The sequence below is a fragment of the Myodes glareolus genome, chromosome X, assembly GCF_982192425.1.
Source record: "Myodes glareolus chromosome X, mMyoGla1.1, whole genome shotgun sequence".
Taxonomy (NCBI): domain Eukaryota; kingdom Metazoa; phylum Chordata; class Mammalia; order Rodentia; family Cricetidae; genus Myodes; species Myodes glareolus.
This window is the reverse complement of record NC_142053.1, coordinates 31899211-32043389: the sequence shown is the minus strand read 5'-3', so window position 1 is coordinate 32043389 and position 144179 is coordinate 31899211.

Here is a 144179-nt window from a genome sequence, read left to right as displayed (position 1 = left end):
ATCTGTTTGTACATGGCGTGGGCTTCATCTTGTGGAGTGAGACTTAAAATTCAGTCAGAAAGTAGTTGATTACCTACATGATGGTCCTGGCTTTACTATACCAGTGATTCTGTCTGGCCAGGCATGCATAGCTATCAGGCTTTATAGCTGAGTATAATTTATGACTGCTTTTCTCCTGTAATTTATTTAGCACCTTACAGCACTATGGCAGCTAGACAGTAGGGTTAAAGTCTCAAAGTCCATGAAAGCTTCATTTCACCATGTTCTATGGTTCAAATATGTAATGTGTTTAGACATATAGTATTACTCTCAAGTTCTGGAGGATATCCTGTGGTTTTATTTATTACTATTGTTCTTTAATACAACTTGAAATTTGAGATAATTATACTACCAGTAGTTCCTTTACTATTCAGTGTTTTAGTTAACCAGTTTTTGTTGTTTCGTATGAAATTCAAGACTGATTTTGTTCTTGTTATTGTTTTTGAATTTCTGTAAAGAATTGTGTTGGGATTTTGATGGTGATTGCATTGAATCTGTAGATAGCAACTTTCAAAATATTATTCCTACCAAATATTGAATACTGAATATTGAATAACCCATGGGAGATCTTTCTACCTTTGGGTGTCTACATTTCACTCTTCAATATCTTAAAGTTTTTACTACACAAGTTTTACAAATGATTGGTTAAAGTTATCCTAGTATATATTTTTTTGCCCTTCATTTTGTTTTCTTTTTTAAAATTTACTTGTTTATTTATTTATAAGAATTTCCACTTCTTCCCCTCCTCCCAATACCCTCCCTCTCCCCCCACTCCCTCTCCTCCTCCCTCTCCAGTCCCAAGAACAGTCAGGGTTTCCTGCCCTGTGGGAAGTCCAAGTTCCTCCCCCCTCCCTCCAGGTCCAGGAAGTTGAGCATCCAAACAGACCAGGATCCCAAAAAGCCAGTACATGCAGACGAAACAAGACCCAGTGCCATTGTCAATGGCTTCTCAGTCAGCCCCCATGTCAGCCACATTCAGAGAATCCGGTTTGATCACATACTCGTTCAGTACCAGTCCAGCTGGCCTTGGTGAGCTCTCATTCGATCAGTCCCCTTGTATCAGTGGGTGAATGCACTCCTCACGGTCCTGACTTCCTTTTTCATGTTCTCCCTCCTTCTGCTCTTCATTTGGACCTTGGGGGCTCAGTCCAGTGCTCCAATGTGGGTCTCCATCTCTATCTCCATCCATTGTCAGATGAAGGTTCCCTCTGGTTCTGCTTTCCTTGCTCACATTCTCCCTCCCTCTGCTTCTCATTTGGACCTAGGGAGTTAAGTCCAGTGTTCCAATATGTGTCTCTGTCTCTATCTCCATCCATCGCCAGATGAAGGTTCTATGGTGACATGCAAAATATTCATCAGTATGGATATGGGCCAAGGCCAGTTCAGGCACCCTCTCCTCTGCTGCCTAGGGAACAATCTGGGGACCTCTCCTTGGGCCTGGGAACCCCTCCAGAATCAAGTCTCTTGCAAACCCTAAAATGGTTCCCTTAGTTGAGATAAATACTTCCCTGTTCCCATAACCATACTTCCTCTCTCCCCTCCCTCCCATTCGCCCAAGCCATCCCAAATCCTCCCCCTCTCCCCTCTCCCTAACAATCTCCCCTTACTTCCACCCCACCGTGCACCCAAGTTTGCCTGGCAATCTTGTCTACTTCTAATATCCAGGAGGATAACTATACGATTTTCTTCAGGTTCACCTTCTTATTTAGCTTCTCTAGGATCACGAATTATAGGCTCAAAGACCTTTAACTATGGCTAGAATCCACTTATGAGTGAGTACATACCATATTCCTCTTTTTGTGTCTGGGTTACCTCACTCAGTAAAGCGTTTTCTATTTCCATCCATTTGCATACAAAATTCAAGATGTCATTGTTTTTTACCGCTGAATAAAACTCTAATGTGTATATGTTCCACACCTTTTTTAACCATTCTTCTATTGAGGGGCACCTAGGTTGTTTCCATGTTCTGGCTATTACAAATAGTGCAGCTATGAACATAGTTGAACAAATACTTTTGTAGTATGATAGGGCATCTCTTGGGTATATTCCCAAGAGTGGAATTGCTGGGTCCTGAGGGAGGTTGACTCCCAGTTTCCTGAGAAACCGCCACACTGATTTCCACAGTGGCTGCACAAGTTTGCATTCCCACCAACAATGGATGAGTGCTCCCCTCACTTCACATCCTCTCCAGCATAGGCTATCATTGGTGTTTTTGAGTTTAGCTATTCTGACAGGTGTAAGATGGTATCTCAAAGTGGTTTTGATTTGCATTTCCCTGATCGCTAAGGAGGTTGAGCATGACCTTAAGTGTCTTTTGGCCATTCGAAGTTCATCTGTTGTGAATTCTCTGTTCAGATCAGTACCCCATTTTTTAATTGGGTTAATTAGAGTTTTGGTTTCTAGTTTCTTGAGTTCTTTGTATATTTTGGAGATCAGACCTTTGCCTGATGAGGGGTTTGTGAAGATCTCCCAGTCCGAAGGTAGACTTTTTGTCTTACTGACAGTGTCTGTTGCTTTACAGAAGCTTCTCAGTTTCAGTAAGTCCCATTTATTCATTGATTCTCTTATTGTCTGTGCTACAGGGGTTCTACTTAGGAAGTGGTCTTCTGTGCCTATATCTTGTAGACTACTTCCCACTTTCTCTTCTATCAAGTTCAAATTGGACAGATTAATGTTGATGTCTTTAATCCATTTGGACTTGAGTTTTGTGCATGGTGATAGATATGGATCTACTTTCATTCTTCTACAGGTTGACATCCAGTTATGCCAGCACCATTTGTTAAAGATGCTTTCCTTCTTCCATTGTATGCCTTTAGCTCCCTTGTCGAAAATTAGGTGTTCATAGGTTTGTGGGTTAATATCCGGGTCTTCTATTTGATTCCATTGGTCAACTTCTCTGTTCTTATGCCAATACCAAGCTGTTTTCAATACTGTAGTTCTGTAATAGAGTTTGAAGTCAGGGATGGTAATACCTCCAGAAGTTCCTTTATTATATAAGATTGTTTTGGCTATCCTGGGTTTTTTGTTTTTCCATATAAACTTGATTATTGTTCTCTCAAGGTCTGTGAAGAAGTTTGATGGGATTTTGATGGGGATTGCATAGAATCTATAGATAGCTGTTGCTTAGATAGCAACTTTCAAAATATTCCTACCAAATAATATTGAATACTGAATAACCCATGAGAGAGCTTTCTACCTTTAGGTGTCTACATTTCACTATTCAATATCTTAAAGTTTTTACTATACAAGTTTTACAAATGATTGGTTAAAGTTATCCCAGTACATTTTTGAGGCAACTGTGAAAGTTATATTTTTTTCTGATTTCTTTCTCATGTTTACAATTTGTACTATGAAAGCTACTAAGTTTTGGATGTTAGTTTTATATTCTCTGGTACTTTGCTGAAGGTATTTATCATCTGTAGAAGTTTCCTAGTGGAGTCTTAGGGCCTTTTATGTTATACAATCATAATATCTGCAAATGAAGATACTTTGATTTAATCGATGTGTTCTTTGGTTACTGTTGTCCAATCTGAGTCCTAGTTAAGTGTGTCAGCTGTCAGTGAAGTGTCCTGGTGTGGAGATCCTGGTATCTGCAGATTGGCAGTGAGTCACAGAGGACTGGAATGGGCCTCAAAGGAAAGATCAAGAAAAATGGTGGTGATGGACTAGGGCGATTCCGGGTGCACATCAAGAGATAGGGTTCCTAGGGAATAAAGATGGGAGGGAAAGTGGGGATCCTGCTGGTAGAATGCATCAGGACTAAGGGTAAGTTTGGAGAAACCAGGATGGAGAACAGCAAGGAAGATGAAAATGTCTTACCAGAGTGTCATCCTACTGTGGTAGTTTTGAGTTGCTCATATAGAGAGGTTCTGCAAGTCAGGCAAGTCATATTCTTTGTTTTCTATAGTTTGGATATTATATTCCTATTTATTTTCTTTTGTTAATTTGTGTTTATCTTGACTGCCATTCGTTTAGCTTTCTGTATCTGTTCTGAATTTCCATGAGCCAATAATTGACTGGAGATGTGTTGTGGTTTTAAACGTAGCATGTGATTTCCTATTCACCAGAATTCCTACCAATCTGTTTTATCACCTATTCAGAACTTTTTCCGTTGACTTTGTACTCATGATACCAGTATGTACATGGTGTTGGTATCTTCTCACCACATTGGCAGACTTTTTTTTGCCTCTTTTAGTAGTGATAAAAATTAAGATAAAAACAATTCTTTATAATTTAACAACATAGAATCCTGATTCTACTTCTTTATACTATCACTTAAATGACCTCTTTGAGCAACTAAGACTGCATTTACTGGTGAACATGCAGTTTCTCAGGCAGAAAACTCCGGTGGCCTCTGTCTCTCGGGGAATGTCCAAAACTAGATTGTACTAGTCACACGTGTCATTTGATTTTCCAGGATCTCAGGAAAATATAATGACCTAATCATGTTTAGCCCAGACTCCAGTAAAGCTGTATCATCAGACTAACTGGAATTCATACAAAGGAAAGCTTTCCTAAGTTTTAAAAAATCTATAACAGAATAGTTTTTAGTGTCCTTTTAGTTCATATACCACACATATTATCATATGTGAAATGATATGAAACAAGACTTGGAAAAAAAGAAAAGCTGAGAACCAATCCTACATGAACCATGTCTTACTTTATAGGATTGTCAATATTCTTTTTCATTGTGGGCTTTGTGTATTGCAACTCACAGCATATGACTGTGAATAGTAAAGAAGTATTCTATCTTTTGGTAGTATCATGCTTTTGGTAACAAGGAGCAAGGAGTATACCCCTTTTCAATATACAGATTGGTTACAATTAAGTAAAAAACTTTAGCCAGAAGAAATACAAGAGCAAATTTAAGAGAGAAGTTAAGATGCTGCAAGCAGAATTTTGCAGACCCTATACTGTAGTTTCCTGATGTTAACCCCATGGTTATATAATATTACAGAAGAAAGGGAAGATTTATCAGAAAGGCTGAGTTTAGTAATATGATATCTTTAAAAGCTGTGTTTTTCTAAACTAGTAGGAGAAAGGAAAGTCAAAGAGTTTATAAACATATTCTGCTGGTTTTAAAGATGGAAGGGCTCATAAAAAGGTCAAGAAAGTGATGTTACACTGTGTAATAAAATTCAAAGTGGAAGATGTAGTCCTACATTCAGATGGAACTGAGTTCTGCCTACAACATCAGTGACCCCTCCCCTCTAGATGTGAGCCTCATCCAACAAAAGCATGTGATTTTGGCCTTATGAGACATACAAAATAAATATGACTGCTTAAAATTTGGTTAAGTGCTAATATTTGAGTCTCTCACAATAACTTACCTTTTTTTTCTTCCTGCCAGTGAAGCATAATCAGTCTAACATATTGGCTTATTTCCCATGAGGGAGATATATTTACATGCCATATGTAGCTTGCTGCAGGTTTTGTTTTGTTCTAAGGTAATGACTCTGAGGAGGAAATCCAAAGCAGTCACAATAAAGAGAAAACTTGGAAGACATGGAGATAAAGAGCCCCCTCATAAATGATATCATGTGGTAAGCCTACTTTTCCATTTATTCCAGTCCTGCCCAATTGGCAAAGTGAAAGAAAACTCTTTCCTCTGGCTGGCATCACTAACCCATTTTGAACTTCTAAAATCAAATGAGAAAAATGACATAGAGAGCTAGAACAAGCCATTCAAACAAGCTAAACTGATTTTGATAGGTTTCCTGGTAACAAACCCAAGTATGGTTATAAATGGGGAACTATAGCCTCCAGCTGTATTTTTTGTTATATAAATTTTCTGGGAAAAGGATTAAACCGTGTTTACGAAAAACATTTGCTTTTCTCTAGTAAATTTAGTGCTGTTGCTTAAAGTGCTTTGGAATTGAATTGTGTAGGTGTTAAAATTCTAATTGCCTGTGACATTCATCTTAGCGTTTCTCAAAGAGAGATATCATCTTTGACTTCGTCACATAAAATATAATTATCAGAGTGAAAGAGAGAGTGGACAGGAATAATGGAAAAGTAAAATGAATGCGCTTTAGAAGTCACAGTCTCAAGATATCCATGGGTGATTATGATATAGCATTTATAAATTAATCTACCTTTTGTTACTGATTATTTGGGGTGGCGATTAGGAGTACATATGCCTGGTAGTAAGAAGAAGTAAAGCAAACACATTTACTTTAGTGATATACAAAAGCTACTACTTTGGCTAAAAAAAAAAAAAAAGATTTTTTGGACCATTCTTAGATGAACAGGTCCTGAATTTTTTAGGAAACAAATTAATTTTCATAACTCAATGAAGATGTCATAAATTTGAATTTTAATGAATATAGGGTACATGCATGTGTATGTGTCAGAGAGAGAGAGAGAGAGAGAGAGAGAGAGAGAGAGAGAGAGATTGATTTAGCCTTAAAGTATGACTAAAGATTAAGAATAAAAGTACTAGCAAATACTCAAAAAGTGAGTGTATTCAAAATCCTTAAATCATACTGTTAGTTAAAATAATAACAACATTGGCATAGTCAAAGCTTCAAACTGATCTGCTCAACAAACAATCCCTTTGCTTTGATCATTAAAATATAAACAAATAGAGTGCTTATTTGATTACATTCTTGAGCTGCTTAGACTATTTTTTAAAACAGTCCATAGGTCATAAACCTACCAGATTGACGTGGGCAAAGTAGAGGTCTGAGGTAATCAAAATGCAATTATGTGCTGCATAACAACATTTTAGTTGACAATGGGCTGCATGCACAATGAAGTGGCCATAAAAGGATAATAGAGTTGACCAATTCCCTTCATCTAGTGGTGCTGTAGCTGTTTTCACATCATAGTACTTCATAATGCATTGCTCCGTTACTTGTGATGAGGCTTTTATAAACAGACTTAGCGTTCTAGGAATCATTTAAAGGTAGAGTACATACAATTATGTATAGTATGCCAGACTTCATAATAATAATAAATGACAGAATTATTGGTATATGCTGTTACTGTACTATAATTTTATGATTGTTTCATGTATTCCATGTACATTTGAGATTAAACATGTTTCACATAAACAATATACTATACTGAAGTACTTAGAGTTCATGTTCATTTCGTCTTTCTATAGTACTATAGTATTTTGTTCTTGGTTTAATCTCATGTTTGGCTTTTCATAGCCTCTAAGTACACTAAAGTTGCCCAAACTATTGCCAGTAGGAGTCCACATTAAGTGTTTAATTTGAGAACACAGATAAATGTATCAATGGCAAGAAAGATACTCAATGGGGATGAATACCTGTTGCTTTTGCAAAGGACAAGAGTTTGTTTTCCAGTACTCATGCTGGGCAGCTCACAACTGCCTTGAAGTTCAGGGGTTCAAAATCACTCTTCTGACCTCTGCCAGCACACACACACACACACCCAAATACATAATTTTAAAATTTATAACATGCATTTTTTGTTCACTCCCCTCCTTTCTTTGAACAAAATATATATAGCTTAATAAAAACAAATCTCCTTTATTGTGAAAATCGAAGGGGATACTGATATTATGGAAGAATTAAAACATATGTAACTACTTTTAGAACATTACTTGGGCATGTGTTGTATTATCAAAACGTTTATGAATTGCATCTTCAAAGGATATGCCACTCGTGATCAGCTTGCACAATTCAACAAAGCTGTGATAAATGGTCAAGTTGTTTAGGTACACAGTGTTGTAATTTAGAAAAAATGGAGTGTGAGAGAAAGATGCCACGCAACAGAGTTCATGTGGCGGGGGTTTATGGGGGAAAAGGGAAAGCAAAAAAAGGGAAAGAGATGGGGAGAGCATCCTTTGGGGACAAGAACAGCAGAAGAGAAGAGAGAGGCAGACACATACACAGAGAGAGAGAGAGACAGAGAGACAGAGAGACAGAGAGAGAGAGAGAGTGGTCAGATAGACAGAGAAAGAAAGAGATATGGGATGGGGCAAGACCCCTTTAAAGGTAAAAGAGTGAATGTGAACTAACACATAATATGCTGTAACATCTAGATTTCTGTTAACATACTGTATATTAAAAACACCCAAGAATTTATTTTTCAAGATGTAGCTTTTTTATTGACTCATGAAGGTAATAATTCTTCTCAAATTATGAAGGTATTACAATCCACAAAACTTTTCATCAATGAAAAGTTGTATAAGTATAAAATGTACTACTGAGCTTTCTAGCTGATATAGCATAATGTAGAGTATTAGCTGTTTACCCCCATGGTCAATGACTGGGAGCTATGGCCGAGTGCCTCTGCCTAGCAATGATAGAGAAGAGCAAACTAGATATTGCTAACCACAAGGGTCAAAATTTAAAATCAGACTTATGATTTCTACTGAATATATATTACTCTCAGAATATCATAAACCTGAAAACTTTAAACTCAGACTATCCAATGTTGAAGAGCATCTGTACAAGGAAGCCGCTCATTCATTCCCAGCTATCCAGTCCAACAAATAATCACACAGAACCTATAGTATTTGTAATACTGTTTGGCCAATAGCTTAAGCGTATTTCTAGCTAACTCTTTTATGTTAAATTAACCTATTTCTATTAATCTGTGTCATCACGTGACTGCAGTTTACTGGATAAAGTTCTGTCCCTGGTGTCTGTCTCTGGCGGGGATACCATCTCTCTGACTCTGCCTTCTTTTTCCCAGCATTCAGTTTAGTTTTCCCACCTAGCTCTACTCTGCCCTGTCTATAGGCCCAAAGCAGCTTCTTTATTATCCAGTGGTATTCACAGCACAGAGAGGGGAATCCCACTTCAACTCTCCTTTTCTGTTTAATAAAAAAGAAGGTTTTAACTTTAACACAGTAAAATTACATATAACAAAAAGGGTATCAAGCAAGAATTACAGTTACAATATTTATATCTGTTTTATCTTTTATCATAACTAAGGAAAACTATAACTATCTATTCTTTAACTCCATCCCAAGAAGGATATACTATTACCTAATAAAACAGGAAGTGCATTGTAAGTAACTTCCAAAACTCTAGAATTGACAGAGACATCTTGCTGCCTGGACAGTCACCCAAAGTTCTTCTGTAATGTTGTGGCAACCCATCTTCAGCCTACTGACCCATAGTATCCAGAAGACTTTTCCATGAAACAGGAAATTTCTAAGACAGTTCGCCTATATTGACAGTGTGTCAGTAACTTTCTTCTGTGTCATGTAGATTGCCTTGCAGACTCTTTCATGAAGAAGGAACCCTGAAGGACTGTCTCACCTTTTTTAGGCAAATTCAGCAGTCATTTTTTTGTGGGTCCCGTGTGTCTAGTACATCAAGCAATTCAATCAAGAGCGGTTTCTTGCCCAAATGGCTAATAAACTCCATAAGCAGCGTCTTCAAGCCCATCTTCCTCTTGAAGTAGATTGGTGATGCCAGGAGCAGATGGGTCTCATGTCATGAAAAGTCCTTAGTTGTTAAAATATTTTAAGTGCCATATTCTGAAGGTCTCTGAAAGATTTGAAGAATACATATCTAACCGAAATTTAAGTCTGTATATCTAAAAAAACCTAACAAACATGATTACAAATTTGACTATTATAGATGATTATCTATTAACCTTTATTTTACATTTTAAATGATCTGCACAAACACAATACCTTAATCAAGAGCATATATATATATATGAAACAATTTATTTTAAATCGAATCAATAAAACAAGATCCATACAAATGCAAATCTCTATAGCATATCTCCATTTAAATGTAAACAAACATTTATAAACAATATTTGGGAATTTGGGAATAGTTCTTTCCAAAGTGCTTCCTGCTTTTTGTTGGGTGAAGTAATTTTTGTGGGTGTTCATGGGGACCTTTTTAGGAGGGTCTTGGTCTTTTAAACCTCATTAGTCTGGAATAAATCCACAGGTTCACATTCTCTATGAAAGCAAAAGAAGAACTTCTTTTCCAAATACACAAATCCTTAGATCCAAATTCTGAAGTCAAGATATCTTTAATACATATATGTTGGTTTAGCTTAGCAGCCCATACAACGAAATGTTTCTCTGTACTTAGTTCCTTCATAGTCAAAAAATTCAAAGAAAACACAATAATATACATAATCCAGACTCTCTGAGGATTTTCCATATTTTTGTGATTTATTTTTCCTACTCCTTTTAATCTATAACTATCTGTACTCTGTCTCTTTAAAGACTTTGTTTTATTTTTTAAATGATTTTCTTCTTTTTATAACTTTCTACACTCTTTTTCTTCTTTCTCCCAAGTCTATGTACATTTATCCAACACTGTGACCCACTTAGAGGTCTTTTCCATCTGAATCTGTCTTTATTGTTTATCTACAATTATCTTTTGAACAGAAGTGCTTTGATTTTAATGGTAAGTGGGCATGGCTATGGCCAAAATGGCCATGCCTGCTTGCTCTGCCCAGTCTAACATGGTGGAGGTATGTTCACTGTCTCTGAGAGCCATGTACATTGCTTCATTTTTAGGCATGCAATGGGTCTATGGTGCCATTCAGCAAGTTATAGCACTCTACTCACAAAACCCATTTAAATGCTTGGTCTTCTGAAAGAGCCGGAGTTCATGCTCACAGCATGGCCCAGGAAGCCGCTGTTTTGAAACCACGCGGTTTTCTTTCTTTTTTTTTCTTCTGCTACTGCTGAATCAGGAAGATCTCTCTTAAAGGAATCGTGCCAGTGCTTGCTTCTAACAAACAGAGTCCACCTAAGAAAATGCTGCTACCAGAAAGCCATGTTTAACTCTGTTCTTTTGTGTCTAGAATTCCTTTCCAAGCTTTCTCAGGTTTTACATGGATATAGTCAACCATATTGCCATGCTAATTTGAAGCAGGAGGCCACACATTCATTTCTGGCTGCCCAGTCTAACAAATAATCACACAGAAACCATATTATTTGCAATACTGTTTGGCCAATACTTTAAATATATTTCTGGCTAACTCTTATAAGGGGAAAGGAGAGGCAGGGAGGGAAACAAAGAAAAATATAGAGATCAATAAAAATCAATAGAAATATATGGAAAAACATTTCTACTAATCTGTGTATCACCACATGACTGTGGCTTACTGGGTAAAGTTCTGTCGCTGGCGTCTGTCTCTGGGGGGGACTACAATCTCTCTGACTCTGCCTTCTTTCTCCTAGCATTCAGCTTACTTTTCTCACCAAGTTCTATTCTGCCCTGTCTATAGGCCCAAAGCAGCTTCTTTATTAATAAATGGTATTCACAAAATACAGAGGGAATCCCACATAAAGCATATGTTACTACAATTTATTTAAATAAAAATTGTCAGTTTAAAGTTTTTTATTTCTTTAAATTTTTTTAGTATACTTTGCTCACTGTTATTTCCCTTTCCCAACTCTTCCAGTAGCCTCACAACTTCCTATCCACCCTATATCATGTTCTTTTTTTCCATTAAAAATATAAGCCAAAACAACAAAAGAGAGACAATTAAAGAAAAAATAAAAAACAAAAACAAAATCACAGTCTGTTTTGTGTTGACCAACAACTCTAGCTATTCCTAAGAATGCGGCCTGCCCTAAAATGAAGTTTATATAACCATCACTCCATTGGAAGAAACTGATTTTTTTTCTTTCTATAAACTATTACTTACCAATAGAAACAATTCAATGGAATTGCACATTGGATGAAGAATGGAATAAGGAAAGTGAATCTTGAACTTAATAAGAAGCATCCATCTTGTTTGGCAAAATGGATTTCTGAAACTCGATGATAAACTGAACAGGATGAAGAGCTATAGTTTATTGTAACAAGTAGAGTGTGTTCTTTTTCAGTACCATGTTGGTGTTCTATAAACCAAACATTGCCACCATGGAGGTTACAATCTTGTTGAAATTATGACACAAATTTAAAATATACAAGTAAGGGGCTGGAGAGATGGTTGATGAGATAATAACAGGTACTACTCTGATAGAAGACTTAAGATTGGTTCCCAGCACTGTATCAGGTGGCTCACTGCTGCCTGTTACTCCAGCTCCAAGGAATTTGACACTGTCTTCTAGCCTTTGTGGGTACCTACATTCATGCGTACATACTGCCATGCAGGCACACACATGCACATAATGAAAAATAAATCTTAAAAGAGGAAAACATACAATTTAGGGATAAAATATACTTAAATCCTGGTGCTCAAATTTATCATTACATTGAAAGTGTCTTGAAAAGACAAAAGGATAATATCACCAATAGCGATGAGCTAAATCATTTGTATTTGGAAAGTTATGTGTTGTACGTCATAATATATATCAACTCTTCTACGGTAGTTACCTTCAAAGGGAGTTAAAGCCATTTGCGGCAGTTTTTCTCTATCCTGGATGATCTTTACATCTACAACCAATACAGAACAGGACTGACAGCAAATTAAATCATATTTAGTGTTCTTTAAAAGAGAAATCTGGAGGTAGTTGATGCTAGGATTAATTCAAACAAATGATGTCAGGACACTGAGTGGGCTTCTCTGGAATTATTTTTGCTTTTCCCTTGCGGTCACTAAGTAGCTGAAATAGCTCCAAACATTATGTCCTTATACGAGAATGTTCAAAGCAGGAAGGAACACAGCAAAACAAATGTCTGCATTTTGTTAACGCTTAAATATGCTCCAGAACAGGAGATGACTCATGATAGATCTGAGCTTGCTGGGAGATTCAAGGACAGATAATAGCTTTTCCAGAAGTTCCCAGCAGACTTTTCAGATTTATTGGTAAAAATTGCATCACATGTATCACATTAGTCCAATCACTGGAAAAGAACTGAATTTCTGTAACTGACTTCTTCCTATTATGACTTATTTCCCATGCTTAAGCATATATGTGTGTGTTTTTATATGTTTTATAAATTTGAGGCAGTCTGCAAATCTGAACTTAGTAGTGAATGTGCAGATTTTTAGCAGCAAAATTTAATACATTATGTTCTCTTGTTCCTTCTGTTCTTTTCATGTCTTTTTAAAACCTGCCTCTCATTCTCTCTATTCTCTTTTCTTCATATTATTTATATTCACTTGTTCAACAGCCTTAAATGCATAGTAAGAACATTTCAAACTTGGATTTAAATTAAAAAAAATGGAGGAAGAACCTGTTTTCTTTTGAGTCTGGCTCACTTCCATGTGACCTTGTATAAGAGATAATATTCACGTTGTGTAATTTTAAATTCACATCCCTTGAAATGAAAGATATTGAGTGGTGGTAGCAAACTCTCATGATCATGAACCAAATACAGACAGATTAAGTTATTCTTAGCATTCATGGAGTCTCTATTCTCATTTTATTCCCATTGAATATTAGGTCAGTGGCTAAGAAGACATAATTTTGTGATCATATTACAAATGAGAAAGCAGTGTGATTTAGGTTTACTACAGGTATCAAACTACAAAAGAAGTAATGTTATATCATATTTTAAGGCATATGACTGTAATTTTTTTCCATTCTGAAGAGCTTTTGTTCTCAGAAGACTTAGATTTTAAATGCCCAGACAATATAAGTGCAGAAAATAGCCAGAATCAACACATAGGTTTAGAAGAAGTGCTTTTCTTAAATTGGGAATCTAGGGAAGGGTAAAAGTTGAGCATGTACATTACATTCTAATGGTTTATTTATGAAGAGTTCTCAGCTCACACCTCTGAGACAAGTAGAGATATTCTACTTTCTATACCATAACCTCATTTATTCAATATGTAAATGTCGATTCTGATAACATTTCTGGCCTTTTCAACTGTTGAATTTGTTTTGATGACATTGTAATGAGATACTTGCCTCCTTGGGTTAGAAAAAAATCTTACCATTCACACTGATTTTTGCACTAACTTGCAAGGCAAATTTGTGAGTGCCAAAACACTAAATTTAGTTTAACACTTACATTTAAATTCATTGAGCCAAATTTTTTTTGGTTGATTTAATTGCAGATCCTTAAACAGCTGTCTTTTTCAGAGTAATAATTTTGACATTTAATTCATAGACCATTAGTGTTAGAAGGACCCCCAGAGATCTGCTAGTTCAATTGCTTCGTTTTTCAGAAGAGAATAAAATGACTGAGGCCAAAAGAGGTTAAACAAGTTGCCCACTGTCACACAGCTAGTTAGAGGCAGAATCAGGAACTATAAAACAGCATGTTTGCTTTCAACATCCATATTTTTTTATACTACACAGTGATGTTTCATCTATAGTAAATTTTACCCACAGTACTGAATAAATTGATGTCATATAACCCTGTAACATCTTGACTTTCTACCCCTTATTGAGTACTTAAAATAAATCCCTCCACTTTGTTCCCCAGGAGTCCCAGAGGGAAAGATTACATAGCTGTGAATGTAAATATTGGAGAAAAGATGGAATGGGGTTCAATCTGGCACACTGCAAAGCCATTCCTGCAAATGAAAACAAATGGTTTAACCTTTTTGGACTTAGTTTCCTTATCAGGAAAATGGGAGTAAAATTCTATCTATAGGATATTTGGAAACGAGTCTATATAGAATAGTTGGAATTTGAAAAATGCCTAAGAGATTTTACATCATTTTACTTTAGTGTTTGTGACAAATGAAAATAAAGAAGCTTGTACACTTGATTTTAACCAACAGAGGGATAGGAATAGCTAGAGTTGATTTTACTGCCATAAGAAGTGATAATAGGAAGTGTAGACAAATAGACTTTTCTTTCCTGTGCCTGATTAATTCTAACTATCTTTGATGCCATATTTCCTCTATTCTGTGGTTGTATTTTTCTCTCTTCTTAAAAATAAAAAAATGTATGGGATATTTGTTAGAAGAAGAAGTTGAGTTACAAATTAGGTATTGGGGAGACATTAAAGAGAAATAAATGCAGAACCAACAAATTAAAATGGATTTTTTAGAGCTGATTACAGCTAGATGGAAAAAATACAAAAGAAGTATCCAGTGTGTACTTGCCCACCAGAAACTATCTCAACACATGTATTTACATTTATAATGCATATATACTTATACTGTTATGTAGCAGGCAGTTTCTGAGTCAAAACTCGTAGTTAGTGGCAACTTATGTAAATATATCTGTCAGAAAAAGATTAAGACCAACAGTAATATCAAGTCAAAAAGGAATAAGAATGTGTGTGTTGGATTCAACACAGGAGGTTTAATTAGTGAGGAAGAAATTATAGTAGGTGCTGAAAGATGTATAGAACTTGAAGAGGCAGAGAGGAGGAGGGAGTGCATTTCAGGGGGAGGCAACAGCATAAGTAACATCACGGAGAAAAGAATTTATAGTGTAAATTGGCAGCAGTGAGGAAAGTAGTGGGAGAGACGTAGGATGGGTATAAATTATTAATGGAGATGCACAATTTCCAGTGACTTTACCTGAGGAGATGTGAATACAGTCTAATGTAACCCAAATTATTAGGGCAGGAAGAAAGACAAGGATTAATATAGTCTAACTAGTAAAATAGCACGTTGGCCAGGACTCTTCCTGGCCCACAATTAATTTTAGTGCTGTAGCATAAACAATAATGAGAGTCAGGATTGCATAAATTAGTTGTATATTTAAAAAAAACATCTAAGAGCTGTGGTTTGCAAAATTTACAATAAATTCAATGGTTTTTCTTCACATGTAAACGAGAAAAATGTACCATTCGAATTGTCACCCAGAATTAGGTTCTAGTTCAGGCCAAAGGGATAGATGGTTTCTGAAGGTGAGGGCCCCACTGAGTACCTACAATCTAGCTTTCAAGGTTTTTCAAGGTGGTGTGAAATGTGGTAAAGGTTCATTTTTGTTTTAGAAAATATTGGGATGCAACCAGATGGTGTCACGTTTGGTATTAACTGAACCTGTTGCCAACAGAAATGCTGCATTGTGGTGCTAATTTTCAATACTTGTGGAGCTGACTATTCCTGCAACTGGAGCAAAGCTCTATGGGTTTTCAAAGTCCTGGTCTCCTCTTACTACCAAACATGGAGAGACCTAATTTACTATTTAATGTACCACTTTCATATTTTGTATGTAAAACATAAATTAAAGTACTATGCTTTTAGTCTGGTAAATATTAATGATCTACAATTATCCACATTTTGGGAGATAAATACCGAGACTGCAGACTTCTTGCCTTCTTATTTCCAGGTTTAATTTTTTATACCTGCTCCAGTAAGTACTTTTTGAGCATTTGTAAGTTATAGCTAAGCCAGATTTTATGTCTTTATCATGTTGGTCCTTCAGTATGTGGATAGCTCGTGTCCCAGATTCACTATATTCACTAGATGTTTGGATCCATATTTGTCAGGACAAACACATTTGATTAGCTCTAGTCATTCTGATATTAACTAATTTTAATTTCTCTGTCTGTGTTAACTATAATATTACCATTTCCTAACATATGTAGAACATTTCAAATATGTCAATCAAAGTATTAAATTCTTTATGACTTTTGAAATTTAATCTTCACCAAACTCTGAGATATATACTGATATTATACAACATCATTCTTGTTTACAGATAAGGTAACAGATTATAGAAAAAAATCTGTGATTTTAAGGACAAGTAGTCTCACAGCATGATTTCTGCTCTAAGAAGTCTGATTTTAGAAAATATAGGTCTAAAAAATGTAATATAATAACTGGTAAGTAAGGGAAGAAATAGATATTTCATCATTTCATAGCTAGATTAGAATAATAAAAGAACTTTTGTAGGTGAGTTAGCCAGAGGAGTACTAGGTAGAAACTATATTATTTTTCTACTTCTACATCCATGAATTCCTGAAATGGTTTTCATTATATTAATTAAGGAAAAATGTGCACTGAAAACTTGTGTAATCCAGTTATGAGCGTCTGGAGAGGGAAGATTCTGATACATATTGGAAGAAGCCATTTCTCACTTTGCCTAGAGGGGAATACACTGGGCAAAAGGAATTTGTTGAAAACAACTACATTATACATTCTATTCCCTTAGGACTAGTTCAGCATTGACTAGTTGCTTAATTTCAACCTTTGGTAAATTAGTAATATTGATTGATCTGAAGCTTGGTGTAACACATTTTACCAAATAAAGTGAGGCTATGTATGTACAGAGTATGAACTGGGAACAACCTTATGGGGAGAAGATATTTGAATGCATACAAAGGCATCGCCTGGGACAAAAAGAAATACAGTAAAACTGCTCAAGCCTTTTCATCAGAGAAGACTTGCCTCTGCCTATTAATATCTACATAAAAGCCAGGCATGGTGTGGCATTCTTCTGATTCTAGTGCTGAAGAGGTTCAGACAAACAGATCTGGGGCTTGTTGGCCAGCCTGTTTACCCTAATTAGTCAGTCAGTCTGAAAGAGTATCTCTAAAACAAGTTAAATGGCTCCTGACAAGGAAAACCTGAAGTCAATATCTGTAATACACATGTAAGTGCAAACATAACACATGGAGAAACATTGGCACACACACGTATACATATACATAAAATAAAATGCAAAAGATATACTTATATTTATTAGAGACTTGCTGTGTGCTAGGGATTAGGTTATGTGCTTCCATTATATAAATTATTTATTGTTCATAGTGTTCATATAAGTTTGAACTTCATCATCTTCAACCAAGCTATGTGCACTGATGAACATTTACCAATTTATTAGAAATACTTACATACAAGTAATAGGATCTGGGTGACCTTTACTGCATTCAGTCTATTTTATGCATTCCACCCACCAATTTTCCATTTTTTCATAATGATTGTGTTATCATTAGAATCAGTAAAATTTCCAAGTGTATAAAAATTAATTTAAATTTCCTAGTTATACATGATTGGTCCACATTTGTACCCAGGTCTTTCTGACTTCAAAGCCTATGTTCTTTCTATTGAATTATAATCCTAAAATAATGGAAAAAATTTAAAACATTGAGTAGAGTATTCACAGGTTAACAAATACTTGCATGTGCTATTAAACATCATTATCAAAATATTACCATAGCAACATTTTCCCAGTCTTTTGAAAGCCTTTTAGTCACTTGGAAAAGCCTTTTCTTCTCTTTGACGATCTTAAGGACAAATCACTAAGTGGAAATATTTGTAAGGGAAAAAAAATGTGTGAGGAAAATTCAGAAAAGTAGGACGATAACAAGCCAAAACAAGGAGTCCTAGTTAATAGGAAGATATTATGGAAGGGTATACCACAGAGAAGATGGATACACTGAAGCAAAAATGATGGACTTTATATTTACATGCTACCAAATTTACAAATTTGTTGCTATGTATGTTGTTATTTTAAGGTACATATTACTAATATGGTATTAGAAAGTCACCACCCGGATGTGTACAACATTTAAATCCTGTCAACATACCACATGCACAATGCTGCACCAATTAAAGCTTTTTCACTATTTCTAAATATGTCATATCAATCATTTCAGTAATTGGTCATTCAAAAGTGGCCATATTAGCATAAGCAGAAGTGGCAGCCAAAGTGCCCTGATTACCTTCTTTTACTGGGTTACATTTCCTGAATAATGCCTATGCAATTCTTTCTGTCCTGACCTTCACTTGACAGAAGCTAACAGATCTTGTTATCATTTTCTGCCTGCTTTAAACTATTCTTGCAAATCACCATGGAAATGAAAGAGTAGTCAAAACAAAATGCAAACTAAAATGGTTAACAATTTAGAAAAGGCATCTGAAACAGAATAGTGTGAACTCTAGTTTATTTTAAATTGTAGTTTAAGAAAATAGCTACAATCAGGGTACAATTATACTCAAAGAATTTAATTCTAAAAGAGATCAAGGGTTAAACAAAATGCACAAAGTATTTGCTAAATTTCTACTGTGCAGTTTGGTGCTCCCGATGAAATCCACTATCTCTGCAATACACATCCCCCAAATAACATATTCTGAACTCAGAATTATCTTAACATGGGATCACATAGAAATATTGAAGACACTGGCTTTGGTCACTGGCCACCGTCTTGTCCTACAACCATTTAGTCTATTCTAATCTATTTTTGACCCTTTTAAAAGCAAATTGTTTTCTATTTGTAAAATAATCTGTCTTTCATTGTCTACACTCTGGGTTGAGAAGTATACTGTCCCCACTATAAATATTCTTAGGAATACTGAGACAAACAAACAATATTAAAGTGAATGAAGAGGTTGTTTAAATGGATTATATGAAATTCAGATATATATATATATCACTTTGCATATTGAAAAAGAAATTTTTTGTTTTAAAAATTTGCAGTTATCAAGAGCATATATAACCAGAAATTGAAAGAATATATCTAAAAATATCAATACTAAGTGGTAGAATTATAAATGTTTGACAATTTCTTTTTATATATAAGCAAATCATTCCAAAATATTTGTTTTAAAGCTCCTCAGTACACATGCTGCTTTGTTTGGAAAGGTAGACAAAATCATTCTCTTAGTAACATAGTCATTCCCCCAAGGTTTGGAGACAAGGTTTCTTTTCTTGTTAAAATACCACAAACTCGATCATTATCACCTAAGATGTGAAATTTTCAGCGCATGTAATTCTTGTGAAGTTACAATCACAAATATGCATGTGATAAAACGTTTTGATATATTTTGAGTGAAATCTCAAGAAAATGTCATAATGTTCTTTTTTTTTACTGTAATCATAGTATATATAGCCTTTTCTAAGATCACTACCCCTGTCAAAATCTGAGCTTAGGGATCTTCTCATCTTTCTAACTCTTGTCTGTGTTCCTGCAGGCATAAACTCTAGAAAGACATATCTGTTTGCTTCTATGTGTTCTCTTACCTGATGATATTTTCTCTCTCTCTGTACCCTGTTGTAAGCAGTTCTTATAATTTGACTGATATCTCATCTCCTATACAATTGTAGAATAATATGTCTTGTTCATGGATTCACAAGAAGACTGGGTTGCATGCTAGTGATAAAACTGCTTTTCTCCCTGAAAATTGACTGGCTTCCTTACAAACATGAATGTACTTAAAATACATTTTAATTTTAACATATTAGAAACTGGAGTTTTCAAGAAACATTCCCTAATTCATGTTCACATTTGAGGACCCTGTGTGAAGAAGAAAATCTACTTTTAAAATTAAATATATTTGTTCATTTTACATCCTGACTGCAATTTCCCCTCTCTCTTCTTCTTTCTTTTCTCCCTTCCTTCCATGCATCCAACCATACTCCATCCACTCCTCTTCTGTTTCTGTTCAGGAAGGGCCTGGCCTCCTGTGTGTATCAACAAAGCATGGCATATCAAGTTGCAATTGGACTAAGTACCTTCCCTTGTATTAGGGCTGGACAAGGCGACCCAATAAAAGGAACACAGTCCCCAAAGCCAGCAAAACAGTCAAAAACAGCTCCTGCTCCCATCCTTAGGAGTCCCACAAGCAAACCAAGCTACACAACTGTCACATACATGAAAATGGTCTCGGTTAGTCCCTTGCAGGCTACCCAGTTGTCAGCTCAAACTCTAAGTTCCTATGAGCCCAGGTTAGTTGTTTCTGTGGGTTTCTTATGATGTCTTTGATCCCCCTCGGGGGGTTAAGGCTGGCACAGAGATTGTGGAAGTGGTTAAGCACAAACCGATTGAGCCTCAGAACCATGCCATGAAAATCTATGTTTGAAGTGATTCTATTTGCACATTGATAAAACACTGAACTTAAGTGCTTGAATGGAAAAGATTCTTTTTGCTAACAACACCAGAAAAAAAATTAACAAATACTACTCCCAAGACTTTTGGTATATGGAAATAATTAAATTAGGAATTTTTATAAATTATTTAACAAAATATATTTGTTCATAAACACAATATTTGTAGCTATACTTATATTTCAAAATATTTCTGAAATAAGTTTTTAAATATAATAGAATCACATCACTTTTCCTCATCACTTTTCCTCATCCCTTTTCTTATACCAATGTTTCTCAGGTATCCTTTCCTTGAATACCTCCCATGTCTCCCTCATATTCTTAAGTTTCTTTTTCTTTGATTTTATATATCTATATATCTATCTATATATATATATATATTTGTGTGTACATGTATATATATATATATAGTCCATTTTTTATTTGTGTTTATATATTTTCAGGGATAAACTCTGTACTGGAAAACTAATAAGGGGACTCATTTCTGGAAGAGGCTAATTCTCCTTCTGTCAGTAGTCATTAATTATTTTTAGTTCTTTGTCTAGGGCTGGGACACCACGGCATTTTCCCTTTCTGTGTTACCAAGTCCATAGATATTGCCAATGTTCTGTTCTGTTATGGGCAATACTGTTCTACAACATATTTCCTGGTATTTTGACTCTTAGATTCTTTCCAACCCTCTCTTTTTATGATGTTCCCTCAGCCATAAATGCAGGATATATAGATGTATGAATGTAGATGTATCCACTGCGGCTGGGCTCACCATGATCCTTTGATCTCTGCCTTGTGTTGAGTTGTTGGATTTTGTTGTTGTTTGTGACAGTGTGATAGTTTGAATGCAATTGTCCCCATAAACTCATAGGGAGTGGCACTATTAGGAGGTGTGGCTTTGTTGGAATAGATAAGGCCTTCTTGGAAGAAGTATGTCACTGTGGAGGTAGGCTTTGAGGTTTCATATATGCTCAAGATACACCCAGTATCTGTTTCCTTCCTGTTGCCTTTGGATCAAGATATAGAATTCTTAGCTCCTTCTCCAGCACCATATCTACCTGCATGCCTCCATGTCCCACCATAATGATAATGGACTAAATTTCTGAATTGTAAGCCAAGCCAATTAAATGTTTTTCTTTGTAAGAGTCACCATGGTCATTGTGTCTCTTCACAGTAATAGATTCCCTAACTAAGACAGATGGCCTTTATTTTCTGTGAAGAGAGGCTTCTCTGATGAGGGGTGGTAGCTGCATTTGCTATTAGTATAAGGAAAAGATTTAGACAATAATGAGTTATGATGGTTTATAAAAATGATATTAGTATAAAAGTCTAAGGTCTGTTACCTAAGCTCTTCTGCAAAGCTGGCTGGATTTCCAGTATTTGACAAAGCTCCCCTTCTGTTGAGTATCAGAGAACGAGCAACCCTGAGTCTTAAGATTTGGATTTTTTTCCCCAATTTTACCACTATCATAAGTAATTATGCTGTTACCATTGTGGGCATGATAGACAAATCTCTGTTTTCATGAACAGGGATTCATAAAGAGGCAAGCAATTTTATGAGCAAACTAATTGTACATGGTGAGTTCTTACAGGAACATACAAAACATTATTATAGTGATGGACTTATAGAATGACAAACATGGTATAGAGAGAATAAAGGGCCCATAGTGATGCAATAAATATGAATTAGTGCATTCTATAACAACAGCCTAAGAAAATAGGAAGAAATATAGGCAAGGGGAATACACAAAAAATTATTTTTGTAAATTAGCTAGAAATAGCTTTCAATCCAATTTCATAAGAAGGCCATAGAAAATTTTCAACAATGGTTTATGTGATGGTTAATATTATTAACTTTATGAGGTCTAGAATAACCTTGGAGTCAAGTGTGTATGCATTTCTTTGAGGAATTATTTATATTATATTGGCGTCTCTGTCATGCCTACAAGGAATTATCTTGATTGGGTTAGTTGAAGTGAGAAGACCAACACAAAAAAAGTAGGTGACACCATTTCTTGGGGTTGGGTCCTGAATGTGTAAGGATAAAACTAGGTGAGTACTGGCAGCCATCGTTCTCTGCCTCCTGACTGTGCATACAATGTGACCAGCTTCTGGCTTTTTCTACTAGGACTTCCCTACCATAATGACTGTACCTCAAACTGTGAGCCAAAATAATGGCTTTTCTCTCTTAATCAGTGATTTTTTTTAAATCAGTGTATCTTATCAGAGTAACAAGAAAAATAACTAAGATGACTTTTTGGCTGAACACATTAAGATTGACAAATATTGGTCAACTTAAATTTATTTTTTATATTTGTCAAAATGTTTCTGTGGTACCTAGTATTAGCCATATCTAACATTATTAACATTTGGACCATATATTGAGTCTAGGCTATAACTGAAGAGGACCTCCATTCTTGACTTCCCCCATTAATATTTTCACAGTTTTTCTATTTACACGCAGAGGTTACTAAATAACAAACCTGATTATATTCTAAATTTCTACCATAAGAGTCATCATCCATATAGCTCTATGACTGTATTATATACTTTATTATTATTATTATTATTATTATTATTATTATTATTATTACTATTACTATTACTATTATTGTATGGAATTGCAAAACGTAGAACGTGTATCATGCTACCATGCAAATCAGAGGTTCCTTTCATGTTGGATACAGGTTGAGTGCTAGATTCTGTCAACAATTTGCCTTGGCTATTTGGTGTTTACCTATGTGTGTGAGCATTTATCTGGTGTGCTCCTCACTTTTGACACTCAGCATCGCTTTACATCCTTTGTGGGTTTGTGTTATAGGTCTGGAGGAGAGCATCTTTTTCTTTGTGTATATGTGTACATGTGCACTACATTTTATTTACTCATCTGCCAATGAACACTTGAATTGCTTCTACCCTTGAGCTATCATGAGGGCTGCTATGAGATTGGATAAACAAGAATCTGTTTATGTCCTTGATTTGCGTACTTTTGGCTAGATATCCAGAAGTCAAGTTGTTGTATCATATGGTAACTTTGTATATAACTTTTATAGTTGTATGATCAATATTGTTATTATCATCATTATTATTGCTGTCTGAATGTTTTCATGCCACAGTGAAATCCAAATAATAACTTTCAGATGGTAGTTCTTGCCCCCTGTTCTGTGGATTCTGGAGATTGAACTCACTGAAGCAAGTGATTTTACGTACTGAAACATCTTGCTGGCCATGTATACAACTTTTTGAACATGTGTCTACAGGTCTGAAGAAAATTTGTGGGATTTAGTTCTCTCCTTCTACGATGTGGTTTCTGGGGCACAAGTTCAAGTCATTAGGTTTGGTGTCAAGTGCCTGTATCCACAGAATTTGTCTTGCCAACCCTGGCTCCTTTCTCTTAACTCATTTTGTACTGTTTGGCTCAGTGGAGAAAAGTGTGTGCAACATGAATGTAAGCCAAGGATTGATAACAAAGTTAAGAGAATATAATATGCCCAATGGTTCTGCATCTACCACCACGATAATGAAACAAAACTTGTCCTTAGAGCCTACCTTCACTCTCGTAGAAACACGTGTATGCCTAGAAATATTGTGCCTATGGAAACCACTGGGGAAATATGTGGATTTCTTATAGTCTGGATTTTTAAAATATTTGGACCACTTGCTGTAAAATTCTAAATTCAAATTTATAAATTCTAAATTCAAAGGAAACCCTCGGAAGTGTTCTAGAGAGTTCAAAGGGTCAGAGCTATGAGGTGACTTATAGATGCAGCAACTAGGCCTATGAGCGAAGATGAACTGAGAGAACCTTGAGGGTGTGAATTGGGTGACTCTGACTGGGTGACTCTCACTTTACCCTCTCTCTCTTTGCCCCCATTTCCTCACTTCCACATGCTAGCACACAGTTATTCCATGGATTTTTGTTTAACAAGTACTGTATGATGTAAAAGGCAGTGAAAATGATTCGCTTTCTAGTTGGGATAACTGTAGAAAACTTTCAAAAATGTCACAAGGACTTTCTGTTCCTTACCTCTGCTCAGGAGAAAGAAGATAGGTTTAATCAGAGGTAGACAGCAATGGTTAAAGGAAATGAAAAAACAGTTTTCTAGACCAGGCTATTGAATCTACCTTTGAAATCTTTAGTGTCCCGTGAGATGAACTTGATTCAAGATAGCAGAGGCAGGCAAATCAGGGCCTTTCAAGCTGGTCATTCTGTGTTGAGGGAAACTTTCTGTTTGTTTCTCAGTTCAAGGTTAAAGTTTTCAGATATCATGAATTTTTATGTGCACTTGAATTTATATTTGTCTGTTGATTGTATTTTCTTTATGTTATACTCACTTTACTTTAAGAATATTGGATTTGACATTATATCCTAAGTTGTAGGGAAATTATTATTATTTAAGGGCATCTTTATATTTATAATGTTGACATTTTATATAATTTGAACTGAGAATCATCTTAGTTTATTAGGTTTTAAAGCCTATGAATAAAAGAAAAATAGCAAACAAATCTTGTCACTGTATGAATCATGTACTAAACAGACATCTCAAGTGAATTAAGGATTTTGTAAAAAGTAACAGATTTTAAAGATATCTATTTCATGTATTTACTAACTGCAGCTAGTTATTCATTTCAAAGTTCCATAGATGTTTTGTAGTCTAACTCTATACCTTGATAGTCTGGGTCTCCTATTTTATTTAAATCTCACATTCATAACTTGTTATTGTGTTGCCTTTAAAATCTACAGGTACTGTAAAACCATATACTTAAAAGTCCTGTTATTGCCTATAAAAATAATGTACTTTTTATTTCTTTGAAGGCAGGAAAGCCTTGCTTTATCCTCTGGGCTTCCACTGGTGCTCCTTGTTCTAGGAGTTACCCATTGTTACAGGCACAGCTGCACTACAATCTTTGAGAAAGAGTTACAGTCTACTTTCACTGTTATTCCTTTATCTTTATAAAAATGACCCTACTTTCCTCACTAGCCCGTAGGAAATACCTATCAAAAGAATTCTCTAAGCTTTCAAGTCAGCACTATGTTTTTGAAGAGAGGAACTCTGCTAGGATTCAGCAGACCTCGATTATTCTTCGTGTTTCCTTGTTAACTCATTCCTTGACCTTGAAATAGCCACTGAAGGCCTCTTGAGGCTACAAATTCCTCACTTATCAAAATGGGTATATCTACTAATCAGTGTTTATAGACTCATTTTACCAAAACAGTGGTGGTCAAATGCATTTAGGTAAACATCTTTTTCTTTGGATTATGGTCTTCTGGTGGGTTGTGTTTAGAAAAATGGTAATGAGTTGACCATCTAGAAGATGAGAAAGAAGGCAACCAGAACACAACTGGAACATTGCATGTAGAGAGCATTCCTCTGCTTTGCCATGCTTGCAAAGCTTCAAGAGTGAACAGGCATTATAAACAGTGACTGATTTGAATATCTTGTTGAGTATAAATCCTCAGCTATTTAATCTTTGTCTCTTTTCCTACGATTCATCTTCCTCCTCTTTTTCTGCTTCCTCCTTCCTCACTTCAATCTCTCTCTCTCTCTATCTCTCTCTTTCTCTCTCTCTCTCTCTCTCTCTCTCTCTCTTTCCTTCCCTTCCTCCCTTCTTGCTCTTTTGTTTTTCTTTTTTTTCTGTTTTCTCCTACCACACAGTAGAAATGCCATTTGACATATTTTCCTGGTATATATGTGTGCTATGACATCATACATGTTTGTATATGTGTGTGAGGAGAAAAATTTGGATGTCACTTATTTTCCTAATGTGGGAACTCCATCTGTATATGTGTTGCTTTTATTGGTTAATGAATAAAGACACTGCTTTGGCCTGTGATAGGGCAAAGTAGAGCTAGGATGAAAAACTAAACCGAATGCTGGGAGAATGTAGGCCCATATTTCTATATGGTGTGGCAGCCAGGCTCTGAAGTCATAGGGCTCACCTGAGGTGGTCACGTAGCCCCAACAAAAGGTCAGGATGTTGTTGCTCCTTTCTTTGTAATTTGGAGGATGCCTTATACAGATGCTGATTCAAGCCTATCTGACAGCTAACATACACAGCAGACAGGTAGATGCGGACATGACAAAACACCATTCACTTGGTTACCTAGGAGACAGGTATGGTGTATTTTTCTGGTCAGTTGATGTGTTGGTATAAAAGCTGTTTGGAGAATAAATGAGAGGAATTCATCAAGATGTGAACTCAGGACTTCATGAGGGATCACTGAGAATCTCCCTCCCAATTAAGCCATGTGAGTTGTGTTTCTATTTCTGTCTCCTCCACGCTGGTCAAGAGAGAGGGTTTATGATGGGGTCTGGTCTAGAGAAATAATTTATGTTCCAGGCTAGAACCAGGCCCCAACAGAAGAAAGAGGATGGAGTCAGTCAGAAGCCATGTAGCCCCAACAGAGACTGAATGGAACTTTACCAGTAAGCCACAGCCATGTGGTGATACACAGATTAATGGAGATGGGTTAGTTCAGGATATATGAGATAGCTAAAATATGCTTAAGCTATTGGTCAAACAGTATTGCAAATAATATAATTTCACTGTAAGTATTTTGAGTTGGGATGGTAAGGAAGCAAACTAGTGGCCTCTGCCAACATTTTCCTCAATTGTTCTCAATTTTATTTATTTAAATGGAGACCCTCGCAAAACCTGGAACTCAGAAATTCCAGATAATTAGACCCCTTGCCCCAGGAAACCCTGTCTCCTGTGATGTGGTTATATCTAACCACACAACATGCTTGTGTTTTACATGAATTGTGCACACCCTAATGCCATTCTTCACATTTCGGTGCCAAACAGTGTTTCTGTGGAGTCCTCTATCCAGCCCAATATTTGATTTTTAACACCTAGAAATACTCATATTAGCCAAGCAGTCATATGTGAATTTGTTCTGAAAATCTAAGTACAGTAGTTTTGTGCTGAAGAACATTTTTTCTTAAATCCATTGGTATCCACACAGACAAGATTATAGGGAATGAATAATTTTAAAAAGAAGTAAAGGCTTCCACATTACTAGTGAAAGAACCATGACTTTATTCAACCTTCCTTTCCTATTTACCTGATATTTAATTCTTGAAAATCATCCCTTTCTTTCAAATATGCGCATCCCAATGTTCCTATGCTGCCCTTCTCCTAAACACTTTCTAAAGTTTAGGGAGTGGAATTTGTCTTAAAACATCTGAATAGCCTGCCCTAATGCTGAATACATTTGCCTACCTTCTAGATCCCACAGCCTTAAACAACCTGATTCATAGTGCTTACTTTGTCAGTAATCTTTATTAATATTTCATCAGTCATTTTCTATCCAAAAGGATGAGGTTTGCACTTTTCCTGCCATGCTGGTAGGAAGTGATAGAGGCAGAAAGGCTTAGTGATTTACATAAAGATTGCAAACTATTATTCGCTAAGTAATTTTAAAATGCACACACTGCATACCACTTTCTGATGCAATCATATCTCTGCCTATTGAGACCCACATGCATGAAATCCAAAAGAGGGCTATCACTTTTTACAAGGAAAATAAGTGGTCCTATCTAGTTAGACTATTTCTTTTGTTTTTGAGATTTTGCTATAATTATAACATTTATCTCTTTGATTTTCTTTCTTCAAAATTTCCCTTATGCCCCTCCCTACTCTCCTTCAAATTCATGACATTTTTCATTAATGGTTATTGCATACATATATGTATATAAAAAGACCTGAAGGAAGTCAATTGAATCATTTATTTACAATTCTATTCAGGTACCCATTGGAAAATAAGCGCCAACTCAGGTCCTGCTTTTCTCAATGCTTTCGTTCATATCCACTATTTTCAACTTCCCCATATTTCCTCAGTCTTCTTCCAGCTTCCACTTGTGCCTGTATATTGATCTCTATGCAGTCAGTAGTTGTGCCTGTATATTGATCTCTGTGCACTCAGTAGTTGTGCCTGTATATTGATCTCGATGCAGTCAGTAGTTTCTGTTATTTAAAATTTAAAGGCATTTTTTTTTTAGAAAATCATTATGTTTCCTTCTCACCTTTCATTGTTGTTTCCAACTCATATTCTTAAATTTGGACACTGATGATTGTATATACATAGAGGGTTGACATGCTAATTCCATCAAGACAGGGATGGCAACTTGGAAAACCCAATGATCAGACACCTCACTATTCGAGAGATGACTCCTGTTTACCACTCTATATTCCCTTGTAGTTTCACAGTGACTCCTTTTCTTTCCACAAAAACAGTTCAGGTTTTATCAATAAGTTATATAGTCAGTTTATCAAGATCACTTTTATTGCTCAATCCCCTAGTATTACACAAGGAAAAAAGTTGAGACCTTGATATGTTTTTATTAAATGTAATCAAGCTGTTTCTAGCCTTGAGATTATATTAGTTATTGCCTATGTTATCTCTATGGATAATGTGTCATAACCTTTAGATATTACTATCTCAATTTCAGCCTCTCTGTTGAAGAACGTTATTGACATATGTCAAATGAAGAAATTGGTTTAAGCAGAAATTGACTACATGTGTGAGAACTGAGCAAGACTTGCTTTCATTTCTCAATCAAAATACAGGCAGCTGTCAACTACTTATATTCATGAAGGGAAAGAAGAATAGATAATGTAACAAAGTACAGAACTCAAAGCTATGCAACAGCTTCTCTACTTGGTCTTTTGTCTGATAATTGGATTAATGTGATGTTGATAGTATTTTTCTTTCTCTGAGTTCACAAATACTATGTTTCATTGTACCTATATTATAGTACCATCCATTCTTATCCCATTATCTCTTTGACTCCACATCCTAAAAATGTCTTTACAATTTAACTGAAATACCATTTTTTGTATTCTTCCAATCCCAAAACAGTGTAAATTTCCTCTAAACTTCTATTGTACCTTAATTAATTTGTTTTCTTTTACTGTTCTCCTACCTTGTTCCTTTACATACTTACTTATACAAAAGTATTATATGCTAACTACACTGTATGCACCTATGTGAGTGTGTGTATCTTAAAAGAATTAACGAAAAAGAGGTCATGGATTGAAAATATCAAGGATATATGTATGATATGTATGAGAGGGTTTAGAGGAAGGAAAGGTAAGGGATAAATGATGTAATTAAAATAAGATGTAAAAAATAAAAGAAATAGTTAAAAGTAAGTAATTACATATATCATCATAATAAAATGTTTGAATGTCACCTAGTTTTTAAATTATAATTATATTATAAGAATATTTTCCCTCTTTTAGTTATGGTGCCTTATGATATCTGCTGATGCTATGGTTTTACGAATTTTGGTTATAATTTCTATTTTTGTCACATTATGAGAGCCTTGTAAATAGTATCATAACAGATATATCACATACTAGCTGAAATAATGTTATCGTGTCTGGATGATATTCTAAAGCATATCATTAAGAAATAGAGAAACGTGTTGGGCATGGTGGCACACATGTTTAATCCCAGAACTTGGGAGGCAGAGGCAGGTAGGTATCTCTTAGTGTGAGACTAACTTTATCTACGTAATGAGTTTTAACTCAGCCAAGTTTACATTAATGAGACCCAGTCTCAAACAAACACCAATAGCAAAAGAAGTAGAAAATTTAATTTTTGCTATTTAGAATATTCTAATAATAATAAACACATGTTCTGTTCCTATGAGTCTTAAAATTCTTAGCTTAAAAACTGGGATAGCTATATGAAGAAACAAATCAAACTAAAATCTGTCACATTTGTATACTCTTAATTGGTACAAAGTTGTGTTTCCTTAGTGAGGGGGCCAGGCCATCTCAGAGTCAAAGAACATGAAATAAACATTTTAGATTAACCAATCTACCTAAAAGCAAGGATGTTTCTTTATTTGTGTTGACATGTGATCATGACATTTCTATCAAAATTGTTGTAGTTAATTCTGCTTTTTCTAACTGACTTTTCTTTTATGTCTTGTAATGACACTGAACAATCTCTTCTATAATTTTCAAATATTTGAAGATGAACTCATTTCTCTGACATGCCCTGATTGACATCTTTGGTTTATCTGGAACAGATGTTTGCTAGATTTTCAAAATACTCTTCAAATAAAGACCTGAGAACAAAATGGAATACAATGGGTGTTGACTAGACATTAAAATGTGTGGTAATATGAATATACATGGATTGAATGTTATTCTGTTTTTTGTCAATGTAGATTTCTCTGTAGCCAGCATTCATTAATGATATTAACCTTGTGATACATTAAAATTTGTAAAATCATATCACCATTGTCCATGCTCATGTTATTTTATTTGGACTTTTACTACAAAAGAGAGTTTAAAAGGTACATAAAAATATGACAAAAATGCATTTGTGAATTTTTCTTTATGAACTCTGGGCTTTTTATAAAAGAACATATGCTAAAATAATTTATAGATAATAATTGTGAATTTTATGTTTAATTTATTCCATCATTTTATATTAAAAATGGAACTTTACTATATGAATGTCCTTATATTTTCAATTTTTAATCGGTACAGGTCATTGTTCCCAAGGCCTCATGTGTGCAAGGAAAATGATTTTAGCACTGAGGTCCAGCTTCAGACCATTTGCATTCAATTTTTTTTAACTGAAATTAAGTCAAAGACTATTTCCTTGTCCTGAAAACACCTAAAGAGTAGGAGTATATGCTCTCTACACTTGAGTAGTTTGCAATTACCACTGGTAATATGTTGGAGCACCATATTATCTATTTACAAAAGACATAATTTGCAAAATATGTAGTTCACTCAGCAATCTAAAAAGCACTATTAAAAGAAAAATCAAGGTATGGGAAGATAGCTCATCAGTAAAGTCTTGCCCTGTAAAAGCATGAACAGAAGCGTTTACATTGCCAGTACCTATATGAAAATCCAGGAGCAGTGGCAGTAATCCAGTGTTTGCAAAATGATGACAGACATCCTCATAAATGTAGGCTAGCCAACTTAGTAATCTCTATGTTCAGTAAGAAAACCCTATCTCAAAAAAGTAACAAAGAGAACCATTTAGGGAGACAGCTCACATCAACTTCTGGTCTCTACATGCAAGCACATACTTATATACTCACACACATGTATAAGCATATATGTGAACACATATATGCAAATGCATTATCCCCCTCAAATTAGTATTTTATTATTTATAATCTTGTGCAAACATCTCTATGGACTTAATTTGCAATATTTGTAAAAGTCTCAGATTAAAGCACATCTTCTAACATAACAGTTGTTTTCTCTAAGCATATATCCTAAGATAATGATTATTATATCTAATATATATATATATATATGAAAAATCTTAGGAATATTTCTGCCTAACATAAATGCATAACATAGAAATACATAAAATCTTTATAGGATATGATATGTGTATTCAAGGCAGTATTTCAATGTGCTTGTTATTGTAATAAGAAAATATTAACAATGGTGCTTGAGATTAACCAAGAAGAAGATACTATGTATTTGATTATAATTTTGTGCCAAAATTTATAGTAATAAAAATGGAAGGTAATATAATTCTGGTAAAAACTGTTTTCTATGCAAAATATATATGTATATTTAATAGTTCATTTATATCTTCAATATTCCTAAACATGTTTAAAAACTGATAATGATAGTCTGGAAGATGTACCTCAGTACTAGTACACTTGGCAAGCATGTATGAGCCCTGTATTCAAGTTCAAGTACCACAAAATATATAAGTAAACAAACATAAACTTAACCATAAAATTGGTATAATTATTATCATATTTGAAATCATTATAATAAACATCTTGGAAGATAAGTCTTTATATAATTCTGATTAATTTTAAGAAATACCTTAAATATAATACATATTATAACTATGAAATCAAATTTCTTATTATCTTGTCAGTGTCTGCCAAATTGAATTGTTTTGTTATTATAGAAAATTGTGTGTTTAGAAAATCTGTATCTCTGCTGTCATTCAAAGCATGATAATATGTAGATGGAAGTTTCTGTCCCATTCAGTCCTGCAGCTGTTCAGTCCCATAGAAACACACAGAGGTTTATATTAATTATAAACTGCAAGGCCTATTGACTCAGACTTATTATTAAATAACTCTTATAAATTAAAATAACCCATAATTCTTGTCTATGTTTAGCCATGTGGCTTGGCACCTTTTATCAGCGAGACATTTTTGTCTTGCTTCCTCTGTGTCTGGCTGGTGACTGTTTTTCTGCTTTTCTTCTTTCCAGAATTCTACTCTGATTGCCTTGCCTATACTTCCTGCCTGGCTACTGGCCAATTAGCATTCTATTTAATCAATATGGGTGATAAATCTTTATAGTGTTCAAGAACATTTTCCACAATAATATTATATCTTTGGATCACAGGTAACTTTCTCAACATTGAACAAAAGCTTAACACAATCACTGATTTTTTCAAGAGGAAAGTTTGACCAGAGTAGGTTAGAGAATGGGCATTTAATCTCAGAGCTGAAGTATGCATGCCTATTGTGAAAAATTAATTATGCCACTAAAATAAAATATACAATACTATCTAGTTCTTTTCATAACCAACATACACTAATAAAATTTCCTATTATCTGGTAAGTATTTTAAATTACTCAGAACTGAAGTACAACTTCAGGATCTTCGAAGTTAGGTGTGAAGATATGACATATGTCAAGGAATTACTTAGATAATTTTGTGCTATAGACAATTAACCATCTGAGTAATGTAGATTACCTCTAGAAAGCATAGACAACCATATTTCTATGCCTCATGATAATTGTTAAGTATGTCTTTATTGAAGTTTAGTTATCTTTATTTTAAAAGCCCTTTCATTCACTTTGTTGATGAGCTATGTTTGGGAATCATTGAAGTAGAAAAGGTAAAAATCAAATAACATGGGAGTGGTACAATAGAAATATATATATATATATATCGCTATTTTCAGTGTTCATCACTCTGTTATTCTCAGAACTTTTCTCCCAAGGCAAAACCGTTGGGTATCTTAAAAAAACAATGATACATACAGATACAATAGCTGTATAAAAGCCCTAAAATGGAACTGTGCAGTGTTTGAGGAGTAGTAAGGAGGCTAGTGCGACTCAGATGAACTGTGTCAGGAAATAGAAATAGTCCATCTGACTATATATGTATGTATATATTTCATGCCTGCTTTAGTTGATAGACATTTAGGTTCTTTTTTATTTGGGATTATTATGAATGAAACTGTTATGAACATATGTGTAAATTTTTTTGTCTGAACACATTTTTATCTTTCTTGGTTAAAATATCAGTATTTAAGTGGCTGAGCCATATAAAAAGTGTATATTTCAAAGAACCTGTAACAATATTTTGTAATATGTCTGAACTATTTGGATTCTTGCTAGCAACATATGAAAGTTATAATTGCTTTCTTCTTTTACTTGAAATATTCTCCATTGATGACCCTCCTGATAGGTGATCAAATCCCAAATGGCCAGTCCTACAGACATACACAGACAAGCAAGAACAAGTAAATTCAGCAAGTTGTATTAATAAATTTATATGTGGATGTAGAAATAAATCATGAGAATAAATTGTTATCATGATGATATAAAATCTGTGATATAAATCAGTGATGTAATTCGTTCATATTTTATAAGACCCTGGAGAATTCCAGTTTCTAATATTAATGATGAATAACATATGAAACTTTTATTCATTGTTGTATTCTTTAACATTATAAATAATTTTGGGGTAGTCTATATTTTTATTTAGAAGTTTGATAAGTATAAATTTCATATTTAAGTTATAACATATTTTTCACATGTCATGATGTATAAAGAGATGTTCATTTTTAACCATACATATGAATGCTTTTCCCACTAACATTTTTTTCTTTCTCCAGCAAATTGGAAATTTGTTAGTAGTAATTGAACATATATGAATGCGAATTTACTTTTATGTTATTTATTCTTCTCACTATAGATTGAGTTTGAGATTATTTTAACTATCTTTCATCTATCTATCTATCTATCTATCTATCTATCTATCTATCTATCTATCTATCTATCTATCTATCTTCTATCTACAGTGCTTAGTGGGTAAAACAGGGTAATAAACCCTTTCATTTTGTTTCTAAAATGTATTCTATGAATTTCCACTGTCTTTATGGTTCTTTTCTACTTATAAAAATATCATATATTTTGCAACCAGTTTTCCTACTGTGCAATAAATAATGAAAACCAATCTTCTCTTTCTATTCCTTTTCCCTTCTCTATGCCTCAGTTTTAACTGGCTACTTTTACATTTTCATTTTCTATGAGCTTAACATGATACCACAACCTGGCTGCTAGGACTAGTGCTGACATTTAGAAACTGAATAGTAAGAGATATTGAGTTTTGCACTTTTCCATTGTTCTTTGAGATACAAAATTTTCTTTCGTTTTACCAAATAAAACACATGATTCTCTTGATAATATTCATATAGTTATAATATCCTGCTGGATTTGTGATTGAGAATAAGTTGTTCTGTAGATCCATTTAGGAAGAGTTGATATACTCACAGGTATTGTTTTCTAATCTATGGATTAACTATCTCTTTATACATGCACTTTTTGAAGTATTTTATAAATTTTAGAATACAGACACTACTCTTATTATAATTGTTTATAAATACTCATCTGCACAATTAGTATATACCAATAATATACACTATTAATAAAATAATGTTTTCTTTATTTTAATTTTCAGTATGTCAGTGTTGGCTAATTAATTTCAGTAAATCTGTTTTCTTCTTTTACATGTTCATGATAGGGTTTCTGAGTGTAGTGCTGGCTCTCCTAAACTCACTCTGTAGATCAGGCAGGCCTTGAACCTACAGAGATCCACCTGCTTCTAACTCCTGAGTGCTGGGACTTAAGGTATACACCACAACTGCCTGGCTCAGTCAACTCTTGTATATACAAGTTGCATCTAGTGATTTAATACTGATTATAAATAATTTCTTAAATATATTATCTGAAGTATTGTTGAATTTATGAACAAATATCCTGCCTTTTAAAAATGAAAACAATTTAATATTTCTCTTTATAAGCTAGATACTTTAATTCATTTTGTATTTACTCACACTGCATAGGACCGATAGATTATGATGAATGCATTTGCCAGGTGTCAAGATCCTTGTTCCATCCAGAATGGGTAAACATTTAGTCTCAACTCAATTTATGTTAGCCATATCTACCTCAAATATGTATTTTATCAGGTTGTAGATATTTCTTTATATTCCCACTTACTTGAGAATTTTGGAATAGGCACTGTTAAATATTTTTCTTAACATATCAAGGCCACATAATTTTTGATTTCTAATCGTGTGATTTATATTGATGAATTTTCTAATATTGAAACTTCTTGATAGTGTTAGTATTAATCAATTTTATCATTATGCTTCATGATTCTTTATATATTTTACTGAAATTTATTTGATAATATAATATTTAGGGTTGTCAGTACTCATGAGGGATATGTCTCCAGTTTTCTTCCTTTGTAATATCTGTCATATTTGATATCAGGAAAATTTTGACCTCATGAAATGATTTTGGAATTTTCCCTTTTCATTTTCTAGAAAAGGTTCTGATGATTGGGAATAATTCTTCTCTTTGTGTTTATTATACATTTATGAAGGGGTGGTATAAATTTTCTGTTTTGTATTTACTATTTAACTTGCTCTTCCCTTAATCTTGGCATCATGAAAAGCCTGGCGTGTCTGCTTTTATTCCATTCATTGTAAAGAGATACTTCTGTGATTAAGGCTTAGAACCACAGTTTTCTATGCACACACAGTATTTAATTTACATATAGACATTTTCCTATGATGTATATGTATATATAAATGTATGTATATATCAACATATGTGTTTAGTAGGTGGTTGGATAAAGTATTAATTTAACTCAATAACTGGTGCGGGAGAACTATCTGTATTCTGTCAGTCATATTTTAATAAAGCGCTGATTGGCCAGTCAGGCAGTATAGGCGGGAAAGCCAGACAGGAAGTAGAGGTGGAGAAATGAGACCGGGAGTATTCTGAGAAGCAGGAAGCTCTCTGAATTCCTGTGCAGACCACCAAAGAGGCAGCATGTAACTTGCCAGCTGAGAAAGGTATGGAGCCATGTGGCTAATGTAGATAAGGATAATGGGGTAACATAAGTTATAAGAGCTAATAAGTAGCCTGACCTAATGGGCCAATCAGTTTATAATCCTATGGAGTCCTGTGTGTGATTTTCTTTGGGATTTGCCGGTTGTGGGGTACTGGGCGGGACAGATACCCCAACAGGCCGGCCCCTTGTGCTACAAATAACAGTAGTATGTTCCCCCTGTGGTTCATGAGGCCTGAGAAACATTCTATTTTGTAGTCTCAGAAGCTGTGGGATTTTACTTGAGTTTGTAGTACAAGTCATTCTTGTAGACCTCAATCCAAGGAGATAGCAGCTGTATCCCCTCATTAAGTCATGCCACCATTGTAGAAGTGGGCACATCTTGTCTGGCTGGATGGTATCTTAGCTCATAGTACTCATAACTGGATAAGATTACAGGTTCCTTTTGTCCCCCAGCAGTCTGGGGCATCTTCTGATATTTTGAAATTTAATAAGAAGACAGGAAGCTTTTATAGTCAGTTCCAGCTTTATTTCTATATATTTTACAGACAAGTTTTTCATAATCTAGTTCTTGTGGGCAACCAAGTAGACAAAAAAGAAGTTTTATTTTAGAGATCCCTGAAATTTTCATGACCAAAAACTCATATTTTTCCAAACCTTGAACATGGCACTATGACCTACATATGAAAGAGATCCTCCAAAGATTTTCTTCTGGTTCTGGGTCTAATTCAGGATTCTTTCCACTTACCTTCAGTTTACTTTTTCCTTATAGTTAGTTGACTACTATTCCAATGTGTATATTTTCACATTTCATTGTCCATTCAGTAGTTGATGGGAATTTAGGTTTTTTCTATTGTGACTGGAGAAATGAACAAGGCTGAGCATGCATCTATATTTCAAATCCTTTGAACATTTGCCAAGGAGTATAGCTGAGTCATATGGTAGATATAATTTTAGACTTTTGAGAATTCTCTACACCGATTTTCGGAATGGCTGCATGATTTTGCAATTTCACTGGCACTGAGCAAGCATCTGTGTTCATGTGTCTCTATATAGAGTGATATAAAGTTAACTGGGCTTGTGGCCAACGGTGGGCCCTAAAGTAATTCTATCTCTATCACCACACTGATTTTTAAAGTGCTTATATTAGTTTATCATCAGTGAACAAGGGTTTCTTTCCCTTCACATCCTCACCAGCATTTGATCTCATTTTATTTCCTAATAAGAACCATTCTGACTTGAGTGAGATAGTATCTCAAATGTAGTTTTAAAGAATAGCAGAAGAAATTTTGATTGTCTGCAATATTTTGTACTTGTATTAATATTGTATCACTTATCCAGTTCTCCATTACTGTCAAAATTTGGCATTGTTATAACTTTGTGGTTTGCTTTGACAGATCTTTGAGATTTATTGTTTTTGAATTTTCCTAATGCTTAATGATGTTGAATACATATATTCATATGCTTATGTTATACATGTATATATTCTTCTGTATAATATCTCTTTATTTCTTTGTGGTTTGATATTTTTCTAATTGGATTGATTGATTTCTTCTACATTTTAGAAGTTCTTATATGTTGTAGATGCAAATCTTTTGTTAGACAGGCTGCATTAAAAATATTTTCTTCCAATTTGTAGCTTGTTTTTTATCCTCTTGTCTAAATCTTCTGAGACATAAAAGTCTTAAATTTTAATGAAGTACAATTCATACATTTTTATACAGTCATTTTTTGTGCATTTTTATCTTTATAAGTAGAGACACTGTCTCTGAGTCAACTATTGCTTCAGGATTGAACTTTTAAAATATATCTTTGCATTGTTGTAGATTTGAATATTTTCTGCTACTTAAAAGAGTTTTATAAATTTATATGTCTCATTTGTTCTTATGGTCCATTTTCAGATAATTTTTTTAAAGTATGAGACTATATGTGATACAGTTTTGTCCATATGTATTAAATATTTCTAATAGAAGTTTTGGAAAAGACTGACTTTTTCCCATTGAATTCTTGTATACTTTTGAAAAAATTTACTGGGCATAGTAGTTAAGTCTATTTATAATTTCTCTAAACTAATCTTTCCTGTATAACTCCTGGTACTATCTAATCTGCTCCCTGTTTTCATGATTCCATATACTTTATAAAAATGAAATCATACAGTATTTGTAATATTTATGTATGTCCTATTTCACTAGCATATTATTTTAAGGATTAATTTCTGTTGATGGTAGAATAATATTCCATTCTCTGTGTATGTCATATAATTACTTATTAATTTACTTATTACTGGATTTTTTCCTACTTTTCAGCTATTGGGAATAATGTATATAAATATCATATTTCTTCTTTGTGTTCAGTTTTTCATAGTGAGTTCTTTAGAGTGGAAAAGCTGAATCATATACTCTTTTCTTTATTTAAACTTTTCATTTGGGGGGCTGGAGAGATGGCTCTGTGGTTAAGAGCATTGCCTGCTCTTCCAAAGGTCCTGAGCTCAATTCCCAGCAACCACATGTTGGCTCACAACCATCTGTAATGAGGTCTGGTGCCCTCTTCTGGTCTTCAGGCATACACACAGACGGAATATTGTATACATAGTAAATAAATTAATATTTAAAAAAACTATAAAAAACTTTTCATTTTGTGGGAATTTTATAAATGAGTATTGTATTTACATTGTTATTATATGTCCCTACACCGACTCCTCCTATGTTCCCTGAAAATTCATGACCTATTCTTCTTTATTTATTATTGTTATTCAGACAGGCACACACACACAAATACATATGTACACAACTTACTCAGTCACTTAGTGTTGCTCATATGCTTGTGTGTTTTCAGTTAACTATTTGAAATTGCATAATCTATCATGAGGCTGGTTACTGGAGAAAATTGATTCTTTTTCTCTTAGCAGCTATTATTTGCCTTTAATTCTTCATATAGAGGTGCAGCCTTGTGACATACACCCCATCTATATTGATATGTTGACTGGTATTGTCATTATGATGGTCTTTGTATGTTGCTTCCTTGACATGTCTAGAAAAGACTATGTAGTAGCAGGCATTCTCTTCTTCTGCCTGCTCTTCTGTGATGTTTTATTTACCTTAGATATGAGTATTGAATTGTAAATATACCAATTGGGGTTGGATTTTCCATGATAATTTATTATATGCATTTTGATCAATTGTGGATTTCTGTAATAGTATCCATCTGCTTATAAAAGAAACTTTTTAATGAGGGTTAAGAGCTAGACTTACCTGTGAGTCTAAGTATTAAGAATAAAGTTATAAATTATATTGGTTTAGAAAGTGGCAATAGTAGTTTTTTTCTCTGGGGTCTACAATCTTTCCAACCTCAGGTAGTCAACTAGGTTTACAACACTGGACACGGATTCTCTTGTATGAAGTAGAACTTAAACTAGAAAACTGATGGCTTTACGCAGGTAAAAGTGCTGTTATTGCATCATCATTGCTATCTTTATGTGACAATAATTGTTGTTTATGGAATTAATAGCTGAGTAGGACCACTGACTGCCTTTCTCCCTCAGCAGTTTGTACTTTAGATATTGGGAGAGCTGATTCTCAACAATGAGGCATCCAGGTCAGTTTCGGCTTGACTCTTCCAAGCCCATTTTTCAAATTGTGGGGTATTTTCAGCAATGGGGTTTTACCTTCAATTTTTTTAAAAAAAAAATGTTTCTCAGAACTGACACTTGAACCCATAGCCTTGTACATGCTACACTGGTACTCTACCTCAGAACTTTACCCCATCCCCTGGTTCCCTGAGAGTCTTGCTACATAGTTTAGGGTGCTTTTAAACTTGATAATCTTCCTGCTTCTACCTCTCCAGAAGCTCATGTTAATACAATTATGCCCAACTAATACTACATTTAAAATCAGGTAATATGAATTCTATTACTTTGTCCTTTTCTCAAAATGCTTTCCTTATTAAATTTTCTCACATTTTTATAAAAATAATTTGGATCAACTCTTCCAGATATATAAAAATCATTAAGAATTTTGATATGGAATGCATTTTATTTGTAGACAGCTTTGAATAATAATGTTAGAAGTCTTGAATTTTTCAATCCATGAACTCAAACTCTCTTTATATTTAAATAGGCCTTTTTGAATTTCAGTCATGTTATGTAGTTATGTCCTTGACCTCTTCATTTTACTTCTAGATATGTTGCCATTTCAGATGCTATTTTTTTCCAAATTTCCATCTTAATTGGTTATTTATGATAAATAGGAACAAAACACATCCTTAAATGATCGTTTTGGAACCTGCAACTAAAGAAAATGAAGTTCTGAGCTGGTGGAGCAGGCCTAGAATAAAGTGATGTAGGATGTGGAGGCAAGGGGCTAGTATGCGAATGTCTGCTTGGGCAAACTGAACAACTTTCTAAAATCGTGTCAGAAAACGAAGAACTAAGATGTGAGAACATAGAACAGTCACTGACTGCTTTTGGGCCCTGGTAATACATGAAAGTATTAATAGTAATAACTCTGAGCAGGATGTTTTTGGTTTTATATATTAAACATCATTTCACTCAAAAACCAGTTTTACTTCTTCCATTCCATCTTGAGACCTTGTCCTATTTTTTGTCTCATTTCTGTAACAAAAATTCTTTTATACTGGAAGACAGCAGAGAAGATTTCAGCATCTTCCCATTGAGCATGTTCTTATGTGGTGAATTTGCCATAAACGCTTTGAAAATATTCCTTTTCGGTGATAGATTTCTGAGTACATTTTTAAAATTTCCTCAAAGATATTTTATTTATTTTTTAAATTTATTTATTCATTTATTAAAAATTTCCAACTACTCCCTGCCTCCCGTTTCCTTCCCCCTTCCCACCTCCCCCTCCCACCTTCCTCTCCCTCTCTAGTCCTAAGAACAGTCAGGTTTCCATGCCCCGTGGGAAGTCCAAGATCTTCCCCTCTCCATCCAGATCTATAAAGGTAAGCATCTAAACAAACCAGGTTCCCACAAAGTCAGTTCATGCAGCAGAATCGAAACTCAGTGCCATGGACAATGGCTTCTCAGTCAGCCTTCATTGCCAGCCACATTCAGAGTGTCCAATTTGATCACATGCTCCATCACTCCCAGTCCAGCTGGCCTAGGTGAGCTACAATTAGATCAGTCCCAGTGTCTCAGTGGGTGGACGCACCCCTCGTGGTCCTGACTTCCTTGCTCATGTTTTCCCTCCTTCTGTTCCTCATTTGGACCTTGGGAGCTCAGTCCAGTTCTCTAATGTGGGTCTCTGTCTCTACCTCCATCCAATGCCAGATGAAGGTTTATGGTGATATGCAAGATATTCATCAGTGCAGCTATGGGACAAGGCCAGTTCAGGCACCCTCTCCTCTGCTGCTCAAGGAACCTGGAAACAACCTAGGTGCCCCTCAATAGAAGAATGGCTAAAGAAGGTGTGGAACATATACACATTAGAGTTTTATTCAGCGGTAAAAAACAATGACATCTTGAATTTTGCATGCAAATGGATGGAAATAGAAAATGCTTTACTGAGTGAGGGAACCCAGACACAAAAAGAGGAATATGGTATGTACTCACTCATAAGTGGATTCTAGCCATAATTAAAGGACTTTGAGCCTATAATTCGTGATCCTAGAGAAGCTAAATAAGAAGGTGAACCTGAAGAAAATCATATAGTTATCCTCCTGGATACTGGAAGTAGACAAGATTGCCAGGCAAAACTTGGGTGCATGGGGGGGGAGTGGGGGGTGGATGTAAGGGGAGATGGGTAGAGAGAGGGGAGAAGCGGAGGATTGGGGAAAGCTTGGGAGAATGGGATGGGTGGGATGGAGGAAGGGTGGATATGGGAGCAGGGCAGTAAATATCTTAATTAAGGGAGCCATTTTAGGGTTTGCAAGAGACTTGATTCTAGAGGGTTTCCCAGGTCCAAGGAGAGGTCCCCAGATAGTTCTGAGTACATTTGTCAAGAAACTGGGTGCAATTTTGTCTAGCTTTTTTATTGCATTGGTTGAAATGATATGTTCTTTTCTTAATTCTGTGTATTTGGTGTATTACATTGACTTCTTTGTTTTGAAACACCTTTGAATTTATAGAAACTATTTCATTACCCCCTGTTGTATAACCTTTAAAGATTCACTTAAGTTTCATTTGATAATTGTTAGTGAATTTGCACTTGATTTATTAAGGATGTTGCCCTGCTATTATAATGTTTGTTTAGAATCTTCATCTGGTTTTCATATAATTGTCCCAAAGAATCCATATAATTCTATTGAAGTTTGGTAGAATTAACTGAAGCCAACTATTCTGAGGCTTTTATTTATTGAGAAAATCTCTTCAATCAGAAGCAATGTCTTCAAACATTTCTGGGTTTACTTATTCCCCTCTCTTTTCCTCTTTTGTTTTTTAACTCTGTGTGTCAATTACAGAATTTTTTAAAAGTTAATTGTACTGTTTCTCTACTCCGTGTGTCAATTTTCTTCTTTGCTTTGATCTTTATCATTTGCTTTTTGGCTTCATCTTGACTTTTGTTTTCCTCTTTTTACAGGTTCTTCAATCATAAAGTGAGGGAAATGGTTTCTACTATTTCTTTGTTTTAGCATAAGCGTTTAAAATTATACATTTAACAGTAAAAACTGAATTTCTGCATCTCATTGTTTTAATATGATGAGTTTCGTTTATCTCAAAAATTGTCTAACTTCGTTTCTATTTCACTCTCTGCTCATTGATTTTAAGTGTACGGTAATTTCCATTTTCTGGTCCAATTCTAGATGTCCTTCTGCTGCTGATTTCTAATTTTAAACCACTGTACTTAGAGAAGGTAGATTGTGTAAGTCCTTGCTTTTTCACATTTGTAGTCTTGTTTTGTGGCTTAAACCATGGTTCACCTGGCATGTTTGTGGGAACATATATTACTTTAATGATTATGAAAGCAGTTTTGTGGTTTAGAGATTCTCAAATTAAACTTAGGTTTTCATCTAGGTGTCAAGTTACAGTTAGAGTTAGAATAAGGTAAGAACTAATCTACTGGATTTATATAGTAACTCGTGCCTTACTCTAACCCTAACTGTAGCAGAACAGCTTTCTCTGTAAGGCTCAATTCCAGGACCACTTGAGGATTCAGCTTTGATTTCCCCTCTTCACCAATGGGGAACTGAACTTAGTTTTATGCTGTTTTGTACATTTTCTGTTTCCCCATGACTAGTAAACCCCTTACTATATGTCTCACATTACTAATTGCTTTCCTTCTACTTAGAGTATGGGCTGCTCTTTGCACTTAAACCACTTTTCATTCATAGGCTCACATAGAAGCTACAATCCTCCATTTTGCTTCACTTAAAAAAATAACTATCATCTGAATTTTCTGTTTTTTCTTGCTGTGTTAATGTGAATCTCTATTAATGTGATTGTATAGATTCAAGGATCACAGTTGCTATGTTTTCTTGCTAAAATGATTTTCTGCATTCATCTTAGAGCATTGTTTAATCTTTTCTTTATACTTGGAAGTAGCAATAGCAAAACAACAAATATTTCACATTATAATTTATAAATTTAAAATGTTATTGTCAAATAACATTGTTTCTAGTAGGAATTCTTCATGAAATAATTTATCCAGAAAGTCTATGACAAATATTCTGTTAATTTCCTTTTCCCCTTTTGTTTCTGACTGTTTTTCTCCTATGAAGTCAGCTTTATTCTAAATCTGACTTGCTCTAAATTTAAAGATGGTTGCTGTGTCTCTTAGGTTTATTAGCTTCTTTTTCATATTTAGTGTGTGAGGGAACATCTTTTTATGGATCTTCCATTGAAATGCGAAAGATACATGTTTCTTAGAAACACTTAGCAAATGTTTCTTCAAATATAAATGATTTTTTTTCATATTCATTTCTGAGCCAAAACTATTCTTTTTAGAGGAAGGAGATATACCAATTGGCCTCAGCTATATGAAGTCTCTGTGGGGCTATTATTAGAGTTAGTGTCAATCCAGTGAACCCTTTTGAGTGAGAAATTCAAGTCCTGTTCACGTACCAGAACATAAAACAAGAAATCACCTAAGAAATGACTGCAGTTTTACCTTAAACAGAATAAGAGATAATTTAGTAGAGAGCCAGATTTGAGTGACCACAGTGCACGAAAAACATAGCTAGCTTATTCACAAATCAAGCCATTTATTTTTATGTTTTTAACACACCAGAGAACCAGGGACAACAAGATAGGACAGTTTGTCCTATCATCCACAGAAGCACTCTGATGACGTTCTTAGCTTTTTAGTTAGTGGAGGTTTAGTGATCTATTAAGTTATTAGAGTTCAAAAGCTTTTTATTTATTAGTCATAGGATATTAGTTCTGACCCAGAGGTGGGCAGAGAATGGCTGTTTGGATGTTAAAGCTAACACAAGATAATGTGCAATTAGGCTCTGAACTTGCAACTTCCTGTCTTCTCCACATCACTGCGGTTCTAATCAGTCAATTTAGTCTCTGCAGAAATAGCTTCTCTCCGGAAATTCTGATTCACACCAGCATAAGTGTCCAGGAAAGAATGAAGCACAGACTGTCTCCCTCCAATTCCCCTTAATGTTAGAAGCATTAAGCTGCTCTTAGAAGCATCTAAGCATGCTCTTAGAAGCATGGCAAAAAGTTTTCAAATAGTACTTTTAAAATGAGGTACGTCAGAAAGTTATATTTTTTATTATTTACTAGACATGGCTTTATTTAATTTGGATATCAAAGAAACATATGAGAATTTGGAATTTTTTCTATGGTACAAAAATCTACCTGGACAATTCTGCTTCCGATGGCAGAGCATCAGATTTCCAAGAGGAGAAAAAAGTGTAAAACAACAATACCAGATTTAAACTATGGATTCTATTTAGATAAGAGGAAAATCTATTTCAAATCTTTGGTAGAAGTTAAAACTCTGTGGGGGAAATGAACCTACACTCAGACTATGGTCAAACGTGACCCAGCAATTTGGCACACATGAGAAAGTGCTGTAAAGTGTAAAATAAAGAAAATGATTGTTTATATATTTGAAATCCTGAAATAACTCATGGTTCAAAAGTATGTTTTTATCATGCCCTTTCCTCCTTGTACCAATATAATTTACTCCATTTTGTTACATTCTTTCTGAGTAGTAGAACAGAAAATAGACAAGTCGTGTGGATTTTCTCTGCTCACTTCCAACCAAAGCCAGTATATCATTATCACTGTGCTGAATTTAGTATGCTAGTGCTTAATCACAAAGAAACCATTTTAAAACTTAAATATAATCCATATAATTTGATATGTTTCAATATAATGTGATCATGGTCTTTCCGTTTTGGGCATGGAAGATTCAGATTAAATACTTTTTCTGCCTATATCCTAGAGCTATTTGTTTCTGTTCCGAATCCAAAATAGACAATTGAATATGAGGAAAAGCAAAGGCAGCTGGGATCTTTCCATTTTATAAATTCTAAGGAAAAGAAATCAAGTAGAAATAGTCTGTATAGTGGAAAATCAATCAAAGACTTAGAACCATCATATACCTCCAACGTAGAGTCTATATTTAAACATGGCAAGTAGAATTTATTGTGAACTTGTCATTTTCAGAAGCTATTTGACCTGCAACAAAGTTGCTATCACTTCTAGACAGAATGAGAACAGAATATAAAGTAAGACAATACATTTCTCCTGTAATCCTCCCAATTTTCCCAATCTGTACTTCCATAAAGGAGAAATGCCACATTTGGAGATTTGTACATGTATGATTTATGTTCTAAATTTAAGAATAATGTGATATTTCTAAATAATTGGTGATACTAGGTAGTTTCCCTTTTGTACCTGAAACAAAGGTTTCATTGAAAAGAAATTTGGACTTAGAGAAATCCATATTCCATATTGTTAGGTTTGATAGCAAGCATTAGGGCATTTTTCTCATAGGACCTCCTATGCACAGTGTAAAGGCGTTTTTCTGTTGAGAGAATAGACCAAGGAAGTGGTAGATAACTTCTGTTTACTTGTATCAGGGAGATACTTTAGCTCTTAGTCCTCCTTTATTATACACCCATTCACTATCCTTCCAAGTTATTTGCCCTTTCTCTTGCTTCCTTGTTTGAAATACCAGGAGATGGTTAGAGATATTTCTTTGCAGCTAATGACAGAGAATCTCATTTATAAAAATAAACAACAAAGGTGAAGCTGACAGAATAAATAACTTGGGGAATCAGATTTCCTAAAACCTGCTATAGTTTAAGCTCAGGATGTCCTCTGGTAGGAATAATTTCACTGCATATAAGTGTATTAGACATTAACTACCTAAGGAAGAGGCACAGAAAAGCAGAGAGAACATTCAGAAATATTGGTGAACTTATAGAATATTATCTATCACATAACGTAATATAAGGGATTTATGCATGTGACAATTAAAATTAATTAATAAGTACTTTGAGAATGCTCATCAATAAGAAAGTATGATGGAAATGAAAGAAAAACATAATTATTTTAATGTAGCATTTTAATTTCTCTTGGTAATGATTTGTATTGCTTTTATTAATATATAAGTCATATATCTTTATTCATGGATTTATCTCTAAGTACTATCTGTTTTTTAAATTACTGTAAATTATCTTGTCATTTTTATTACTTTTTGTTGACAAAAATTGTATCGTCTAATGTAATGAGTTATGTAAATCAGTTGATTTCTATAGTGCAGGCATCTGCATCCAGAAGTCCTCTCACCACTGTCCTACTTTCAATGGTCCTAAGCTAATATTTTTTGTATTAATTAAGCTTCCATATTCAGTCTTCTAAACTGTATTTGTGTTTTACACACACACACAGACACACACAGACAGACACACACACACAGACACACACACACACACTGTAGATATATGATATCAATTTGTAGCCAGGCACTAAAGTTAAAATTAAGCAGTTGGCTACTTACTGCATTTATGCGCTGGAAATAACATGGTTCTTGTTTCAAAATTCAGAGTATGGTAGACAAATGCAAACCCTGAAGGAAAGATATTCTGGGAATTCTTTGAAGAGCTTGGACAAACAATTAGCATGTATCTGAACTTCCTTCCCCAGAGCACCTGCAAGGTTTTACCAGAATTCATCAGGTCAATTTCTTGCTAATAAATGTACACCTACAAGCAGTACTTTTGATAATCTTCCTTCCTGCTCAGACTCAAATAATATCATTTTATGTTTTGATTGATTTTCTATAGAGCAGAAGAAGATGCAAATGCTTTGCTTCTTATTTCCCAAGCACCTCCATTTCATATTGTAGCTTAAATCTTCTCACTACCTTTTTACTTCCAACAACCTTTCTTTGTTAAGAAACTCTCTTTTTTGAACTTGTTGTTCATCCTTTCTACTCTTCAACAAAAAGCCCAATGAAGATATGTAAAAAATGCTAGCTACAGAGACAATAAACGAATTACCCCAAAATGACAGAAATAATCCAGAGTCTAGCAGACTGGTGGCCAGAATCCATGCAGCAATCCACAGCATAAATAATATTTAAATCAAATTATTATCTAAACTAGCATGAAGAAAAAATAAAACATTTAATTGCACCATCACAAAACCTGAAACAGACTTTGAAGTGAGTTAAGAATACTTATATTTCTTGCAATAAAATGTTAATTGGCTGCTAGAATCTCTGCAACTAGAACATTCTGAGTTAATGTTCTTGTGTCAGTAACTGAAATATATGAAAAAGAATGTAAATTCAGCTTTAAAATAGATTAAATATCTATTATTTCTGAAATGGTACAAGATTTACAATGCAAAATTAAAGAATGCATATTTTAACAAAATACATTTCAAAGTTGTGTATAAATTATTGAAATGCATACTTGCAAATATTTTAATGTTTTATAATATCAAAATGAATGTGAATTCTGCTATACATGTATGTATTTTATTACATATGTTTCATATATAATTTCCAGTGCTGATAATCAAACCCAAGGCCTTGTACATGACAGGCAAGTTCTCCACCACTACCTAATGTTCCCAGACTTAGGTTTATGACAAAGATCCTCATTATGTAACTGGGTTAGTGAAGAACTCAAGATTCTCTTGTTTTCAGGTCGTGAATACCTGAACTTAAGTTTAAGACAAATTCTGTTCCACTAATCTAAAAACTATGTGGTTTTCCCATTTATGTGAAGTAATGTACTTTGAACCTGTTTATTTTTTACTATTTTATAAGCATTTGTAGGTACGTGTGTGTGTTTGTGTTTGTGTGTTTGTGTGTGTGTATATATATATATATATATATATATATATATATATATATATATATAAGTTTAATTGAACTTACCATGCATAGGGGATGTTCATCTCAGAAGCCATAGGTTGGGTAGAGAAATACAAATAAAAATCCATGTCAGATGTGAATTATTGAACAGAGGTGGCCTAGAGACTTCTAAAGCAATAAAAGTTATTGCCATTGTTCAAGGTTGCTCTCCAAAACTCAATGTATCACCTTGTTGTGATAGAAAGCATACATATTCATCACATGACAGGAAACAGCCCTCATTTGGAAGTTTCCTCCCTGTTGGATAGATTTTATAGTATGAGAACAAACTGTATAGACTGCTGAGTGAAAAAGTCATCAACATCTGTGTCCCTTGTTAGTGACAATAATGACTGCCGTGAAAATATATATCCATAGGTCAAATAGTGATGAAATTATTTTGACAAACAACCATATTCTGATTGGATTTAAGGCTTATTCCACAGGAATAAATACATACCTGGTACTGTAATTCTGACCAAAATCTTTGATATGACTGGGGACTTAGACTTCAAAGCCCATGAAAGAATCTATTACTGTTATTTTGTCAAATGGGAATAACATCAAACTGCTCTCAAAATTTGTATTTCTCGACCCATGGATCACTGCAATCCTCAGACCTTATTAGAAACATTTCTTTGTGCGCTAGATGATGGTTAGTATAGAAATTTACCACTGGTCAAAATCCAGAGAATCAGTATCAGTAGATTTCTCAGCCACAATTGAGACATATATATCACATTCATCCCCAAGACTCGGGTGGCATCATGAAAGAGAAGGCATAAAGATTGTAAAAGACAAAAGCTGAGATGATAAGAGTCCAGTGCTTTCTGACATGTCAGGACCATTGGTCTCAAGAACTCACACCAAATGTGTTTGCTTCCAGATGATTGGCACAATATCAAGGCAGTCAACATTCTAGCTTGGAGTGGGATGAAGTTTTTGAACTCTATGGACAGTTGATTGCTTCTAGGGGAAATACAGTAAGTTTTCTTTAAGGGTTTGGCTTATGTTAGATCAACCACATGAGAGCAGATGACCCCAAACCAATGACTATATGGACAGCACAAATTGTACTTTGCTGGGTTATTAAAACAAACAGGATATGAACTTGATGGATCTGGGAGGAGTTAGAGGAAAGAGTAGGGAGGGAAATAATGACTGAAATGTGCTGTGCGAAATTCTCTGAAGATGATCAGACAGGGCAAAGCGAAATTGGTGATCCTCACCAACAACTGCCCTGCCTTGAGGAAATCTGAAATAGAATACTATGCCATGTTGGCTAAAACTGGTGTCCATCACTACAGTAGCAATAACATTGAGCTGGGCACAGCGTGTGGAAAATACTACAGAGTATGCACACTGGCCATCATTGACCCAGGTGATTCTGACATTATTAGAAGCATGCCAGAACAGACTGGTGAAAAGTAAATAGTTTTCCTTTAATAAAACTTTACCAGAGCTCCTTTAAAAAAAGAAATTCTCAAAGAATTACTAAGCTTTTTTTAAAAAGAAAACTTAAAAAGCAAACAATAAAAATAATGAAATAGGTACAGTAGAGCTCCAATCTACAATTATAGACTGAACTTTTATTACCCTTTAGAGAGGGTGACATTAGAAAACATTAGAGACTGCATTTCTGTGATACTACATTAGTCTTTGCTGAACATGAATTATAGAGAAACATGTTCCGTAAAGGAAAGGTGGAGCTGTCAGTCAGCCTGGGGTTTAAGGATAGAATGAGACATAGCTAAGGCAGAGGGTCTTTACTAACTGCATAGAAAGTCAATGCATAAAGTTTGTCGTATTTTTTATAAAAAGGGCTTACAAGGTGGTGAGAACTAAAATGTGCTATTTTGTAAGGTTGGAAATTAAAATGATAAATATCACATCCAATGGGGCATTTCATACATGGCTTTCAGAGACAATATTATAAATGTAAGCTAATGTATTTTACACTGATACAAGCCTGGGCATAATGTGATTTCTTAGTTATGCTGAAAGCCCTTAAAGATAATATTTGCTAAGTGGTTCCTATGTGAAGGCATAATCAAATGAAGCAGTTTACTAACATTAGCTTATTTTATAGATGAAGAACCTCAGACACACAGGGACATAATTACCTTTCTAAAAAATCACCTCAACACTTGCCTAGCATGCATCTGATCCTCGGATTAATCCCCACTCCTGCTCCCAGAAAGTAATAGAAAAAGAACCATCCGAGTTTGCATCTTATATTGATGCATAGCAATTTCCCTGACCATAGCTCCATTATTAATTTTTTACATTTTTTTTAATTTGGAGACAAGATCTCACTATGGAGACTAGGTTGGCTTGCTACTCATAGTCATCCTGACCTGTGTATCAGCACACTAGTTTTTTTTGTAAGCTTCATTTCCTCATAGATGGGTAAACAGAGGTGTGCACATGCGTGCACATTTTTGTGCTTCTGTGTGTGTGTGAAGCTGGAAACCATATAGAGACACCATTTTCACTGGAGAGTTTATTCTAGCAAAGGTAATTAGAGGGACAGTGGGAAACTGGTGTGAAAATCAGCTGATGTCAAATTAGGCTTTTGATAGACGTCCATTACATCAGCATTTGACTGGGCAGAGAATTAGGAATTTAGTTCTATCATCTTTTGTCCCATCCGTTTTCACGTGGGGAAACCAAGATCCAGAAGTATACTGTCCAGGTGGTGACAATCAGACCCAACACAGGAATTATGTGTTGCATCTCACCTTTCAAGACTCATACACTGATATGCAACTTTAAGTGGAGCTGTTTGTGGGATTCTGTCCTGCTGAGGTAAAAATATACCTCCTGAGAATTGAAACTTGTGTGTCCATTTCAATATAAATGTTACCCATCTTCTGCTATTTGTCTCAATCTTTATACTTTTTCATTGTGGCACCTCTTCTAGTTGTTGAAATTTAACCATTTACTGATTAGCTAATTACTAGTTACTTAAACTGGTAAGTTAACAGATTATTTATAGGAAGATGGCTTTCTATGCTAACGGTTGTGAACTAACTGTGGTAGTGAAGCTGACCTAGTCAAAGTAGGCTTTCTGTGTGTTGTAAAGTATGAAAAGTTGAGTTTACGTGGCCCATGAATGAACCTATTGCCCCTCCAAAGACCACAATGACTTGCATCTATCTTCCTAAAGGACATATAATAAGTGGCAAGTGGAAAAGTTTTTTTCTAAGTTGCTGTCACAGTCTCTGCACTCTCAAAATGAGTACTTTAAATACAGCAACAATATGGCACTATTGTACAGTAAAAATCATCTTAGGAAGAGATGAGAGCCCTATTTTAAAATACACCCTAAATAGTCCATTTACTGCAACAAATGCCAGTTGATTGGGCTGTGCTGTAATTGGGTACAGCATTGAAGAGCTGCTTTGCCTATTATTTAAATTTCCACGGAAGAAATAGCTAGTTCCTTCATCTCTACTCAACTCACTTTTCTTTCAGGGCCACAGATGTGTCTTGGCCACAGCATAGCTACAGAGAAGGAAACAAGTGAGTCTGAGAGAGGCTGCTCTGCTGCAGCAGAATTCGCAGCCATGACAACCAAGCCGCCTCTGTAGATGGCGTAGGCCCACCTTCTCTCCAGGCATCTGCTCAGGCACTCAAGAAACTTAGCTGACAGCAGGGATAATTTGCAGAATGCAGCTCTGCTCTGTCATGCTAGATGAACACTTCCTTCCTATTCTTCTTGCCCAGGTGGCTGTGGTGGGTGGTCTGAGGTAGGATGTATGCAAATCAAAGCAACAACTATATTTAAGCCACTGCTCAGTGGCTGTCTATGTATTACATTTTATGGGAGTTCTATGATCTACTAATTCCTTGGAGGAATGTGAGAAGGAAGAATAGAATGCAATGCAGTGTCACCTGCAATCTCCTTTTCTCTTTTAATTTTTACAGATTTCACACACACACACACACACACACACACACACACACACACGCACACACATGCACACACACACACATCTGTCACTTCCAAACTAACTTTCCTTCTCAAACTTTGCACATCTGCTGTGACTTGCAAAGGTATAAAAATGGCCCAACTACTTACCTTCTTGCCACAGACAAGAACTCGAGAAGCACCTCCGAACTTGTCCATCTTCTCACATCCGTACCCAATTCCTTCATGCCAAGATTCAGCTGATTTTTCTAATTACAGCTCAAGTCTCCTACCCACCCCATTCCTACAAAAAAAGTTTCAGGTATCATTTTTGAACAACAAGGTAATTAATAATGCTCTCTAAATTACTTGCTATTGTTCTTCCCTCTGTAGTCTGACCATTTCATCACTCTCAAAGTGAACTATAATGATAACATGATCCAAAGTTTTGGCTCATCATTCCTCTGCTTAAACTCTTCAGTAATGCCCTTTAGGTGTCAGGAAAAAAAGTAGGTTTTGAGCGTGGCAGATAAAGAAGGCACACTGTGATCTGGCATAGATATTTAAAGTAGCAAAATATTTTTGAAAGTAGTCTATAACTGGATAATTTTAGTGACGCAGATAGGCTTTTAATCCCAAATTACTTAATTTTGCTTATTCTGTGTCTTTGGATAAATGGTGATGGAACTTGAATCAGTAATGTCTACCAAGGAGTTCGTTGCCAGGGACTCTTAGTGAATTGAAATTTTGCTTCACAAAAACAGGTCTATACCCTCAGTCGTTTCTGTGCTTTAGCTGTTTCTTACATTTTGTTCTTACTTAAAGTGCCTAAGAAGAATAAGAACAAATTAGAGATAAATAAACATTGTGAGAATATAGCTTAGAGCTGGATCTGGTATGCAAACCTCTAATTGAAGCTACTTGGAACAGGGGTACAGTTAAGATCCTGAACCAAGAGTATCTCATGCTCAAGGTCAGTTTGGTCTACAAACCAGGTTCAAGGCCAAATTGGGCAACTTACTGTGGCCCTGTCTAAAAATAAAACGAAATAAATGTAAAAGTGCTAGAGATGTAGAGCAGCTTGCTTGCTATGCACAAGGCCACCGGTTCAATCCTTAGAACCACACTTACAGACAAAACAAAACAAGGCAAATATTATGTTTTCTTATGAAGATCTTGTTGCACATGCTTAGGATATATTCCTTATAAAACAGAATCCACAAGGCATAGAAAATTACTAAACTGATGTATAGGACTGAGTCTTCTCCTATGAGAAAAATTTCTGGGAACTTGGCCAGATGATTTTGCAAAAATTGTTTTGCTTGGCCTTCTGCTTCCTTTTTCTCTTTCTCCAAGCTTTCCTATGGTACACTGTTCCTGTGGTAGGCAAGAAAAAAACAAATGAACCGATGATATACTTTTTCTAGGTTCTTATCTAAAACCTGAGGATAAAATAGTGAACCAGAGTGATAGTAATGCTAGTAATCAAACTGAGTTGGAATCTACTGCTTGGAGAAAGTGAAAATGTGGAGAACAGAAGTAAATCAAATGCAAACAGTTGATATTATTTATTTATTTATCATTTCATGTATATTGTTATTTTACCTGTACCATACACATTCCTAGTGCACACAGAGGCCAGAAGAAAGCATCTGATCACTTAGAACAAAAGTTACAGACAGTTGTGAGCCACCATGGTCCTAAGAATCAAACCTAGATCTTCTTAAAAAGCAATCACTGATCATAGTTACTGAGCCATCTCTTCAGGCCTTCAAACAATTTTTTTGACAGTAAAATGTTGCATGCACTTTTTAAAAAACTCACTGGTTTTTGTAGAAAGTACTTAAACAATGTAAAGATGTATAAACAAATGTAACACACTTTAAACATTTGTTTATGCTACAAAATATTACTTTAATTGTGTGAAGGTGTGCTCGTTTGCTTAATGATGTAAGGATGTGTGTTTAATTATGTAAACATATTGTATTTGCTTCACCTTGCCTGTCTAAGGTACCCAATTGGTCTAATAAAGAACTGAATGGCCAGTATCTATGTAGAAAATGGTTAGGTGGGGTTGGTAGACCGAGAGAATAAATAGGAGGAGAAACTACACTTGAGAGAACAATAATGAGAAGAGAAGAAGGAGAAGAGAACAAGAAAGAAAGAGAGGGACATGCCCAGGGAAAGAAGCCAAGCAGCTGCCAGACAGACAGACATAAGAGAAGCAATGAAAATAAGATATAATTATTTATAGTGTGTATATATAAGATATATACACACTAGGAATGTGTATGGTACACATACACACAAGATGGAAAAAAGTAAAAAGACCAGAGGTAAAAGGCAGATAAAGAGAAACAGAGTAATTTAGGATAAAAGTACTAGCCAGAAAAAAGCCTAAGCTAGACTGAGCGTTCGTAATTAATAATAAATTCCTGAGTAATGATTTAACAGCTTGATTGGTGGTCTAAAAGCAAAATCCTGTTACAACTGGTAAAAAAAATGTTAGTCAGAATATTTGTGGAAATATATGAGAAGCCGTATATGTAGATAAATAAAAGTTAGTGATACAAACAGCATATTAAGATAAGCATCAAGCATATTGTAATGCTATAAGAGGAGAGAGAGTTTCAGGATGGCTGCAGCAGATTATGGGAAAATCATAAGTGTGACATTAATTTTGAACAAAATATAATGTGTGTGGACTATAACAAGTCTTTAAGGATATATATTTATTTTAATGATATTAACATGTATTCCAATAATTTTAATCTTGAGTACAATATCATAAGTTGAAAAATTAACAATGACTTCTGTGATATGATGTGAATGAACCAATGATATTATTTCAAGACTACCACATTGATTCAGATGACAGTTAACCATGACTGACATTAAGAAGACAATATGGAGGGAAAAAGAAATGTAATGACTCTGAGTATATATGGGAGAGCAAGCCTGTGAAATTACTGACACAGTAAATGTTCAATAGTAGTGTGCAGTACCAAGACTTCTGCTAATAGCAAATGTAGACAGCAGGAGATGGTTTAACTTAGGTTACTATGGTGACATGAATGAGCACTAGAGGACCAACATTGGGTCTAGATAAGTAGCTATAATAGTTGATTTAATATTTGACTTGTATTTGTGTGGCACCAAGTTTATGGGTTTAAAAATAATTTTAATTTCCAAATAAATGATTCCTTGCATGCTCATAATTTTTCATTGTTTCTGACATCTGCAGGGACAATGAGATGTTTGACTATTCTGTCTGGTGCCTCTCTCCACTATTCACTCATCCCCCAACATTACCCACACTTAGAATACATTCTAGGAAATAAGAGCAAAGTAATATTTTGATCTCCACTGTGTTCAAAACAGTTTGAACAGGCAGTTTAAACTTATATGAACTGGTTAGTGGTTCTAAATTTCTGCTTCATGATCTATGGGTCATGAAAAGATTTAAAACTCCCACTTAAAAATATTATTAAAAATTTCAAATATACGAAACACTTAACATGATACTCAATGTCCAGCCATTATAAGTTCACAGGAAAGACTTTAAAAATTATTATTGATATATATGGCGCATATATCTTATATTCTACCTATTTAGTGTGATCAAATGACTTTTCCCATAACAGAAGAGAACAGATTTTAATTAGATATTGATAGCAATTATTGAAGGAAATTACAATGTGTTAAATATTATTGAAGAATTAAATGAGTAACTGTCTAGTGATCATGCAAAGTATGATCCCAAATACTGCTAGATTAAATTAGGTTGTGTGCTGTGGGAGGCCACTTGTTTGTTTCCCTGCCACCCGGCACCTTAGACCCGATATAACCTCATAGAAACTATATTATTTAAATTGCTGCTTGTCCCATTAGCTCTAGCTTCTTATTTGCTAATTCTTACATCTTAATTTCATCCATCACCATTAATCTGTGCATCACTATCAGGTCGTGGTCTGCCAGCAAAGTTTCAGCATGTCTGTCTCTAGTAGCGGCTCCATGGCTTTTCCCTCCTCTGCCTTCTTTCTCCCAGCATTCAGTTTAGTTTTCCCCACTTAAGTTCTACCTTGCTATAGGACAAGCCAGTTTCTTTATTAACCAGTGGCATTCAAAGTATACAGAGGGGAATCACACATCAATTGTGAAATTCCCCGTGACCGAATAAGTTAATATTTGTCATTATTTTTGAAAACTATGTCACTTGAATCTGTCTCATCGAAAGTAATATATCTAAATTGAATGCAGTGAAGTAACTGCTAGCAAAATTGGTAGATGGTTTTACATCATGGCTATATATCTAAATTGGTGGCTTCCTTACACACACAAATACAGAGAGAGAGAGAGAGAGAGAGAGAGAGAGAGATTGCACAAAAGACAAATTTCTATAATAGTTGTGAATTGTATTTACTTTTAGCGATTTTCAGGTTTTGGGAAATGAGAAACTGAATTGTTTGCTACCTAAAGTTTTTTGCAACTCAATTTATTTGGGTGAAACAAAGGTTGCATGAAAAATAAATAAAAAAGGAAAAAAGGAAAATCATTAAAATTTATATCATTTAATTTCTGTAAAGAGAAGTGTGACTATTGGTTTTACAAGTAAAACTAACCTATATGAAGATCTGAGTGTCTATGGGAATTTCCCAGGTCAGACATATTAATCTGATAAAAAATTGTTTTATGGTAACCATATGAAGCATTTTTATTTTATGAGATTATTTTATATATTAACTGTGTGTATGTTCATGTGTGCAGTTTATTAAAAAAATTTCTGAACCTTTGCTAAATCACTTTTCTTAGCCACTTACTAGGTGTTTTGTCACCAAACTAGATTTACTTCAGATATTTAATATAAAAAATTGAGAAAGGCCTGGAAATGCATTTCAAGTTGAGAATGCTGCCTTACTCCAATTATTAGTTCTACTGGCATCTGAAGAATCTCCTCATCAAGTCTTTTGACTTTTCACAACCCAGCTTTGCTGCTTCTGAACACTTCAGTAACCAAATGTTAACAGCTGTATTATTACATTGAATATTATATTAAACTAGCTTTCACATCAAGTAATTATCCCATAGTAACTTCTGAAATTTTCTAAAATTTTGTTTGTGCTATAGAATTTGAATGTGTAGAAAAACAATAGTTTCTCTTTCCTGTTTATGAAACTATTACAAAAATGATAGGATGCAATAGATTCTTGCAGTCTACTTGCTAGTGACCATTACATAATTATCTGTGCATATGCTTTGTTTCTTTTTATACACATGTATAAATTGCTTCCATATAAACAAAAATGAATAGTTCATTATAATGTGTACAATACTTTTACAATATTCTTTAAGGGATAACATTTTCTGTACTCTTCATACTGCTACATACTAGAAAATACTCAGTGTGGTGGATAGTATTATGATAACTCGACACAAGCTAAAGTCATCTGAGAGGAGGGAACCTCAATTAAGAAAAATGCCTACATAAAATAAGATTGTAGATAATATAGGTGGGCATTTTCTTAATTAGTGATTCATGAGGGAGGAACCAGTCCCTTGTGGGTAGGGCCATCCATGGGAAGGTAGTTCTGGCTTCTATAAGAAAGCATGTTGAGCAAGCCATGGAGAGAAAGTCAGTAAGCAGTATCATCCATGGTCTCTCTATCACCTCCTGATTCCAGGTTCCTATCCTGTTGGAAATCCTGTCCTGACTTCCTTTGATGATGAACTTTGAAGTGGAAGCATAAGCAAAATAAGCTCTCTTTCTTCCCCAAGTTACTTTTGTCATGGTGTTTCATGATAGTAAGAGTAACTCTAAGTAAGATAAATTGGTACCAGGAGCAGGGTATTGCTATGAGAGACCTGACCATGTGCTTTGAGGAAGGATTGTGGAAGAACTTTAGAACTTTAGACTAGAAAACACACTGGGAGTTAAGATCTCAGTGGGCTGTTCTGTAGGAGCTTGGAATATAAAAATGTTGGGGGCAATGTAGATGATAGAGACCTGATGGAGGAGGGTTATCTGTCTATTATGTTATTTTCATTGGTCAATAAAGAGACTGCCTTGGCCCTTTGATAGGACAGAAAATTAGGTAGGCAGAGTAAACAGAACAGAATGCTGGGAAGAGGGCAATGAGGCAGAAGCCATGGAGCCAGCCACCAGGTCAGACATGCTGAATCTTTTCCGGTAAGCCACCAGCTTGTGGTGCTATACAGATTATTAGAAATGGGTAAATATCAAGATATGAGAGTTAGTCAGTAACTAACTCTCTAGAGATAATGGGCCAGGCAGTGCTTAAATGAATACAATTTGTGTGTTGTTATTTCTGGGACTAAGCTAGCCTTGCGGGAGCCGGGTGAGGCGAAAAGCAGGCCTGCCCACAGCCCCTCACTACAGAAACCTGGCTTGTGAAGCTTCAGAAGAAAGCTTAAAGAGTGTATTGGGGCCATTTTTACCTTGAATTAAGATTTAATGGTTCTGATTTGCTTGAGCCGAGTAGTCAGCTGTGGCTGACAAGATACCAGAACTACTACAGTGAAACCTTCTCTTTGCTGGGATATTCTATGCTGGTCAGCTAGAGTTGATACATTCGTGGTGACTAAGAAGAGACTATCATTCAGGTGAAATCTTCTAGAAAGTGTTTCCTGAGAGTCAGCATAGAGAAGCTGTGTTCCAGACATGACCAAGGTTGTACTTTGTGCCAGCAGCTGAACTTGGTAATATATAGGTTCCCTAGGTAGTGCTTGTTTTAAAAAGCATGAAGGAGCAGTAGAAATTAGGTGAGGCTTGGTGCTGTATAGCAGGGTTGGAGTCCCTGAAGAGAGCACAGGAGAGACTTTTGGTGAAGGTGCAGCCCAGTTGTACCAGAAGACCCCAGAATTTTGGAGATGACAGACCCATGGGGTGGCCACTAAGAAAAGCAACAGCAGAGGAGTGGAGCCAGCCAGAGCAAAGAAGACAAACAGAATGTGCTGCAGAAGGCACAGTAACCCAAGCCCATTGGAGGTGACTAGAAGATCATGAGTGACTCCCAGGCATCGGGCATTGCATTATTTATACTTCTGAGAATTTGATTTTGCTTTGATTTGATTGTGACTATGCCCTGATCCTTTCTTCTTGAAGTAAGAGAGTCTTTAACTTATATTTGAATTTTACGGAAGTCCACAGCTGAAAGATTTCAAACTTTTAACGGGAGATTTTGAATTTTTAAAGAGATTGGATATTTTAAAAGGACTGAACTTTTAATGAGTTTGAATTTGTAAAGACTATGGGACTTTTAAAAGTTATTTATGCTTTAAGGTGCAGTGAGGTCTTCGGAAGAGTGAGAAGGAGAGATATTGGCTTAGCGGTGATGTGTTTCTGTGTCAAGATGACAAGGGGCCAATTGTGCTGGTCAGTTAGTTTTATGCCTACTTGACAGAGCTAAAGTTAACTGAAAGGAGGGAATCTCAATTATGAAAATGCCTCCATAGAATTGGGTTGTAGAAAAGCCTGTAGGACATTTTTTTTAAGTTAGTGATTTATGGTGCACAGGATAGGCCATTGTGTATGGAACCACCCTGGTCTGGTAGTACTGGATCATATTAGAAAGCAGGCTGAGTAATCTATGGGGAGCTGTAAGATAAGCAGCACAGCTCTATGACATCTGCATTAGCTCCTGCCTCCAGGATCCGGCCCTGTTTGAGTTTCTGCGCCGAGTTTCCTCAGTAACAGATTGCTACCTGAGAGTGTAAGTTGAAATAAACTCTTTTCTCCCCAAGTTACTTTTGGTCATGGTGTTTCATTACAGCGATATTAGTCCTACCTAATGATGACAGTTGTTATATACTTGATGTCTAACTTCCATATATGTACAAATGTGAATATGCTGGAAAATCTCAGTTCAATAGAACACCTATAAAAGGAAATTCTAAATAATTTAGTATTTTGATTACCTAGGGATTAAAAGCAACAGAAAACTTGTGTTTGTTTTAAATTTCTGTCACTACCTTTTTTCCCAAAGTGTCAGTATCTATTTATGCCATTCATAAAATCATGAGACCACTAAACCCTTTTAAACTAGAGAATACATAGGAGTAAAGGTATATTTTCTTATAATTTTGCATAAAAAGATGCTATGAAAGGACTTTAAAGTTTGCATTGTGATCCTTTTTTTCCAATCAAGAGAGATGTTGACCTAAAGATTTCTTTTGGAATAACTGTAATTAAAATTAACTATAATTATATATATTATTCAATTTTAAGTTTTAAGAGTTTCCATTCAGATCTGGATAGATAGCCCAATGGCTTAAGTGCCTCTAATGTAAACATGAAGGACCGAGCATGGACTAACAACACTTATGTAAAAAAAAAACAACCTAAAGACAGTTACCACTATGTAGTTCTGGCTTGCCTGGAACTTGCTGTGCATTCTACACTGGCCTGAAATTTATAAAAATATTCCTGCCTAAAATATCTGACTAATTAGAATGCAGGTCTGTGTCGCCATGTCAGGACTTAATATTTTGACCCTTCTTTTCTATTTTCTTATCTTTTAGATGGAAATCCTATCAACTCATAATCCAGAAATTTCTAGTACTAGAATACAGTATAATTATTACCTGTAACATTCTTAAAATAGTACATAGTAAATGCTCAATAAACGTGGTTAATTTATAAGCATTCAACTTAAAACAACTCTTTAGGATTATAACAGGAACTAAGGATTGTTTTATTTAGTCTTTTCTAGCTATTCCCTTAGCACCTTTCAGGATATACTACATTGTCTTCTGAATGTGATGGTGAGTAGGAAAAATTATTTTCTTCATTTCATCTCCAAGGAAAGTTAAAAATAAAGCAAATAACAAGCTCTTAACAATTAGATTATCAGCATGTGCCAGGAAAGTGAACATTGGGCTTTAGGAAAAAAATTCTTTAGAGTATTATTAGTATGTCAATTTTACTTTATTAAATTTACTTTTATTTTATTAAATGTAATATTATTAAAGTAAAAGAATAATTAATATCCCATAGTAATAAATGGTAATGAAATTAGAGTTCAACTTTATTGCAGTAGAACATTTATGTGTTTGCAGGTAAGCCTAGAAGCAGATTCTTAGGTGTGAGGTATTTGCAAAACTAAGGTCATTTTTTGCATATAACTGAAACAAATTTGTTTATATTATGTAACATCCAGAGTGACAGAAATGCTTTTCATTCCTTCTTCTTCCATGCCTGTGAAAGTCCACTAGAGTATTTAATTTCCCTAAGCTGTAATGTTAAAAAAAGGACTTCAATTCTTTAGAAAAAGTTATTTAAGTGTTATGTATTTACACATATCTAATACATACAAATGCAAATATACATTAATACCACAATATCCTAGAAGAAAATAGTGTCCAAAAGTGAAGAATCACTAAACGGAAAAATCTTAATGAAGAAACCAGAGGAGCAGGGAGTTAGCATTTAATTACAATGATTCGCATACTTTTTGGACTTTACCTCATGAAGCTATTCCAACACTAAAAGTAATTGACTATCTTCATATTGCAATAAAAAAGCTGAGACTTAGGGATGTCAATGTAATGTCTACAGATGACAATATTGTAAGACAGAGGAGAAAAATTTAAGAGTTTTCTCTAGTTATGAACTGTGAGGGAGCATGCAAAATAATTGCAAACAAAAAAGTGAGAAATATGATGGGATAGAGACAATACCAAGATTCTTGTTCATTGCTTTAATTCTTTAAGAATTGGCTTATTATTGTTAGTTAGTTCCATATATGTGATACGGAATAGATTATTGTTGGCTTATTATTCTTTATTCTTTACTCTTTTAGGGGAGGGGTGCCACCCAGATCACAAATCATGACACAGAGGCTTATTCTTACTTATAAATGCCCAGTCTTAGCTTGGCTTGTTTCTTTCTTTCCATTTATTCATTCATTTATTTATTTATTTATTTATTTATATTTTTACATACCAGTCCCAGTTCTCCCTCCCTCCTCCCCTCTGGATCTCTCCACATTCTCCCCACCACACCACCATCCACTCCTCAGAGTGGGCTAGGCCTCACTGGGTGGTCAGCTAAGTCTGTCCCATCATCTCCTTGAGGCAGGAACAAGGTCCTCCCCCACCCATGCCTAGGCTGAGTAAGGTACTTCCATAGAGAATGGGCCACATATTATTAATTCATGCATTAGGGTTTGATCCTGGTCTTAAATTATCCTCTCTATCTTTTGCCTCTGGGTTTTTATCTTTCTCATTTCTGTATACCTTTCTTTACTTCATGTTTTGTGACATGCTGTGTAGCTGGGGGTTTGCCCGTGATGTCTTCTTCTCCTTGTTCTCTTGCTCCTCCTTTTTATCCACCCAGATTTATCCTTCTATTTATTCTCTCTGCTTGACAGCCCCACCAAGCCTTTCTCTTGTTCTGCTATTGACCGTTCAGCTCTTAATTAGACTACCAGGTGTTTTAGACAGGCAAAGAATCACAGCTTCACGGAGTTAAACAAATGTAATGTAAAAGATGCAACACATCTTTGCAACATTAAACAAATGTTCCACAGCATAAACAAATACAACACATCTCAAAATAATATTCTACAATAGTCAATATCAAAGCATCTAATCTATTCATTGAACATCGAGTTTCTACATGTCAGACATTGTTTGTAACTGGCAACAGAGTTAGAAAGAATCCAGTTCCCACAAAAGACTCATTCACTTATTATCACAGAATGCTTCAACATACATAAAGAAGTTAAGAATATGATTCTCAAACTGAATGGCTGCAGCAGTATTATTGTTCAGGGAATACAAAGTCACCGATTAAAAGTAGGGGCATATTTGCAGTTTCACTTTTATCCAGTAGCAAATAGCATTAAGTACACAAAGTTTTTCATTTCAAATCTTGTTACAGCATATTTCTCATTATCATATGCATACTTTTGGCACTTATATACATTCATGAATTTACTGCCTCAGCTACAATATTGAGAATAACTTTCTCTCTAATTGTCTCCAAACAAGACATCTTCTGTTACTGTAGATTATTTGTGATTCCAAAAGTTTTATGTGAGTGATTTCAAAGCATATCCTCTTAAAAAAATGCGTCTGATTTTCCTCAGTAAAATATTTTGATAAGGATTGAAATTTTAGAATGTTGGTTACTAGACTAGCATTTATCTTCTATGGGCAAAGCCTTGAGTTTGAGTCTCAAAACCACAAAAATATTGTGTTGAGATTCTATTCAGCATTAGTGTGTTTACTAATAATTCATTAATTTTTTTTGATCGTTAGCATTCCAATTATGAATTTACCAGAAACTAGTTATATAATCACCTATTAATGACTGTTTAATTTTGGCCAATTGTATAAAAAGATACTTAAAAATTTGTTTCTAGTGTTTATGTAGATATATATTATTCATTTTTCTTAGGTAAAAACATAATTAGAAAGGCTAAATCAGATGGAAGATGTTGAGTTTATTTTTTCAGGAATCTATGATATATGATTGTTCAGAGCACAATCTTTTTATATTCTAGTCATAAGTATATGGAATATCTAGGTCCTCCAAACCATCACAAACTTTAAGATCATGTATTTTAATTTTTTGCTATTCAATTTGTGTACACTCAAATCTCTTTATGAAAAAGACTTGCATGTTTCCTCATTGACAAAATAGGTATTGAACAGTTTTTCATGTACATATTAAAAAATATTCAGCAATGTATCTGCTAAAAGTTTTTTGTCCATTACGTTTTAATTTGATTACTCATTATGAAAATTGAAGATTATTTTTACATTTATGGAAAAAATTCTCCAAATTAAAGGCTTGTTATTTATTTTTCTGGTAACATAATTTATTAATTTTGATAAAATTCAATTCATCAGTAATTTTAAAGCTAATTCCCTGAGTGGTATTTTTAAGTATCTTTGTTTAAGTCAAGGTCATGAATACTTACTTTCATGTTTTTGTTTATGAATTTTACAGTTTTAATAATTCTGAATTCTAAGATCTTTTTGAATGAATTTTGTTTGTGGTGCACAGTATAAATATTGTTCTTGTTTTCTCACATTATTTTTACATATACATGTTCAAATGTCACAAGACAATTTTCTTGGTGGGAGGTCTTATGTGTCCCAGGTTTGCCTTGAACTGTCTATGTTCCTGTGTTAAACTTGAAATTTTGGTCCTACTGCAATAACACTTGAGTGCTAGGATTATAGATGTATTCAACCATACTTAATTTTTAAATGGTGCTGGGCATGCAATTAAAGTCTTCTTGTAAGCAAGGCAATAATTTTACCCACAGATCTATATTCCAGCCCACATTCCCAAATTATCCGTTCTCCTCTCACCTGGCATTGAATATTTGCCAAAAATTAATTGCCTATGTAAACAGAGGTCGGTTTTATTTCTTTTCATATTTTCTAATACATAGCACATAATAGACTTGTCGTATATGTGATTTAAATTTTATTTGAAATAAAAATATAATTACATAATTCTACTTTCTTTTTATAGTCTCCAAACGTTTTCATCTATCTCTTTTTTTTCTTCATAGAACTTGAAAAAAAATACTCAACTTCATAAGCAAAATTAAATCCAGAATAGCAAAAAAAATCCTGTACAATAAAGAAACTTCCAAAGGCATCACAATCCCTGACTTCAAACTCTCCTATAGAGTTAAAGTAATAAAAACAGCTAGGTATTGGCATTAAAACGGACATGTGGACCAATGGAATTGAATCGAAAACTCTGACATTAATCTACACACCTAAGAACACCTGATATTTTAACAAAGAAGTTCAAATTGTACAATGGAAAAAGGGAAGTATTTTTAACAAACGATGCTGGCTTTGCTGGATATCAACATGTAGAAGAATGCAAATAAACCCATATCTATTGCTATGCACAAAACTCAAGTCCAAATAGATCCAAAACCTCAACATAAATCAAGTTACATTGAACCTGATAGAAGAGAAAGTGGTGAGTAGCCTTGAACACATTGGCACAGGAGACTACTTCCTAAATATAACACCAGTGGCACAGACATTGAGAGCAATAATCAATAAATGGGATCTCCTGAAAATGAAAAGCTTCTGTAAGGCAATGGACACAGTAAATGATGTAACACGAGGGACGGCTTGTTGGGGTATCTATCCCGCCCAGCACCCCAACAAGTCGGCAAACCCCAAAGAAAACCAATCACACAGAGATCTCTATAAGTTATAAAGCTGATTGGCCCATTAGGTCAGGCTTCTTGTTAACTCTTATAACTTATGTTACCCCATTATTCTTATCTACGTTAGCCACATGGGCTCAGTACCTTTCTCAGTATGACAGCATACATGTTGCCTCTTCGGTGGTCTGGACAGGAATGGCAGAGGAACCTCCCTGCTTCCCAGAATTCTCCTGTTCTCATTGCATCACCTCTACTTCCTGTCTGGTTTTCCCACCTATACTGCCTGCCTGGCCAATCAGTGTTTTATTAAAATATGATTGACAGAATGCAGATAATTCTCCCGCACCATTTCCCTCTTTTTTTTTAAACAAAGGAAAATACCCATAATCCATTTGTTGGGAATGTGGGCGTAGTATTTCAGGCTACTTCCTGCTGGTTGGGGGCGCTGATGATCTTATGGGGACCTAAAGAAAATTTAGAGTTATAATCAAGTTCTGACTGGAGTATCCTGTGAGTCTTGATCATCTCAGGCAGCAGTCTTGAACCTGTTCTGGATGAAGAACTCAGACATCTGGGCCACCTATTCCTGTCGGAGATCTTTCAGGTGGCCTCCCTTGGTCAAAGGTGATTTTTCTTAACTCTGAATAAATCCAGAGCCTCTCGTTTTCTGTGGAAACAAAAGCAGAATCTCTTCTCCAAAGTAGCATGCCTTTTGACTTTAATTTTGAAGCCAAGGTATTTTCAAAATATCTATATTGGATTAATTCAGCAGCATTTATAAACAAAAGTCTTTTAGCAGCTGTTGCTCCTTCCTCAACAATCAAACAATTCAAAGATAGCATAATAACATACAGTATCAAGATTCTCTGTGTATTTTCCATCTTTATGCAGCTTTATTTTAACCTCTATTTCTTTTATTATTACTTTTACTTTTTGAGCCAGGTTCTCTGTATATCTTTGTCCTGGAATAACTCTGTAGACCAGGCTGTTCTTGAACTCACAGAGATCCCTCTTTCTCTGCCTCCCCAGTGCTGGGCTCAAAGATGTTTGCTACCATACCTTGAACTCACAGAGACCTGTCTGCTCTGCCTCCCAGGCATTGAGATTAAAGACGTGTACTACCACACTTTGAGGTCACAGAGGTCAATCTACCTCTGCCTCCCTTGTGTTGGGATTAAAGGTGTGTACCACCACACCCAACTACTCTCTTTCTTCCTTTTTTTTTACCCTAAGAACTTTAACCTTTAGCCTACATATATTTTTAACTCAGGGTAAACCATTTAGAGGTTTTCTTCCTCTCTGAATCTCTTTTTACTGTATATCTCTCTTTTTATGACCACATGAGTCTAAAACCATGGCTTTGACGGCTAGATCCAGTATATTCCTTAGCTTTCCAGACTCATGGTAGAGGTACCACTGGAGCCATTTTTACTGCCACAACTCTATGGCGTTTCAAGGTCCCTGCTAGCAAGCAAGCTGGAGCATTCTGCTCACAGACCACACTCAGTCGGACTGCCTGCCTGAAAGAGTCAGAGATTGCCCTGGCAGGACAGTCCAGAAAGCCGGCATTTTAAAACAGCACAGCTTTTTTCCTGCTACGACTGAAAACCGAAAAGCATGCGTTCAGCTTTTCATCAACACCGATTAAGTTTTTCATGGCAGGACCTCTTAGAAGAGCTGCAAGGTTTTGCAGCAAAAGCTGAGTCAGGAAGCCTCTCTTAGATGAGAGTGCTTGCTTGCCTCTAGCAAGCAGAGCAGACCCGAGAAATTGCTGCTACCAAGAAACATGCTTTACTCTATTCTTTCCCAAGCTTTCTCAAGCTTTCTCTGGATTCAGTTATCCACGTTGGGTGCCAAAATGAGACAACACGACAGTCTGCAGAATGGGAAGAGATCTTCACCAATCCCACATTTGACAGAGGGCTAATTTTCATTTATCTCTTACTTTCTGGCTTTCTTTTTTTTTCTGAAAGTAATTTTATTAAATTATAAAAGTTTCCATTTCTGCCCCTCCTCCCAACACCCTCCCACTCTCCCACATTCCCTCTCCTCCTCCCTCTCCATCCCTAAGAGCAGTCAGGGTTTCCTGCCCTGTGGGAAATTCAAGTTCCTCCCCCCTCCCTCCAGGTCCAGGAAGGTGAGTGTCCAGACAGACTGGATCCGCAAAATCCAGTATATGCAGAGGAAACAAGTCCCAGTGTCATTGTCAATGGCTTTTCAGAAAGACTCCGGGCCAGCCACATTCAGAGAATCTAGTCACATTCAGAGAATCTGGTTGGATCGTGTCCTCCTTCAGTCCCAGTCCAACTGGCCTTGGTAAACTCTCATTAGATCCGTCCCCTTGTATCAGTGGGTGATCGTATCCCTCGCAGTCCTTATTTCCTTTTTCATGTTCTTCCTCCTTCTGCTCCTCATTTGGACCTTGCGTGGCTCACTCAGTCCGGTGACTTTATACTCTCTGCCTCTTTTTCTTTTCTTATTGTTACATAAATATGCCAAACAATACACGCACACAAGCATGCATACACACTGCTAAGTATAATAGATTTTTAAAAACTGATTTCTCATCCTGCAGATAAATCTTACTAACCTCACTTATTACTCCTAGTTTTTTGGTAAAATATAGGCTCTCTTAGCTTGATAATATCATTAAGGGAGAATAAAAATATTTTTACTTCTCTCTGCCAATCTGAATGCCTTTAATTTCTTTTTCTTCACTCATTGCATAGGATAGACAAGTAGAATGTTAAATGGAAGGGATATCAGTATACACCGTTGCTTTATTAATATGTTTAGAGAAGCATGCAGTCTTTAACCAGTATTTGTGCTGAATGCTAAGTGTAAGTTTTTAAAGTGTTCTTTGTCATATTAATGAAGTTTCTCAATAATTTTGTTGAGAACTTTAATATCAAGAATAGTTGTTTGTTTTGCCAAATACAGAGATAATTTTCATACTATTAATATGACAAACTGCAGTGATTAATTCAAAATATTTAATCAGCTGGACATTGATAGTCTAGATGTCACTTGTCCTGATTACTTTTGGGGAGGGTATTTTTAAATTTATTTTTCTTAATTAATTAATTAATTAATTTCCAGGCATAATAACACTTTCTCTTCCTTCTCTCCTCCCTTTCCAATCCCTCCCAACCTTTCCTCTTCCCCAATCCGCTCCCCCTCTTTTCTCTTCAGAAAAGTACAGACCTCTCATGTATATCCAGCCAGCCTTGGTATATCAAGTTGCAGTAGACTAAGTAACTCCTCTCCTATTAAGGCTGGATGAAGCAACCCAGTAGGTGGAAAGGTTCCCCAAAACAGATCATAGAGACAGAGACAGCTCCTGCTCTCACTGTCTAAAGTTTGGCTGTGGTCCTCAGCATCTGTTTCCATCTGTTGCTGGGATGGCAATTGGGCTAGGCACCAATATATGAGTATAACAGAATATCATTAGGAATGATTTCACTGCATATATTTTTCCTTTTTGCCAGTCACTGTTGGTTCTATTCTAGGTCTCACAGCTGTCTAGCTTCTGGGTTCTGAGTATCAAGATGTATCCAGGGTGGTTTACCTCTCATGGTATGGATCTCAAGTTTAACCTGTCATTATTATTTATATTATTCTTTGTTTGGTTTTGGTTTTTGTCTACTTGATATAAGATAGAGTTATATGAAATGAAATGCCTTTGTAGAATTACCCCATAGGCAAGCCTGAAGAGCTTTCATGAGTGATATTAAAGTGTCTTAAAAGGCACCTGTCTGTTTAATGTAAGTTTTAAATGCTTTTTCCATGGATTTCTTCATAATTTTCTATTATAATTTTAATGTTTATAGAAATTATAGACATGTCATTTCTTTAATAAATAATATTAGTATTTTGTGTTCCTTCATTTGTCAAATTAGTTTGGCTTAATATATTCATCCCTATAAATCTAATATCTGTTTCATTTTTCTGTCTTTTTAAAACTATTTCTTTATTTTTTTTCTGTTACCTTTATTATACAATTCTTCCCTAATATTTATTATTATATTTTATATTCTTGGGTTCAGTTTACTCTTTTAAGTGTTAAAACAGAAGCAAATATCATTAACTTCAAAGCTGTCTTACTAGAATGTTACTACTGTAAATTTATTTGTTTTATACAATATTGATATATAAATATTGCTTTATAATTAATTGAAGATATTAAATGGTGATTCTCAAATTAAATTTATAAAATTAAATTATACAGGAACTGCAATGCTATAGACGTAATTTTAAAATATTTTAAACACCAGCTTTTATAAAAATTTTATATTACTTTAAAAGTGTTTTACTATTTGGTTTTCATAACAAAGCAATATTTTAAAATTATAACAAACCAGCATGTAATGAAGTACTGTGAATTTTTCAATGAATTTCTAGACAATGTGTACTGTTAAATTTCATCGAGTTTTTAAATGCATCTATACAGTTTGGATTTTCAATTTTATTTTCCTTTAGTTCAAGAAGCACTTTGGCAGGAATATTTAATGAGTACTAAATTGTATGCTGTAGCAGAACAATCAGTGAAAGTATGAACAGGACAACCAGGAAAGATTTCCCAGGGTGATAATCTTATGTATGTGTCAGAGAATTAATAGTGATTCACGTAGGAAAAATGGGAAATGGAAATACAGTCAGGTGCTGTGGTGGCTATTATTGGTCATCAACTTGTCTACCTCTGGAATTAACTAAAACTCAAGCATTTAGGTATACCTGTAAGGGATTTTTCTTAATTAAATCATTGATTTAATTAAACTACCTTTACTCTGATCTTTGGGGTGGAAAGATCCATCTTTAATCTAGTGGTAGCCTATATAATGAACATGCATGAAGGAAGCTTTCTCTGCCTTTGTCTTCTTGACCTCACTCTGGCTTCCAAGTTCATTCCTTCACTGGCATTTGAGCCTATTTCTTTGGGATTTTGGTGTATACTAAAGAGGAGTTGAAACATCTATCCTCATGAGCTGAGCAACTACTGGATCCTTGGACTTTCCGTTGGTGGACAGACATTACTGGGGTAGCTGGACCACAGCTTGTAAGCCTGTCTAATAAACTAATAAGTCATATTAGCTTATTATATATATGTATGTTATATATGTATATCAATATATACAAATATATACATATATTTCTCTAGAGAACCCCGACTAATACATGTACTTTGTGAGAAAAGCTTTAAAAACCAAACTTTTATCATATCAAAAGATCATAAAAACTTGTGATATACTTAAGTTTATAGGACTGATACAACAAAATTGTTTCAAATGTTATGTCTGTGCATTAATGAAAAACATTGTTAGATGTAGTACATTTTAAACTTTTTTCATTTATATTTTCACATTTTCATACATATATACAATCCTGGCTGTCTAAAGTCAAGCTTTCTGTACTGTCTACATCCTTTGTAACATATTAATCACTTTTTTTCCTCATAAAAAACTATTTGTTTATGGTAACCCTCAAAAGCACCCGAAAAAGTAGGTAGCTTTGAAAATTATAGACTCACATTATCATTTGATCAACATTTATGTAGGCTGAGAACAATAAAATATAAAATGTGATGTTTTAAAAAGAGATTTTATTCTAAAAATTTTTAAGGAATTATAAGTATAAGGCTAAGAAATGAAATGAGGGTAAAAGAAATGAATTACAATACAGAAGAGAAATGTTGAGTGATACATCAGGTAGTCATAAGTAATATTTTTGTACAGATTTATAAAACAGTTTTATACAGAAAATAGAATGGACATGGTTCTGATGTGGATGTCCAACTGCATATGTGTTGTTTTGTTAGTTGATGAACAAAGCTGTTTCACACCATAGCTTAGGCATACCCCTCATATCTTAAATTAACCCATTTCTATTAATTTATGACCTACCGGTAAGGTTCTTGTGTTCTTCTCCTTCGGCAGTTACATGCCATCTCTTTGAATTCATCTACTATGTACCTTTATCTCTGTTTGGATTTCCAGACTGGTTTTACTCTGCTAAGCTATTGGCCAAAATAGCTTTATTCATCAACTAATAAAATAACACATATACACAAGGACATCCCACATTACAGTTCCTTCCCCCTGAGGTTGAATAGCAAGTTTAGCTTTTGAAACCTGATGCTATGGATGCATTTTAATCTCTTACGGTCTCTGAAAGTTCTATGAAGTAAGCAGATACATAAAATGAAAAGGTTCACTAGTGAATCTTTCCTTTTTCTTTCTTTGTTTCTGTCATTCCTTCCTTTCTTCTTTTATTTTTTTCCTTCAGTCAATGTTTCCTTGCTTCCTCTCTCCCTTCCCATCTATTTCTTCCTTTTCATTCTTTCTTTCTTCTTCCCACCTCCCTTTTCCCCCCTTCCTTCACTTCATTTTTCTTTACCCCCTTCTTTCTTCTCTCTTTCTTTTGTCCCAGAGAGTAAATATTGAAAGGACTCTTGCATTTACTCTAGTATCTTTCTCTACCTGACTTGTAATAGCTATATCACCACGTCAGTTTCTTTCAAGAGGTTTCCTGTGGGAAATGTATTAAAAATCATCTCTATGCATTGCAAATTATCTAGCAATGTCAAGAAGTGACACTGTTGTGATTTCTATTCTAGAATAGGGACAATTTCAATATATTGTGGCAAGAAATTCTGTGTGATAGATATAATTTGATAGCCAAAGGCTATAGGGACTCAATGATAAATTTCCATCCTTCCAAAATGGCCTTCAACCTGCTTCAACAAGTCTATACTTCCATTCTCTGCTACTAGACTTTGGAGTCCTTGAGTAAATAATTACAACTCCCAGTTGAGAAAAGCATACATATATGTAAATAAGCATGCAATTTTATAAGTAGCTGATAAAAAGAGCTTATATTTGCATTAGAACAGTGTTCACATGAGTTTATCACTGTGTTTTCTCTTGCTTTTTATTTGAGACTCTGAAGGAGTGGGAGTAAATCAGTTGATAAATACTTAATTTTTTAAAGTAATATATGTCTGGGATTCACTTTTAAATATCACCATTCCTTTCACTGTCCATATGTTTAATTTTACTTTGTGTCTTGCTTTGTTATGTTGAAGGGGGGGTGTCCCATTGGCATGCTTCTTTTACTGCAGTATGTTATTAAGTGTGAAGTAGGGTTTCTAGTGTTTCCTAGAACAGAATAATTTTCTACTATTTTGCTTCTACTTTCAAAATAAGGGAAAAAATCACTATGTAAACACATTTAGGCCCTGAGCAATGGCCAGAACTTAAGAAATAGATGACCTTTAGAACAACCTACTGGTTTTTTCAAGACAGGGAGATTCACTTATTCTTAACTTTTTTTTTTGAAGCTGAAAAAACAATAAGTCATTTCGTCAGTTTTGCACACATAGAAGAAAACTTCCTGTCAACCCAATCACTCCAGCATGAGAAATGACTCTTGTTATCCTTGGGTGACAAATGTTAAATTCTGAAGAAACTGACTTCAACATTAACGTCCCTAGGATCATTTTAGTGCAATGTGTCAGTCTATTGGTACAAGGAGGTAGACAAAAAGAAACACAAAAGAAACAATTAAATAATATGCATGAAAATCACATAGAAAAACTCATTGAAAATAAAGGGACAGAAAATAGAGCAATTTTTGTTTTGGGGGCAAATTAGGGATATGGACATCATTCATCATAAAGGATGCGTGGGAATTTGTTTAATGATCCATTAAAAATGGATTTGTGATTTAGAAAGCAAGCTTATTTGCATATGAATAAAACATGAATAATAAATTCTAGATCAAGGACAGAAAGACCTCTATCCTATCTGTGGTAGAGGTGATCTCTTCCTTATCCTTTTCTGACAAGTTCAATTTAAGGAAAGAAAACTGAATTCTGTTAAGAAATGCAAGACCATTTTGATGGGCTTCTGAAAATCATATTTTTAATTTTTTTCTTAAAGATATATTTTGAAGAGAACAACAAAGAACAATAAAACACAGAAAACTATAAAAATCCAATTTGTGGTGATATCATGTTTGTACTCTAACAAATAAAGCTGGCCTGAAGATCAGAAGACAGAGCTAGCCACTAGTAAACTACAGAGGTCTAGAAGACTGTACAGACAGACAGGATGTGATATGACTGGGCAGAGAGATAGATATATGATGGGAGGAGACAGGAGCTCAGCCTTTTTTTACTGTCTGAATATTTCATAGAGGTAAGAAGTGGCTGTGACTGGCTCTTTTGTCTCTCTGATCTTTCAGCATTTGCCCCGGTATTTGGCTCTGAGATTTTATTAATAAGACCAATTAGAACGTAGTCAATACTAATGGCTAGTTTTCTTTTAACCCATGAACAAGCAAGCTAGTCTTCACTTTTGTGCTTTATACACCTTGTTTTTCCCATCTATGTGCAAGGAGAAGTTCTAAGATAATTTTATATTCCAATATTATTATTATATTCTTTTTTCTACAAAATATATATGTTACTTGAATATTAATCCTGCAACTATACTACCTGATTTTGAATCTTGACTGAAATTTATTAGCTGTGTGACCCTGAGTGAAGTCTAACATGTCTATGCTTTATTTTCCTCATTTATATTGACAGTTACTGTATAATGCAGTTATTTATGAAATTTAATGAATTAATATAAAGATTTTTTACAACAATTTATGACTTGGAGACTGTATTATTGTACTTCAGTTATAAATACTAATGAGACAAACACTATGATAAATATTGAGGAATAAGAAAAGGAAGAAATTATTTCAACCTTTAAAGAATTCAGTCCACAGGAAGAAATTTTAAAAGTACAAAGACGACAGTATGATTAAACCTACCCAAAGTGATTCACAGAGAAAATGGCATTTTTAAATGAGTCTTAAATTTTGAAATTGTACTAGTGTAAAAGAGTATTAAAAAGTGTTTTGTGCTGAGCTATGACAATGACCACAGGAGTTCTGTGATATATGGCTAAATCAAGGTACAAAGGGAAAATGACTTGGTTGTTTGATAGATTCATTAATCATTTTCTAACATAAATCTGTTGTAAGAAGACTGCTTGTTCATTTCCTGGCCACCCAGACTCCCAAAATAATCACACAGAAACTAGATTATTTATATCACTGCTTGGCCAATCACTATAGCATATTCCTAGTAAGCTCTTACATATTAAGTTAACCTATTTCTATTATTTTATATTTTACCATGAGGCTTGTGGCCAACAGGCAAGGATCCAGCAGGCAACTAGCATCTTTCCCCTCTGGAGGCTATATGGCCTCTCCCTGACTCCACCTTCTTTCTCCCAGCACTCAATTTATATTTCCCTGCATACCTCTATTCTGCCATGCACAGCCCCAAGACAGTTTATTTATTAACCAAAGGTATTCACTGCATACAGAGGGGAACACTACATCACCTCCCCTTTTCTGTCTAAATAAAAAGGAAGGCTTTTAATTTAACATAGTAAAATTAAATATAACAAAACAGGTATCAAGCAAGAATTACAATGACAATATTTGTATCTACTTTATCTTTTATCATAACTAAGGAAAACTATATCTATTCTTCAACACCATCAAAGACTCCAAAAAGTTATAATATTACCTAAGTTAACAGGAAGTGTATTGTATGCAACTTCTAAAACTCTATAATTGGCAGAGACATTTTGCTACCTGGACAGTCACACAAAGTTCTTTTGTAACTTTGGAGCAACCATCTTCAGCCTACTGGTCAATGATATTTGGAAGACTTTTCCTTGAAGTAGGAAATTTCAAAGACAGTTCCACCTATATTGGCAGTTTGTCAATCACTTTCTTCTGTGTCCTGCAGAATGTCTGGCAGTCTCTTTCATGAAGCAGAACCCCAAAGGACAGTCTCACCTTTTTTGGGGAACTTCAGCAGTCATTTTTCTGTGGGTCCTGCATGTCTAGTTTACATAGCATAATATCAAGCAGTCCAAGCAAGAGCAAGTTCTTGCCCAAATGGCTAACAAACTCCCCAAGGAGCCTCTTCAATGCCTATCATCCTCTTGAAGTAGATTGGTGCTGCCAGAAGCAGATGTATCTCATTGTTATGGAAAGTCTTAAGTCCTTAAAACATTTTAAATGCCATATGTTAAGGTCTCTGAAAGATTTGAAGAATACCTATCTAACTGAAATCTATCTCTATATATCTAGAAAACCTACTACAAGCTTGACTATTATAGATGATTATCTATTACCCTGTATTTCTTAATTATACATTACATTTTTAAATGTGCTACATTAACCACAATACCTTAATCAAGAGCAGAAATACACATATAACAAAATTGACCTTAAATTTATATCATAAAATCAAGATCCATACCAATGCAAATCACTTTAGCATATCCCCCTTTAAACGTAAACAAACATTTATATATAATCATTTGGGGAATTTGGTTGTAGTTCTCTCAAAACTGCTTCCTGCTTTTTGTTGAGCAAAGTATTTTCTTTATGGGGATTTTCACAGTGACTTTTCAGGTGGTCTTGGTCCATCAAACCACATAAGTCTGGAAGGATTTCACAGGTTCTCATCCTCTGTGGAAACAAAAGAAGAACCTCTTTTCGAAAGCAACATATCTTTAGATCCAAATTTTGAAGTCAGTATACCTTTATGTTGATTTATCTTCTGACATAGTACTCAAAGGTTTGTCTTCTTTAAGTCTTCTGTCAGGTGTCATGAGTCAGAAATTAGGAATATTTCTAGCTCAATTTTTATGTCTTTTGTAGAGGATCTCCAGCTTTAAACCACTGAATATATTGCACTACATATTTTGAAGATCCACTCATTACCATTGAAAAAATCTTGAAACACTGGTATTTATTAATTAAGTTTAAAAAATCTTCATTTGTAATACAACCTGCAAAGTTGAAAACTTTTAAATTGTGAGTATGATTATAACATATCTCCTCACAATCTGAGAGAACCTGTGATAACTTGGGTTGCAAAACAGGTTGAAATCTTGCTTAAATTTAAATAGCTAATATTATAGCATCAATTCATATGAGAAATTGTTTCATTTAGTCTTTTGATGCATCACTGAAGACCAATGTCTCTAGCACAGATGACCTATTATAATGGGACAGGATACAGGGAAAATATTGACATCTGCAGTTAATTCTAGGTCACTGAATAAGAGGCTACATTCAATCCCATTTTGTGTATTTAATTTGCACTTTAAAATAAAATGGTGAACCCCATCTCTTCTTTCCACTTCAATTCACATGCATTTTAGTCTTATCTCCTATTTTATATATTTGCTTTGCTGTCTCCACCATAAACCCTATGCCCCAGTCTGACAGTTATTGTCCATTTTTTGGAAACATTATATTTACTCAGAAGTCAATCAGGGGTTTCCAGTATTCAGAGAGAACTGCTCTGTCCTCAAATCTTGGTTAAAACCATCAATGTATCTTTACTTCTATTTTTCATGTTTTTCTCATCTATTTTCATATAAGATAATTTGATCATATTTTTTTGCCCTCTCTCTACTTCTGGATTGCCGTTCTCCCTATTCACCTAAAATTATATTATGTTCTCTCTCTCTCTCTCTCTCTCTCTCTCTCTCTCTCTCTCTCTCTCTCAAAACAAAATCCAAACAACAAGAAAATCAGAACAATCAAACCTCAAAAAAAATCCAACTATGACTAAATCTCCAAAACAAAACAAAATAAAAGGCACTCAATACACACAGAGTTAGTTTTCTCTTGGTCAATTATTTCAGTCACTGGGCCTGTTCTAGAGCATGATTTATATTACCAATTGTCATTCCATTGGAGACAACTGATTTTTTCATTTCATAGCAGGCATCAATTGCACATAGCTTCTTGGTCTAGGTTATGGGTAGAACTTTGCATATGCTTCCTTTTTCTCCTATATTCACCACTACCCTAAAATCCATGAGCTTAGTACTTAACATGTAACTTCTTTGATAATAGCCTCTGTATTCTAATTGATTATTATAGTACTTACTAAGTTTCTATTGGCATTCCAGAAAGTCTTGCACATTTATTAGTCCTGACAATGGTAGCAAGGTTTTCTATATGATTTATGTATGGTAGGCATTTTACAAAAGTTTGTTCATAGTTGTCTCATCTCCACAGATGCCTCAGTTTTTTTTGCCAAAATAATGCTTTTTTCTTCCTAGTCAAATGCTTACTGATAGGTTAAATAAAGTATAATTCTTTGAAATCACTAACCTTGGCTATTGCCTTGCTGTAAGATAAATTGTGGTGTGGAGAGATACACAGAAACAAGGACGTTTTCCATTATAGGCATAATCATTCTCTTCAGTCCAAGCTGTGCTTAGTCTTCTGCACAGAAATAGAAGGAATGATTTTCCCATATCAGTAAACATCAAACATTTGAATTATAAGGCACAGTTAGTAAATGTTAAGAAAGTAACTATAATTTTATTCATCACAGATATATGTAGGCATAAACCAACCCTCTTTCAAAATTATCACTTTCCATGATCACTTGAAATGATGAGGGGTAAATTAGTTTTACATGCATTGCTTCAAAACCACATAGCATATTGTAATTATTGGGCTTATTTGGTTCAGTAGGAACAGAAATTAGACTTCTTATACACATCCCATAGAGGGTTATTTAAAAATTCATTGAATATCTTAGCAAGATTTAAACAGTTGTTAATTTAAATACAATCAAACAGGCACACATATCTTCATCATTATTCTTTCCCTGTTCTTTGGCTCTATTGTAATAGTAGCTCTTGAAAAATATATTATGAAATTTATTATCAAATATTTAGGTTACTAATATTTTTGCATTCTGTTAAATATTAAGTGTAATATATGAATCTCTCTCATCTGTACATCCATAAGCATAATACCTCTCAGACTAAACTTGCAGCGCCATAAGTGGTTATTTTTATATAATGTGTTGTGGATTTGTGAAGTTAGTAATGCAATGCTGACTATAAAAATAATCTACTATGTTAGTATCAAACACTAAATATTTTAATAACCGTTTGTGTGACAAACATACTTTCCATGTAGAAATATACGTATAAACAAAAATATGGTTATTTTTTAAAAAATGGTGCTTGTTTTCCCACAGTTTCTTTGATTTCTCTTTTGCTTATTTGATTGCTACTATAGTTATTAAATTTAAACATAAAATATGTCAAAATATGTCAATCAAGGTCAAATTACTACAACTTTAAATACCACGGGAATTATGTTTTATTTTTGTGCTGTTACCTTCATTGGTATAGGAGGTTCTTCTGTTCATGTGTTGCTTTCATTGGATAATGAATAAAGAAACTGTTTCGGCCTAATAAGGCAGAACTTAAGTAGGCAGAGAAGGCAGAACTGAATGCTGGGAAGAAGGGCAGAGTGAGAGACACTATGGATCTTCTGCCTGAGACAGACGCTGGTTAGAATCTTGCCAGTAAGTCACTGTCACATGGTGATACACAGATTAATAGAAATGAGTTTAATTAAGATGTAAGAATTAGCCACTAAGGAACTAGAGCTAATGGGCCAAACAGTATTTTAATGAATACAGTTTCTGTGTGGTTATTTCAGGTGTAAGCTAGCCGGGCGGCTGGAACAAACAAAGGGGCCCCCTCATCTTGCTACATTTCATCTATTCTAACCCCAGACAAATGTTGCAAAAATCAGATTTTTGCTTTGGTGGTAGTCTCTAGACTTTACTGAGTATGAATTTTATTCAAGAATTTTTACACCATGAATTACTTTGCCAGTGCTTTTGGTGTTGATGGACTGTGAAATCTCCTTTTTAGGAGACATTACCATACAATTTGATAACTCACTGATGAAATAAGGAGGACAATTTGACAAATTTATATGCTTCATGCGAATGCTATGATTTTTATAATTAACAAAGGTAAGGAAGGCATGTAAGTTGGCCCTTTAGGTGTCTTGTTTTAATACAGGGATACTTATATGTTTTTAAATAAAATTTCAGTGCTATGTTCTACATAATGAGTTTATGATGATATATGTTTAATTTATGAAGTTTATAATGTTCTGTGTATAAAACTCTGTCTGCTTTTGAGCCTAGTACTATGGTTCTGAAATTTTGCCATCACTGTGTAGCAATAAATCACATTAACTATATAGAACTATATATACTCTTAAACTGTGATAAAAGTTACAAAAATTAATTTTAGTGAATACATGTTAAAGGGTATAAGAAACAAAATATCTGCAAACGTGTTATATGGTCAATATAATTTTTCAAACAGCATAACACAATTATCTGATACATATATTTTAGGAAATTCATTAAGATAGTCAGTAGTCCTTATGTTGATGCTAAAACAAAGCACTATGAGCTAAAAGAGCAACTAAATATTCCCTCTCTTCTAAAGTATTCCATATGGGCTGAAATTGTTTGTTCCAGAACACTTAGCAAAGTTTATGGAGTAAGGAAAATGACTGAGTAGTGCATCTGGAAGCTTTGCAAAGCTTAAAGTTGGTTTTCAAAATGGCAGTGGTGGAGGTGGGGAGAGAATCTGGCTAACACAAACTCCATATGTGTATAATATATTGATTCTATGAGGGAAATATTGTCTCAACCCTCTTCCCCCAAAAAGAAACCAGATCAGTGTATTTTGACTACTTTATTTCTTTGATGTCAGTTTTCCAATGTACACAGTGTGGATAATTCTTGTTTCATCTTTCCACAAATTGTTTTAAATCAGCTTCATTCAAGACATTTGTAGATGTTTGCAGTGGTTCTATGAGATGGGCCAGATGAAGGGAAGGCATTGAAAGAAAAGACATTATATGTTTTATCTAACTCTTGTATTTACTTACAAATAAACATAGCTACCAGCAAAATGAAATAAAATACAAGTCTTTGACATGAGGATAGTTGAACTACTATGAGAGATGTATCTTACTTACGTTATTAAGATAAACCAAGGCAGTACTTGGGGAAGTATTATTTTTGAGCAAAAACAAGGAAGGTAACTTGGCCTAAATGAATGCTATAGTTTTTAGACTCTAGAACTATTCTGTCTAACATGGTCACAGTCAAGTATGTAAACAGACTTACATTCAGGTTAATTAAAGTTAAACAAAATATTCTACGAAAGGCAAATATCCCTAATGTTACAAAAATGACATCTAGATTTTGATGGTAACTAACCAACTGCCTAATTACACTGAAGACCCATTTAAAAGAGAGGTTATGCTCTGTATTTTATACCTAACCAAATATGTACCTAGTGAGGTTGTGAATCTTAGAGAACACACCACTGACACTTTCTAAACCAGCAAAATCCTTATCCTTATTTCCACAAAAAAGTGTAGTTCTCACAACTCATCTTCTGCATGTGAGCTGCTTTATTCTTGTGCAGCTTTCAAGAAATTTTCTTCCTTCTGAATATTCAGTGTTTTGATTATTATAAGAGTGGGAGTATTTTTTGTGCTCTTTGTATATGAATGGACATGATTTTCCTTAGTTTGGGGATGTTTCCTTCTATGATCTAATTGAAGATATGTTATATATCATTGACCTATTATTCTTCTTCCTTTTCCAGGCCTATAATCTGAGACTTGCTTTTTTGACAGTGTCTTACATTTCCTGTATATTCTTATCCTATTATTTTGAAAATAGTCATTTCCTTTACATATTTTGTCTAGATCCTCTATAATATATAGTATACATTAACTTCAAATTCTGATATTCTACCCTCTTCTTGATTCATTTGATTCATTAGGTTTTTCCCTGAGTTTTCTAGTTAGTATATTGAGGTTTGTTTTATTCCTTATTCATTTCAGACAGCATTTCCATGATTCTTTCTCTTTATTAAATTGTCTTAATAATTATTAACTCTTAATTATTAACTCTGAATTATCATTGTCATTTCATTCAGATGTACACTATTTATTTGTTTGTTTGTTTGTTTGTTTTGAGACAGGGTTTCTCTGTAGCTTTGGTGTCTGTCCTGGAACTAGCTCTTTTTTTATTTTTATTGAGCTCTTCATTTTTCTCTGCTCCCCTCCCTGCCTCTCCCTTCCCCCCCCTTCAACCCTCCCATAAGGTCTCCATGCTCCCTCCCAATTTAATAAGGAGACCTTCTCTTTTTCTACTTCCCATGTAGATTAGATCTATTTAAAACTCTCTTAGTGTCCTCATTGTTGTCTAAGTTCTCTGGGATTGTGGTTTGTAGGTTGGCTTTCTTTGTTTTATGTTTAAAAACCACCTATGAGTGAGTCCATGTGATAATTCTCATTCTGTGTATGGGTTACTGCACTCAAAAAAATGTTTTCTAGCTCCATCTATTTTCTTGTTATTTTTTTTCTGCTGTGTAAATGTAATTGTGTAAATTTACCACATTTTCATTATCCATTCTTCGGCTGAGGGTCATTTAGGTTGTTTCCAGGTTGCTCTTATAGAGCAGACTGGTCTCAAATTCAGAGAGATCCACCTGCCTCTGCCTCCTGAGTGCTGGGATTAAGGGCGTGCACCACCACCACCGGGCCAGATCTACATTTATATTTTCTTGGGCATCACTCAAGCATTTCATTCTATCTTCATAAAGTTCAATAAAGTGTTTTTCTCATGTGTTCTTTTAATTTCTTAAATTATTTGATAAAGTTTATTTGTTCTTTTAAATATTTTGTCTTAGTGTTCATTTCGTCTTCATTAGAGAATACCTTTATAGTGCTAGTGAGTTTGATTAAAAATATGTTATATACTGGCATTGCTTAAACCTTGTCCTAAGCATGTGAGTATGTGTTTCTTTGGTTGTGATAATTTGGCCTTCCTTAGAATGGTCTGTTATAGGACATGCATGACCTGGCCTGGTAATGATGGTGGATGATATGTTTAATTGGACAAAGAAAAGATGTTTGGCTAAGCAAGCATGCTTCCAAAATGAAGACATTCTATGGCCACTGGTTTTGAACTAGTATTTCAGATTTGCAAATGCAGGTGGATTGGGGAAGTATAGGGAAGAGAATGACAACACTTATACTGGAAAGATGGCTCAATTTCCCAGATTGAGGCTTGGCTCTGGAACTAGACATGTGAGTTTGCAGATAATGTCAGTGTGGAGGATTGTTGGGAAACTTATACTTAAATATCACTTTATAGTTATTGTGAATGGGATTCTTTTCCTAATATATGCATATATATATATATATATATATATATATATATATATATATATATATGAGACAGAGTTTCTTTGTGTAACTCTGGCTGCACTGGAACTAGCTTTCTGTAGATCAGTCTGGCATCAAAGTCAGAGATCCACCTCCCTTTGCCTCCCATTGTACAGTTCCTAATATATTTTTATCAAATTATTGGTATACAGAAAAACAATGCATATCAAGCACCATTGTTCTTCACACAGTTAGAGAAGGCCTAAAATTCACATTGAACCACATAGAGCCAGAATAGCTAAAACAATCTCAAATTAAAAGAAAGAAACTGGAGGCATCACATTAACTGATTTTAAGATAATTACAAATGCATAGTAGCAAAACATTATGGCATGTGTGTAAAAAAAACATATAACAATGGAATTGAATAGAGATTAAGAATTATATATACTATCCAACTAGTTTTCAATAAAGATACAAACAGCAAATGATGCTTGGAAAACTACATATACACATCAAGGCAAACTTGATCTATTCCCTTTACTTCATGAAAATGTTAAATGAAGATGCACCAAAGACCTTAATTCTTTTTTTGTTTTAATATTTATTTTATTTTTGAGATGATAATATTCTTGCATCATTTCTCCCATCTTTTTCTTCTCTCTAAACCCTCCCATATACCCTTCTTTGAAGAATAGCAGTTTGTAAATTCAGAATATAAAGCCTTCTCAGTGTAAGTTGTAGGTGTTACTAGATCCATATTTCAAAAAATTTACTGATCTGTTATAACAGGAGAAAATACATTAGCTTTCTAGTTAATAGTGAAAGTAACACCATTCCAGAAGGCATGTCTCTTCCTGAACACGCTACCAGAGGAAAATCCACTGCTTGTTCTATCACTCAAAAAGCTATGTACACCTCAGCCTAGCTTGAATATCAAAAAAATATCAAATAAATTATAGGTGAACTATTATATAGTCCATATTAACAAAGTTAGAAATGTTTGTTACTTCCAAACAAAAAAATACTTCCATTATTATGATAGTTTATATTGGTTGTCAACTGGAAAAGATCTAGACTCACCCTGAAAACAAGATTCTGGGCATGTCTCTGAGAGTTTATCTACACTATCTTGACTGAGGTGGGAAGACACACTCCAACTCTGGGAACCACTATAGGTTGGGTCTCTGACTGCATACTAAAGGAAAGACATTTGGTGTAGCATGAACATCCAACCTTCTGTGCTTCCTGACTATGAATATAATATGATCAGCCACTTCCTATTGTTCTGTCATGTCTTCCCTGCCATGATGGACTTTATTCATTAGAACTATAAGACAAAATAAATCCTTCCTTTCATAAGCTTTTTTTTTACTTTACTTATTTATTTATTTATTTATTTATTTATTTATTTATAAAAATTTCCACTTCCTCCCCTCCTCCCAATACCATCCCGCTCCCCCTACTCCCTCTCCTCCTCCCTCTCCAGTCCCAAGAACAGTCAGGGTTTCCTGCCCTGTGGGAAGTCCAAGTTCCTTCCCCCTCCCTCCAGGTCCAGGAAGGTGAGCATCCAAACAGACCAGGATCCCAAAAAAGCCAGTACATGCAGACGAAACAAGACCCAGTGCCATTGTCAATGGCTTCTCAGTCAGCCCCCATGTCAGCCACATTCAGAGAATCCGGTTTGATCACATGCTCATTCAGTCCCAGTCCAGCTGGCCTTGGTGAGCTCTCATTCGATCAGTCCCCATGTATCAGTGGGTGAGCGCACCCCTCGCAGTCAATTAAAAAACAAATTAAAAATAAATTCCAAACTCCAACTTTGGGAATCCAGATGTTTTACACAATTCCCATGATGACACCAAAGCAAAGGTCTCTAATAGACAGTAAGCAACACCCCCAAAATGATTCAACAAATCATAAAAGGCAGATAATTTAATAAAGACAATTCTGAAATCATAATCTTCAAAAGGCAAATGAAGACAGGTATATGGCTAAAGAATTACAGTATGAACTTTAAAAATAAATGAAAAAAATGAATTGATAAATACATATAAAAGCTATAGTGATAGCCTCAGATCATTATTTTAAAGTTATCCAGTTATCAACAAGGGAAGAGAAAATATAACATAATTATATTTGCCAAGATGATATAAAATGATGATATGGTAATTTTAAAACCCTCTAATTTTGGTTTAGTGGCTGAACCCACAACAAATTATGAGGTAACTTGGAATATCTTTTTGGAGCTATGCTTTCTGTAACTGTTTTGAAAAGGCTTGAAGTAGCATTAAATATGAGGCAAAACTTTTCGATTTCACAATCTTGTCACTAACTAAATGACTGACCCTAAATTAATCACTTCTTTTTAGGATAATTCACTCTCTGTAATTGACAGGATGATTTTCAATCTCTGGAGCAGATGAGGACTATAGTTTCCATGGCTACCATTCTCTAACTTGTTGAAGGATACAATGACAGAGAATATGGACATCACTTATCATACACTTGTTCATTTTATATTAATTTGCTGCTCATATGTGAGGTAGGAACTATGATAATTACTATTGTTTCATATGGCACATATACCTGAAAGCTCATAGATATGAGTTGAACTGTCCAATTTGCTAGCCAATAAAGACAAAATTTGAACTTTAATACCTGTGCTTAGTGATCGCGTTCTTTAACACTTCACTGTCTTTCATAGTTAAAGTGTGCAGTTAATGTAAACTTCAATATGGATTAAACTCTCATGAATATTTCATTATATTTTCTTCCACTTTTGAATTTCTATCAATCTTTACAATCATTCAAAGGTTTTGGTAACTAGTATCACTGAATATTTTTTTTATCTAAAGTCATGTGCTGGTTATTTATGTTAATTTATTTACTTTTCATGCAACTTTGTGAAATTGGGACTTCTAAAGATGGGGCACAGAGGTATCACATCTGTTAATCTAGTTGTATTCACACAGACGGGGACTGATAATAAATGTAAACCAAATTTCTTCTGATTTCAACTAACAGCCCTTTCTTCTGTTCCTGATGCTATGTTTGTAGACCTAATGTCAGGGAACATAAAGATTAATTTCTTCAAATGGAATACACACACACACACACACAAACACAGACATACACATACATATACACAGATACACATACATATACACAGATACACATACATATATACACACAGAGACAGATATGTGTATATATATATATATCAATTATTCATGTAGTTATTTATAGGATGCCAAGATGCTTGAAATTATGAAACATCTGTCACTGAAGGTGACAGAAAATGAGGAAAGATGAGGAAAAAACATATTTTGGATCACTAAGAGGGTATATGTTGCTCCCATATCACTATATATTTTTTTAATTTATTCTGCTGCTTTTCAATTTCTAATGCTATAGAACAGTTGGTGCATATTTGCTTAAGTTCATCTTCTCATGAAGAATTAACAATTTCTGGCAGCACCTGTCACTTGGAGTCAGGATTTGTTCCCACTTAGTGTAGGAACGTAGCACATCAAACACGGGGAAAACATAGACAAAAGAAGTAAATGGAAATATTAAATACTTTTATGTTATGTTGAGAACAATGCCTTGATAAGAAATGCGACAGAAAATTCTGACAAACTTTCTCTAAAAGAACTACTTATTCCTAAAATAAGGTCGAACATTTAACACTTTGCCTCTGAGACAAATTTATCTACTCTAGACAGAATAGAAGCAGTGAAAGCTGAATGCAATATATTTCCGTTAATTGAATTCTATTTTCTGACAGATATCTATATGAAACTAATTATTAGTTTATCTTAAGCTGACAGGAAATATACATTTACATATGTATGTGAATTCTTTGCTAATTAAATAAAAAATAAATTATATTTTAAGAAAGCAGTTAAGATTTTTTTTTGCAGAATGTGATCAGCCTATAAATGCTCCCTTGCATTTCTCTGCCACAAAAGTTAAAATAATTCCTATTTTTTTTGCCTCAAATGTACTTTTCAGATTCTGGCACTGTGAAGACATACATAGTGTCTCTTAAAGTGCAATGGGCAAAATTCACCTTCAAAACTGGAAGAATGCTAACTTTAAACGACTATTGTTTTACTCTGTAGTTCATAGTTGCATCTGATAATATGGTACACTTTTCAAATAAATTTTACCATATTTTTCATTTGAGAGTTTCATACATGCATTTAATACATTCTGATCAAGTCCACCTCCACTTTCTCCCTTCTAAGTCCTCCCACATACAGCGAGCTATTTTATTCTGAAGTTCATGCAATCTCTCACTTTTTAAAAGTCCTCTGAGTCTACTTAGTGCTGCCTATGCATGCATAAGTATGGGACTATTTACCTGAGCACTGCTAACCTCTCAGTGTGGGACTCTTTTGTACGGAAACAGTTTACCTATTCTCAGGACTGCACCTCTAAAGAAAGCTGACTCTCTCCCTCAGAAGCCATCACTTGCTAGCTCCTCAGTTAGGGCTGGGACTTTTACCCCTGAAATATTTTATATATTGAAAACTTAGTTGGATTTTAAGACTCTTAAAGCTTAAAAAAACCACTGAAAGTGGTTTGATTATTTTTTTTTCCTTTATAAAAGACAGTGAAGTCTGTAAAGGAAGCATGACTTACTCAAGGTCATACTGATGATCTGTGTTAGAACAAGCGCTTAAATGAGCTTGACATTCTGTACACCAGAAATTTTACTCGTAGACTGAATTTCAAACTACAGTCAAAATATCAAATATATGTAAATATTGAAAAGACATTTCAACCACAGAAACTTCTACATTGTTAGCCTTATTATAAGAGCAATTCCGTGGGCCAGAGGGCACTGAGATTTATTCTGTATTGTGCTCAGGGAAAACGAATTAGGTTGCAGCAGAAGTGATTTAAGTGGTGGGTTTTCATTTCACAGTTGATCACAGCAAAGACAGAGACCATTTGGTGCCTTTTTCAATGTCTGCCAAAAGTTACTTCGTGTCTCAAATACTGATTCTTTCATTGATGCACAGACAGAACTTAGCCCCCAAGGAAGCCTGGAGAATTGGTTAAATGCCAGAGCTGGTTTATTTCTCTGGTGAAATTGAACTGTTCTCATATTTTTAAATACCATTTGATTTCATTTCTTTTCTAATATGTTTGTCCCTAATAGGTTAATTGACATACTTGGATCTTATTTAATTTTGCACTTATACTCTGTATAACCACTTTTACTCTTTGGTATTTAAATACTTAATTATTAAATACCAATTTTGGAAATAGATTTAAAATTGCCTGGAATTACTGAACTGAGAAAGTTTCTAGGTGGGTTGGAATAACAGAAAGAATAGCAGTATGAAAAATAGTTGCCTTTATTATTCCATGCCTTCTAATCATAAACATTAAAAAATCAATAAAAAGTAAGCCTGAGCAAACTGTCAATTAAAGCCTTAGACCTCAGGTCTTTCTCTTCAGCTCCCCCAGAAAACATGGTAAATAGGTACATGGTGAAAGCATACTGGTTCAAAGAGGTAAATGGGTAGAAACAATCGCAAACAGAAAACAAAAAGTCATTCATCTTCTTCCAAATGACATAACACCTTAGCTCATGATGAAACAAAATCCTATGCAGTACAGATTTTTCTTGAACTAAATTATATTGGATTACTTCCTGATTTGCTAAAATGACCTTCATAAAACTTGAGATAATTTATAATTTCACAATTAATTTTTAAAAGTTCTCAGAGTAGGATTATGAAAAATTATATAGTTCATTTCTGGGTTGTGCTTTAAACTTGATTAAAAGTTCTATACTTCCATCATTAGCTCACACTATTACGAAGTTAGCAGATTAGAAGTGTTTAAATTTACATGGTAGGTTTGGGCTCTTACAAACAGTAGGTTAATAGCTATTTTCCAAACAACTTAGGCAATATCAAGCATCCATTAGTAAATCTGTCAAATGCATTATAAAAATTGAGATACCCACTTCACATCAAAGAAGGCATAGAACTGAGATCTAATTGAAAGGGAGAAACTGGGCTAAACAAAACCAAAAGCAATTGTGTTGGTTTTGAAGATCTAATAACAATACCATCCAATGTTAAAGCTCTTGCCGCTCATTCTGTTTTGTAGTGTAACGTTTGGCACGGTGTAAAGTGACATATATTTGCCAGTTCAAACTTATAGTTACTTACATTTTTGTCAAATATTGAAAGATAAAGAGAAACATTCAGGTAATAATCCAAATGGGTCATGACATACAATAGACGTTTTAAAAATAAATAGCACGACAATGAAGATCAATGACAAGCTGAATTGTCTGAAGTGACCGCTAAAGAAGCACTCTTTAAAAAATTGTGAGTTTTTTCACATGACTTTATAATCTACTCATACCAACATTTTTATAGTTCCAGGGGAAAAGTCAATTTTCTTTAAGGTTGATGCCACTGGTAAGCTGATCATGTTAATTAGAAGATCATATATCCAAGAATATATGGGTGGCAAAAATTGGACTTTATGGATTTTAATAAAAGGTGACACAAAGTTGGGTGTGTAAGGAAATGGGGCTTGATCTGGGAGGGAGTATGACTAAATAGATCGTATAAAATTCTCAAGGAAAAAAAGAATAAAGATGGGGAGATAAAGCAACCTTAAAGAACAGACACTCATCAAAAGCCTGTGATGTACTTGTGGGGCTTTTAATGCTTGAGAGTACAGTTTTCCGGAAATTCCAGCTGCAGGATGAAGTGATTCAATGGGTTTCAGCAAAACAAAATAGAAAATCTAGATTTAAAGAGAGGTATTGATGCAATAGACAGCTACATTTTGCGTCGAAATGCAATCATACTACCCATTCAAGTGCTTCCTTCTAAACTGTCTGCATGGCTCTGCTTCTTGCAATTGTAAGTTTGCACTTGCTGAATCTCAGATTAGTTTGTTTCTTTACTGTCTAGCATGTTATAAGCACTCAAGAAAATTTGTTGGCTTAAAGTGCAGTATAAGGCTATTTTCAAATAATTACTTTAGAAATTAACCTTCTGCGTGTGAGCCAAATATATTGATTAACTCATGCCCGTACCACAGCAGTTACAAATAACTATTCAAAACAACCTATGAGGATTAATAGCAAGTTTTTTGAGAATTTCAAACACATGGGCATCAATAATACACTTCTGAACATTGAAAGATCACTAACCCATTTGAATCCATTCCAATTAAGTTGCAGGTAAAACGAATTAAAATATTAAAACATTCATAACTACTTTATACATGTACCCCTAAGCTTCAAATATTCAGGAATAAAGATTGCCTTTCATACTAACTTTGTAGTTACATAAACAATCCAAAATATTATATTTGTTCTATTAATCTATGAATAAAAAAGACTTGGTAGGAAATGGGCATGCATAAGGGAGTGAATGCATATAGGGAAAGGTGGTAGCCAGAGATAGTGTGTGAGGCTCATGGTCAGTATTATTTAAGTCTAGTTACATGTGGCACATCATATATATGTATACAATATATTGTATATGTAAATATAAATAATTATATAATGTATATGTACACATATACATTAAATAGGGTAAATTTTTTCTTTCCTGAGTAAAATAAATGCTGAAGGACATTTTTAAGGACCAATTAGCAACACTATGATTATCAAAAAACAGATTATTTTGAGATACTTGTAGCTCGGTTCCTGTAACACAACATTAATTCTTATGGTCTGAATTTGTTTCTAGGGTTCCAGTAATCATATCTAAGTTTTAAAGTGTAGGATGATAGAGAAAAACAGAAATTCATGTACCTTTGCCTTATTAAGAGATTTCTGAAAGTCTCAAGACTCTTCCACTCACTCTTCAACGTTGGATACCATCATATGCTACTTTCTGATGCCAGAAATGTAGGAAAATGGCCTTTAGGTATGAACTCAATGTTCTTTTAGTTTCAATAAAAGAGAACAATATCTAATGGGTAACTAGTAATATCTAAAATGCCTTTTTGGGCGACAAGGGACACATTGAATGAAAATTTCCTCAATTAGCAACAATTTAGTTTTTTTGTTGTCTTATACTCTTGACACACCAATGGTTTCCATAGTTCAGCATCTTTAGTTTTCAATTGGCATTTACTATTAGTTTTACTGTTTCTCAGAATGTAGAAAATCACTGTACTTGTAGATAGTTGACTGTATCTCACTTGTATTCTATTTTATTGTATTCTGTCCCCTGTAAGATACACACACACACACACACACACACACACACACACACACGTTGTGCTGATATCTTACCTTTTAAAACAGTTTACTACTTTAAACCCTTTCTTAACAAATAATCCCACCCATCTACCCGCTAAAGAGCAAGGCATCCACAGATAAAATAGTTATTTTCAACACACAAATTATTGTCTTGTTTTCTAAGTGAGAGAAATGTTCATCCCACCTAGAAAAATGAAATTCTTACAAGAAAAAAATTAGTGAGTGTGCAACACTGATAGCATTTGTGCAAAGCTGCCTTCTGTTTCTTTGCCTGCTTTTCTTCTCCTCTCTTCCTTTCCTCAGCCACTTTCTCTGGGTTTCTGTAGGGCTTGGCCTTTTCTGTTTATTGCTAAAAGAAACAAGTACTGTTGAATATGATACATGACATATTTGGAAAGGTAGTAAATATTTAATACATGATATGGTAAATAATGTATATAATTTAGCAAGAAACAATGTAAATATTTCATGGCCTGCAGTGCAGCTGTTAGGTTGGAATTAAATCTGTGAGCCTAGAGAAAAGCTGTACTTCAACATTTTTTTTTCCTGATAAGAGTACTTGCTGCTCTAGCTTCTAAAGTCCACATCTAAAGAGAAATGGTTGACACTTAAGGAAAATAAAATATTAAAATGGCTCAAAAGCATTAAAACTATTTTTAAAATAGCTTCACAGTTATTTTACACACAGTGTAATCCAATATTAATCATGCGATTCAATATCATTTTAATCTTATTCATATTGCTTATCCATTTTCTTTATGTGGTCAGTCTCTTCAGCTTAAAGTTTATACTCCCTGTGTTTATTTTTGCCAACTATAATAGAAAGGTCTTTATTTTGTTATCTGTTCATTTCCATTGCATAAGGTAAGACACTGCAGATACTCTCCATACTTAAGTTTTTCATTTCAGGCTAGGCAAAATATGTAGCTTGGAGAAATGCCTGCTATCAAGCCTGATGGTATGATTTGGATCTCTGAACTCACACAGTGAAATGAGAGAACTAACGCCACAAGTTATTTTCTGCCCTTGACATATATGCTGTGTCATGTGGAATCCCCATTTCACATACTCAGATACATATCTACATTCAGAAAATAAATTGATATAAAAATTAAATCTACTTAACAATATATCTTGGATAAACCCATGTAACTTCATTTATTTTCATTCTTTTCAACTATCCCCTAATATCCCATCAAAAGGAATGCACCATAAATTATTCTACCATTCTTTTAACAGGAATAATTCAAGATAATTAGAGTACCATGTATTTACAAGAAAGTGCTACAAAATCAACTGTTTATGTGATGTTGAACATATATTTTTAGAATGAAACATTGGAGGTGTTGGAGGTGGAGAGAGTGCAAGATGAAAGAATATAAATACAATGTTAGTTTAATATGTTTTAAAAAATTAAATTTATGTTTAAAATTTACTAGGATATAAAGATTATCTGTGAGATCCTCTTTAATCCATCTGTTCTTCCAGATAATGGTTTGCACTGCTACTATATATTTCTGCTAAATTAAAAAAAAGGGAATTGATACTAAACTTACCAGTTTTATTTTCTTTATATGTAAGTAATAATTTTGATGTCAAAGCTGAAATTTGAAGCCTTATACTATTTTAATTATTGTTCATCTCATAGCTGATTTTTTACACTTGGATTTTAGAATGTATATGAATTTATATAATTTTCATCCCTTTCTCTTTTCCAACTAGCTTCTGTTTCTATTGTTACTCTTTCACAAATTCATGACCTTGTCTTTATTTGTAATTGCTCTATATTCTAGTGGTTTGAATGAAAATGACCCCCTTATAGGCTTATAGGGAGTGGCAGTATTAGGTGTGGCATTGTTGGAAGAAGTGTCATTGGGGTGGGCTTTGAGGTTTCATGCACTCAAGTTATGCCCAGTGGCTCATATTATCTTACTGCTCCCTTCTCATATGGATGTCAAATTCTCAGCTCTGTCTCCTGCATCCTGCCATGCTTTCCACCATGATGGTAATGGAGTGATCCTCTGAACTGTAAGCTAATCCCAGTTAAATGTTTTCATTTATAAGAGTTTCTATGGTAGTAGTGTCTCTTTGTAGCAACAGAACTTTGACTAAGATATAAACATATGTATATATAACCTACATGAGTTTTTTTCAAGGTCTGATCACTTGTTACTTTTAAAGACTTCTTTATGACTGAAGTTATACTTAGAAGTAGAATGTCTGAGCAAGGACAGCATACATCTCTCTTTTATTTACTTTAAAAAACCTATCTTTTTTCACTTTACATACCAATCCCAGTTCCCACTCCCTCCCTTCCTCCCATTCCCTCAACCTTCCTTCCCAGCCCACCCCTATCCACTCCTCAGAGAGGGTAAGGCACATTTCTTTGTGGAAGTACCAAGGCCCTCCCTACCATATCCAGGCTAAGCAAGGGATCCCTCTAAAGAGAATGAATTCCAAAATGCCAGTACAAGCAGTAGGGACAATAGAACTTTCATCCAGAAATTGATGGAAACAGAGGCAAAGAGTCACAGTGGAGCACTGGCTGAACTCCCAAAGTTCAGTTGAAGAGTGGGAGGAGTGAAAATATGAGCAAAGACGACAAGACCATGACACCCACAAAAACAGCTTACCTGAGCTAATGGAAACTCACCATCTCTGGCCAGAAAGGGAAGGAATCAGCATAGGACCAAAGTAGGCCCTTGAAATGTGGGTGACAGTTGTATGGCTGGGGCCAACTGCTGTGTCACTGACTGTGAGACCAGCACACATTTGTTAACATCTGTTCCTGACACTTTTTCTTTGCATCTTTCCTTCTCTTGACGAAAAGTTTATCTTATCTAGCGATCATGTCCTTATTTTTCCTATGGAAACTTTTCTTTATTTCTAGAAAGTTATGTTTGTGTCAGAGTTGCAGGACACCTGGAGTAACAAGGTGCTGAATCTTGGGTGCTTTAGTCTTAGGCTTCTCTCACCTTCTTTGTTTAGGGATTTTTTTGATGACCTATTTGTGAACATCATTTTCTTTAGAGAGATTGAAAATCTTTCAGATTCTGCTATCTCTTTTGGGCCCCAACAACAGAGGCAAAGTATTATCTAAGAATCAATCTCTCTCTGTCTCTCTCTGTCTCTGTCATCTCTCTCTCTCTCTCCCCATCCGTTTACATTCAGATTGGCATTCCCAATGCATTCCTAAAGATATATATATATATATATATATATATATATATATATATATATATTCTATTGCCAATTCTCCTTGGTTTATAATCAACAGCAGGCACAATCTGCGTGGGCCAAGACACCTTGTCTCAAGGCAAAATGTCATTGTTATTATCATGATTTGGACCACATAGCCCTTCCACTCTTTATCAAGAGCATCAATAGCTACTTCTGTGGCCATGTGCTTCTCATTGAAAGTACCAAGCTTGCGTTCTTCATCTACTTCAATGAGTGTGTTGAGAAGGAGGTATTCAAATTCATCTTTACACAGTCAACTGACTGGGAAGCACATAAAAAAAGAGCCTTATTGATTTTTAATTAGCATTTCTTCAATTAGAGGTTGTAAATGTATTTAAATATACTTAAGATTCATTTTGACATCTTTTTACACATGGGTTTTTGGTCTTTTTCCTACTTTTTGTTATAGTACTCTCATTACTCCATTGAAAATTAAATCATCCAATTCATTCCCTGGGTAGCAAATAACTAAGTACTCTTCCAGGTACTGGTCTACATTTTCAATCAGATATTTTCACTGCTGTCATTCTAGTGTGAATTTTCATAATTCTCCTTGTGCATGTTACCCTCCCTGATATTTATAAAGAGGATGAATCAGTTGTCTAGTTGCTTAATCTGAGGGCCTAAGTGCTGACTCAGAACAATTTTGAACCTCATGTGCATGTCAAATCAAATGAGACAGTGTAGATCTGCGACTTTAGCAGCCTTTTGGGATATGGAGATTGGTTGATGTTGGAGGCAAACTGGCCAGTCAGTCTAGAAAAAAATGACAAACTCCATAATCTGTAAAACACTTTCAAAAATGCATTAGAGAGGAATAGAGGAAGACACTTGACATTTACTTTTGGACTCCACACATACATGTATAAGCACATTCCCAAAACACATGTGCACATGTGCACACATGTAGTCGGAGGATGTTCATTGTTCCTGGCTGCCCAGACCTGAAATAATCATACCAAAAAGACAGAATTTGTATTATTTACAACACTTCTTAGCTACTAGCTTAGGCTTCTTAGTAACTAACTCTTACATCTTAAATTAACCCATTCCTATTATTTCATATTTTACCATGAGGTGTGTGGCTTACTATCAAAGTTCTGGCAGGCTACAGCAGGCATCTTTCTCCTTAGACAGCTGCATGGTGCCTCCCTGACTCCATCTTCTTTCCTCCTCTATCTGCTTATGGTTTTTGCCACACTCTATTCTGCCCTGCCATAGGCCAAAGCAGCTTTATTCATTAACCAATAAAAACAACACATATACAGAAGATCTTCCACACCACACACAAACACAACTCACACACACACAAACACTCACACATAAGAGAGAGACAGAAAGACAGAGAGAGAGAGAAAAAGAGATTTCTTCAGCATAGGAATCAAATAGACTGGTTTTGGCTCAGTGTTTACCCTTTTCAAGCTGTGAAATACTCCATTAGCCACATTATCTCTCCTGTTTTCTTTTTTTATATTTTAAACAAGAATTACAACAGTATTTATTGCAGTTTTAATGTCTAATAAAGATTATTTATAACCACTGAGATTCCAAATTTACTTAAATCATGGAGATGTTTCAGATGTGGGGCATGTGAAGAAACCCCCTTCGGATAGCAACTGTTTTGGAAACTTATATTAAGTGACTACTGGCTTATTTCTTTCAATGAACTAAGGAGGCCATGCATATGTTTATATTCTATCAAGTATTTCACTTATGGGTATTTCTTATCCTAGACTTAACCTCAAAGCATGTGGCAAATTCAGATGTCTGGTTGCAGAAATGGCTAGTGGATAAAATACATGCAAGACACTTAAATGTATGTCTTCATTTAAGAATCTAAGATTATACTGCAGATAGCATTTTAGTACTGTCATTTTTAGTCATATGGAATTTTTTCTAAGCTTGTTTTTAGCAGGAAGATAAGACAGGAGAAATTCACTTAACAATATTGCTCACAAATCATAGGGAATTTGAATCCACATTATTATTCATATTTGACTGTTATGGCATGCACTAATTTTTAAAGAAACTAACTTTATTTAGACTAACTTGAATGTAAATTTTAGCAGCAGTTACATATGTTCTCAAGAGACCTAGCTACTAAGTTGATTCCAAACAGCTGCAACCATTCAATTGCCAGTGAAATGTTATTCAAAGGACAATTAAAATCAAAAAGCCTATATGTAGATTTTTGTCCTATATCCCTCGCACATTTCAAATGCTGATACTGTCTGACCTTCAAGCCATATAACCAGGTATTTTACTACAGTAATCAAATATTTGGGAAGTCATGCATGAGGTTAAGTACCATTAAATTTTTGTGAAAATACATTAGAAGGAGAAGAGAAAAGTGAATTCAGTTTGTAAAGATGTCAAATATATATGTATAATAGCAGCAGTTACATAAGCATCGAGCTTTGAGTCCAGAGGGCATTTTCCCTAAACAAAGTGCAGTAGATAAATGTTGAATGCAATCATGCATGATACATTTGTTAATGTAGACACTAATGTTCAATCATTTGAAATTTTTTAATGAGAAGTTTTTTCTTTATATTTTTTTCTTTTTAGTCTTTGAAAATAAGAATGTAAAATGGATATACACTCTTTTTTATTGATTTTTATTGAGCTCTACATTTTTCTCTGTTCCCCTCCCTGCTTCTCCCCTCTCCTTCAACCCTCCCCCAAGGTCCCCATGCTCCTGATTTACTCAGGAGATCTTGTCTTTTTCTACTTCCCATATAGATTAGATATATGTATGTCTTTCTTAGTGCCCTCACTGTTGTCTAAGGTCTCTGGGATTGTGATTTGTAGGCTTTTTTTTTTGCTTTACGTTTAAAATCCACTTATGAGTGAGTATATCTTTGTGTGTCTGGGTTACCTCACTCAAAATGATGTTTTCTAGCTCTATCCATTTTTCTGTAACATTCAAGATGTTGTTATTTTTTCTGCTGTGTAGTACTCCTTTGTGTAAATGTACCACATTTTCCTTATCAAAAGCTTCTGTAATATAAGGAACACAGCCAACAAGACAAAACAACAGCCTACAGAATGGGAAAAGATATTCACTAATCCCACATCAGATAGAGGACTTATCTCCAAAATATATAAAGAACTCAAGAAATTGGCCATCAAAAGAACAAATAATCCAATAAAAAAAATGGAGTACAGACCTAAACAGAAAACTCTCAACAGAGGAATCTAAAATAGTTTAAAGACACTTAAGGAAATGTTCAACATCCTTAGTCATCAGAGAAATGCAAATCAAAACAACTCTGAGAGTCCATCTTATACCTGTAAGAATGGCCAAGATCATAAACACTGATGACAACTTATGCTGGAGAGGTTGTGGAGTAAATGGAACACTTCTACATTGCTGGTGGGAATGAAAGCTGGTACAGTCCCTTTGGAAGTCAGTGTGGCTATTTCTTAGAAAACTAGAAAACAGCCTCCCTCAGGACCCAGTAATACCAATTTAGGGTATATATCCAAAGGATTCTCAATCTTGCCACAAGGGCATGTGCTCAACTATTTTCACAGCAGCATTATTTGTCATAGCCAGAACCTGGGAACAAGCTCAATGCCCATCGACCTAAGAATGGTTATGCCCTTATATCTGAATGCAACTCCTGCAAGAAAGTAGGAATAGTTTTTCTCTGAAAGTGGATTTAGAGAATTGCTTGATGTTTGCCCATTGATTTGAATTTTTTTTGCATTTTGTGAATATTATGCCATTAAAATTTTCTGTCCAATTAAATCATGTGTCAGATGTTCTAATGATAGAAATCATGATTAGTTAATAACTGAAGTCAACAAGCCAAGAATAAAACATGCAATACATTCTAGGAAGGTGGCAAAGAAATTTTCAGAGCAAATTATTGTGGAACATTTTTAAGATGATCAAGAAGGTATTCATAGAAGATGCTATTTGAATGACAGGAAGACACAATCATGCAAATACCCTTATAGATAAGGTTAAACAGCAAGCTCTAAGGTCCTGAAGTGGTTCATTAATATTAACTAAACCAGACATTCAAAATATAGGAAATTAGAGAATTGTACAATATTAAGTCATCCAAAATTTCAGCATGGATAGTAGAAGAGATCATGATACCTGCCCATTAGAGGAAATGATTAGAATTGATGTTGCCTGGAAATAAGAAAGATGGTTTACTTTGAATGTCAAACCTGATAGACTATCAGTGTCCCAGTACACGGTCCTAAACCTGTATATACATTGACAGCAGTGAGTAACCTCATTTGTTGTTTAGGAGGTATGTGTAAGAGGATTTAGAGGCAAGAGAGTGGGGTATAGATGTTGTCAAATCACATTATATTAATGTACAGATTTCTTAAACAGTAAATAAAAAATAAATGAGAGAATGGTGACACTAAAAGAAACTGAAGAGTTGGAGGCAAGTTTACTCAAGGTTAAAGTTAAATGGATAAAGATTTTAATTTTATTTGAAATATATTTAATAATGATTTAAAAATTTAAACAAGAAAACATTAAATACTGTTGATGTGGTATTCCGATTTATATGCTATGAATATATTTTATTACCATTATTTGGTAATAAAGAAGCTGCTTTGGCCTATGGCAGGGCAGAATATAAGTAGACAGGAACTCTAAACTGAATGCAGGGAGAAAGACTATGGAGACAGAAAGAAGCCATGTAGCTGCCCAAGAAGCAGGATGTGAGGTAACAAGCCATGAACATTTTGATAAATTATTATAATAGAAATGGGTTAATTTAAGATGAAAGAGCTAGCTAGGAATATGGCTGAGGGGTTGATCAGTGTTGTAATTAATATAGTTTTTGTGTGATCATTCAGGTCTAGGTGACCAGAAAACAAAAGTGCTATCTCCATTTACACACTGTTGTATTTACATTGCTATATTAAAGTCGCTCTTGTTTCTTTGGCAAAAGAATTGATTTGGTATGCTATATATCATGAAAATTCAGATAAATAAAAAATCTGCCTGTGTCAAGTATAACATGGGATACAGAGAAAAACATTGAAGTAAGAATACCAGGATGATAGATTAGAAGTATGCATATCTTTGTGTATTTGCATGGAAATTCTGAAGCAAAGAGTAATACAAATTGTTTCATGTCTTCTGGTCTTGGTTCAATGTTACAGTTGCTTTTTCTCAAACGAGTAAGACTTAGAGAAAATTAGTAAGTGTTTAAAGATTAATTATAACGACTCACTTAAGGTAACTACAGGCGATTGCAGTCGTCCTTTGTCTCCTTTTGCAATTAAAAGATAAGTTCTTATTGATAAAGATAAAATGTACTTCAGTAACAACACGTGGAGTAATCAAGCTGAATGGACTTGGAAGCCTCTTCCCTGATGACTAGCTTTAGTAGCATCCCAAGGGACTAGGCACACTGCTAAGGGAGAAACGCAATTGGCAGTCTTACTAAGTTGTGATGCTTATGAACCACAGCAAAGACCAGGATTACAAAATCTACCCAAAGCTATAATACTAGTGCATATATGTTGAGAGCTACCATGAGTTGTGTAATTGGATTTAGGGCGCACCTCAGTAGAATGGAATTTATGCCTGGTACTGTAAACTCAACCATCTATTGATAAATGGTGAGGGCATAAACTGTAGGAGAATACTCATTAAAGCCACTTTCCTAAACCATTATTATTATTGGAGAAAAACAAGCCTGGTTAAAATACGGAGAATATATGACTCAATGGGCATTGAATCCCAATTGATAGTTCTGAAACACCACCCCTACATCCAAAGTTCAGAGAATATGATGGAAGAGGGATCAGAAAGATAGTAAAGAGACAGAAAACCAGGACATCTGCTATGAGATTTGTCTTTTATATATGACAGAGAAGTTACATTCATGATTTCTCAACAAAATTGTCATGTGCACAAAATTTTGATAATGGCTATACAAGCTGATATGATAAAGGGGTTAAGGGAAATCTCACAAGACTCCACCAATTGATGAAGAGGTACAGGCAATTAATGACTGCTAAAAGAAGTCTTCTCCAGGGATGATCTCCCAAATGTATGGCCATAAAATCATATGCATTCATAGAACACTAAACGGACCAAACAAGTTGTATGTATGCATGTGTATATATATATGTGTGTGTATATATATATATATATATATATATTTCTCTCTCTCTCTCTGTTTATGTGTGTATGTAAAATAATAATGAAAGATAGATCATGAATTTGAGAGGGAAAAATGTGAAGAAGTTGAAGTGAAGAGAAATGATGAAAATACAGCACACATTTATGAAATTTTAAAAAATATGCAAAACAAAACAGATAGTACCATATTGGATCTAAGTACCTTGAATCCAGGAAAAAATACATTAAAAATAAATCCCCATATAGTTAGAAACTGCTGCTGTACAAATTATTGAAAGCATCAAGACAGTGTAGGCAGGGAACAGACAAAAACCTAGAATTATATCTTAAGACATTCCAATATGATATAAATAATTTAGATTTATATCATATAATAATTTATATCATAGAATAATTTAGAAAAGGAGGAGATAAATATATATAGATAATGATGCACTCAGAGAGTTTATAAAAGTAGTTTATGTAGTAAAAAATAAGGAAAATGTTGTAAGAAAGAAGGGGTGATAAAACATTTTAAAACCTACTGTGAGGTGGATGAAAATGAAGAATATAATATGTTTATTATTTTAATCAAAATAAATGCCTCACTTCCCTTGATGAGGATTATTCAGTTAAATAATAACAGAAATCACATGAGGATGTGGTAAAGGGTAAATAAGGAACTCTAACTTTAAAATGCATATTATAATTGATATACATCTGATTCATTAAACATGTAACAAGGTGAATCACAAAAATGGTATTTTAAAAACACAGTTTTGAATTGGCATGATGTCTAAGCCAGTAAAGAAGGTGCTTGCAACCTGCCATGAAAGCACAATGACCTGAGTTTGTTTCTTAGAATCCACAAAAAAACAGAAGGAGAAGACACAAAAGATGTTTTGTAATCGCCATGCACATGTTTATGGTATAACAGCCACAACATATGCCACACATATGCACAAGGAAAATAAAGTTTTTAAAAACATAGGTTTACTTAATATTGCAATAAATATTCTCATGAGAAGAAATGAAATGGGCATATAAGATGAAAAATATAAAGCCAGATATCTCTAAGAGATGGGCTTTTGTACCATACTGAAAACCATGTTCTACATTTTCAATGTTAAGAATATTATTAGCTTAAAATACCTTGTTATAATCACAAAGAAGTAAACTTCTGATAACCACAAAGCAAAAATCTAAGTTAATGACACAAAAGGAATAAAAATTGAAAAGATAGCATTGGAGAAATTATACTCTGCAAAGAGCATAGCAAGAGACAAAAAATGAATCCAGGATCTACAAAACACTTACAAGAAATTTAGGAAATAGTAGCAATATGGTCTTCAGATTAGTAATTATCTTCAATGTAAAAGGAAAACTCTCTTAATTAAAAATATAAGTAGCTTCTTATTTAGCTTCTCTAGGATCACAAATTTTAGGCTCAAAGACCTTTAACTATGGCTAGAAACCACTTATGAGTGAGTACATACCATATTCATCTTTTTCGGTCTGGGTTACCTCACTCAGTAAAGCCTTTTCTATTTCCATCCATTTGCATGCAAAATTCAAGATGTCATTGTTTTTTACTGCTGAGTAAAACTCTAATGTATATATGTTCCACACCTTCTTTAACCATTCTTCTATTGAGGGGCACCTAGGTTGTTTCCAGGTTCTGGCTATTACAAATAGTGCTGCTATGAACATAGTTGAACAAATACTTTTGTAGTATGATAGGGCATCTCTTAGGTATATTCCCAAGAGTGGAATTGCTGGGTCCTGAGGGAGGTTGACTCCCAGTTTCCTGAGAAAACACCACACTGATTTCCACAGTGGCTGCACAAGTTTGCATTCCCACCAACAATGGGTGAGTGTTCCCCTCACTTCACATCCTCTCCGGCATAGGCTATCATTGGTGTTTTTGACTTTAGCTATTCTGACAGGTGTAAGATGGTATCTCAAAGTGGTTTTGATTTGCATTTCCCTGATGGCGAAGGAGGTTGAGCATGACCTTAAGTGTCTTCTGGCCATTCGAAACAGGTGAACCTGAAGAAAATCATATAGTTATCCCCCTGGATAGTGGAACTAAGCAAGATTGCCAGGCAAACTCGGGTGCATGAGGGGGGTGGGGGGTGGTAGTAAGGGAAGATGTTCAGGGAGAGGGGAGAGGGGGAGGATTGGGGATGGCTTGGGGGAAGGGAAGGGAGGGAGGGAGGAAGGATGGCTGTGGGAGCAGGGAGGTTTATAACTCAGCTAAGGGAGCCATTTTAGGGTTTGCAGGAGACTTGATTCTGGAGGGCTTCCCAGTAAAATTTAAATAAAAAATTAAAAAAAATAATAATTAAAAAAAAAAGAAAACGCTTTACTGAGTCAGGTAAGCCAGACCCAAAAATAGGAATATGGTATGTATTCACTCATAAATGGATTCTAGCCATAATTAAAGGTCTTTGAGCCTATTATTTGTGATCCTAGAGAAGCTGGATAGGAGGGTGAACCTGAAGAAAATTCAGGTAGTTTTCCTCCTGGAGATTGGAAATAGACAAGAGTCCAGGTAACCACGGGTGCTTGGGCGGGGGGGGGGGGGGGGGAAGCTGGAAGGGGAGAGGGTTAGAGAGAAGGGAGCAGAGGAGGAATGGGGAATGCTCGGGGGACTGGGAGCGGGCGAGGGAGGAAGGATAGATATGGGATCAGGGAAGAATATTTCTCAACTAAGGGAGTCAGTTTAGGGTTTACTAGAGACTTGATTATAAATGGGATCCCAGGTCCAAGGAGAGATCCCCAGATTGTTCTCTGGATAGAGGAGAGGGTGTCTGAACTGGCCTTGGCCCATAACCATGCTGATGTATATTTTGCTTATCACCATAGATCCTTCATCTGGCGATGGATGGAGATGGAGACGGAGACCCACATTGGAACACTTGACTTAACTCCCTAGGTCCAAACGAGAAGCAGAAGGAAAGAGAACGTGAGCAAGGAAGGCAAGATCAGAGGGAACCTTCATCCCACGATGGATGGCGATACAGACGGAGACCCACATTGGAGCACCAGACTGAGTCCCCCAAGGTCCAAACGAGGAGCAGAAGGAGGAAGAACATGAGGAAGGAGATCGGGTCAGCGAGGGGTGCAATCACCCACTGATACAAGGGGACTGATCTAATGAGAGTTAACCAAGGCCAGTTGTCTGGGACTGAGTGAGCACGTAATTCAGCCAGATTCTCTGATTGAGGTCGGATTCTCTGAATGTGGCTGTCCTGGAGTCTTTCTGAAAAGCCATCGACAATGACACTGGGACTTGTTTCCTCTGCATATACTGGATTTTTGGGATCCAGTCTGTTTGGATGCTCACCTTCCTGGACCTGGAGGGAGGGGGGAGGAGCTTGGACTGCCTGCAGGGCGGGAGACCCTGACTACTATTGGGGATGGAGAGGGAGGAGGGGAGGGAGTGAGGGGAGTGGGGGGGGGATGGGAGGAGGGGCGGAAATGGAGACTTTTGTTTTTTAATAAACTTTAAGGAAAAAAAAAAACAAAACCAAGAACAGTAAAAAAAAAAATATATATATATATATAAGTAGCTCAGAAGCAAAACAATATAGACCCCGATATGTACTGTCAACAAATGTTTTAATTTCATTTTAAGTATAAAGAAATGTTTAAAGAATAGAAAAACTTGAACCAAATGAAACAAGTGTATATATGACTACTTTGCATAGAGTTCAGACAACTAAAATAAAGATAAATTGATGTGTTTCATAATGTAATAATAAGAAAGTAACCCATCAAGAGGATATAATTATTATGAAAAGATTTTTATTTCTGCCAATTTGGGAAATTCTTTTCAGGATGATCTCCTACAGATACTAAGATATAATGATAAAGTTCATTATATAAAAGGCTTTTTGTTTACATACAATCACATACATTAATTTCATCTTCAGAGTTCTTGGATTTTTAAATTTTTATTTTTGTTATAAAAAAATTTTCACCTCCTCCCATTTCCCTCCCTCTACTCCTCCTCCCCCTCCCTCTCCAGTCCAAAGAGCAGTCAGTGTTCCCTGCCCTGTGGGAAGTCCAAGGTCCTCCCCCATCCATCCAGGTCTAGGAAGGCGAGCAATCAAACAGACTAGGCTCCCACACGGCCAATACATGCAGTAGAATCAAAACCCAGTGCCATTGTCCTTGGCTTCTCAGTCACGTGCAGAGACTGTCAACCACATTCAGAGAGTCCGGTTTGATCACATGCTCCATCATTCCCAGTCCAGCTGGCCTTGGTGAGCTTCCATTAGATCAGCCAAGCCATCTCAGTGGGTGGGTGTACTGACTTCCTTGTTCATGTTCTCCCTTCTGCTCCTCATTTGGACCTTGGGAGCTCAATCTAGTGCTTCAATGTGGATCTCTGTCTCTATCTCCATCCATCGCCAGATGAAGGTTCTATGGTGATATGCAAGATAATCATCAGTGTGGCTATAAGATAAGGCCAGTTCAGGCACCCTCTCTTTACCTGCCCAAAGAACAAGCTGGGGACATCTCCTTGGACACTCGGGAACCCCTCTAGAGTTCTTGAAATACTGGTAAAGACCTGCAAATAGATTTTTATACTGTGTTATTGAGGGAGCAATGATGAGAAAAGAATCATAAGTTGTCTTAGTGTTCTATTGCTGTGAAGATAACCCATCACAAAAGGAACTCTTATAAATTAATACATGTAATTGGGGCTTGCTTACCGTTTCAGAGGTTAGTCCATTATCATCATGGCAGGAATCTTGGCAGTGAGTGGGTACTGTGGGATAATGGTCTTGTACACTGTAAAGTGTTGTCAGTTGTATTGGTTTAATAAGACACTGATTGGCCAGTAGCCAGGCAGGAAGTATAAGTGGAGCAGCCAGACTAGGAGAATCCTGGAAAGAGGAAAACCAGAGTGGCAGTCACCACCAGATGTTAAGGAAGCAAGATGAGAATGCCTCACTAAAAAAGTTACCAAACCATATTGCTAAACATAGATAAAAAATATGTGTTAAGGAGGAGGAGCTAGGACTTTCCCCGACCCCATACACTCCCAGGTCAGCCTGCTCTGCTGGCTCCACCCTGCTAGCACCTCCGCCAGCCATCCCAGCTTCCATCCAGAGGGCCATCAGAGGGGTGAGTTTGCTTCGGGCCTGCGGCAGGGGCCCGGCGAGGAGGAGCTAGGACTTTCCCCGACCCCATAGACTCCCAGGTCAGCCTGCTCTGCTGGCTCTACCCTGCTAGCTCACCCGCCAGCCATCCCAGCCTCCAGCCAGTGGGCCATCAGAGGGGTGAGTTTGCTTCAGGCCAGCGGCAGGGGCCCGGCGAGGAGGAGCTCGGACTTTTCCCGACCCCATAGACTCCCAGGTCAACCTGCAGTGCTGGTTCCACCCTGCTAAGCTCTCCCGCCTGCCATCCCAGCTTCCATCCAGGTACAAATTTCTATATTTCTCCCCTCCCACTGGGGCCATAAAATTTCCCCAGCTCAGCTGCCTTGCAACTGGGCCTGCTCTGTAGGCGCATCCCGGAAAGAGGGAGTGCCTGTGCTTCAATAGCCTGCCTGAGGAAAGGTAGGCATTCTATCAGTGAACTCCCTGCCCAACAAGGGAACCTGACCTGCTACCAGAAGTTCCAATAGAGAGCATTTGAACGAAGAGATGGGCAGACGCCAAGGCAAGAACTCCTCCAACAATCTGAAAAACAACATGAAACACCAGATCCCAACGACCCTACAACAGAAGGATTTGAACACTCTAACCCAGATGAAGCGGAAAAAAGTGCCATTATGAAAGCAATAGAGTCCCTAAAACAGGATATGAATAACTCCCTTAAGGAACTGATCGAGAAGTATAACAAAAAGTTTGAAGAAATGAGTATAGAAATGGATGAGAAATATAACAAAAAGTTTGAAGAAATAAGTAAATCCGTGAATGATACCCTGAGAAACCAAGAAAAAACAATCAAACAAGTAAAGGAAACAGTCCAAGAGTTGAAAACTGAAATGGAAGCAATGAAGAAAACACAAAACGAGAACCGGCTGGATATGGAAAACCTAGGTAAATGAGCGGCGACTACAGAATCAAGCATAACCAATAGAATACAAGAGATAGAAGAATGAATCTCAGATTCTGAAGATACCATAGAGAAAATAAATGCTCTGGTCAAAGAAAACAGCAAATTCAACAAATTCTCTTCACAAAACATTCAGGAAATCTGGGACACAATAAAAAAACCAAATCTAAGAATAATAGGGATTGAAGAAGGTGAAGAACTGCAGATCAAAGGCCCAGAAAATATATTTAACAAAATTATAGAAGAAAACTTTCCCAATCTAAAGAACGATATTCCTATGAAGCTTCAAGAAGCATACAGAACGCCGAATAGACGTGATCAAAAAAAAAGTACCCTCGCCATATAATAATCAAAACACAAAACATCCAGATTAAAGAAAGAATATTAAGAGCTGCAAAGGAAAAAGGTCAAGTGACTTATAAAGGTAAGCCTATCAGGCATACACCAGACTTCTCTATGGAAACCATGAAAGCCAGAAGATCCTGGATAGAGGTACTGCAGAAACTAAGTGACCATGGATGCAAACCCAGACTACTATAACCAGCCAAGCTATTGTTCACTATCAACGGAGAAAACAAAAAATTCCAGGATAAAAATAAATTTAAACAATTCGTAGCCACAAATCCAGCCCTACAGAAAGTAATAGAAGGAAAATCGCAACCCAAGGAATTCAACATTGCCATCACTGCCTACAATAATCCAGACATCTAGCGACCCTTCACAACCACAACTCAAAGAAGAGAAACACACAAACTCTACTACACACACACACACACACACACACACACACACAAATAATAAACAGAATCAACAACCACTGGTCATTAATATCACTTAATATTAATGGACTCAACTCACCTATAAAAAGGCACAACTTAGAGACTGGATAAGAAAACAGGATCCAACATTCTGCTGTTTACAAGAAGCACACCTCAACCACAAAGACAGACACCTACTCAGAGTAAAGGGTTGGGAAAAGGTTTTCCAAGCAAACGGACCTAAGAAACAAGCAGGTGTGGCCATTCTAATATCTAACAAAATTGACTTCAAACTAAAATCAATCAGAAGAGATGGAGATTGACATTTCATACTCTTAACAGGAACAATTAATCAGGAGAAAGTCTCAATCCTGAATATCTACACCCCTAATATAAAAGCACTCACTTATGTAAAAGAAAAACTTTTAGAACTCAAGGCTGTCATCAAACCACACACACTAATAGTAGGAGACTTCAACACACCTCTCTCACCAATGGACAGATCAATCAAACAGAAACTCAACAGAGAAATAAGAGAATTGCTAGAGGTAATGAATCAAATGGCCTTAACAGATAGCTATAGAACATTCTACCCAAAAAGGAAAGAATATACCTTCTTCTCTGCAGCTCATGGAACCTTCTCGAAAATTGACCACATACTCAGTAACAAAGCAAACTTACACAGATACAAAAAATATTAGTAATCACCTGTGTCTTGTTGGATCACCACGGAATAAAGTTAGAACTCAATAACAGTTCGAATTCCAGAAAGCCTACAAATGTGTGGAAGTTGAACAGTCAACTACTGAATCATCCTAGGGTCAAGGAGGAAATAAAGAAAGAAATTAAAGTCTTCCTTGAATTTGATGAAAATAAAGACACAACATACTCAAACCTATGGGACACAATGAAAGCAGTTCTAAGAGGAAAGTTCATAGTGCTAAGTGCCCAATTAAAGAAAACGGAGAAAGCATATATTGGAGACTTAACAGCACACCTAAAAGCTCTGGAAAAAAAGAAGCAGACTCTCCCAGGAGGAGTAGAAGATTGGAAATAATCAAACTGAGGGCTGAAATCAACAAAATAGAAATACAGAAAACAATCCAAAAAATCAACGAAACTAAAGGTTGGTTCTTGGAGAAAATCAACAAGATTGACAAACCCCTAGCCAAACTAATCAAATGGCAGAGAGAGAACACTCAAATTAATAAGATCAGAAATGAAAAGGGGGACATAACAACAGACACAGTGGAAATTCAGAGAATCATTAGATCTTACTACGAGAGTTTATATGCCACAAAGTTGGAAAATGTACAAGAAATGGATTGGTTTTTAGATAAATACCATTTACCAAAGTTAAATCATGAGCAAGTGAGCAATCTAAATAAACCTGTTAGTCATGAAGAATTAGAAGCTGTTATCAAAAACCTCCCCACCAAAAAAAGCCCAGAGCCAGATGGTTTCAATGCAGAATTCTACCAGAACTTCCAGGAAGAGATAATACCTATACTCCTTAATGTATTTCACAATATAGAAACAGAAGAATCAATGCCAAACTCTTTTTATGAAGCTACAGTTACCCTGATACCAAAACCACACAAAGACACAACCAAGAAAGAGAATTACAGACCAATCTCACTCATGAACATTGACGCCAAAATACTCAATAAAATACTGGCAAACTGAATCCAAGAATACATTAGAAAAATTATCCATTATGATCAAGTGGGCTTCATCCCAGAGATGCAGGGCTGGTTCAACATACACAAATCTATCAATGTAATCCATCATATAAATAAATTGAAAGAAAAAAAACATATGATCATTTCATTGGATGCTGAAAAAGCATTTGACAAAATTCAACACCCCTTTATGATAAAGGTGTTGGAGAGATTGGGTATACCAGGATCATACCTAAATATAATAAAAGCAATATATAGTAAGCTGACAGCTAACATCAAATTGAACGGAGAGAAACTCAAAGCCATTCCACTAAAATCAGGAACACGACAAGGCTGTCCACTCTCTCCATACCTATTCAATATAGTGCTTGAAGTCCTAGCAATAGCAATAAGACAACATAAGGGGATCAAAGGGATTCGAATTGGAAAGGATGAAGTTAAACTTTCGTTATTTGCAGACGATATGATAGTGTACATAAGCGACCCCAAAAACTCTACCAAAGAACTCCTACAGCTGATAAACACCTTTAGTAATGTGGCAGGATACAATATCAACTCCAAAAAATCAGTTGCCCTCCTATACACAAAGGATAAAGAAGCAGAGAGGGAAATCAGAGAAACATCAACTTTCATGATAGCCACAAATAGCATAAAATATCTTGGGGTAACTCTAATCAAGGAAGTGAAAGACCTATTTGACAAGAACTTTAAGTCTTTGAAGAAAGAAATTGAGGAGGATACCAGAAAATGGAAAGACCTCCCCTGCTCTTGGATTGGGAGAATCAACATAGTAAAAATGGCAATTCTACCAAAAGCAATCTATAGATTCAACGCAATTCCCATCAAAATTCCATCAAACTTCTTCACAGACCTTGAGAGAAAAATATATGTTTTTTCCAAGTTTATATGGAAAAACAAAAAACCCAGGATAACCAAAACAATCTTATACAATAAAGGAACTTCTGAAGGCATTACCATCCCTGACTTCAAACTCTATTACAGAGCAACAGTATTGAAAATAGCTTGGTATTGGCATAACAACAGAGAAGTCGACCTATGGAATTGAATAGAAGACCCGGGTATTAACCCACAAACCTATGAACACGTGATATTTGACAAGGGAGCTAAAGGCATACAAGGAAGAAGGAAAGCATCTTTAACAAATGGTACTGGCATAACTGGATGTCAACCTGTAGAAGAATGAAAATAGATCCATACCTATCACCATGCACAAAACGCAAGTCCAAATGGATTAAAGACCTCAACATTAATCTGACCACTTTGAACCTGATAGAAGAGAAAGTGGGAAGTAGTCTACAAGATATAGGCACAGGAGACCAGTTCCTAAGCAGAACCCCAGGAGCTTAGACAATAAGAGAAGCAATGAATAAATGGGACCTCCTGAAACTGAGAAGCTTCTGTAAAGCAAAGGACACTGTCAGTAAGACCAAAAGGCTACCTTCCGACTGGGAGAAGATCTTCACAAATCCCTCATCAGACAAAGGTCTGATCTCCAAAATATACAAAGAACTCAAGAAACTAGACACTAAAACTCTAACTAACCCAATTAAAAAATGGGGTACTGAACTGAACAGAGAATTCACAACAGATGAACTCCGAATGGCCAAAAGGCACTTAAGGTCATGCTCAACCTCCTTAGCGATCAGGGAAATGCAAATCAAAACAGCTTTGAGATATCATCTTACACCTGTCAGAATAGCCAAACTCAAAAACACCAATGATAGCCTATGCTGGAGAGGATGTGGAATGAGGGGAACACTCATCCATTGTTGGTGGGAATGCAAACTTGTGCAGCCACTGTGGAAATCAGTGTGGCGGTTTCTCAGGAAACTGGGAGTCAACCTCCCTCAGGACCCAGCAATTCCACTCTTGGGAATATACCCAAGAGATGCCCTATCATACCACAAAAGCGTTTGTTCAACTATGTTCATAGCAGCACTATTTTTAATAGCCAGAACCTGGAAACAACCTAGGTGCCCCTCAATAGAAGAATGGTTAATAAAGGTGTGGAACATATACACATTAGGGTTCTACTCAGCGGTAAAAAACAATGACATCTTGAATTTTGCATGCAAATGGATGGAAATAGAAAACGCCTTACTGAGTGAGGTAACCCAGACCCAAGAAGAGGAATATGGTATGTATTCACTCATATGTGGATTCTAACCATAATTAAAGGTCTTTGAGCCTATTACTCGTGATCCTAGAGAAGCTAAATAAGAAGGTGAACCTGTTGAAAATCATGTAGCTATCTGCCTGGAGATTGGAAATAGACAAGAGTCCCAGGTAACCTCGGGTGCATGGGCGGGTGGGAGGGTTGTTGGAAGGGGAGAGGGTTAGAGAGAAGGGAGTAGTGGAGGAATGGGGAACACTAGGTGGACTGAGATGGGGGGAGGGAGGAAGGATGGATATGAGATCAGGGAAGAATATATCTCAACTAAGGGAGTCATTTTAGGGTTTACAGGAGACTTGATTATAAATGGGATCCCAGGTCCAAGGAGAGATCCCCAGACTGTTCTCTAGACAGAGGAGAAGGTGCCTGAACCAGCCTTGGCCTATAACCATACTGATGAAGATTTTGCTTATCACCATAGATCCTTCATCTGAGGATGGATGGCGATACAGATGGAGACCCACATTGGAGCACCGGACTGAGCCCCCCATGGTCCAAATGAGGGGCAGAAAAAGGAAGAACATGAAAAAAACTCAGGACCGCGAGGGGTGCGATCACCCACTGATACAAGGGGACTGATCTAATGAGAGTTCACCAAGGCCAGTTGGACTGGGACTGAACGAGCATGTGGTCCAACCAGATTTTCTGAATGTGGCCGGATCTCTGAATGTGGCTGGTCCGGAGCCTTTCTGAAAAGCCACTGACAATGACACTGGGACTTGTTTCCTCTGCCTATGCTGGATTTTTGGGATCCAGTCTGTTCGGATACTCACCTTCAGGGACCTGGAAGGAGTGGGGAGGAACTTGAACTTCCCACAGGGCTCGAAGCCCTGACTGCTCTTAGGGATGAAGAGGGAGGAGGAGGGGTGGGGGAGTGGGAGGGTGTTGGGAGGAGGGGCGGAAATGAAAACTTTAATAATTTAATAAACTTTAAAAAAAATTCAAAAAAAATGTGTTAATTTAAGTCATAAGGGCTAGTTATTAATAAGCCTGAGCTACTGGGCCAAACAGTTTATAATTAATATAAGTCTCTGTAGGTTTATTTAGGACTGAACAACTATGTGATCAGGTAGGACAGAAACTTCTATCCACAAGCAGGCAGACACAGTGCTGGAGAAATAGCTTGAGAGTCCTACATCTGAATTGGAAGGCACCAAGAAGAAAAAGATACAGGACCTGGCTTGAGCTTTTGAAATGTTAAATCTCATTCCCAATGATACTTTTCTTCTAACAAGGCCACTCCTACTACAAGGCCATATGTCTTAATCCCTGTCAAGTAGTATTATTCCCTAAGACCAAGTATTTAAATATACGAACCTATGCTGGATATTCTTATTCAAATAACCACATAAGTCTTTAGTAATTTATAGCTATATTATTTAAATATTTCATATCCTGTTAATTGAATCTATGGATGTGAAACATGGATAAAAAGACTGGCAGTATTAAGTGTTTTTATGTATGCAAACATATGATAAATGATAACTTATAGATAATATCCAATAAGAATTTAACATCCATAGCCAATAAGAAGATAAAATAATTTTAAACATATACTATAGTAAAATTATGAGGATCATTCTTCCTTTCTTTTGGAAATATTTAAACTATAGGTTAATTTTGTTTTATTTTGTGTATGTGTGTACTTTACCTGCATGTATGTATGTTCATTGTATGTGCCTCATATCCACAGAGATCAAAAGACAGTATCATATGCCCAAGAACTGGAAATACCAATGGTTCTAAGCTGCCATGTATCTTGAGTGTTGGGAAATGATCCCAAGTCTTCTACATGAGCAACAAGTGCTAACAACCATTGAGCTATCTCTATAATCCCCTTTGCAGATGTGATTAAGTAAAATAATGAATACAGGAATACAAACACTGTGATACTATTTCAGATAACTCAGGAAACTCAGAAGACTGCAATGTAACTAAAAAGCCAGTAGTATGTAGGTACAGGATTTCTCTATGCATGATAAAATGTTCCTCATATTAATTATAGTTATATTAAATAGTGATCATGAAAAATTACACTGAATTACAGACTTTAAAATCATTAAAGTCAGCTAAGCCTGATCCCATAAATCTTTAACCCCAGCTCCTCATGAGACTGAGATGGAAGAATTCTAGATGCAAGACAGTCTAGGGTACAGAGTGAGTTCAAGGCTATCCTCAGAAATGTAGATAAAACCTGTATTGAAATAAAATAAATAAACAAAATGTCTGATGTATAGCTTAGTACTACAGCGCTTCCATAGCATACATAAAGTCCTAAGTTCAACCACTAGTACTTTCAAAGGGGATGAAAATTTTAAATATATGTTAAAATAATTTTCCTCATTAAAATAAGAGTAGATAGAACATTGAGACAAAACGAACACATCTAACAGGTATTTCCACTGCAGTTAATTGATCATAAAATGAAAATGTTAAGAAAGGTAAGGATTATTTAAAAATTCAATTAGAAGTCTACACTAGAGCTAGTGTTCATGCATGAACTTCATCCATCTTGAAAGAAGCTGTGCTTTCCTTTTAGGTGCACAGAACACATTGTAAAAAGTTGATGACTTTCCACATGATGATAGAATTCATAATGTATTTCCAAAGTCAATATTGGGATCAGTTTTTTTCAAAAATAAAAATATAATTAACTTCAAAATTAACTGCAAAAAATAAAAGGTAGTTAAGTAATTTCCCTAGCTTCTGGACAAGGACACTATGATCAAACTTCTGGAATTATTTTATTCCTACTTTATCACTGAACATGTATCCTTCTTGTACATTTGGTAGTTGGTGAATGTGACCAGTTTATGTATTTTGTAGATCAGGTTAAAACAAGAACCTAAAGGAGATACCCACACCTTCCACCTGGTGTTACTTTAATTCCTGGTGTGCCTGCTCTCAAAAGCCACTTGGATATAAAACACAGACACATGAATTTATTAACTAAGAACTGGAAACAACCTATATTATCATTGATGAGATCCATGATACAATGTCAAAGGCCATGAAATGAATTAAGCAAAACAAGAACCCATGGATATGGGGCATCACTAGATTATAATTTAAACAACAATGAGTTATCTTAATATTACTTCCCTTTTAAAACAGTTGATTTGGGAGAATGATCTTTCTTTTTCTGTGTACCTGAACTATTCCTGTTGTGCTATTTTCTTTAGTGGGGCACTTATATTCTACCTTTTGTGAAAGATGCTCCCCATAGAGTGAGCTTCCCACAGGGATGCACTAACACAAGCAGCCTTCACTTTTATGCTCTGTTTTTGACAATATATGTGTTCTTTTACCTTTACTCATGGATGAGTCTTAAACTCTTCGGGTGTAATTGGAGCAATCACAGTCAGGATGGTATGGGCATTCATAGTTGGTCAATTTAAGTGTCTCACTGGCTTTACAAATTATCAACTCTGTCAATGATGGCCAGTGTAAGACATGGGACTTCAGCAGCCTCATCAAGATGTATTTACCTAGTTCCTTTGTTTATTATCTTATTCTTGATTTAATCTCTGTCCAGTGATTTGTCATGGTGCCAACTCATACAACTCCCATCCTATTGTGCTGTAAAGAGGCCATGTTGAGTGACTGACATGGAAAGAAATAAAATTAATTAAGGAGTACGAAGGAGGAAAATCATTGATATTTATCTCTTACCAGTCAGAAATGTCAATTTTCACCATAGTTGTGATGCTGTAGAATAGGTAATAGAAACTCTCAAAGGAGCTGCCTCATTGTAGGCCAGGGTACTCAGTGAATAGATCAATGCTAGCATAGTGATCATGACCAAATCAAAAAAACCTGATTTGAAACATAGAAATAAAAGACTAAACTTAAAGCTTCCATCACAAAGAGGTTGAAAATGTATAATGGGTTCAAGTATAATATGAAAATAACTTCCAGCTCAGAGTGGTTCTAATCCTAATAATTCAAAATTAAATGCCACTACGAAGTATGTGAATGGCCAGGAAGTATGTGAAAGGTACATGCCTTTAATCCTAGCATTCAGGAGGCAGAGGCAGGCAGATCTCTGAGTTCTAAGTCAGCCTGGTCTACAGAGGGAGTTTCAGGACAGCCAGAGATGGCACATGGATAAACCCTGTCTTGAAAAACAAAACCAAAGAAAAAAAATGGAAGAAGTATGTGAATGACACCCTATAGAAGATACTCGATATTTTCATCCTTTACCCTAAAGTATTTACTAATGAGGAAGAAGCTGTAGAAATCAGGAAGATTTTGGCAGCAACAGCTTTCAACTTTCTGCCAGATGAGGATGGCACTGGCTTCTGAAGTTGGTGTTACCAAGGTAGACTTGTTGGAGCAGAGCACACAGCTCATAATGAAACAAAAAAAAAAAGGAAACCTCTAGAGAAAGTAGAGGGGATCCCACAAAAATTTTTGGTAATTGGCTTAGCACAAGTTTTTCTGGACCTCAAGAAGTTCCTTTAAAAGTTTGAACCAGCAGAAACCAAGAATCCCAGTCCTCAGACAACAGAAGTATCTGCGAGCATGCACACACTCAGAGGTAAACGAGAGCCCACGCCGACTGGTACAGAAGCAAATATGGAATTCCGGTTCCTACTTTATCGGTCACTAGTTTCTGTCCAGCCCAGTATGCGGTGTCATCAGACAGCACCTGGTGCCTATAGCAGAAATTTCCTCACTTTGCACCTGTTTATCTGTTTTTTCCATCAATGCATTTATGATTTATTATTTCCTTTGCTCTTTAACCATAAAAAATTTTATGAAACTTTTAAAAAAAAGTTTGAACCAGGCTGTTGTGGCACACACCTTTAAATACAGCACTTGGGATTCAGAGGCAGGTTGATCTCTGTGCCTTCAAGGTCAGCCTGGTCTACAAGAGCTAGCTCCAGAACAGGCACCAAAGCTACACCCTGTCTCAAAAAAAATGTCTTAAAGTATAACCCCCCCAACTCCAAGTGGTTTTCATTTAATAATGAGGACATTTCACGGTGCTTACAGGTCAGTCTATGATGCCCAAATAAAGCAAGGTATGAGGAATGTGTTTCTGAACATGGTGACATTTCGTCAGGAAGAGCTTTCAAAGGACTTTTAGAAGTCAACCTAGTCATCACAGGAAGTGATGCCACTATGGGAATCACATGCCTGGTACCCAACTACTATAAGAAAACTCAGAGGAGTAGGACAATGGTAGTGATTGTCTCAACTTGGCATCGGCCTGGGCTCAGCTCTGTGGTTATGTCCCAGTTTTTCATCAAAAGAGTTTACAGAGTTAACAAAAAACACAAACTTAAAAGTAGGACATGTATAGAATAAAAACAAAATGAAATTTTTTGCAGTGCTATGTAATGTGTTTTAAAATAAATGTAATTATGAAAGAGTCTAAACATTAACAGAATATAAAAAATTGATGAAACAAAAGTAGTTTTAAATCTCCAGCATGTACAGAAGCATAAAATTGAATAAGCATAAAAATCATAAGCTTTGAATAGTTATCAAATAAACTGAGTGTTTATAAAATATAAAAAATAAACTCTAAGTTGAAAACATCTTGAAATGCTAGAATAACAAGAAGCAAAACTTTACATGCTTCAAAACTCATGGCTATCAGTTCAAGACACTAGTAGTGGTGTATCTACAATCTGTAATGTATACATTGTGATAATAAATTGTGAAATTTATGAATTTTGGTTTAAAGATACAATTAAGCATGGCTGCATGTGATTGAAATCAAAACATACAGAAAGCTGAAGCAGAAGGATCTTAATTTTGCGTCAACCTAGGCTACGTCATAAGACCCCTGTTCAAAGCAAAAACAGTTCTGTTACTCTGATTTATTTTCCTTTTGGAATTGCTCTGCCATTCAATTGACTGTGAACTTAAAGCAAGCATTGTGTTTGTGAGTAGGACACACTTAGTCTTTGACTAGGCTATCTTTCATATTTTGTTTCTCTTTCTATGTCTCGCCTTCTCTTCCTACTCTTCTTACCCTTCTTTATTTAGAAGTTTTACTATTTCCTTCACATGCCATTTTGAACTTCAGCCCTGAAATAGATCATTATATTGGTGGCATAAGGCTCCTGAGTGATAATAATATAGTGAAGATCACAGAAGTTAGCAAAAATTAAACATGTCTTCTCCTTTGGCATCCAGCAGATTATAGTCCTAGGCATTAGATCAGGAAAAAAATGCAGTTATGTTAACAAGCAAGGTAGCCACAACATGGCTTCAAGTAGCAATCCTATCTCCAACATAATTTATGCTAAAATACTTGATCCTATAGAATCCACAGGAGTAAAACAAGTGTTCTGTGTCCTTTTGATATAAATCCAAAACTTCTCCTTGAAAACAAATTTGTATTTCTTTCCCATTTATTTTCTGCAAGACTTAGACTTTTATAAAATTGATCATGTGGTTGATGCTTCATTTTAGTAAAAGGCAAAACATACATACAATGTAACAGGAAACAAGAGCATGTTACTGTATTAGAGGGAGAATGCTAGAAAATGACTTTCTATGACCATCTTGATTTTTAAACTTGTTAAATATTTTTATTATTTCTTTTAGAATTTTGTGCATGTTTGATGATAGTCACAATTCCTCCACCAGCACTTTCTAGATCTATCCCCACTAGCTTTCTCACCCATCTTTGTGTCCTTTTTCTTCCTTATGGTCAACTTGTGTGCACAAATATTCTTAGATGTTTACTTTTATACTAGAGCTTTGTGGGTTTGACTTTAGGGGGAAACTGACCATTCCTCCCCAGAACCTAAGAAATACCAATAGCTTCATGACTAAGGGTGAGACTCTGCTCAACTTTTTTATCCATGCTGGCATTTGGTCTGGCTTCAGCTTTCACAGGTCTTGTGCATACTCTCACAACTACTGTGATTATTCATACAAGCTGTCCTGCTCTTTCGAAAAGACAATGTTTCCTTTTGGTCATCTACCACCTCTGTATCTTCTGTTCCTTTGTCCACCTTTTCACAATGATCCCTGACCCTTTGGAGGACAGAGTGAGGTTTATTTGTTTTATTTAGGGCTGAACATTCTATACTCTCTTTTTCTCTGCACTTCGGCTAGTTGTGAGTTTGTGTTGATCGTCATCTACCGCAAACAGAAGCTTTTGTGATGGTGCTTGAACGATTCCTTAATTCATGTGTATAATGATAATCCACTGGGAGCTTTTAAAATAGTTATATTAATTAAGAAGAATAGTAACATTCTTTCCTAAAGTATATGATCTCTCTACTAGATTAATAGTGATGCCAGGTATGGGTAGCAACTTGTGAACTGATTTTTTTTTCCCTCAAAGATTATTAAAATACAAAAGTCTCCATTTCCGCCCCTCCTCCCAAACCCCTCCCACTCCCCCCACTCCCTTCCCTACTCCCTCTCCATCCCCAAGAGCAGTCAGGGTCTCCCACCCTGTGGGTAGTTCAAGCTCCTCCCCCCTACTTCCAGGTCCAGGAAGGTGAACATCCAAACAGACTGGATCCCAAAAATCCAGGATATGCAGAGGAAACAAGTCCCAGTGTCATTGTCAATGGCTTTTCAGAAAGACTCCAGGCCTGCCACGTTCAGAGAATCCAGCTTCATTCAGAGAATCTGGCTGGATCACGTGCTCGCTCAGTCCCAGTCAACTGACCTTGGTGAACTCTCATTAGATCAGTCCCCTTGTATCAGTGGGTGATTGCACCCCTCGCAGTCCTGATTTCCTTTTTCATGTTCTTCCTCCTTCTGCTCCTCATTTGGACCATGGGGGGCTCAGTCCGGTGCTCCAATGTGGGTCTCCATCTATATCGCCATCCAACATCGGATGAAGGTTCCCTCTGATCTTGCCTTCCATGCTCATGTTCTCTTTCCTTCTGCTTCTCGTTTGGACCTAGGGAGTTAAGTCCAGTGTTCCAATGTGGGTCTCCGTCTCCATCTCCATCCATCGCCAGATGAAGGATCTATGGTGATAAGCAAAATATTCATCAGTATGGTTACGGGCCAAGGCCAGTTCAGGCACCCTCTCCTCTATCCAGAGAACAATCTGGGGATCTCTCCTTGGACCTGGGATCCCATTTATAATCAAGTCTCTAGTAAACCCTAAACTGACTCCCTTAGTTGAGATATATTCTTCCCTGATCCCATATCTATCCTTCCTCCCTCCCCGCCTCCGAGTCCCCCGAGCATTCCCCATTCCTCCCCTGCTCCCTTCTCTCTAACCTTCTCCCCTTCCAACAACCCTCTTACCCCCCGAGGTTGCCTGGGACTCTTGTCTATTTCCAATCTCCAGGAGGAAAACTACCTGAATTTTCTTCAGGTTCACCCTCCTATCCAGCTTCTCTAGGATCACGAATAATAGGATCAAAGACCTTTAATTATGACTAGAATCCATTTATGAGTGAATACATACCATATTCCTCTTTTTGGGTCTGGCTTACCTGACTCAGTAAAGCGTTTTCTTTTCTTTTTTTTATTAATTTTTTTAATTTTTTTATTTTTTTATTTAATTTTTACTGGGAACCCCTCCAGAATCAAGTCTCTTGCAAACCCTAAAATGGTTCCCTTAGCTGAGATATAAACCTCCCTGTTCCCCCAACCATCCTTCCTCCCTCCGCCCCTCCCATTCCCCCAAGCCTTCCCCAATCCTCCCCCTCTCCCTGAACATCTTCCCTTACTTCCAACCCCCCACCCCCATGCACCCGAGTTTGCCTGGCAATCTTGCCTAGTTCCACTATCCAGGAGGATAACTATATGATTTTCTTCAGGTTCATCTTCTTATTTAGCATCTCTAGGATCACAAATTATAGACTCAAAGACCTTTACCTATGGCTAGAATCCACTTATGAGTGAGTACATACCATATTCCTCTTCTTGGGTCTGGGTTACCTCACTCAGTAAAGCCTTTTCTATTTCCATCCATTTGCATGCAAAATTCAAGATGTCATTATTTTTTACCACTGAGTAAAACTCTAATGTATATATGTTCCACACATTCTTTAACCATTCTTCTATTGAGGGGCACCTAGGTTGTTTCCAGGTTCTGGCTATTAAAAATAGTGCTGCTATGAACATAGTTGAACAAATACTTTGTAGTATGATAGGGCATCTCTTGGGTATATTCCCAATAGTCGAATTGCTGTGTCCTGAGGGAAGTTGACTCCCAGTTTCCTGAGAAACCGCCACACTGATTTCCACAGTGGCTGCACAAGTTTGCATTCCCACCAACAATGGATGAGTGTTCCCCTCACTCCACATCCTCTCCAGCATAGGCTATCGTTGATGTTTTTGAGTTTAGCTGTTCTGACAGGTGTAAGATGGTATATCAAAGTGGTTTTGATTTGCATTTCCCTGATCGCTAAGGAGGTAGAGCATGACCTTAAGTGCCTTCTGGCCATTCGAAGTTCATCTGTTGTGAATTCTCTGTTCAGTTCAATACCCCATTTTTTAATTGGGTTAATTAGGGTTTTAGTGTCTAGTTGCTTGAGTTCTTTGTACATTTTGGAGATCAGACCTTTGTCTGATGAGGGGTTGGTGAAGATCTTCTCCCAGTCAGAAGGCAGCCTTTTTGTCTTACTGACAGTGTCCTTTGCTTTACAGAAGCGTCTCAGTTTCAGTAGGTCCCATTTATTCATTGTTTCTCTTATTGTCTGTGCTACTGGGGTTCTACTTACGAAGTGGCCTCCTGTGCCTATATCTTGTAGACTACTTCCCACTTTCTCTTCTATCAGGTTCAAAGTGGAGAGATCAAAGTCGATGTCTTTAATCCATTTGGACTTGAGTTTTGTGCATGGTGATAGATATGGATCTACTTTCATTCTTCTATAGGTTGACATCCAGTTATGCCAGCACCATTTGTTGAAGATGCTTTCCTTCTCCCATTGTATACCTTTAGCTCTCTTGTTGAAAATTAGGTGTTCATAAGTTTGTGGGTTAATATGTGGGTCTTCAATTCGATTCAATAGTTCGTCTTCTCTGTTCTTATGCCAATACCAAGCTGTTTTCAATACTGTAGCTCTGTAATAGAGTTTGAAGTCAGGGATGGTAATGCCTCCAGAAGTTCCTTTATTGTATAAGATTGTTTTGGCTATCCTGGGTTTTTTGTTTTGCATATAAACTTGATTATTGTTCTCTCAAGGTCTCTGAAGACGTTTGATGGGATTTTGAAGGGGATTGCATTGAATCTATAGATTGCTTTTGGTAGAATTGCCATTTTTACTATGTTGATTCTCCCAATCCAAGAACAGGGGAGGTCTTTCCATTTTCTGGTATCCTCCTCAATTTCTTTCTTCAAAGACTTAAAGTTCTTGTCAAATAGGTCTTTCACTTCCTTGGTTAGAGTAACCCGAAGATATTTTATGCTATTTGTGGCTATCTGAAAGGTGATGTTTCTCTGATTTTTTCTCTGCTTCTTTATCCTTTGTGTATAGGAGGGCAACTGATTTTTTGGAGTTGATCCTGTATCCTGCCACATTACTAAAGGTGTTTATCAGCTGTAGGAGTTCTTTGGTAGAGTTTTTGGGGTCGCTTATGTACACTATCATATCGTCAGCAAATAACAAAAGTTTAATTTCATCCTTTCCAATTTGAATCCCCTTGATCTCCTTCTGTTGTCTTATTGCTATTGCTAGAACTTCAAGCACTATATTGAATAGGTATGGAGAGAGTGGACAGCCTTGTCGTGTTTCTGATTTTAGTGGAAAGGCTTTGAGTTTCTCTCCATTCAATTTGATGTTAGCTGTCGGCTTGCTGTATATTGCTTTTATTATATTTAGGTATGATCCTTGTATCCCCAGTCTTTCGAACACCTTTATCATAAAGGGGTGTTGAATTTTGTCAAATGCTTTTTCAGCATCCAATGAAATGATCATATGGTTTTTTTTTTCAGTTTATTTATATGATGGATTGCATTGATAGATTTGCGTATGTTGAACCAGCCCTGCATCTTTGGGATGAAGCCTACTTGATCATAATGGATAATTTTTCTAATGTATTCTTGGATTCGGTTTGCCAGTACTTTATTGAGAATTTTCACGTCGATGTTCTTGAGTGAGATTGGCCTGTAATTCTCTTTCTTGGTTGTGTCTTTGTGTGGTTTTGGTATCAGTGTAACTGTAGCTTCATTTAAGGAGTTTGGCAATAATTCTTCTGTTTATATATTGTGAAATACATTAAGGAGTATAGGTATTAGCTGTTCCTGGAAGTTTTGGTAGAATTCTGCATTGAAATCATCTGGTCCTGGACTTTTTTGGTAGGGAGATTTTTGATAACATCTTCTAATTCTTCACGACTAACAGGTCTATTTAGATTTTTCACCTGTTCTTGGTTCAACCTTGGTAAAATGTACTTATCTAAAAAAATGTCCATTTCTTTTGCATTTTCCAACTTTGTGGCATATAAGCTTTCGTAATAAGATCTGATGATTCTCTGAATTTCCTCTGTGTCTGTGGTTATGTCCCCCTTTTCATTTCTGATCTTATTAATTTGCATGTTCTTTCTCTGCCATTTGATTAGTTTGGATAGGGGTTTGTCGATCTTGTTGATTTTCTCCAAGAACCAGCTTTTTGTTTCATTGATTCTTTGGATTGTTTTCTGTGTTTCTATTTTGTTGATTTCAGCCTTCAGTTTGATTTTTTCCAGTCTTCTACTCCTCCTGGGTGAATCAGCTTCTTTTTTTTTCTAGTGCTTTCAAGTGTGCTGTTAAGTCTCCAATGTGTGCTTTCTCCATTTTCTTTAATTGGGCACTTAGTGCTATGAACTTTCCTCTTAGCACTGCTTTCATTGTGTCCCATAGGTTTGAGTATGTTGTGTCTTTATTTTCATTAAATTCAAGAAAGACTTTAATTTCATTCTTTATTTCTTCCTTGACCGAGGGGTGATTTAATCGTTGACGGTTCAACTTTATTGAGTTTGCTGGCTTCCTGGGTGTAGCATTGTTGTTGAATTCTAACTTTAATCCATGGTGATCTGACGAGACACAGGTAGTTACTAATATTTTTTTGTATCTGTGGAAGTTTGCTTTGTTACCAAGTATGTGGTCAATTTTTGAGAAAGTTCCATGGGCAGCAGAGAAGAAGGTATATTCTTTCCTATTTGGGTGGAATGTTCTATAGATATCTGTTAAGTCCATTTGATTCAATACCTCCAATAATTCTCTTATTTCTCTGTTGGGTTTCTGTCTGATTGATCTGTTCATTGGTGAGAGAGGAGTGTTGAAGTCTCCTACTATTAGTGTGTGTGGTTTGATGACTGCCTTGAGTTCTAGAAGTGTTTCTTTTACATACGTGGGTGCCTTTATATTAGGGGCGTAGATATTCAGGATTGATACTTCCTCCTGATGAATTGTTTCTGTTATGAGTATGAAATGTCCATCTCTATCTCTTCTAATAGATTTTAGTTTGAAGTCAATTTTGTTAGATATTAGAATGGCCACACCTACTTGTTTCTTAGGTCCGTTTGCTTGGAAAATCTTTTCCCAGCCCTTAACTCTGAGTAGATGTTTGTCTTTGTGGTTGAAGTTTGTTTCTTGTAAACAGCAGAATGTTGGATCCTGTTTTCATATCCAATCTCTAAGTCTGTGCCTGCATATAGGTGAATTGAGTCCATTGATATTAAGTGATATTAATGACCAGTGGTTGTTGACTCGGGTTATGTTTTTTTTGGGGGGGGGGTAGTGGAGTGTATGTTTTTCCCTCCTTTGAGTTCTGCTTGTGAAGGGTCGCTAGATGCCTGAGTTATTGTAGGCGGTGATAGGAATGTTGGATTCCTTGGGTTGTGATTTGCCTTCTAATACTTTCTGTAAGGCTGGATTTGTAGCTACATATTGTTTAAATTTGTTTTTATCCTGGAATATTTTGTTTTCTCCGTGGATAGTGAACGATAGCTTGGCTGGGTAAAGTAGTCTGGACTTGGATCCATGATCTCTTAGTTTCTGCAGTACCTCTATCCAGGACCTTCTGGCTTTCATGGTTTCCATAGAGAAGTCTGGTGTAAGTCTGATAGGTTTACCTTTATAAGTTACTTGATCTTTTATCTTTGCAGCTCTTAATATTCTCTCTTTAATCTGAATGTTTTGTGTTTTGATTATTATATGGTAAGGGGATGTTTTTCTTTGATCCAGCCTATTCGGTGTTCTGTATGCTTCTTGAACCTTCATAGGGATATCGTTCTTTAGGTTGGGGAAGTTTTTTTCTATAATTTTGTTGAATATATTTTCTGGACCTTTGATCTGCAATTCTCCTTCTTCTACCCCTATTATTCTTAGATTTGGTTTTTTTATTGTGTCCCACATTTCCTGAATGTTTTGTGATGAGAATTTGTTGGATTTGCTGTTTTCTTTGGTCAGAGCGTTTAATTTCTCTATGGTGTCCTCAGAGTCTGAGATTCTTTCTTCTATCTCTTGTATTCTGTTGGTTATGCTTGTTTCTGAAGTCTCTGTTCGTTTACCTAGATTTTCCATAGCCCGCGGCCCTCGGCTTTTGATTTCTTCATTGACTCCATTTCAGTTTTCAAATCTTGAACTGTTTCCATTACCTGTGATTGTTTTTTCTTGGTTTCCCAGAATTTCATTTACGGATTTACTCATTTCTTCAAACCTTATGGTATATTTCTCTTCCATTTCTTTACTCATTTCCTCAATCTTTTTGTTATACTTATCTTCCATTTCTTTACGGCAGATTTTCACCCCCTGTTTAAGTTCCTCTATTATTTTCATGAAGATTCCCTTAGAGTCAATTTCTTCTATTTCTTTTGGAGTAGGGTGTTCAATTCTTCTAGTTTCGTGTTCCCTGGATTCTGGAGATGTCATGTTGCCTTTCAGGTTGTTGGAGGAATTCTTGCATTGGTGCCTGCCCATCTCCTCCTCTCTGGATGAAACTCCTCAGCACTCTCTGGATAGAGCTCCTCAGCACTCTCTGGATAGAGCTCCTCAGCACTCTCTGGATAGAATTCCTCAGCACTGCAGCAGGGATAGCTGGTATTTCCAGGACCCAGGAGACAAAAGGGCAGCAGCAGTGGGGGCAGGGAGGGGTTCCGTGGAACACCAAAGACCCTGCTGCAGAAGCTGAGGGGGGAGGGGCTGTGCTCTCTTCTGGGACAGAGCGCCCAGGCAAGCACCCACTCACCTCTCTGGATAGAACTTCTCAGCACTGCAGCAGGTCTAGCTGGTGTTTCCAAGACCCAGGAGACAAAAGGGCGCAGCGGTGGGGGCAGGGAGGGGTCCCGTGGGACACCGAAGACCCTCCTGCAGAAGCTGAGGGGGGAGGGGTTGTGCTCTCTTCTAGGACAGAGAGCCCAGGCAAGCACCCACTCACCTCTCTGGATAGAAATTCTCAGCACTGCAGCAGGGCTAGTTGGTGTTTCCAGGACCCAGGAGACAAAAGTGCGGCAGCGGTGGGGGCAGGGAGAGGTCCTGTGGGACACTGAAGACCCTGCCACAGAAGCTGAGGGGGGAGGGGCTGTACTCTCTTCTGGGACAGAGAGCCCAGGCGAGCACCCACTCACCTCTCTCGTGAACTGATTTTTAAATCCAGTCTGAAATTGCTGTGTTATTCTCAAAACATTTGTGTCACGATCACATAGTTGGGTATATCTTACACAGCAGTCATTATTGTACCCCAAAGTGTTCACAATTAAGGAAGCACAAATTAAAATGAGATTTCAACCTACTCCAGTCAAAATGGCTAAAATCCATAACAACAACAATGAGAACAAGATTGACAATGCTGGCGTGATTCAGGGAAATGAGACTCCTTAAGTAGCGCTGACAAGAGTACAAATTGCTACAGCCACTATGGAAAATCAGCATGGAATGTCCTCAAAAGGCTAGACAGAATTATCACATGAACCAGTTATAGCACTCCTGGGCATGTACTGAAGGGACTCTGTAGACTACTAGTGAGACATTTGATATCCATGTTTATTGCCGCTCTATTCATATCATCCAGGAAATGAAAATAACCCAAATACCCACAAACTGATGAATGTGTAATGGAAATATGGCACACTAATGTAGCAGATCATTATCCAGATATTAAGATAAATGGAATTTTGAAATGGTTGGAGCAGGAAACAATCATTCTGACTGAGATAATCTAGACCCAGAAAGACAAACATCAAATGTTTTCTTTCATTTGTTCATATTGACTTTGAATCTTGAAGTATGTATGTTTCATTTAGAATATCCACCATGGTCAATAAATTGTCAAGTGTCCATGAGGAGGAACTTTCAAGAGAGGAGATGAAGAATTCACTAATATAAAGGGTTAAAAGGGAATAGTGGGACAGGAAGGAATTGCATTGCGCTGGGGAAAAAGGATGGCTTAGTAGACAGCAAATGAGAGTGTAAGTAACACTAACGAATTTTCAAAAAGTCATACAGGAACCTATCTCTTCAACGGCTTCCTAAAACAAATGTAAACACATACATTTAAAAAGAGCTAAGATGAAGTTACCCTGTAACTGGCCATCAATAACTCTAGTAGCCATCAGAGTCTAACAACTTAAAAAAAAATCATGCCATGTTTAAAGTTGAAGATTCTCAGATTGCCAGACCCCAAATCATGACATGGAGCCTGATTATTAATGATGGGGGCTCATCCTTTGTTTAGACTTGCACCACTAGCTCTTATAAATTCATTAACCTGTTTCCAGTCATGTATATTTTGCCTCAGAGCCTTTACCTTTCTTTCATTCTATATGTCCTAATTTTCTTGCTTCTTCCATGTCTGTCTGTCTGATAGCTGCCTAGCTGGCTGGCCCCAGAAATCTCCCTCTTTTTCTTCCTCATTCTCTTCCAAGCCTAGATTCCCCTCTCTCTTTTTCTTTCTCATTCTCCCAAGCCTAGATTTCTCCTCTCATTGATTTTCTCTACCTGCTAGCTGCACCTATGACTCTCCAGTCTACTTATTGGATTTTCAGCTTTGTATTAGACCAATCAGGTGCCTTAGGAAGGCAAGGTAAAAGAAATGCAACACATCTTAATATAGTTAAACGAATGCAGCAAAATAAAATGTAAAACATTTTTACATAGCTAATCAAATGCAACATAAGCACTTTTACATACTTAAAGTAATATTCTGTAAGATAAACAAATGCAACACATACTTACATAGTTAAAATAATATTCCATAACAATCACGTGATAATTGGGCCTTTGCAAGGTTGCCAGTGGTTTTAAAGAGAAGCAAACCCATCATAAAATTCCACTGTCTTATCTCAAATAATATGTGCAATGCGCACTAAATATAACTTCATGTTCAACAGAAACAATAACATTTCAGTTCCATAGACTCAGCCTTAAAATAGTTTATAGTCGAGCAAACAGTGAGACAGAGATACATCTATCATAACTTTGAAATTCTTGATGATAGACCAAGTTCAAATAGTTTTCCTTACTGTCCTCCAAAAAGAAGTGAGCTGCATCAAATACACCGCTGTAAAAATAACCCTCTTGTAATGATGCCCCTGAACACTTGACCCCAAAAAGCAGTAAAAGAGTAGTTAAAGATTTAAAAGAACTATTTTTAATCATTTCTTTGCTTTTGATACAATAATGTAACTACACTATTTCCTGCTTTCCTTTTCTCTCTCCAAACCCTCCCTCACACCCTTTCTTGCTTTCCTTCTAATTCATATTTTTATTAATACTTTATAGTTACCACAAGCAGTTACTACAGGCAAATATATTATAGTTTAAGACATATTAAGAGTAGGAAGGCAGAGTTAAAAAACAACACATCTATTAAGTGTAAACATGTAGGATACATTTTGAGTACTTGTCTAAAGCCATCAACAGATTTTAAAAAATTGTAATCAGTAACTGAAAATTTGTAAATTTGAAATTAAAAATAATATGCCTGTCATACAACATGTTAAGATGTATGTAAGCCTGAAACTAAAGTAGGGACTTTCTTTCTTTATAAAACAGTTTTGAAAAATGGAGATACTTTCTCATATTTAAAACTACAAATCCATATGACTTCACAAGGCTATACAGTGAAAATTAAGTAAAAAGAGGATTTTCTCCTCAACACACATCAGCTATATTTTATAAAGTTAAACTTCTTTCATTTTTATTCATTTATATATTTATTTTCTTTATTTATTTGTTTAAAAAGGAAACAGACTATCTTTTTTCATTATACATACCAATCCAAGTTCCCACTCCCTCCCCTCCTCTCATTCCTTTCAGATACCCTCCCACCCCACCCCCATCCAATCCTCATATTTTAACAATAATTATTGATAGTATTTACTGACTTAGCTGCTTGTTCTAGGGGTGAGGCTCAATACTTTTAATCTTCATCTAATTCATATGATTAACGTTTGATTTCTCTTTTATAGATGTTGAAAAATGAACCTATGTTGAATAAATAACTTGAGTGTTAAAATTATTCTTTACTTTATTTAGGTTGTGATTATTATCTAACTTTTCTGTTCTCTTAGTCAGAAATGACAATATATCTAACAGTATTATAACAATAGACTTAACAAGATTGAGTTCTTTAAAATATATTATATCCTTCAAAACCTATCAGAAATTCTGTGATGGCATACTTCAATATTCTTGCCTTGTGGTAACTACTTATAATTAAGTGTAAAATCAGTGTAGTGTATTCCAATGATTTCAAAATTATATTATTGTAAAGAAAACAACAACAGATCAGCAGAAACAATAAAGTCACATTACAGAAAATGTTGATGTGCAAGACAGAGCCATACTTAATGAAAAATATTAAGTATAAACATTGGTATTATGTATATAACATATCAAGTTGTTCTAGTTCCAGCCACCAATTGTTCAAATCATTCAGCATATTTTCAACCAGGTTCTCATTATATATTTACTCACTGGTCTATAAAAATTCACCAATGAGTTAATGCTTATATAATTATCAAAGTCTATTAACAATATTTTTCCTCTACTTATAATATAGCCATGTTAATTTATCAGCTTGTCATCATTGCATAAGAACTTCATAGTATCATTTATAAAATCTTATGCATCCCACCTCTCATTTACATCATATTTACATGAAAATGTATGGCCAGTTGCTAACAAAAGATGAATTTAAATTAGAGCCTGGGTGAGATTCAGTCTGAGTAGTTTGTAAAATTATTTAAAGATGTACAAGTGTAGAAGTTATTCACAATGAAAACAGAGCAGTAAAAAATGGGATGGGGGCTGTGATCAAAGATTTAATGCAGAATTTTTTCAGAATTTCAAAGAAGAATTAACATCAATGCTACTTAAATTATTCTGCAAAACTGAAAACAAAGGAATGCTTCAAAATGATTTTGATGAAGGCAGAATTAGCCTGTTACCAGAATCAGATAACCTACAGAGAAAGGAAATTACAGTTTGATCTTTCTGATAAGCACAGATGTAAAAGTTTACAATAAAATGCTTGAAAACCAAATATAATACCATCCATGACAAGCACATTAGCTTTATTCCAGAGTTGTGGGAATGGTTTAACATATGAAAACTTATAGACAGATTAAATAACACAATTACTTGATTATCACATTAAATGCAGCAAAGGCCTTTGACAAAATCTAATATCAGTTTTTGATTAAAAAAAGTCATGGAGATGTTAGGAATTAATGCAGCATACATTAACATTATACAGATTTTGTATAACAAATTTATAGACAATATCATACTAGAGAAAAACCCAGAATATCTCTAGTGTAATCAGAATGAAACAAAGTTGTCTAAGCCCTCATCACCTGTTCAATATAGCATTTCAAGTCTTAGCTAGAGAAATAGAGAGAAATAGATGATACAAATAGGAGACGAAAAATCAAAATATAGCTAGTTGCAGATTATATGAGTCTCACCTTGCACAAAACTTAATTCTAAATGGTTCAAGGACCTAAACACTAGATAACAATAACTGGCACAAGAATTATCAGCAAATATATAACATCTTATAGGCATGTGTAATTGCTTTCTTGCTGTAACTTTGGTAGCATAGTAAATAAGACCAAATGAGATTATAAAATGAAAATTTCCATGCAACAAAGGAATCTGTAAACCTAGTAAAGTGGTATTCCACAGAATAGGAGATATTGTGGAGTATTGATGCCTAGTAAACACAGCAAAAGATGTTTAAACATTGATTTAATAACCTGCCAAGTTCTTTTAATTGAAAATAGATTCATCTCTCATTCTCATGAAATACATCCAACCACAATTTCCCCTCTTTTAACTCCTTCTAGCTCCCCCAACATCCCTTCAACCCCATATTCATTTTGCCTCCATTTTCTCTTCAGAAAAGAGTAGGCCTTCAAGAGACAATAGCCAAACAGGACAAAACAAGATAACAATAAAATAATACCTCATATAGAGACTTGTCATGGCAACCCAAAAGGAGGAAAATAGTTCCAAGAACAGGCAAAAGTCAGAGATGCACATGCTCCCACTGTTAGAATCCCAAAAACACACCAAGCTAACAGCTTTAACATATGCTCAGAGGACATTATGAAGACCCATGAACTCTCTGTGAGCTCTGCTTAGTTGATTTATTGGACCATGTTCTCCTGGTATCCTCCATCTCCTATGAATCCTCCCTCTTTCCTCCCCCTCTTCCATGGACTGCTCAGATCTTTGAGAGGAGGCACTCGATGGAGACTCCCAACTTAGAACCCCTCTCTGCTTAATACCTGGCTGTGGGTCTCTGAAAATGCTCCCATATATTGCCAGAGGAAGCCTTTCTTATGATGACTGGATAAGATATCAATCTAGCAGAATATCACTGGGAATCATTTAAATTATCTCTTCATTTTTGCCAACCATGTTTGGTTCTAGCCTAGGTCTGTGAGCTATCTAGTCTCTGGTTTCTGGAGCTCCAGGCAGTATAGGCATTGGCTCTTTTCATGGCATGGGTCTCAAATTATGTTGATGGTCAAACTGGATGTCAGCATAAAAGAATGTGAATAGATTTATATTCATTACCCTGTATAAAACTCAATGTAATACGAGAAACAATGATCCTGATAGAAGAGAAGGTCAGAGATATCCTTGAATGTATTGGCACAGGAAACAACTTTTTGCAGAGAATACCAATATTGCACACAGTAAGATCAACAATTAATAATTGGGAAATCATCAAACTGAATAATGTCTGCAAGGTAAAGGCTACCATCAATATGACAAAATAGCACCCTCCAGAACGGGAAAAGATTTTTACCATCTTCATATCCAATAAAGAACTAAATATTCAAAATATATAACAAAATCAAGAAATTAGATATCATAACACCCAAAATGATTGAATTTAAAAATGGAATACAGATCTAATTAGAGATTTCTCAATAGAGGAATTCTAAGTGGCCAACAAACACTTAAAGGAATGTTGAACATCCTTAGACATCAAAATTAATATGAGATTCCATCTCACACATATCACAATGACTAGCATAAAAAGCACAAGTGACAGCTCATGCTGACAAGGCTTTGGAGCAAGGGGAACGCTTCTTCATAGCTAGTAGGTGTACAAAATTGTACAGCCACTATGAAAACCCATATGTGGTTCCTCAGAAAATTAGGAATATGTCTAACTCAAGACCTAGCTATATCACTCTTAGGCATATTCACAAAGGGTGCTCCATGCCACCAGAAGGACACTTGATCAACTATGATCATTGTGGATTTATTTATAGTAGACAAAACCTGGAACCAACTTAACTGCCCAATCAATTGAAGAAAGTATAATAAAATTGTGATTAATTTACACAACTGCGTATTATTCAGGAATTAAAATAATGACATCATAAAATTTGCAGGCAAATGGATGCTACTAGAAAAATAATTTTCCCAAGTGAAGTAACCCAGGCCCAGAAAGGCAAATATGGCATGCATTAACTTATAAGTGATTATTGGCTCTTAGGTAAATGATAATGAAACTATAAAGCACAGTCCCAGACAGGTCAGATAAAAAGGAGGGCTCAACTGAGGACATATGAAGCTTCCTGGGATGGGGAAGTACATAAATCTTGTGGAAGACTGGGGGTAGGTAGGGATAGGAGTGTGAACTATCCAGCAGTGGGGGTTCAAGTGGATGTGGAGGAATAGAATGCAAGGAGAAACAACTAGAATTGGGGAACACTGGGGAGATAAACTCTTAGTAGAGTGAAACTTTCTAGAATCTATGAGGATGACCATAGTAAGTACTCCCACTAATAGGAGATAAGAAGTCTGAACTGGCCATCTTTTTAGCCAGGTAAGACTTCCAATGGTGGAACTAGGTTATAATTGTTTGAGTGTTTAGCTTAGAGTAAATCAAAGTCTTTGTCCCTCCAAGTCCTGCAGTCATTCAGTCCCAAAAGAGATACAGAGGCTTATATTAATTTTAAACTATTTGGTCTATTAGCTCAGGTTTATTATTAACTAGCTCTTACAACTTAAACTAACCCATAATTCTTTTCTATGTTTAATGGCACAACATTGTATCTTTTCTCGGTAAAACATTCTCATCTTGCTTCCTCTGTGTCTGGCTTGTGACTGCGTCTCTGTCTTTCTTCTTTCCAGAATTTTAGTCGGATTTCCTTCCCTATATTTCCTACCTGGCTACTGGCCAATCAGCATTTTATTAAAACAATACAAATTATGAATCTTTACAGTGTAGAAGAGCATTATCACACAGCATTTCCTCTTCTTTTCTCATCATGCTTTCTCTACATCTGGCTGGTGACTGCATGTCTGCCTTTCTTCCTCCCATAATTATCTTAGGCTGATTGTCCCACCTATGCTTTCTGCCTGACTACTGCCCATTTTATTAAAACAATACAAATGACAAATCTTTTCAGTGTACAAGAGCATTATCCCATAGTAACTGAGTGAGTCCCATACAGATCTCTAAACAAACCAGGATGATGCACTCTCTAAGAACTGACAGTGAGGCCGCATTGCTCAGAACAACATCTATACAGCTCATTGAACATACAGAGGTTGAGCTGTTGCTTAAAAGGAACCTTCACCCATTTTTTTCTAGTCTCTTTGGTAGGGGAAGGTATTCTCAAGGCTGCAGAAAGACAATCCTGTGCAGCAACCCAGTAATAAAACCCCTGGCCTACAATCTGTCCTGCTTGCTAGATATGTTGGGGCAATAATGATACAGAATTTGTGGGAGTGGCCAATGGTCAAATTTTTTTAATGGGATAGTGAGAAGAATAGTAATTTCTAAATAGAGAAAAAGAAATGAAGGAAGAAAGGAAGGAAGGAAGAAAGGACAAGACCTTAAATCACTTTAAAAATGTTTATTATCCTTAGCTGAAAGGGAAATACAGATTAAAACTACTTTAAGATTTCATCTCACTACAGTCAGAATTACCATCATTAGACATAAATATGACAACAAATTCTAGTCTATGTGTGGAGAAATGGAAAGGGTTATACATTGTTGGTTATAGTTTAACACTATATAGCATAATATGGAAACTTCTCAAAAGCCATAAATAAATCTACCATCTGGCCCAAATGTACCACTTCTAGACATATACCCAATAAATTATATACACTATTATATACACTATTATAGAGATATTTGCAAATCATGTTCATTGATGCTCTATTTTATAATACCTAGATAATAGAACCACTCTAGTTAGATATCTAGGAACCAATGAATGAAGAATGGAAATTTAGTAATATACGCAATTGAATATAACTTAGCTGTAAAAAATGAAATTTGCAGGAAATGTATGGCACTGAAAAAAGTTACACTAACTGAGGTCATCTTTGTCCCAAAAGAAAAACATCAAATGCTCTTTTTTATATGTTTATCCTTGTTTCAAATCCTTTGTGTGTTTACCTGGAGTAAATTTGAAAGCTAGAAAAGTAGAACTGGGCCACTTAGGGTACATTTAGTCATTAAAATAGTTGGAAATATGTGAAATGAAACCACAGAAAGGAAATATTGGGGGCAGAATGATTCAGACAAACAATGAAGTGATGGAGACCAAAACTAAGAATGCGTATGAATGGCATTGTAATTGTTGGATTACAATGATACTGTGGATGTGAGTATCATTACTCCAGAATCTTAGCATCTGAATTGGCTTCTTCAAGAAGTAATTGTTCAGTGAATGGTAACTGGAACCCTTTCTGGGGTAAAACAAAGCACAAGATGGGTTAAATACATAGGTCTACAAAGGCAAATAGGAAGACTGAGGCCATATATAGCCAAAATTACAGTAAATTTGTGGGATCATGACCTATTGCAGAAATAAAATAACCAGATTAACATTCTTGCAGCCCAAAAAACTTACATTTCTGAGGAAGATACTATAGATGACAAACACCAGCCATTAGGGCTGTACAAAAACGCAAAGCAATTGATAAACCTTCAGAGGTATCAACAGACCTACCTTTGAAATGTTTAACTGAGAAACAAATATGGGTTACTGATTCACAATATGAAGAAAGAGTTGTCTTGCATATTTAAACTGCTAAATTTATACCAGATAATATGAAATTGAATTCATTATTCATCCAGGGACAAGACAAAATCAGTAATAAACTTTGTCCTATATATGTAACACACATCTGATCCCATACAGGTCTTCCAGGTTCTTTAGCACAAGGTAATGCAGAAATTGTTCAATTATTAATTGGAAGTGTGTTACAGGCCTCTAAATTTTATAAAAACATCATGCCAATAGCAAAGGTTTAAAAAAGAGTTTTCTATTACATGGCAACAAGCAAAGGAGATTATAAAGAGTTGTCCTACTTGCTCGTTCTATAATCAAACACTGTTGCCTACAGGGAGTAATCCTAAGGGTACTCAAAGGAATGAAATCTGGAAGATGGATGTGTCCCGCTTTACAAAATTTGGTAAATTATAATATGTATACAACACCATAGACACGTACTCAGGTTTTCAGTGAGCAACTACCTTGATCTCAGAAAAGGCTGATTCAGTAATCATTCATTTATTAAAGTTATGGCCATCATGGACATTCCTTCACAAATAAAGACAGTCAATGGTCTGGTATATGAATCCAAAAATATGAAATGTTTTTTGCTTGTTATAATATAAAGCACATTACAGGTATGCCACATAATCCTACAAGTCAGACAGTTATAAAAAGGTCAAACCATACTATAAAGATATATGCTAAATAAACAGAAAGGGATGTCAATATCCCCCCAAATAGGTTACATAATGCTTTATTAACCTTAAATTTTCTTAGCTCTAATGAGAAAAGAACAACAGCAGCAGAGATGCATTAGAAATAGAAAAACTTCTTAATTGAATCAACCAGTATACTTCTAGGATGTGTTGATCTCACAATGAAGACCAGGAAATGTGCTACATTGGGGAAGGTGTTTCTCTCTTGTTTCCACAGAAGAAGAAAAATTATGGATACCATCAAAATTAATAAAGATTCGCTTTTAAAAGAAAAACCTCTTCAAAAAAAATGACAGCTCATGCACAATGGTGACAATCATACCATTGTGTGGTAAGAAAACCTCATAAGGTTTGGGGCAGAGTTCTGCTCTTATCTTTACAGGAAAATACACATCATCAAAAATTCAAAAGACCCCAGTGTTGCAAAAGGAACGGTGGGCTGCATTCCCACCACCTGGCTCCCTGGCTAGTTTACACCCAAAATAATTACACGGAAACTGTATTCATTTAAACACTGCCTGGCCCATTATTTCTAGCCTCTTATTGGCTAATTCTCACATCTTAATTAACCCATTTCTATTAATCTGTGGTGAATGCAGCCAATTTGTAGAAGGGGCAGCAGGCTGTGTTCCTGCTGCCCAGCTCCTGGCTGCCTGGCTAGCTTATGCCCAGAAACAGCAACACACAAATTGTATTCTTTTAAAGACTGCCTGGACCATTTTTTTTCTAGCCTCTTATTGGCTAATTCTCACATCTTGATTAACCCATTTCTAATAATCTATGTAGCACCACAAGATGGTGGTTTACTGGGAAAGATTCAGCATGTCTGACCTGGCGGCTGGCTATATGGCATCTGCCTGATTCTGCTTCTTTCTCCCAGTACCCTGTTCTGTCTACTCCACCTATCTAAGCTGCTATCCTATCAAAAGCCAAGGCTGTTTCTTTATTAACCAATGAAAGTAACACATAGACAGTGGACCCTCCTACATCTTTGAAGTTTCCATGAAGAAGATGTGGCCCCCACAGCAACAACTCCACCTACTTGAGATGACATTGTGGTGCTGACAGAACCACTGTAAGACCAGATTTTTGGGTACCAGCTGCTAAAATGGTGCACCTTCTCATGACATTCTGGCCAGAACACCTAATGAAAACTTTGGGAGAAAAAAAAAAAACTATTGACTGCTCAAAAGTAATTTGCAAATACACTAGACAGTAATTTTGAAACTTAACCATCACTTTACTTTTGCAGGATCACATTAAGAGAACATTGCCCCCATGACAGCAGGAAGCAATTTTAGAGGACAAGCCACCAATCCCAAAAAAGATTCTCCTAAGGATTGGGAACTGTTTACGGGTTGTTGATTATTACTTGTACTTGATAGAGAGTTGGGGTAAAAACTATGTTTGTTCCAAAAAAGGGATAATAGTGGGAAATAGAGTGAATACTATTATTCAGCTATTATTTATGAATAATTTACATTGGTATAGTTCTTGTATATTGATTCAAGTTTGAATTATATTTGGTATTTTTGTTTACATTATTTGTACACCTATGAAAAGTTATTCTGTCAGATTGTATAGATGCATGTTTTTACCTCTGTTTAGGATATTTTGTATATTGATACAACTTTTAGGATATATTTTCATATTGCATTATATATTAATCCTACCTCTGATCAAAATACTTGTAGATTGTTTACATTTTGAGGTAAATTTCCTCATTTGTTGCACATTTGTTTCCAGATTATTTAATATTCTGACATGATGTTTTTAGTCTTTAAGTTATACAGGTATCAAATATTAAAGGTCAATAGTTATTCATATTTGTTGTACATACAGTCAGATCAATAAGGTTCTTTAAATACATGGAGATTGTATTGTATTCTGTAAAGATACATAATCTTAAACCACTTCAAGGACCTGTAAAACATGGCATTTCAATAACTTAGGGTTCTGTTGACATGAGACATGATTGCTCCTAACAGCACCAATCTATTCCAGAGAGAATGATGAGCACTGAAGATACTCCACTCACTCAGAGTTTGTTTTCTTCTTGGCACCATTGGCCTTTGGACAAAGAACTGCCCATACCTTAACCACTGACAAGGTACATGGTATCTAGAAATGGATAGACAGGACATAAGAAAAAAAGCTGTCAAATCATGCCAAGAAAGCATAAGATGGTTCTAAAATATTTCCTGCCTCTGAAAATGGTCTGTCAGTTATGCTAAGCCTTAGCCAAAGTTGGTCGCTTCAACATTGCAAAATGAGACTTCCTGGGTGATTGCTCAGGTAACTAACTTCCTACATATGCCCCCTTTTTATGTATTACATGGGAACTCAGTTGGAGTCAGAGTTTTTTGCTTAGGTCTTGTTGACCCTGCCTCTAAAGAGTGCAAGAACTGGACTGTGCCTGTCTTTGGTTGACCTGGCAAACAAACTCTTACTCATTATTGACTAGTAGGTCTTGAAGAGCATTCACTCTTGGAGAGCTGCCGGGATCGGGGGACTAGACTGTAGCGTTTTGAATTTCAGATAATCAGGCATGAATAACCTCCTGAGGAGGACTACAAGAAGAATGCCTAAGAGCCTGTACAGGCGATCTTAAAACCTAGAAGTTCCTATTCTGGGTAACAGATGTTGCTGGGTCTTAAAAGCTTCCTCAGTGGTGTGGGAGAATTGTCTGTTTTCTGTCATTCATATTTTAATAAAACGCTGATTGACCAGGCAGACAGTATAGGCGATAAAGCCATTCAGGAAGTAGGGGTGGAGCAAAGAGACTGGGAGTATTCTGGGAAGCAGGAAGCTTCCAGTTCTGCCCAGACCACCAGAGAGGAAAGATGTAAGCTGCCCTGCTGGAAAAGGTACTGAGCCATGTGCTAACGTAGATAAGGATAATGGGGTAACAAAAGTTATAAGTAGCCTGACCTAATGAGCCAATCAGCTTTATAACTTATAGAGATCTCTGTGTGATTGATTTTCTCTTGGACTTGCCGGTTGTGGGGTATCGGGCAGGAACAGATACCCCAACAAGCCAGCCTGTCATGTTACACCTCAGGGGATGGGCTGACAAGGTACAGCATCAATGACATAAATGCTGGGAGTTAGGTGAAAGGGGTAATGTAGACTCACTTATTTATCAGTGGAGAGAATCTTATATATCCTCTAAGCACCCCAGGCATTCAGAACTGTTGACCTCATGTGGTAGCCCCTCATTGTCTAGGCACAATCAACACCTTTGACTGTGCTTGTTGCTAGACCCTCAGACAAGATTATGTGGTCACCTTTCATTGGCCAGGCACAATCAGGACCTCTGATAGCACCAGACAGACTCCAGGTGTTGGCTCATCTTTTGGCCTGGTAGGCAATATCAGCATTTGGGAGGCTGACGTAGGATGATCAAAAGGAGTTCAAGGACATTCTAGGCTACATAGCAAATTAAAGATCAACCTAGACTCCACTAGATACTTTCATATAAACAAAACAGGTTTGTCATTCTTTTTTCTTTTTTCTCCAAGAGAAAACTAAAGAAGTTTATTGCTACATACAGTGTGCACTTCATACAGGAGAAACTCCAACAGAAGATAATTCCAAACAGCGGTTTAGATCTCTGGTTACAAAGGATCTGCAAAAGCAACAGCAGCAACAATAACAACAACAAACCCAGTAGGATTTTATACATCTGACAAATCGGCAGTAGGTTTGGATTTTGGTTCCCATAGGTGGAAAATTATGGAGAGTGTATTTATAAGAATAAACTAAAGAAGCAAGAAAAGGCTTCTCAATTCCTCCAGTGCCATGTCTGAGTTGGAAAGAGATCTCTTTAGTGATTAATATCCACCCTTCTTTGTAAGTATGGGCATAGCAACACTTTTATAATTTTAGGTTTTGAAGTTAGGCCAATTCAGAAAGGGCAGAGAGGTTTTCTAACTCTACTGCTGCTTAATTGTCTTAGTCTTAAAATGTATTATCAAAGAGGCCATATTTTGAGATGATGTATTCTAGTTTCCCTCACACTGCACAAAACACTAAAGAAATACAAAGGGTCTAGAAATGAGATTTCTTTTGATATATAAAATAAAAAGTAAAACAACTGTTTTCCATGCTATTTATGCATAAATTATATTTGTATTTATATTTTTATGACTGATCATTTAGCAGTGGACAACCAATTTGTGTGCTCTTCCTTGGGGAGGGCCACCTCTCCTATTTCTTTGGATAGGGTTGAGGACTTAATGGCCTTTTCCCCATTCAGCTTTGCATGGTCATTAGTGTCATCCTTGATTAGTTCACATTTGCACATTCAGTAAGGTGATATTTCATGGGTATAACTTCTGATGTTACTAGAAGACACAATCTTACAGCATACTCCTTGATCTCTGACTCATACAATCTTTGTACCCCCTCTTCTGAAATTGTCCCTGAGACTAAGGTGTGTGAGTGTTTTGTAGATGTATTCATTGACAGTGGGCTCCACAACTCTTAATATTAATTGTTTGTAGTTTTCTATAGTGGTCTCAGTCTGTTGCAAAAAGTAACTTCTTTGATGAGGGTGAATATACTTATCAGTTGTATAAGAATAAATATTTATGGGTTATTTTAAGGAATATGCTGATTTATTAAATTAGAGTTTATACACTTGTAGTGATATTTTGTTTATGATCTAGCAAATAATGCTCGCCTGAAGATCAGAGTGCAATGCTAGTCACACTAGTCAGTCATACAGGACAGACAGTGATGACACACCCCCTTAATCCTAGCAGCCACACTAGTCAGCCATATAGTCTGGACAGTCGTGGTGCATGCCTTAAATATCAGCACTAGAGAGGAATATAAGGTGAAATGAGATAGAAACTAGCTCTCTTTTCAGTCTGAACATTTCTTAGAAGTAAGAGCTCTTTAGTAGTTGGCTGCTTTGCTTCTCTGATCTTTCAGCTTGGACCCCAATGTCTGTCTCTAGGTATTTATTAGTCATGTTACATAGAGTCTTCTCTAATAACTAAAACTTCACTAGCAGTGAGTAGTTAGGTTTCCAGTACAGGATACAGCATTCCTCCCATTGAGCACATCTTAAGTACAATTAGAGAGACACTAGTGACCACTAATGTATGGAGGCCTCTACTGTATCCTTACAATTATTGTGCCATGCTGGTCATTGATGTGATTTATAGACATTATAACTGGGTAAGATTATTGGTTGCCTCTCTGCTTTGGGAGCTTGCATAGTGCCTTCTTTTATCATGAAAGCTAGTTCTCAGGGAAGCAGCATTCAGGTCAGTTCCAGCTCAGGGTCTCTGGGGCCCTGTTTCTGAAGTACATGATGTCTTCAGTAATAGGAACTTACCTTAAACTTTTGGTGGCAACCAAAGACAATATCAATAGTGCTGAAAGGTTCAGTGTACATTTCTTGAGTAATAACTTAATAGTTTTATCAGGCAGTGAACCCCTAAGTTATAGTAAAGAATGTCTTGTCAAGATTTGATTACCATAGTAATTCAAATACTATAGGAATAGTCAATCTCTTTTGGATTAGATCTAAAACCAACCTCATGAGATAGAACACTGTGCCCAAACCTACTGATGACTAGGATACAGGACTTAGGGGACAAGCTAATACTATTATTCTGCTAAGCAGGCATAGTAATAAACAATTCTGATAATTTATCTTATGCACATAGATAAGTACATCTCTCAACACTCATAAGCAGCTTCTTTTTGCAAGAGATGACATTTAATACAAAGATACACAACTAGACAACATGTAGAGAATAAAAGACTAGAGTCCTCAGTTATAAATAGAACATTTTATATCACTCTCTGATCCACTAATGCTTAGGGATCATAACAGAAAAAAAGAAGTAGAATGACTTTATGAATCAGAAATAATAGAAGAATGCAGGGAAACAGTATTTGCTAGACATGAATGTGCAGATAAACTCATAAGACTTGTACAAATTCAAGACAGCCAAAACCTCAGTGTGGATGGTAGAGGAATTCAGAAATTCTCATTCCAATCTGAGAAATATTTGCAATTGACATCTGATGGGAGGTAGAGGAAATCTGTTTTCTTCAGGGTTGCTACTCTCCATCCCAGAGGCAACTGTTGCTCCAGAAGATGATTCTATATTCATGCAATACAGGTCTCACAAAGTGGCATTAGCCTGATTTTTGGCTTTATTTTGTTTGTTTCTTGTTTTGCTTTGTTTTTAATGAGTAAATGAAGTTAGAAGGGAAAAGTTGGGAAATAGAGGAAAAATTGGAGGGGAAAATATAAGGTTTAGAGATAATCAAAATATCATATGAATATATGAAATTATCAAAATTTTAAAATTAGAGAAGAATATAAATTCACCACTTTTTTAGTAAGAATGTAAATACATCCTATTGTTATTGCATAAACCTAACTAAAGACACCCAAAAATGAGCAGTCTGAAACTAATTTCAGAATGAAAAATACAATTTCTTGTGATATCCACCTGGGACATACCATTTGACATTCTTCTGTATACAAGAAAAGCGGAGAAAATACTTTACATGGATTGTCTATAAACAGTCATACGCAGCTGTCAAAAAGGCAATGTGTGCTATTTACGAATTAAATCTTGGAATTACTGATGACAGTTGATTGTTAAAAATACCATTTCAAACCTCCAAATGTCTTTAGTATGTCTGAAGATGCCATGTTGTTGATGTCTGTGAAGTTCTCTTCTTCCACAAATCATATCTTTATGATTTTAAAAAAGAAGCAATGAAAGATGTCAATCAAATGATGTCAACTAAAATAAAAAAATTTTTCCAGTAGTCACTTATATTATTAACTTAACTCACAGTATATCCTTCACCTTTGCCTCTCAACCTCCAAAACAGACATATAAGTTTTAATTATAAATGCTGTATAAGTTCGTGTGTTTAATTCCTGCACCAAGTGGTGAGGGAAGTGAGGCCAAAGTACATGTTTTTAGGGGGAGGGAGGGGCAGTGTTGTCTCAGTTGTGCTAAGCATACCAAGTGATGATTGTCAGCAATGTAAAGGAACAAAAAAGTAAAGAGCTATGAATCAGGGAACACTTGAAGGAGTGTGGCTTCTTCAGCCTTATATTCTGAATTCTAATTGTAAATCTATCACTTTATTCATGTTTAACATTAAAGATGGAATTAAAGTTGGTGTGACTCACTTTTTCATTACTCAAATAAGAACAAATTTTATTTTTTCCTAATTAAATTGGAAAAATATTTGTTTAAATATTAAGAAGATAGAATGTGCCCTGGAAAATGCAACACAACTATGAATCATCTACCCCCTTTGTTACGAACTAGAAGGTTAAAAAGAACATTGTGAACTTGAATAGTCTAGGAAGTCTTGATATAAAGGAATTATACAATTAACTGAATTAGGAGCAATTAAACTATAAAACTGAAATATCAAGGTGGGGAGACTTGCGAAGCAGTGAGAATGATTTCTACATTGAAATCTAAAGATATTTACCTTTGCTTTGCAGTTAAAGTTCACAATTTATTTTTCTTCTTTATATCTTGATTTTTTTCATTATAAAAACCAATCATGATTTCACTAAGGACTAACGCTCTGTAATCAAATCTGAACTATTCTTTTTTTATCTGTCTCATTGGAGGAAACATACAGCATTGCTTTTGCAGTAGTTTCTCCTGGTTTTCTAAGTGTTACCGTGGTAGCAGTAGATTCAAAATACTGCTCTGCTTCAAATCATGCAGCTTGGGAATGTCTTTGTTGATGATGAGAATGTTTTCATTTTTCTCTTCAGCTGCTTGGTCACTTTCATTGTCAACCAGTTTGGATGCTTTATAATGAGGAATTCCTCAGAAACAAATCTTCTCTTGTAACCCACATTGCTAGAGAGCATGCGTTCAACATTGCTTTGCTAGCCAACATTGTAAACTGTCTTGCATTTCCATACACATTACAGAGGATGCTGGACAATTTAATGTGTCTGCACTGTAAAAAAATGACTTTTGGGACAACAACACACTTAAAAATACAATTAAAATGTCATAGAATCAATGTGAAGAATAGAGAATATCACTGATTTTAATACTTTAATTTAATTCTTCAAACGTAAGTTCAATATTTGAAACTTGTATTTCTTTAGAAACAATAAATATTATTGTTACTCCATTTATTATTGTTGAAGTTTTGCATGTATGAGTATTTGCTTATATTTGTAAATATACAGCATATTTGTTCCTGGTAATTGCAAAGTCCAGAAGAAGGTATTGGATCCACTAAAACTGGAGTTACAAATGATTGTGAGCGACCACATAGGTGCTGGGAACTGAACCTTAGTCTTTTCCAAGAGCAGCAAATTCCCTAAAGTGTGTAACTGCCCATTTGATGACTTAAGGCAATAATAATGCAGGACTTTTGTTACAAAATTATGAATTAAACATTTTTATTGAATCAATGTACATATACAGTTATTAAACAGCAAAGTGAAATGATATAATTAAATGTGAATATGATTACTAAAACAAATGATTGAGAAAAAA